This window comes from Zingiber officinale, chromosome 5B (genome assembly GCF_018446385.1).
Source record: "Zingiber officinale cultivar Zhangliang chromosome 5B, Zo_v1.1, whole genome shotgun sequence".
In the NCBI taxonomy this organism is placed as follows: Eukaryota; Viridiplantae; Streptophyta; class Magnoliopsida; order Zingiberales; family Zingiberaceae; genus Zingiber; species Zingiber officinale.
Genome location: NC_055995.1, coordinates 121914856 through 122045865, shown reverse-complemented (window position 1 = coordinate 122045865; position 131010 = coordinate 121914856). Strand labels below are relative to the sequence as shown.

The window sequence follows — 131010 nt, the reverse complement described above, 5'->3', positions numbered from 1 at the left end:
GGTTCGGAGCCTGTGACGACTCCTACTTCAAAACCCGCGATCGTTGATCGCTTTACATGGGTAATCACTAATAACTCGAAAATTTTTGACAAGTAAGCAATTACAAGTACAAAACTAAACAAAGTATACCAACAATATAAGGATGAGTAAAAGAGTTGTCGATTGTCAGAACAGCAGTTGAGTGTTGTTGAAGCATTTCAGAGCAGCATACAGGAGCGCAAGTAGTCTGATTTTCGGTGTATCTAAAGTGCTAGCCGATACCCCTTTTTATAGCCTCTTCAAATCTGATCCAGATCCTCTGATCTCAAGATCAAGTTTTGACTCGACCCGGATCGATCGATCGATCCCCAGGTTCGGTCGACTGAACCTGCTGAATCCACCCGGCCTTCCGTCCAGGTGCAGTCTCTCTGGATGAGCCTTCGTTCGGTCGACCGATCCCTCAATTAGGTCGACCGATCAGCTGATGGTCTCCACCTTATTTGATCCAATCAGCTTGGCTCGACTGAGTCTCTATCTATCCTCGGTACGGGCGATCAATCCCGAGGTTTGGTCGACCGATCCCTAGATCGAACCTGGTCTGATCTCTGGAAATATGATCCTGCTGTACTAGGGTTCGGTTGGCGTTCGATTGACCGATCAAGGCTAAGTCCAACCCTACAAAACTTGTTAGTTTCTTGCAAAACAGAGTTAGACAAATAGCAATTAATATGTAAACAAATAACTTTGTTAGAGTTGATTGATGCTAGAGGAGGGGAGAGGGGGGTGAATAGCTCATCGCACTCCAGTTGCTTGCTTTGATGATGTTGTTGTAGCAGAAAATACTCAAGCAACTCTCACAATGCTAACATAGGGGATTTTTTTGGTATCCATCTCAAGAAGAGGTGACTAATCCAAGGATCCTACCCTCACTAATTCATCAACTATGAAATAACTCCTTCTCGGTAACTACCGGAGACAGAGAAGCCTCGTACAAGCTCACACACACAAATATATAAGAGGAACGAAATATAAGCTAATACAATATCAAATCTTACAAGATCTGCAAAACCCTAGCTTACTTCTCTTTCTTGTATGGAACGCCTCTTGACTTTGGAAGTGCAGCAACACTTTGCTCTAAGAAAGCTTCAAAAACTGGCGTGAACCTATGAGAACAATCGCAAGAAGAAGTGGAGAGAAAGGGTTGTCGAATCGTTGCGAGGAAGAAGGCTTTTGAGTGTTTCCTTCGCTACAGTCATATCCCAATCGATTGGGGAGGCTTGAATCGATAGGATGATCAATTCAGAGCGTCTCTGTGCTCTGCTGAAGAAGGCCTGAATCGACCAGCTAATCGATTCAGCCTTTATTGCAACACACACGATTTTCAGCCCCTCAATCGATCGGCTGATCGATTAGGAGCTCCTCTGTGGTCGCGATTTCACTTCCTAATTGATCAGTTGATCGATTGGGCCAGCCTTTACTCGCACACACAACCAATTGATCGACTGGTCGATTAGACTATAGTCCAATCGATTGGTTGATAGATTGCCCTCCCTTTGACTTGCTTAAATCAAGTCTAGGATCCCCAATTCCAACATCCGGTCAACCGTGACCTGTTAGAATTCCTCATGTCTAGCATCCGGTCAACCTTGACTTGCTGGGACTTCTTCATCAAGTGTCTGGTAAATCCTTTGACCCACTTGGACTTTTCTCCTCGTGTCAAGTGTCCGGTCATTCTTGACCCACTTGGACTTACCGTCTCGTGCCAAGTGTCCGATCCTCCATAACCCACTTGGACTTCCACCAGATGTCTGGTCACCCTTAACCCATCTGGATTTCTTTGTATCAAGTATCCGATCAATCTTTTGACCTACTTGGGCTTCCCAACACCAGGTGTCCGGTCAACCTTGATCCACCTAGATCTCCACGTGTCTGGCTTCACTCACCATGTCTTTCCATCTGCCTAGCTTCACTCAATAGGACTTTTCATCAGCATGGCTTCACTCACCAGGACTTTCCATTTGTCTGACTTCACTTACCAGGACTTTCACCTAGATTCACTCACTAGGATTTTCCCACTGTCCGGCTTCACTCATTGGGACTTTCACCTGCCTAACTTTACTCAGTAGGAATTTTACCTAACTTCACTCACCAGGATTTTTCAACTGGCTAGCTTCACTCACTAGGTCTTTCACTTGAATTCACTTACCAGGATTTTCCAACTGCCTGGTTTCACTCACCAGGACTTGGCCAGTCAAGTCTCTAGTCAACCTTGACCTACTTGACTCTTCTTCATATCAAACTGGTCATCTCTTGACCAGAGGAAATTGTACCAACAAATTACCTAATCGGACGATCGTATCTGCAATATCCCTATATTGTCAAACATCGAAACCCAAACATTAAGACTCAAGCTTGGGCCAACTCAAGCTTAGTCAACTTGGTCAACCTGACCAAGGAGATATTGCACCAGCAAACTTGACAGCCTTCGGACTGTTCGGTTCTGACTTTGGATTTCCTCCGGAAACCCTAGGTCGAACCAACGTCTACTATTCTCTCAGCGAGGAACGTGTCCTCACCTACTCCTCTCAGAAGAAGTTACTTGCTGTCAGATCGGTCCTCCAGATCGACTGGACTTTTGCTCTGCAACCGAGGCTTCAGAACTTTCTACTGGACGTCTGCTCCAAGACCCGTCCAGACTTTCACCTGGTCCGCGACCACCAGGGTTTTCATCTAGAGTTCCCGACTTTAGGATTTTGCCCAAAGCGCTCGACTCGCCAAGACTTTCTGCCTAGGATTGCCACCCCTAGGACTTAGGGTTACCATCCCCTAAGGGTTTCCACCTACCTAACTACAGCTAGGACTTTCCATTATCTAGAGTTACCACCCCCTAGGACCTAGGGTTACCTCCCTCTAAGGTTCTCATCTGTCTAACCGCAGCTAGGACTTTCTATCACCTAGAGTTACCACCCCCTAGGACCTAGGGTTACCATCCCCTAGGGTTTTCCACCTGTCTAGAATTCATTAGGACTTTTGCCTAAGACAAATTAGGACTTTCCTGTAAACTCAATCAACCTTATTAGATCACAAGACAACTTAACTTTGGACCCTTTGACATAATCAAAACTTAAGTTCGATCGTCTAGTGTTTCCTGCACCAACAATGAAGCCATGATAAATATAAATAAATATAGATCCTTAATTTGTGGAATTAGATACAATCACTAAGGATTTGGAGATGATTGTAAACCTGATCTAAAATCTCTAAAATCATGGGAAGTATATCTCTTAACACCCTCTCATAAGTGAAACGGGGAGGCACACACCGCGAGCTTGTCTCGGAGAAGAGTAAAATGATGTGAGGATAGACCCTTTGTGAAAATGTCAGCAACCTGATCCTTGATAAATATGTACTAAATAAGAAGTGTCTTCCGAGCAACACGCTCACGAACAAAATAGAAGTCAATCTCAATGTGCTTCATACAAACATGAAAAATTAGATTGGTTGTAAGAAACGTGGCTCCAATGTTGTTACACTAGAGTACTGGTGGTCGCAACATGGGAACATGGAGCTCACTAAGAAGTGACTGGAGCCAGCATAATTCAGTAATGGCTTGCGCCAAGGCATGATATTCTCATTCAGTACTTGAGTAAGCAGCCACCTACTGTTTCTTAGAATTCTAGGAGATAAGGGTGTTACCAAGAAAAATGCAATAACCTATAGTAGACCGATGATCATCAAGGCAACCTGGCCAGTCAGTACCTGAATAAGTTGTCAGAACAGAGAGGGCGAAGGACGAATAAGAATATCATGGTGTGGGTATGCTGAAGATACTAATGAATACCTTTGATAGTAATCCAGTGAGACGTAATAGGAGATTGCATAAACTGACATGCACGGTTGACGGTAAATGCAAGTTTTGGTCGGGTAAGAGTGAGATATTGAAGAGTACCAACAATACTACGGTAGGGCTGAGGATCAACCAAAGGATCGCCATCATGATGAGATGACCTAGAGGCAATGGGAGTATAAAGAGGCTTGGATTGGTGCATTTGAGCCCTAGCTAACAGATTAGTAACATAGTGAAACTAGCACAAGAACAAACTATTGAAGGTGTGAGTTGCTTCAACACCAAGAAAACAATGCAATTGACCCAGATCTTTGAGGGGAAAAAGCTTACCCAGTGTGACAATGGTAGAATCAATGAGAAAAGGTGAGTTACTAGTAAAAATTATATAGTCCACATAAACTAGAATATATGATGTTACCTCTGAAGAGTGATAGACAAAGAGAGAGAAGTCTAATTTGGACTTGAGAAATCCAAGATTGACCAATAAGGTACGTAGCATTGCATGTCATTCTCTTAGAGTTTGCTTTAAACCATATAAAGCTTTGTGAAGATGGCAAACATGGTCTGGATAGTCAAGATGAATAAAACTAGGAGACTGAGACATATATACTTTTTCGTGCAATGTCCCGTGTAAGAAGGTATTACTCACATCAAGCTGATGAATAGGTCATGTTGGAGCAATCTATATGATCCTAGGTTTTGATATTTGGGTAAAAGTTTAAGTTAGATTTATTATTGTATTTGATATGTGTTGTGAATATGCATGATGTAGGTATAATAAGAAAAAGTCCAAGTGTGATATTAGCAATGGTGAAAGTCCAAGTGGAGTCTTGGTAGTGTAAGTCTAAGCTCAAATCATGGTAGTATAAGTCCAAGCTTGAGTCTTAGCAATGTAAGTCCAAGTATGACTTGGCAAGGATAAAGATCGAGGTCGAAGGAAGCTCTTGAAAACAAGACATGAAGGATGAAAAAGCATCCGAAGGACGCAAGGCTGATGGAGGAGGTTAGAAGGCAAGGTCATGGGAAGACCCAACAACAAGGACAAGGCCGATGGAAGCTCCTGAAGGCAAGATGTGAATGATGGGGAGACATCTAAGGGACGCAAGGCTGATGAAGGAGGCTTGAAGATAAGGTCGAGAGTTGTGTGAGCAAGAAGGAATCCATGAGTGATTGTACTCGGGGGTAAAACGCTAAGTTAGGGTTTATTAATAGACTAGTATGTGTCTCAGTCGATTGGTATATGAGAACCAGCAACTCAGAAGGATGCAGAATTTATGGTTGCAGAGTTACTAGTTGATTGGCAGAGGTACCAATAGACTGGTGCAGTTGACTGGCAGAAGTACTAGTCGAATGGTAGCGAATAGAATATTTTTATTCGCTTAGCCCATGAAGAATAGTCGACTGGTATCAAGCTGTTAGTATGCAACGGTCAATTTTTATTCCTAGAGATCAATCGACTAGTGACTTTACCATTCGACTAGTGGCGGGAAACACAATTTACGTTTTCTCGCGAGCTCTATTTAATAGAGCTCAAGGTGGCCGACCATAGTTGACGAAATATATTTGGTTAAAGTCTCTTAGAAGTCTCCTAAGTGCTCCAAGATCTTCTTGTGATCTAAGGATTTTTTTATCAAGATTGTGGTGAGGTTTCTCCACCGAGAATAAGGTTTGAGCTAGCCGAATTTTTCTGAGAAGTCATCCACCGACGGATCGGGATCGTCCATCTTACAAATAAGTCATGGAGTAGGAGTAAGTTATCTCTGAACCACGTTATATATGTTGGAGCAATCTAGGTGCCCTAGGTTTTGATGTTTGGGCAAAGGTTTAAATTAGGTTTATTGTTGTATTTGATATGCATTGTGAGTGTGCAGGATATAGGTACAACAAGAAAAGTCCAAGTGTGATCTTGGCAAAGGAGGAAAGTCCAAGAATGAGTCTTGGCGGTGTAAGTCCAAGCATGTAGTCTTGGCAACGTAAGTCCAAGTGTGACTTGGCAATGGATGAAGCCCCGGAGGTGAGGAGCCTCTTGGCAAAGGAAAACCCGACAATATGGACAAGGCCGAAGGAAGCTCCAGAAGGCAAGACGTGAAGGATGGGGAGACATCCGAGGGACGCGAGGCTGATGGAGGAGGCTAGAAGGCTAGGTCTAGGTTGGTCGGGCGAGAACGAGTGCTGAGTGAATGTACTCGAGGCAAAATCCTAAAATTAGGGTTTACTGTAGCATTACTGTAGCAGTCGACTGATGATTGTAGCAGTCGACTGATGCACTGTAGCAGAGAGCCGTTGAGATAGCCGTTGGCACCAGTCGACTGGTGCATTGACCAGTCGACTGGTAACGGGCAAATCAGCTTTCTGATTTGCTCCAAGCTCTATAAGAAGGAGCTTGGGATGGCCGGCCAAGGTGACGAAATTAGACTTGGTTAAAGCCTAATTAGTAGTCACCAAAGTGCTCAAGAGATCTTTGTGTGCCAAGAGGTCTTTGTTGGAGTTGTGGTGAGGTTTCTCCACCCACAAGGAGGTTGAGCTAGCCGGAGTTTGCCGGGGACTAATCCACCGACGGATTGAGGGATCGTCCACCTTACGAACACGCCGTGGAGTAGGAGCAAGTTATCTCCGAACCACATGCACGCCTTGTGTTAGGGTTTGTGTTTGGTTTGTTGTCTTCTTCCTTCTTGTTTTAGGTTAACTTTCGTATTTGTTAGTTTGCTTTTGTATTCCGCTGTGCACTAACATTATAGGAAGTAAAGTTTTGGGTGAGACGTTATTCACCCCCCCCCTCTAGCGGGCGTCAAGGTCCCAACAAGTGGTATCAGAGCTAGGTGAGCTCTTGTTGGACTAATCGCCGAGGGAGCAAAGCGCTAGAAGAAGATGGAGTCGGAGGGACCTCTAGGATGGGATATTCGAATCCCACCTCCATACGATCGAGATGATTTCGGGTATTGGAGGAAGCGGTTGGAGACTTGGTTCCAAATGGATTGGAACCAATGGATTGTGTTGGAGGAACCGTTTGAAGCTCCAACGGACAAGAAGGGAAAGCGTCTCCGACGTCGATATTGGACCAAGGAGCAAAGGGAGCAATCGGAGACAGACAAGGAGGTAACTAGAATTTTAATTAATTTATTACCTCCTAATGCGATATTGAATGTAGGTGAGTACGAGAACGCAAGTGACCTTTGGAAAAAGGTAATTGCGCTTCATGAGAGTCCTACACCAATCCAAGGAGAGGAGGAGTCCAAGGAGAAGGACTCATTGGTCCAAGAAGAGAAGGACCAATCGAATGTTGACACGAGCTTAACATCCGAGGAGGAGAAGGAAGATGAGGAGGTATCATCCACATCTTCAAGGGAGGAAGAAGTAGAACCGTCCACATCTTCAAGTGAAGAGGAAGAAGAGCAATCCAAGGAAGAGGAGATCTTGGAAGCTCAACCCTCCACCTCAACTACCAAGAAGAGCAAAAAGGACCACATCAAATGCTTTGAGTGTGGTAAGATGGGGCACTACAAGAGTAGGTGTCCTTCGCTCAAGAAGGTAAAGGAGGTAAACCCTAAACTCACTAAAGTTAATTTAGAAACTAATGTGAGTTGTAGGAAGAAGAAGGAGAAAAAGCACATTAGGTGCTTTACATGTGGTGAGTGGGGTCACTACCACACAAAGTGCCCAAGGAGAGGAGAGCTCAAGAAATTGGCACACTTAAAGAAATGGGAGAAGAAGTGGAGGAAGAATGGAGGCTCATGTCAAGGGGGAGCTCCAAAGGTAAAGGGTAAGGTAAACCCTAACTTGAGTTCAAGTTCAAATTCAAATTCCTCCATGCATGTTAAAAATAATATGAATTATTTGCCCATGCGTATTTATGGTTTTAGATATAATGATAGGAATAGGGTTAATGTAGGTGATAACCCTAGGAAATCATTTTCAAATGGTAGACCTAAAAGGAAACAACCTATCTTGCATAAGGAGAAGAAGGTGGGTGAAAACCTAAGCATTAATCCCAAGAAGGGGAGACACATGCCTAGGAAGGGTAGGTCTAGGAATGTCCATGATGGACATGTTGATTCTAGGGTTAGAACCCTAGAATTAGAAAATCAAGCCTTGAAGACAAAGCTTGAGGAAATGGAGAAAGTCCTAGAGAGGTTCATTATTGGACCTAAAGGACTTGACATGTATTTGGGTGGTCAAAGACCCAAAAATATCAAATTAGGTCCCTCCAAGACCAAAAGGAGGTCAAGTGCTAAGGTAGCACATGACATTGGTAAGGGAGGTGTGACCAAGGATAAGGGAGAGTCATCTAAGGCCAATAAGAAGGAATATGCTAGGGTGGCATATAATTATGGCAAGGATGGGATGTCCAAGGTTAAGGACAAGAAGAAATTAACCAAAGACAATGTGTCTAAGGTTAAGAAGGTGAGTTTTGTAGGCCAAGTGTCACCCGAGGTGCACCGAAGTGGCCTAACCATAGTGGATGAATCACCAAGGGAGGTGACTAAGGTTAAGATTCCTAAGGTTAGGAAGAGTCTTTGGGATCCATGGTAGATGGGTTATCAAATGTGCCAAGTGGTTAGGAGACGGACTTAAGTCTCTAACATAGTGGGTTGGCACAATTGAGTTGAGTTTCATGCATAGAAATATGAATTGAGTTCATATTGCATGAAAATTAGGTTTTGATGTAGAGATGCCATATAAACTAATGCTAGTAATGCATTATGGTTTAGTATGTGCAGATACATCAAGAGTAAGCCAAAACTAGGACTTTAGGTCAAGGTTTAATTGAATCATTTAGCTAGTTTTGAATTTTGTGTCAATCTTGGGATCTGTGATAAATATATTTTTATATATATTTTTTCCAAGTAGACATAGGTACAATAGACCTCTCCACAAAATTTGGGAATTTTTGGAGGTCTGTGGAATTTCTGGTGTATTTCTGAAGTTGGCCTGAAAAGGCTGATTTTTTCAGAAATAGGGTACCAGTCGACTGGTACAGATACCAGTCGACTGGTAACAGTGTTTTTGAGCACAGAATGTTTCTGTAAGCTCATTTTGTCGATACCAGTCGACTGGTGCCGATACCAGTCGACTGGTAACAGTAGATTTCGACCACAGAATGCTTCTGTGAGGTTCTGTCGAAGGGGGCAGTCGACTGGTACCTAGTTCAGTCGACTGATACCAGCCTAAAAGTGTTTTTCGACATTGTTCTTGACCGTGTCAACTCGTTTAAATGTATGAGATCAATGGGGGATAAATACATGAGTTTAGAGTCAATTTGGATGACATGTTTTCAACAATTGGGATATTGTTGGAGCTCTTTTTGATGTATAGCAAAGGGGGAGAAGTCTAGGTTTAAGTGAGAAACCTATACACCTTTGCAAGAAATCCTAACTCAAGGGGGAGCTTAGGTGAAGGGGGAGCGATTGTTTAGGCAAAGGGGGAGAAGTTTACCTTTGCGGAAAATCCTAGCTCAAGGGGGAGCTTAGGTGAAGGGGGAGCCTAGGGATTTAGGTTCCATTATTTATGCATGAGTTGATTTGCATATTTATTTGCATATGTATTGCATTTATGTTTCCCTAACTTAAACAGGTTGCCAAACATCAAAAAGGGGGAGATTGTTGGAGCAATCTAGGTGCCCTAGGTTTTGATGTTTGGGCAAAGGTTTAAGTTAGGTTTATTGTTGTATTTGATATGCATTGTGAGTGTGCAGGATACAGGTACAACAAGGAAAGTCCAAGTGTGATCTTGGCAAAGGAGGAAAGTCCAAGAATGAGTCTTGGCGGTGTAAGTCCAAGCATGTAGTCTTGGCAACGTAAGTCCAAGTGTGACTTGGCAATGGATGAAGCCCCGGAGGTGAGGAGCCTCTTGGCAAAGGAAAACCCGACAATATGGACAAGGCCGAAGGAAGCTCCAGAAGGCAAGACGTGAAGGATGGGGAGACATTCGAGGGACGCGAGGCTGATGGAGGAGGCTAGAAGGCTAGGTTGGTCGGGCGAGAACGAGTGCTGAGTGAATGTACTCGAGGCAAAATCCTAAAATTAGGGTTTACTGTAGCGTTACTGTAGCAGCACTATAATGTTACTGTAGCAGTACTGTAGCAGTCGACTGATGATTGTAGCAGTCGACTGATGCACTGTAGCAGAGAGCCGTTGAGATAGCCGTTGGCACCAGTCGACTGGTGCATTGACCAGTCGACTGGTAACGGGCAAATCAGCTTTCTGATTTGCTCCAAGCTCTATAAGAAGGAGCTTGGGATGGCCGGCCAAGGTGACGAAATTAGACTTGGTTAAAGCCTAATTAGTAGTCACCAAAGTGCTCAAGAGATCTTTGTGTGCCAAGAGGTCTTTGTTGGAGTTGTGGTGAGGTTTCTCCACCCACAAGGAGGTTGAGCTAGCCGGGGACTAATCCACCGACGGATTGAGGGATCGTCCACCTTACGGACACGCCGTGGAGTAGGAGCAAGTTATCTCCGAACCACGTACACGCCTTGTGTTAGGGTTTGTGTTTGGTTTGTTGTCTTCTTCCTTCTTGTTTTAGGTTAACTTTCGTATTTGTTAGTTTGCTTTTGTATTCCGCTGTGCACTAACATTATAGGAAGTAAAGTTTTGGGTGAGACGCTATTCACCCCTCCTCTAGCGGACGTCAAGGTCCCAACAATATAAACGTGATAGGTTTGTGTATTTTCTTCTTGTTCATTGTCTTATAGATTAGCTTTCTTCTTGTTAGTATTGTTTGTATTCCACTGCGTACTAGTAAGTTGTAGGAGGCAAATCGAAGTAGGTGATCGACTATTCACCCCCACTAGCCGGACATCAAGGTCCCAACAGGCCATTCTTGAGAGACAACAAGAGCTAATATAGTACAAACTATAATGTGCTTGACCACAGTGCTAAAGGCCTCAACATAGTCAATTCCTGGTTGTTGGTGAAAATCCTTAGCAAACAAGCGGGCTTTATAACGATCAATAGAGTCGTTTGCCTTTCATTTCAACTTAAATACACATTTACAACCAACAAGATTTTGATGAGAAGTACGAGAAACTAAGGACTATGTACCATTACTCATGAGAGCATTATACTCCGACGTTATGACATCTCGCCAAGTAGAATCCTTACTAGCGCTAGAATAGTTAGTCGACTCAAAAGGGTTAGAAATGACAAGATGGGCACGGGAACAAAGAGACCTGGTCTTGGCATAGTGGTCATGAGATGTAAAGAACAAGCAAGAGCCCTGAGAAGGCCCGTGTCAGATGCTATTGGCGGGGAATCCGAGGAGGATGGTAGAAAATAAGCAGGAGCCCTGAAAAGGCCCCTTGTCAGACGTTATCGGCGGAGAGTCTGAAGAAGATGGTACCTCAGCTGGAGGAGGAGAATTTCTAGTGATAGTGGAGGGGTTACCGGGCAACAATGATGAGAAACCATTGGCAAGTGACCCAGTAGGAATATCCAATATTATAGGAGTAGGAGCATGGAGTTATCCAAATCATTGTGATCAATAAAAGGAAAAGAGGTCTCATCAAAAACCACATGCTTGGAAATAAATAGCCTCCATGTAGGAATATAAAGACAATGATAACCCTTGTGTGATGGGCTATATCCCAGAAAAACACACTTGATGGATTGGAAAGTTTGCTTGTGACGATTGTATGGACGAGTAAGAGGAAAGAAGTTACAACTAAAAATTTTAAGGAACCATAATCAGGAGACCGTTGAAATAACATCTCAAAAGGAGAACAATAATCCAGTGTGGCAATGGGAAGGCGATTGATTAAGTATGCTAGAGTAAGAAATGCATCATCCCATTAAAGGGCATAGAGGTGTGATCTAGCATAGCAAGACCCGTCTCGTGTGTGAGCATGATAGGCGATGTTGAATACCTTGTAGTTCAGGGAAATTATGGACACTACTAAATTCTCCCACCCGCTAGCCCCACCCCTATCTATATGTATTGCTTTGATCATCCTATTAAATTGATTTTCAACAAAAGTTTAAAATTGGAGAAAAGTTGAGAGTACATCAGATTTGCGTTTAATAAGGAATATCCAAGTATAGCGACTAAAATCATCCACAAAATGCATAAAGTAGCGATATCCATTAGTAGAGAAATTAAGGGATGATCCCTAAACATCATAATCTATCAAATTAAGAGGTTCTGTAGTTCAAGACTGAAATAGCAAAAAAGGCAATTTTATGGGCCTTTCCAAATTGGCATGCATCACAGAAAGAAATAATCTTATTGCCTAAAGTAGGTAGATCATAATGAGAGATAAGAGGAGCAACTGTAGTAGACGTCGGGTGTCCTAAACGATGATGCCCTATGCTGACAGAAGTGCGCTCTCCAAGATAAGCAGATTGCCTAATAGCAGGCTCACCAGTTTGGGCTAGACGATAGAGACCATCTTTAAGGGTACCTCATGTTGAATTTTGTTTTAAAAATTCAAACCATTTTTGGAGTGTTTTTAGTCCCACATTGCTAAGTGGAGAAGCTTGGAAGGGTTTATATAGGAAGCCCTTCCATCCTTGCTTAGCAATGATAAGAGGACCTACACGCATGCGCGGGCCAAGTCCAAATCCAGTGGATTTGGGGGGTTCGAGCCGGAAATCCATAAACCGGGCGTCACGTGCGCGATTAACGCGTGCAGGGGGGGTGCAAATCCCCAGCCCGTGGGCCTTGCGCTCACGGGCGGCCCGGTCTGTTTTTGCTGGTTTGGTTCAGTCTGAAGTTTTGCCAGTTTGGTTTCCGGTTCTGATTCGAACTTCGGTTTTGGTCCGCGTGAGGAAGCGAAGCAGCGCTTCGGTTCTGTCCGCGTTGCGTGAGGATGCGAAACAACGCATCCGCGCAGGAGAATTGGTAGCAGAAGCAAAGTGTGCGTCCCTCCTCTGCACTGCTTCAAGTGTATAAATACACTTCCTCACTTCCTTCTCAATTCACTCCAGAAAGCATAGCATTCCTTCTCCCTTGCTTTCTACTTCTTCTTCTTCTTCTTTCTTTCTGAGTTCTGAGGCTTGGTTCGCGATCTGAGGTTGAGTCCGAGTGCGGCGCTCGTTTTGGAGTGCACCTACGAGCGACGCGAGCGGTTGTCGGATCTTGGGAGGATTTTGCCGGAGAGCCTCTGCACCGTGGGCGGCAATCAATTCTCTAAAGACAGTCGGCACGTCCGACGCTTCGACCGGAGATACACAATTTCTTAACCCTTACTGTTATTAACGTTTATTGTCTGCTCGTCATTTATTGGTGCAATTATAGATTACTGTATTACCATAATTAGTTCTATTACAGTTATTACAATTTTAGAGAATTGATTGTAGCATCAATAAACATGATGAACGATAGGGTAACGGGGTCCGATGAGGCTAGCGCCCGACCCGAAAGATTTTTCGGGCAAAACTTCAGACGTTGGCAACAACGAATGAAATTTTGGCTTACTACGCTAGGGCTATTCTCCGTTATAGAAACAGACCCTCCTTCACCCAATGAAGAGGAACCTGCCCGTAGTGCTACCTTTGAGAGGTTTAAGCAAAGGGATTATCTCTGTCATGGGAGAATCCTATCTGCCCTCTCAGACGCACTATTTGATGTGTACTGTTCAACCGCTTCAGCTAAAGAGCTGTGGAAATCTTTGGATAAAAAATACAACTCTGAAGATTCTGGTTTAGAAAAGTACACTGTGGCAAAATTCCTAAACTTCAAAATGGTTGAAGGCAAATCTGTGATAGAGCAGACACATGAATTCCAAGTCCAAATTCATGGTCTTGCTGAAGGAGATATCTGAAAAATTTCAGGTCTTGTCAATCATCGAAAAATTGCCTCCGAGTTGGGAAGATTTTGGCATGACTCTTAAACATCGGAGAGGTAAAATCTCTCTCGAAGATTTGATGATTGCCTTAAATATCGAAGAAGAACATCGGAAGCAACATAAAAATGATGATACAAGAATGCCTATGGATTTTATTCCAAAGGCGAATGTAGTAGTCTCATCTGACAAAAAGAAATTCAAAAATCAGAAAATGAAGAACAAGATGAAACCCAACCCAAAGGTTCAAAAGAAAACTGGAACTAAACCTAAGCCTTGTTGGGCATGTGGACAGGTTGGACATTATGCCAAATTCTGCCCTAAGCGAAAGGACAAGAACCAAAGCAATACGTCCAACACCAAGGCACAAGTAAATGTCGTGACTGCTAGTGACGACACTAGCGATAGGTTTGTTACCTTCAAACCTGAACTAAACTTGATCTATCAACCCAATGAATGGTTAGTTGATACAGGTACTAATGTACACTGTTGTGCTGATCGCTCTGCCTTCCTTACTTATCATGTAATTGAAAGCACTTCCGTGACCATGGGGAACCATTCTGCAGCCAGGGTGTCATGGGATAGGACAAGTTGACCTGAGGTTCACCTCTGGAAAAGTCCTGTCACTGCATGAGGTGCATCATGTTCCAGCGGTCCGTCGGAATTTGATTAGCGGATCAAAGTTAGTTCGTGCTGGTTATGAGTTGAACTTCAAATGTAATAAAGTTGTAATATTACATTTAGGAACCTTTATTGGAAAAGGTTACCTTAATGAAGGTTTATTTAAACTCAATGTAGAAAATGCTACTTTAAATAAAACTTCTAATATTGGTTGTTCATATAACATTGAGTCTTATGATATGTGGCATGACAGATTAGGACATGTCAATTTTAATACCGTAAAAAGGATGATGAATCTTGACATGATCCCTAAGCATGCTATAAATGATAAGAAAAAATGTGAAATTTGTGTGCAATATAAACAACCCCGTAAACCCTTCAAATCAGTTGATAGAAATTCTGATATTTTAGAATTGATTCATACTGACTGTTGTGAGTTTAACGGTGTAATAACGAGAGACCATAAAAGGTATTTCATTACCTTCATTGATGACCACTCTCGTTATTGTTATGTTTATTTGCTAAAAACCAAGGATGAAGCTTTAGATAAATTTATGATTTTTAAATCTGAAGCTGAGAATCAAACCGATAAAACTATTAAGAGGTTAAGGTCTGATAGGGGTGGAGAATTTACCTCGAACCTGTTTCAAAAATTTTGTCAAGATACAGGTATAATTCATGAGGTAACTGCTCCATATAGTTCTCAATCCAACGGTATAGCAGAACGAAAAAATTGAACCCTTGAAGATATGATTAATTCCATGTTAGGTAGTTCTGGGTTACCCAACTTTATGTGGGGGGAGGCTCTATACACTGCATGTCATGTGCTAAATAGAGTCTCAATGAAGTCAAGGGATAAAACCCCATATGAGCTTTGGAAAGGTCGAAGGACAAGTTTGAAATACCTTAAAGTGTGGGGGTGCCTGGCAAATGTACTAGTACCTGAACACAGAAGGAAAAAACTTGGTCCAAAGACCGTAGATGGTATTTTCTTGGGTTATGCTCAAAATAGTATTGCATATAGGTTCCTGATTATTAAATCAGAAATTCCTGTAATAGATGCAAATACTATTGTAGAACTTCGCGATGCTACATTTTTTGAGGATATATTTCCTATGAAGACGAGAACACCTCAATCTAGTATTTCTACTAGAAGTGAACCTTCTTCCGTAGAGGTCCCATTATCCGTAGTGGGTACACCTTCCTCAAGTCACTCTAGACTAGATGAATCTAGTGAGTATACAGAACCGAGAAGGAGCAAGAGGCAACGTGTGTCTACGGATTTAGGCCAGGACTTTATCACCTATAATATAGAAGGTGACCCTGTGATATATAGAGATGCTATGGCTTCTCCTGAATCTAAGCACTGGAAAGAGGCCATTAAAAGTGAAATGGACTCTATTATCTCTAATGTCAATTGGGAGTTGGTAGATTTACCTCCTGAGTGTACCACTATAGGATGTAAATGGGTGTTTAAGAGAAAACTAAAGCCTGATGGGTCAGTAGATAAATTCAAAGCCCGCCTAGTTGCTAAGGGATTCAAACAAAAAGAAGGGATTGACTATTTTGATACTTATTCTCCTGTTACTAGAATTACTACAATCCGAGTGTTAATCGCATTAGCATCCATATATCATCTTAAGGTCCATCAAATGGATGTCAAAACGGCATTCCTAAATGGAGATCTAGAAGAAGAGATATATATGGATCAGCCTGAGGGATATGTAGTCTCTGGAAATGAGAATAAAGTCTGTAGGTTAGTCAAATCTCTTTATGGTTTGAAGCAAGCCCCAAAGCAGTGGTACGAAAAATTTGATAGAGCTATGCTATCGTTTGGCTTTGAAGTAAATGACTCTGATAAATGTGTGTATGCTAAAATGAAAGGTGATAATTGTATTATCCTATGTTTATATGTAGATGATATTCTACTATTTGGAACTAATCTTTCAATTATTAATGAGACTAAGGCCCTCTTAAGTGGTAAGTTTGATATGAAGGATATGGGTTGTGCTGATATGATTTTAGGGCTGAAGTTGACTCGTTCAACTGATGGAATAACAATTTCTCAGTCACTCTATGTTGAGAGAGTATTAGAGAAATATGGTTATAGCCAAGTTAAATCTGTTGTCACACCATATGACCCTTCAAAAACTCTTCACAAGAATAATAGTAGTGTTGCAGTGTCTCAATTAAGATACTCACAAATAATAGGTAGTCTAATGTATTTAGCTAATTGTTCTAGACCTGATATTTCTTTTGCTATAACGAAATTGAGCAGGTTTACCAGCTGTCCGGACAGAACGCATTGGGATGCATTAGACAGAGTACTCAGATACCTAAAAGGTACTATATCCTTGGGCTTGTGGTATGGGAGATTCCCTGCAGTCCTGGAGGGATATAGTGATGCTAGTTGGATAGCAGACACTGCTGAGTGTAAAGGCGTTATTGGTTATGTCTTTACACTTGGAGGCGGTGCAGTTGCTTGGAGGTCTGTTAAACAGACGATTATATCCCGTTCTACATCTGAGGCAGAATTGTGTGCTTTAGATACCACAGTAACTGAAGCTGATTGGCTTAAGGGTCTTCTTTCAAAAATTCCCTTAATGGTAAAGCCAATACCTTCTATTTCAGTACACTGTGATAATCAAACAACAATAGCTCAGATTAGAAGCTCCAAGTATAACCAGAAACAGAAGAGACATGTACGAATAAGATTGAAGTCTATTCGTGAGCTAGTGTCTCTTGGAGTGGTGTCATTGGACTTCGTAAGTTCAAAAGACAATATTGCTGATCCACTCACAAAAGGACTTGATTATGAGAAAATCAAGAGATCCAGTAAGGGAATGGGACTGAGGCCTGTCCTGGTTTCATCTATAGCGGCAACCCAACCTATCTGATTGGAGATCCCAAAAAGTAGGTTCAATGTGGTACAAACAAGCTATAAGGGTGAAACGTAAGCATCAAATTAATTGAGATGTAATCTCATAGTCTCTTCCCTGGATAGATGCTTGACTGCTAGTAAGGATGAGCTTAGGAGCTCTTAATGAGTTCAAGGTCTTAATGACAGGATGCTTACAGTACATCCTTGGAGAACTCACCTATGTAAGTGTAACTGTGAGGCCGCAGTGTGGGGGGTCTAGGCAACTCTCCTTAGCACTTATGAAACAAGATTCGGTGGCATGACCGTAATGCACCAATCCAGAAGGATTCAACCGTCGCCAGTGATGAGTTGTTACCAATTGATCTTCACATATAAAAGGTTTAAGATCAAGACTCTGTTCTCTTCAAACCTATGTGAATAAGATTGGTGTACTTAGGTGAAAATTCAAACTGGAAAGTATTTTCACTGAAAGCTCATTGCAACCAAGCCTCAGAACATATCTTTGTTTTTGACTAAAATGATTTGAATTTGTGGGGGATTGTTGAATTTTGTTTTAAAAATTCAAACCATTTTTTGGAGTGTTTTTAGTCCCACATTGCTAAGTGGAGAAGCTTGGAAGGGCTTATATAGGAAGCTCTTCCATCCTTGCTTAGCAATGATAAGAGGACCTACACGCATGCGCGGGCCAAGCCCAAATCAAGTGGATTTGGGGGGTTCGAGCAGGAAATCCATAAATCGGGCGTCACGTGCGCGATTAACGCGCGCAGGGGGGGTGCAAATCCCCAGCCCGTGGGCCTTGCGCTCACGGGCGGCCCGGTCTATTTTTGCTGGTTTGGTTCAGTCTGAAGTTTTGCCAGTTTGGTTTCCGGTTCTGATTCGAACTTCGGTTTTGGTCCGCGTGAGGAAGCGAAGCAGCGCTTCGGTTCTGTCCGCGTCGCGTGAGGATGCGAAACAACGCATCCGCGCGGGAGAAGAGGTAGCAGAAGCAAAGTGTGCGTCCCTCCTCTGCACTGCTTCAAGTGTATAAATACACTTCCTCACTTCCTTCTCAATTCACTCCAGAAAGCATAGCATTCCTTCTCCCTTGCTTTCTACTTCTTCTTCTTCTTCTTTCTTTCTGAGTTCTGAGGCTTGGTTCGCGATCTGAGGTTGAGTCCGAGTGCGGCGCTCGTTTTGGAGTGCACCTACGAGCGACGCGAGCGGTTGTCGGATCTTGGGAGGATTTTGCCGGAGAGCCTCTGCACCGTGGGCGGCAATCAATTCTCTAAAGACAGTCGGCACGTCCGACGCTTCGACCGAAGATACACAATTTCTTAACCCTTACTGTTATTAACGTTTATTGCCTGCTCGTCATTTATTGGTGCAATTATAGATTACTGTATTACCATAATTAGTTCTATTACAGTTATTACACCTCAAAGTAGTTCCACATTCGTAGCCTGATCCTTAATAACACTAAAGGTCGGATGAAATTCAAAAAATATACTATTGTCAACCGAAAAACGAGCAACACTGAGTAAATTATTAGTGATGGCAGGCACATGTAATATATCTCGAAGTTGCAATAATATGGCAAGGGTAAAAATAAATGAGTCATCAATATTTGATATGGGAAGAGGCGTACCATTGTCAACCATAATTTGTTCCGTACCTTGATAAAAAAGAGTAAACCTATACGTTCTCTAAATCACTTGTAAGATGGTCAATGACATCAGAATCAGGGTACCAAGTAGGATCAGCGACCGTGCCAGGTTCGACTATCATAGCTGATGGTGGTGGTGAAATCTTAAAATTTTGGTCAAAGTGGTGTCGATACAATGCTACAGAATGACCCTTCCCATCACAAATTTGGAACTCGTATGATGTACGATAATTTGCAGCGATATGACCAAACTTATTACACAATTAACACTTGTGTCGCCTATTTCCATTATGCCGACCTCCACAGTGTGAACGCCCTCCACATTGTTGATTATGGGTTAAGAATCCATGTGAAGATATAAAAGGAGGTAGACTCGGATTATCTGAATATTGGGTTTGAAATTGGTTGGGTGACCTATAAGAGTTGGGAGTAAGGGTTTAAGGAAGGGGGTGCCTAACAGAGGGTCTCTTGTAGTGCCTATATGGAGCGACACCTCCGTGAAAGTTTCTCCCAGGCGATTCGAGTGCCAAGTATGCCATTGGAGACGGCTCGGTGGCATGTAGCTGCTCCAAACATTGCTCATGAGTAAGTAGCATGCCGGTTAACTCTTCTATGATTATTGCTTCACTTTTGGTTGTTATGGCAACCACCATAGATTCATACTCGGATCTGATTCCTCCAAGGATTTAAAGCACCAGATTGGTTTCTGGAACCCGATGTCCAACGCCTGTGAGATCGTCCGAGATGGATTTTATCTTTTGTAAATATTCAGTCATGAATAACCCACCCTTCTTCACTGCCTATAGTTGAAGCCAGAGTTGCATGAGGCGTGCACCAGATTGTGAGGTTACCATTTTCTCCAACGATGTCCATGACCATAAGAACCTTTAGGTGGTGCAAAGGGGGCCAATGATTTGACCTAAGACTTCCTCTAATAGTATTGACAGAAGCCAATTGAGAAGACGTTGATCTTGCTACTCCCAAATTACATATTCAGGATTGGCTTTGATCTCCTCTACACTGACTGCATTTCGAGTTACTATCGTCTCGACTGGGGTTACGGACTCTCCAGAAATGAATTGAAATAAACAATGACCTTTTAGCATAGGTAGTACCTAGGATTTCCAGAGTGTGTAGTTCTTTTGGTTTAGTTTTGTCAATATTTGAGTAGTGAACAAGATTTTAGCCATAGGATTGTTGAAATTTTCCTTATAGCTCTGATACCAAGAAGAATAAGAACAAATCGATAGAAAGATATATTGTATTAATTCTTATCGTATAACCACAATTGTTGATACATTATTTAAAGAAAAATAATGATAAGTAAAGATCCATAATTTGTGGGATTAGATTCTTAATTTACGTGATTATATATTGTCACTAAAGATTTGGAGATAATTATAACCCTGATCCGGAATCTCTAAAATCATGAGAAATATATCCTTAACATGAGGGGTGGTAACAAGGGTGACGACTCTACTTGACCCAACCTGACCCGACCCGACCCGGTTACCCGGGCCCCATCAGACCGCCTAATCGATTTTAACTTTTTTGTCATGAATGCTTTCGTGTTCAGCTTACATTCTCTTTTGATTTGGTGCCAGCTTAAAAGCTGTGAAGAGGAAGTGGCCACAACAACACAACGTATAAGCTTACGTGACGCTCTGGACTCTCTTTCCATTTGCCACTGATTAAACTTAGTGGCACTAGTCTCCAATAAGTCAACATTTTGTGATAATTTTAGGTCTAATTCCAAAGGAACTCGAGAGTCTCAATTGGAGGCCCAACATCATGTCACATTACAACTGAAGCTTCACAGAAGTTTTCAATCAAAGCCAATAACACTGCCATTATATAGCTCTCCTCTCTCCCTTCATCAGTCATTATTGTACCAAACTATTTGATATCAAAATGGCAGGTCGCACGATAGTCCTGATCAAGGTGGTTTTGGTGGTTTTCTTATCGGTTTTTCTTCTTCGTTTGTCCGTGGCTCGCCTACTTCTGAGTGGAAGTGAAAGCTCAAGCTCAAGCTCTGCGAAGGAGGGAGTTGTGTTTGAACAACTTAACAAGGGCTTGGATTCGCAGTCTCAAACTTCCGGTTGCACCAATGGGCCTAATACCACTGGTGTTCCTTGTCCAATTGGTCACTGAGTTGAGCAAATAAGTCGAACTGTGGCTCTGTGTTGAATGGGGTAATTAAACAAGATATAGTCTTCCTTATATTTCGATTTTAATTTCTCAAGTTTAGCAATCTCATGTCATGTACTTGATTGTCATCCGATCGAATCCTTTAACTATGTGAATGCTTAAGAAAAACAATTACATTAATCAGAGTGTGTTTCTGAGTAAAAAAACTGTGAATTTTGTTCATAGAGTTTAATTGATCCCAGGTAAGCAACTATTACATTCACCATCATACAAGAATTTTACTTCTGGGGCATAGCCGAGTTGATCATCATAGTAGATTTTTAAAAATGAACAAGAATTGATTCCCGGCAAAAATACCCTTTCATGTGGTGGCCTCTTCGATTTCTTAATTTATCTCTCTACATATGGGTATAGGATTAATCGTGTGTGGCGACCTTTTATAGAAATCATTAAAGAATCTTGCCCCCACATGATGCTGCAATTGGTACTCTAATAAAAAATGATAATCTCAATTAGTCTCATTGACTATCTCTGGGGTGATCGGTCCGGTCCCACGAAAGTTTTCCACCGACCACCAGGGTAAATCGGGAAGCGCATGTAGCGACCAGCCTAGAAGCTTAGCATCCTTTGATTACACCCTCCCCCTCCTCATTTGGAGAAAAAATTTCTGCAAATATATACACCGTAACTTAGATTCCAACCGTAGGTACCTGGGTGATAACCTAGATGTCCTATCGTGGCACCATGACCCCGGGGGCGCAATTGGTAATCTACTAAGTCTTAGAGTTAATTCCCAATAAGAGAAAATTATGTTTTCGGTCATGTAATTTGTACTTTTTTCAATTTTACTCCTGTTATAAGTCAATTTACATTTTTAGTCCAATAACTTATAATATTTTTTAATTTTAGTCATTTTTCTCTAAAATTAAAATTTTACAATTCTCTAAAATTAAAATTTTACATCAAAAAATATCCCGTTGGCGATCGGAATACGGAGTTGTAACTTGAATTTAGGAGTTTTGATATTTTTTTATATGACCTATGTGACTTTTATTTTGTATGATCCATGCGGATTTTGTTTTTGTTTTTTTAAAAAAGAACTGAAATCGAAAAATATTATAAGTTATTGGACTAAAAATATATTTATTCACTAAAATTGAAAAAAAAATAAAATAAATTACAAGACCAAAAACATAATGTATCCTTCCTAATAGGTAAAAAATACCTTCTTAAGTGTGCCTAACCTTTCTATGCAAAATGCCACTTAGTACTAAGGGTAAAATACTTTATGATTTATCTACTTGTTTCTTACCAAAGGGCCAATGATATTGAGCTGACTTTGGACACTTCAGGTTATATATCATTGCTTTAGATTTTATTAGTCAATATCGTGCAAACGAATCGAGCCTATTCATAGCTTTTCAAGCCAAACTGCATGGAATATGTTTAATTAAATTTTTAAGCTAAATTCTAGTCCATAATATGTTCACATATAACTAGCTAAAATCTATTTATTTTTTTCATAATTTTAATATAAATATACTCAAATTAAGATTTAAATAACTCCAAATCTAATTTAAATTATTTTAAGTTATAGTTAATTCAATTTTACTCGAATCAAGGAACTCGAATTTTAAAAATTCTCACATAATTTTAGTCATGAACGACCCATTTATTCATGAACTCGAGCTTTTATGCAATGCGAATTAATAAAAAAAAGAATAATTTTATGAAAAAAAATTATTCTCAATCAAATCTCATTAATTATATTAGGTTCTACCCATGATTCACAAGGAAAGATTTAATTTTTTCTAAAGAAGCTATAATCATTTATATACCATATGTATTTTATAAAACTTAAATATTAATATTTTCATATTATTAGATTACATTGTATTATGCTCTCATTAAACAATGTTAAAAGGATTGTGAAGGGGTGTTACCCCTTTTGAACGAGTTCAAGTGGGGGTGGGGTGGGCCGGGGTGGGTCGGCCCTGTCCCACCCCACTAATGTATGTTTTTGTTTTAATTTTTTAATTTTATTTATTAAAATAGTTATAAATTTTAAAAGTAAAAAAATTGAATAAAAGAAGTAAATAATTAAATATGAGAATGTTTTTTAATAATATTATTATTATTTTTAGATAATTGAGTGTACTGTAGAAATAATGAGCGTTAATGTTAAAATAAATATAGGTGAAAGAGATATATTGTTATAATAAGTATGTTATAATGGATCTTATATTTTTTGTGATGAGACATGATATTATAAAAAGTTAGTATTGTGGATGCTCTTAGTTTACATCTTAATTATTTGTTTGCACACTAATAAGATAACCAAAAAAAATCTTTTCTAGTCGTCCTGAGAAAATCAAATCCAAAAGTAATAATTTGTAAATCCCAATGGTAGACATATATATACGCGTTAAATAAATAGTGAATACAATCATGAGCTGAATCGACAAAACTCAGTATCATGTTTTATTACAGAAGATGTAAATTAACTCTGATAGCTAGCCAAATTATAGACCGTATTATTCCAAGAACAATTAGCAATCAGCAGAGAAATTAACTGCACGGGCACGCAGCGATCGGAGCATTCAGTAGTACTTGGGCATGTGAAGCACCACCTTCTTGGGCAGTTCGTCTTTACGTGCCCCGACGATCCTATCCACCACGCGCCCCTCCTTCAGGAAGACGAAGGTCGGCAGCGTCTCGACTTCCAAATCCATGGCAACCCTCTGCCATTCAATTAACGACACCGAGCAATTAATTAACTGTAACAGCATGCAGAAGACCGATCGAAGAATTAATTATTACCTTCAGTTGGTTGACGTCCACCCTGAGGAAGATGACACCGGGGAACTTCTCGGCCAGCTCGGAGAAGAGAGGGGCGATCACACGGCAAGGCCCGCACCAGGGAGCGGTGAAGTCGACCACCACCTGTAGGATCGATCAGCCCCAGAAGTGTTCAGTTCGTTTTACTCGAGGAGCAAATTAATTAATTGATGAATCGGATTCGTACCAGCTTCCTGGCTGCGTTGGCGAGCAGGATTTGGCGATTCCAGTCGCTGGGGGTTTGGCATGCGATCACGGATCCCTCCATTGCCATCCTCCTGAGCTTTTCTCCCTCGAATCACAGAGCAAATTACCAGATCAAAGAGGATTCGCTGCTGCTGCTGCTGTCTCTCTGCCTCTGTTCAGCGTGCTCTATTTATAAGCCAAAAGGCTCGAATTAATGTCATTCCTTTTGAAAATATTGTATAAATACATAAATTGGAATTCCCTTGTCATCGTCGCTCCAATCGCGATCGCGCTATTTCGCCGTCTTTAGTTTAATGTTTCTGCGAAATTAAGAGTAAAAAAATTACGCATCGCTCACGTTGCCATCCACCGCAATAAAAAGGTTGGCGGCTTTGAGTTGCCACTTGGTGTCTCGATGCGTCGAATCACTTGCGCATTCGAGCCTGCATTTTTGGATAGATTAGTGCAATTTTACCACTAATCCTGAAAATTAATTATGAAATAGACTGTCCGACTTCATATTTTGTCCATCAAAAAAAATTCAGTAAGCACGATGACTTCTAAAATGATGTCCCGATTTCACCTGTAATTTAGTCGTCGTAAGTGTGTCCTATATGAAAATTATACCCTTGGTTATTTAAGAATCATCACATCTAGTCCCGGCGCAATCGATTTTTATATTCGTTTACACTTTTGAGTGCCTAAACTGTGGATAGCTTGTTGCCGGATTAAACATGATTGTACTTTAGAAATCATTGTGGAAATGTGATTCTTGCTTGGTGGCGTCCACAGCCACTAGAAGTGCTCGTAATTAAAGAGAATAGAATCGATTCAAAGAGGAATGTATGGATTTAAAATGCATGAGACGTCCTATGTGAAATGTCAATGGAATATTATGTTGCTGTCTTTCGTTCATGGACACGTCTAAGTAAAAAACTACTGGCTGTCGAGATGTGAAGCGAATATGGGATTGTTTTCGAGGATAGCCGCCGTCCATTGGCAAGTTTTTTAAAGACGGGATGGGGACTAGGGTCACATCTCACTTTTGTGCTGATTTATGGACTACCAATTCATCTTTCCCTTCTCGCCATTTTAACCACAATGTTTGACATTATGATTAAAATATTTTAATCTAATATAAAAATTACAGATCAAATTTAAACATTTCATCGAACTAAGCATTTCGGTAAATTGAATGGAAACATTGCCTAAAAAAGATAAATATACATTAAATTATAGAAAAAAGAGATTTTATACATCAAATTATTCCATCAAGTATAATCTAGTATTATAAAGGTTCATGCCTGCTCAGGGAGCTAAAAGATTGATAAATCACTGACACATCTTACTGCAGCTTTGTAAAAGATGCAGGTTATTCAGTACAAATTGGTGAAAACTGATACTTCCACATGATAATTACAAGAAAACGATTATGAACAAGAGAATGGGTCAATTAAGTCTTCTAATGCGAGTAGACTTTAATGTCACGACCCAAACATATATGTAAGAAAGAACTAGGACATACAAGAAAGAAGGAAAAAATGGTACAACAAAAGTATTACCCTCTGTGATCAATGAACTCCGTCGAGCATTAGGCTGTAGTGTCCAAAGCATCAAGCTGTAGTGGCCCCCGCTGGAGAAACAAACACATCCTTTATTTGAAACCTTTATATTGACTAGTAATAGCTAATAGAAAATATACCTGTTCTGCTGCAGTTATGCTCAACCACTTTGCGCCCTCTTCCAAACAATCACAGTTCCATCTGAATCAGATGAAGCCAACAAGTTCTCTCCATGATTCCAAGCAACTCCAATAACTGTGGAGCCATGGCCCTGCGGGAAGAAGAAATTCGTAATCACAATCAAGTATGGAGAGTGCAAAATGAATAGCAGAGGTCTGAAAGAAAGACCTGAAGTTTGTTAACGCATGCATGCTTGGGCCGAGTCAAATCATAGAAGTAGACATTTGCATCTTCACTTCCCGAAACTAGAACATAAAATCAACTATTTAGTCAACTATGTGACCACTGAACGGTAGGGAAATTGGAAATTATGGTTTAAACATTAAACTCCATTAACAAACCAGAGAATAAGATCAACATATTAGAGCTCTTACATCAAATATTCTCATACAATGATCACAACATAAATGATGCATATGGTTAAGAGCAGAATCTTTAGATTTAAGTTAGATCATAAAAGTAGAAGATTATTTTATTCTCAAGTGCTTTTCCAGCTGTAACATCCTTTTAGCCAATACCTAAGTTTCCAAAATACTCAGAGAGTCGTGCTTTTCCAGCTGTAACATCCTTTTAGCCAATACCTTAGTTTCCAAAATACTCAGAGAGTCGTAAGGGACAGTTGTAAGGGGGATATTTGATTACATTTTGCTTTCAACACTATTTGAAATAGATTTTCTTAAACCTTATCTAAAGAAATTGGCTTTCATCTACTTCTTCAATCATTAGCCTTGTCATTTGTAACTTCTTTTATAGTATTCATCCTCTTTGTCCATCTTCAATGGAGAAAAAATTGACCAAGCAAAAAATATCCTCTTTTTTGTGTTACTGAAGGAAATGACCCAATCTTTAGTCACAATACCATTCTCCATGCTACTGACTTCAAACAAGAAAAATATCAACAGCTGAGACCATGATTTTCACAGATCCGAACTAACGTTTAAAGAAATACCTACACGATTTCCATGACATACGAAGAGCAGTACATGGAAGTTGAGTTATTCAGATCGTGCAGTAATCTGGGATAACAGTAGCTAGTTGACTTGCAATGCTGACAGAAGCATCCAACTAAATAATGATGGAATCTACCAGTAGTAACACAAATAAAACCCATTTATCTCCTAATATTGGTAGGTGCTTTCGTAGAGAGAATGCATGCAGAAGGTTTTGCGTCAAATCTTCTGGGGAGGTATTTTCTTGTTCATTGCTGAATTCAGCACCCCCTCTCAGGATCAATAGCAAGAGCATAGGCATCACAGATTTAGGATCAATAACAAGAGCGTAGGCATTTTCACAATTGAGTAAAATGACATTGTTTGGAATCTAGATTTCCTTATCAGAGCTACTTGTATGCACTTGGTGAGCATATAACATTTGGGCTTCCATTCCAGAAGCTAATCATTTGACTGATTTTAAACACCGACCAATTTACCCAAGGGGTGGGCAAAAATCCTGACAAATCCAAAAAGAAAATTCCAATTTCAATTTGGGTTTCATATTTTTTAATTATTTGAAAATTTAGGATAGACCATATAGGAAAAAAAAATATATTATACATTGGATATTCTTTGATTGATGTAAAAAAAGAGAATTATTTTTCTCGAAAATTTTGGGTCTTGCATACGGATAGTTTTGATAATTCACATCCTTCCAATTCACCCCTAAGTTAATCAAGCATCTTGATCACTACCCATAATCATAAGTTATACTGTTGTTTAAGCAATTACTCACTTTTCATAAACATAAGACATACTGAAAATTTGAGCAAAGAGACCGGTTAGAAAGAACACTAGATTAGTGTGATATACAAAAGATCAATACCAATTTTTTTTTTTTTTTGCTATATTGACTTTACTAAAAGAATTAGATTAACAGAAGTATCAAGCTTAGAATTTTGCAAAACACATTGCCAAATAGAAATGGACATACCTACAAACTCCCCCTTTCCGAGGGAAAGCAGAGGGCAGAAAGAAGCACCAATGTTATGCGACCTTGGAGCTAATTTGAGAGAACACAGTAGAGTTAAGTATCCTTGAACTTCCAGAGCGACACTGTAAAATGAAGCATAAATTAGTTGAATAAAGATAATTGTTCAACTGGATGTTGGTATAGGACCAAGGAAAAATCACTAATAACCTGAAGAAACAAATATTTCCATCTCGGGCACAGGCAAGAAGTACAGGTCCTCGTGCAACAAATGAGAATGTACGATATTGTACAGTTGTAATTGGAGATTTACTCCTGATACTTCGATTCTTATGAGACCTAGATATTGCTGCTGTATGAGAGTTGACTTTAACAGAGTATATACATCCCTGTGATTTTTCACTCAAATAGTTATTTTTTGCAATTAAATTGTATTTAAGAAATGTATTTAGTTCATGTGCATCAGACCATAACCTGAGCGTCACCAGCAAAGAGATGTTGTCCAGTGTGATCATTGTCCATAGCTGTAATCTCATTTTCAAATAGAAGTTTAGTAACAACATGTCCTGTGCTAAAATTGAGTTCCTGAGCCACAAAAGAGGGTCAATCAAATAATAAAACAAAGAAAGCAACCAAACATTGAAGTAGGTTTTACAAGAAATAGATGTAGGAAATGGAAACTTACGTTGATTTCTTTGTTCCCATTTCCAACAGAAAGCAAGTTGTTATTCACCTACAATACCCAGCAAAGAACATGCATAACAAGGATGAAATATAGTATATGAGGATACAATTTGATAATTGTGACTGTAAGAGTAACTTTCTGATTTCAAATGGGAACAAGACTTGTCCTTCCAAAGAGTTCCATATGGGAACACTGTATGTTTTATTATTCTTCCTGGAACTTAGCAAGAAGGAACAAATTGCAATAGTTTAATACATAACACAAAAATTACTAGAGATTTTAATAATTCAATACAACTTGGTGTCCTGAGGTAAATATTGTTATTGAAATACACACACACACACACACACACAAGTAAAGCCAGGGTAAAAAAAATACATACAAAGAATAAGTTGCCATTTATGAAACTACAATGAAATTACACAACAATCTCAAAAAAAAAAAAAATCTAAAATCCTTTAAATATTTCAAAAATCATTAATTTCTACATCTCTCTATTTATTAAAGAAAAAAGTTCTCCTTTATTTGCCTTTTATCTGCCTTATAGTTAGCAGCAACCAATATCCACTAGTGACTCACTATAAAATCACTCTCTCTTATTAGGCTTCACCCTTTCTCCTTTTTCTTGTCAGATAATTCAGTTCATATACAGCTTGCAGGACACAGCCTTATAGGCTCACTAGACACTAAAGCAAAACAAAATAACATTTTGAATGGTAGAATAAGCAGATAATAGAATATCTTCCAGAACTGATATTCTTGGTAATAGTTATTGGAAGTAATGCTGCAAAATTGATAAAATAGTCAAAAAGACAAATTGCCATGCCTTGAAGAACTAGCAAAGAGTTGGCCTTATTCTCCCCGAGTATCTTCTACTGGAAATATAACCAATTTAAAATATTATTTTTTATTTCTAAATGAGGATTGTGAACATCCATGAATGAGATTGTTTCCTCAAGAAAATGAACATAATTTCTTTCTAGGGTGCACAACACTTCAAGCCTACTTGCTCTTAATACCCTCCAATAGTAATAACAATTGGCACCTGTTGGAGACCCCATTATGTATCTCATTTTGTTCAGTTTGGTTTCTCAGGCACAAATATTCAGCAATATTGAGTATTTTAACAGTCAATATACCATAATGAAACCAACTACAATCTTGGCAAATAGAATAAACATGGAGAGTATTGCAACACATCATAGTGAAAACCCACCAAATGTGGCTTCTCAACTAGATGATTTGATGTGTGCTCACTAGCCAGAATTTGTCATGGTGTATATACTTTTATTAATTCTAAATAATAATTGCATAGAGCGACAACCAGTGAGTCAACCTCCAATAAAGATCCCTTGTACACCAAGTCATGATACTTTCATTATGATCCAACTTATTAATTAAGAATACATTGAGAATAAAAATCGATGCACAACAATATCCTCGGAAAGTATATGAAAGATATAAATGCTTATACAATAGAGCATGAGGATCAGTGGCACCAACGTCGTCTATTTCTGAAGCTAAGCATTTTCCAAAGCACAGCAAGGTAGTTATCTCAATGAATATAATATAAATAATATGTAGAGAGACCTTAAATATAGAAAAAATAAATAAACTATCATTAAAACTTGCAATGGTTTCACATTATAACTACATGTTGATAGCTAGTAATAGAAGTATCAACTCATGTTGAACCTCAGATTCTCCCATTAGGGCTTATAAATATACATCGCCAATTTTATTGACTCTACAGATTTGGCGGCTAATGCTAAATAATTATATTTCTTTAGAAATATTATAGATCTTATACTTAATTAATTTTTGTAAACATCATTTATTCTAAATAATTTTTCAGTGTTCACCAAATATGTGTCACACCACATGAGCCATGTTGTGACCCAATCACATGTTGTTTGTGATCTTTTTAAAATCCTTGCCTATGTTCTTTCTTGATTCCTTGGTTTTTATTCATCAATTCTCTATAATTTTTCACTGACCCTGCACTTTGGAGGGTGATACATGCCTTAAAAAACTATTCATTTGGAAAATGGTTAAGAGCTTCTGTAATTGTAAGCACTTTCTTGGCCTAATGACTCTAATTGCAATAGGTACCCAAGGGAAGCCCACCTAGGGAAAGATAAGAAACTCAAGCCTCTCCTTGCCTGCCTTAGGAGCTAAAGCAAGTGCCCAAATGCCTTTCAATATTTAACTGCATTGGATGCTATAAGTTTGAGAGTTGCTAATTCTTTAAGTAGACATGCTCCAAGCCCATTAGTTTTACATTGACAAGTACAGCAGCCTAATATATAAATATACAATTAGTATCTTTCCTGATAGTCTTAATAGTTTAAATGTTTAGGCAATTTTAACATGGTATTAGGAGGTCCAAGCTTCAAATTTGCTTGTCAAAAAAAAAATAATAGTTACCCACCCATAGCTCTGAGTCATGAGCCATGAGCCATGTGAGCGTGAGGGGTGTATTGAAGTTGGGATGCTCCATACCCATTACTCTCACGTGGACATACAATGGTCCAATATATAAATATAAATATAATCTCTTTCCTAATACTCAAACTTTTGAATTTAGTGTTAGTTAATCAACTTTAACAATAATAATTGCTTGCAGAAGCTAGTTTCATATTTTAAGACTCAAGAAAAATTACAAAAAGCATACAACAGGTAAAGGGATTTTAAAAGCTACAATTCAGCACAAATTGTTTCAATCTAGTTAGAACATGGAAAATAATTTTCCAAATAGAATCACGAGCTTATGAAAAACTTCACAACAAATGGAGAACTAGTGCAATGTTGAGCCAGTAGTTACTATTTTTCTCATGCAACAATATGTCATGCAAAACTTGTGTAAATCATATTGAATAATCAAGCATTATCAGTAATTATGATCCATGGCCAGTTTTTCCTATGTTGTATCTTTCACACCAACACAACAAATACAACAAAATGTTGTATAAATCTCATTGAATAATCAAGCATTATGAGTAATATGATCCATTGCCAATTTTTTCTATGTTGTATTTTTTCCACCAACACTGCAAACATAAGAAATTCTCTAGGAAGGATTATGTGTACCTTATCACATTCTCTAATCGGAGATGATCTGTTAGTTATGAAAGAAAGCATATAGATTCTCACTCTTGTTGTATTTATTCAATTGTTTCTATTAGTCAAGATAAAAAGAGCTAAAAATAATCAAAATTCTTGCGATTTTCCAGAGAACAAGAGAGAATTAACAGAAAAAGAAAAAGTGGGCGAACCGGATGAAATCTAATGCATAGTTGGGGCGAAACTCCATATATTATTCGCATGCAATGACCTTTTGATACATCCCAGACGCGGACAGTTTTATCCATTGAAGATGAAGCAATGTACTGATTGTTGGATGAAAAATCAAAATCTGTAATGCAGTTAGAACTTCAAATAGAGCAAAGGAAAGATAGCTGCAACAAAATTTGGCATGAGCATCTTCATTTATAAATGCTGAATATTAATAGGAAAAAACAACATTGTACATATTGCACAAGAAAAAACAATCATGTATCTAGTTGCTAAAAGACTGAAATAATTATTAAATGGGGAAAAAATATGTTTGCTTATATTGTTACATATACACATTGCTATCTTATTTAGTTGCTATTATAACTATGCAGCAGTAAATGCAAAACCATCTTCTCATTATTTGTAGTGTGCTTCTTTGATGAAAGAGGATCCGAATATCTTTCATACTATTTTTAATAATTTTTTAGTTTTTTTTGGTATTTAAGGTATTTTTGGTATTAGGGTATTTTTAGAAATTTTCGTCTGTTGTTTTTTTTTATTTTGAATCAGTTTAGGGATTTTAGGATTGTCAGTCTATTTAGAATTTTTCCTTTCTATCAGGATTTATTTCTTTTTTGTGTTTTAGGGTTTGAAGTCTATATAAACAATTGTTTGGGTTGATGTAAGGAAGTTTTTGATTAATAAGAATTTGTGGCCGCACCGTTTCTTCTCAAATGTCAAGTTTGGTTATCTCCTGACATACTACAAAATTAATGGGATTTAGAAGATCGCTTCTAGTATTCGTGTGCAAATCAATGAAATCGATAGTTTACGTGTATGAACGTGATATGGAGCAACGAGTTCGAGAGATGATTGATGAACTGATGGGTCAGATGGACAGGGTTGTGGAACAACTTACTAAAAGGATGGAGGCAATGTTTGAAAACCAAGATAGAAGAAATCCAGTCCAACTCCGTCACCTGACAAACTCGGATGTTGAAACGGGTGATGGAGGGAGGAGGATGCTTATGAAGAAGAAGTAGAGGAGGATCGCAGGCGTTGGGAGACAAGTATGAGAATTGAAATCCCTGAGTTTCATGGCAGCCTACAACCAGATATATGCATCCGCTCATTCAATGAGGTGGATGAAGTCGACGACGAGAGAGACGAGCACAAGATCGAAATATTTGGGGATCTAGTTTATGATGATAATGAATTTGATGAAGTTGGAAGAAGAGGATGATGACAATAAAAGTGTCTCTTCGCTCTTCTTTGATGTTCGACATCAAATGGAAGTTTCTCCGACAAACTGCCTCCCGAAAGTTGATTCCTTGCCCGACAGCTTCATTGAGATTTGCGCTGACCTCTCTTCGCCACCTCCTCCTGACTACGAAAAGGGATAGCGTCGAAGATTGTCCCAATTCAGTGGGGAGAGACAAGATTTTAGAGTCAAAACCTGAGCAAGCATACCGAAGAGTGAGGTTTTCTTAGGTACAACAACCGGAGGAAACAGCCAAAGAGACGACAAGAGTTCGAAAACAGGAACAAAGGACACGATGGAATTGCATCCAATAAGTCTAAAGGAAAGCAGTGAAACAAAACATAAAACTATAAAGCGTAACACAAAGTCAGATAAAGAGCTGCTAGAATTTACTTTGAAGTATCAAAAAGTTGTAGCAAAAAAGGATGTAGCGATCTCTGTTCGTGAGAGGCTTGAGTTACTTTGCAGGGAGTTGCAATGTCAGAATAAAATGTTGATGGATGAATGTCAAAGAGTATTCACTGAAGGACTAAACACGAGACAAGATTTATCTACAATGTTCAGTGATGCAATAAAGAATATCAGCAACAAGCTTGAGGTGCAAGAAGATGAATGCCTTTCTCAGCTCAATGAAAATGAAATGCTGAGAAATAAGTCAAAGCTCCTTGCTAACCAATATGCTCTGCTGAGCAACACTTTGGCCAAAAGTTACAGTAGAAGGCATTAGAACTTCAGTTTGCTGATCTCAAACTTTAGCAACAGGAAGAGAAGTCAGCTAAGGAACAAACACAAATTCAATTATATGTTTAACAACTTTCATAACTTTTGACAACAGAAGAAGATTAAAGATTACAACTAGCAGCTGATGAGGAGAGGTTTTAGTAGTTCCATGATGTCATGCTCGTCGGCGGATCGACGAGGATTTCCAAAGTAGCTGCCAATAGATTTTACCTAGTTGATGTCAAATGATCTTCCTCCTAGGCTACATCCCGATGTCACTATTCTAAACTCGAGGACGATTTTTTTCAACCCGGGATGACTAATGCAGGAGAATCCAAATATCTTTCATATTATTTTTAGTAATTTTTTAGTTTTTTTTGGTATTTAAGGTATTTTGTTATTTAGAGTATTTTTGGTAATTTTCGTCTTTTGTGTTTTTGGATTTCAAGTCCGTTTAGGGATTTTAGGATTGTGATATGTTTAGAATTTTTCCTTTTTGTCAGGATTTCTTTTCTTTTTTTTGTGTGTGTCTTTGGGTTTAGAGTCTATATAAACAATTGTTAGGGTTGATGTAAAGAAGTTTTTGATTAGTAAGAATTTGTGATAGCATCGTTTCTTCTCAAACTTCGAGTTTGGTTGCCTATCTCCTGGCATTCTATGGAATCAACAAGGTTTAGAAGATTACTTGTGCTCGAATCAATGCAACTGATAGTTTTCCGCTGCATCAATCTTATTCTCAAAATACACATATAATCAATTCTCGTACTGCAACTTACACGATAGAGGTTATTTTAAAATTTTAAGCCTTACATGGTATTATATATTTTATTTCCTCAAATCTCTTAACTTATAATTAAAAAATGTGTTCAGAGTTTATTCATTTTAAACTAAATTCAATATACCCATTTTGAAACAAGAGCCAAAACTTATTTAGCACTCATACCATGCTTTTGTGATCATGGATTTCATCCATAATTTCATCTTTTTTGGAATTCATAAAAATCTCATGCACATCATGCATTTTTTATTATTTTGCATCATAACCTTTGCTGTCAACTAATATTTTCACAAAAAATATTCTATGGTGGAATATTTTTGTTCGAACAAGAACATATGACGTCCTATCAAATAGACAAGAAATGTCAAAATTTTCTTTAAACAAAAACAGTCAGCCCATAAACAATCTCTGATCACTATCTGAATCATTTCTACTGTACATAAACCTTATGCCTTAGGAATGCATCATGTGTATAATAAACTTACAGAAAAAGGTTGGCTTGATATACCAATTTAGGTAAATTAATCTAGCTTAATCATTTCAATCCAGCATCTGGCCTAATCCTAGTCCTTGTCAAACAAGTTTTAACCATTTTGCGCAAAGGTTGAACTAGACTCTTAGCTAAGCATTATTTGGTTGGCACTGGTTGGGAAGATTCTATGTACAGTTAACCCACTGAACAGAAATTGACTTTACCTGGCCATCCTATGATCAGTTTTTGATCTTCTCTTGTCCTTCTTTACCCCAAAACAATCCTAGTCAATCATTGTCTGATACCTAAGAGTGTTCAAAATTATCACATAATGCATATTCTAGTTTAAACATTCCTTCTTTATTTCCAATAGTGTTAATTTATATGTTTTACAACAGAACAAATGTCTTGAATAGAAAATTAACTGATACATTGACATGGATAGAAGTAACATATGTGGAGCAAGAAAATTAGTATTGTGACAACATCATGTTTCACCATGGAAAAGAACAAAATGCAAAAGAGAGCCACCAAAGCATACTTTGGCATCCAAAATGAGAACAAGACTAGAACTTCAAATCTTTATAGACATACTAAAAGATGCTCTACTGGACCTAAACAATTAAAGAGCCTGCATACATACATCATCACTACAAGTGGATCCAGATCAAGGAAAACTATATGTGTGTGTGTATCTTACTATCTTATTAAGAATTTGGACCCTTTACTAACTAACTAACTCTCAATTAATTTGGTAAAGCCCAAAATTAAATTACGTTAATGTCCTTTTTTCTTTTCACACCGAAAATAATTTCAAGGTTTATTAGTAATTTCCACATACGCATTAATCAGGAATCTAGAGTTCAAGACTCAGTTATGATGTATTATTGAAAATTTGAAAATTTTTCTTATTAATCAATTAGGATCTAGAGTTTGAGACTCAACTACGGTGTATTATTAGAAATTTTTCTCATTAATCAATCAGGGATCTAGAGTTCGAGACTTAGCGTATTATTGAGAATTTTTCTCATTAATAAATTAGGAATCTAGAGTTCGCAGCGTATTATTGAGAATTTTTCTCATCAGTAATTTTCTCTTTAGTCCCATATCTTAGGATCGACAACACTGCGAGCAGAGAAACTTCTATAAATATCTTAAGTCAGCGACGTTAGAAAGTATACTTTTCTCGACTTTTTGGCTAAAATCAAGTATGATATTAAATTAATTTTTTATAAGGGGAGCCCATTACAATAGCTTGCTGTTGGGATTCTCGAGCGTCACCCTCGCATTGCACTATTTGGCGCACCCTTACCAAGTTTAATTTATGGGCCTTTTGGCTAAGATTAAATGTATTATTTTGGCGTCATCTGCATTGCGTTATGTCAAAAAAAATTTAGAATAAATCATCTTATCATTGAATAATGTTGGCTAATTACTTACAGAAAATATTCTTTTTATAAAATGTACGTGTATTCATATATTATATTACACATGCAACATGTGTGCATGATCACTAATATATATAGGAAATCTCATACAAGATTCATCAAATTACTTGTTGAGAACATTTCCATAGGTATCCTTAAACTGAAATGATAGATCATGAATATACAAATCAGAATTGGTGAAGGGACTCTTTTGTTTATATTCTGAGTCATTTTCCCATTTTGTATGCATGCGAAACACATCTTAATATTCATATCTATATGCAAAATACTTTGTTCCTACATGAAAGGAAATATCTGCACAACTGAAATGGTGGAAATATTAAGATGAAGAAAACACAACATATCAATGTGCTTGGACATTTTTTAGGCTCAATGAACAAGCAAGCCAAATATGAACATTAGTAAGCTCAACAAGTTAAGATTTTTGGATAGTTTCTAAAAAAGAAGGTCAAGCAAGCTCTTGACAAAAGCTCATTTATAAGCTCACTCATACTACAAAGTTTCATCAATAAGTATTGAATTATTAATTTTATGCATGTATATTATTAGCACAAATTATGATGGTATGTTGTTTAAATAATTATTTAGTTTGTATGTTAATATGCTCACATACTAGAATGATTAAGAATCTAGTTGAGCTTAGTACTTGCTAAGCTTCAGGCCAACAAGCTTAAGAATTGACTCTTTTATTTATTAGGCCACTATGCGAAAATGTTTGAGCCCAAGTTAATAGTATCTAACTTATCTAAGCTTAAGTCTCCTTTGTTAGCCCATAACTAAATGGATTAAATGGGAGTGTTATAATCTCCCTCACTTAAGGATTAATGTTCTCATTAAAACCAAAACTCTAACTCATAGCCAAGAATCTTCTCTAATTGACAGCGTGTGAGGCCCAATGGTAGCTTCACCATTACAAAGGCAACCATTTACAGTACCTCACAATGCCTAGGATTAGGCTATCTCACTATGCATAGGATTAGGTTGCTCTAACACCAATTATCACATCCTACTTAGATGAGAGAAAAGACTTATTAACTTAACAGAAACTACCATTGGGCCAAAATATTTAAGCTCAAGTTATCAGTAACTAACTACTCATCTAAACTTATAAAGCTCCTCCATTAGCCCATAGGACATCATCTTGGGTATTTGATAAGCTTGATTGACAAACAAAGGAGAGTCTAGCCAAGTTTAGCTTGTTTATAGTAGCAACATCAACTTTGAAATCCTCAATATGGAGGAAATGGAAGGGAGACTAAGGTAAGCAGAATGAAGTAGAATAGAATGGAATCAAATTTGAGTCAACAAACCTGTGATAGCTTTTGAATGTCCTTTCAACTGATGACAAAGAGATGGTTGCTCAGAAGCGTTACAAATTGTCAAGCTTCCATCCGATGCACCATATGCAAGTAAATTGGAACTCATGTGTCCAAATTTTACAATTGTAGCTGGTAGTTGGACATTTTAGTTAATATCAGATTATTGGCTTTAAATGTAAGAGAAAAAAAAAAATGAAAGGATTCTTTCTTATCAGTTCAAAGTACCTGAAGCTCTACAGTTGTCAAAGATACAGTGCATTCCAACAAATGAATATGCAGGTTCAGCATGCCGGATCTGCCTGTCTGAATCAAGGCTATTATAGTGGCCAAAAGATAGGTTGGAACCTCTTAGATCCTTCAGTATAAAAATTCCACAATTGGTTGTTTAGGTAGTGAATAGCAAAGAACATATAAACCTGAAAATAAAATGTGAAATCGTTGACAAAGAAAATAAATGCACCACCTACTCTGCTAGAACCCCCAGTGTCTGTGTCATTAAGTATAGATTGTGGAACTGATGATGGAACCCCACGGCCACTGACACATCGATTTAGCATCAAAAAGGGAAAAAAATATCAAGTTATAAAGAATAAACATTCACAAACAAAGAAGAAGATATTAATTAGAGGATAATTTGACAAAAAGTAATTGAATTTAGAACGGGTCTGTTGAATTTGGCAAGTAAAAAATAACCAGTTTAATTGATCTTCAAAACTATGTAAAGCTACTCTGTATGCAAAAGCAACGAACATCCGACTTCAGTGCCTACCTGTTACCAGCACTGCTTGACTGGCTGGCAACATTCTCCCATTTCCTAGGCCTTCGAATAAAATTCCGATATGCGACGTATCCTCTCCCATTGCATCTCCACTCCTTACAACACGAATTCCATATTCAATCACAATCCCCATAAATTTTACCAATTTTACCGACAAAACAGCTAAGAACCGAATTTTCTATATCTAGTACGAAGGAAAGCAGTACCTGCCGACGATCGATACCCGGAGAGGAGACAGCTTTACGGTGGATAAGGAGGCGGCGAATTCCAGTGTAGTTCGGGCTGTGGTGAGTGATCGGTGGCTGGAGAATGCAGCTCAAAAACTCGGGATTAAGATTAGGCCGCGACTCTGCTTTCTCCTTGTCAGGCTCCACTAGTTCTTCACCTGCCTCCGGCATATCTCTCGCGTCAAACAAGATGCCTTTAACGAAGCTCGCGTTCCTCCTTGGATCTAATACCAGAATAACTCGAGGGGTTAACGATGCAGAATAAATGGCTACAGCATGGCAGCAGAAGTGTAATAGGAAACGTACCACACTCCGGAAAACATCAAGCTCCAGTTACTGGAACCGATTCAACTAGTTCAACGAGATAGAAACTTTGTTTGCCGCAGTAGATAAATCGTCGCCACCGAATTTGGGGTCGGATCGGATGTCTATGGACGCCAATCGGCGGATGGTGATTCCGCGTGCACAGCTAGCGGAAGGGAAGAACACGGCAATAGTCGAATCAACTGGAAACAGAAGGGAGATCGGAATAGATGTTCGCCGCCTCAAGCCTTTCCGGATCTCGGCCGAGGAAGAAGAGGAAAATGGATTTCTTTTGCAATTCATATGATTTTTGGAAAAAAAAAAAATTGCGAAAATGAATGGACCTTATGGTCAAAAGACCAAGATGTACGACTCTATGTCATCCGACGGGGCTGCTTCACTCATCGAATCAATGGCTTGGATTGCTTTCACCGGACATGAAATAACTCGGGGTCCACGTCGGATCCACGCTGGGAACCAATCATTTCCACATCAAATCTTAACGGTATGATATTTTGATGAATTTAGGAGAACAAGTCAGGACTTATTTCAATAATTATTTTTATAAAAGGCATATCTTAATTCAAAAAAACATTTTTAAAAATATATATATATATATTATATTTTACACCCTAAAAATATTTTGTTATAGGAATTATGTCTGTTATAATATAAAATAATATAAAGTAAAATTATTCTAATTTAATTAAAATTATAATAGCTAAAAAAATTTTATATTATAATAATTTTTATCAATTTATTTAAAATTATTCAAATTTAATTAAAATCACTTAATGCTATTATAACATATAGTAACTATTGCACTTTAAGTGTTCTTCTGTATTAGTTAATATTTATTTTTAAAAATTTAAAGCCCTTTATGACTAATTTTGATTAAATATATATTTTACTGGACAAAGCAAATTGAATTGAATTGAATAATTGTTATATATTTTAACAACTATTGCACTATACTGAACCAAGCGAATTGAATTGAATTGAATATATATTATCATAAGCAGATATCCTGGGGAAATTTTCTTCAAATAAGCGTGAATAGTAAAATTATTATAAAAATCGGTAAAAATAAAACTTTTAATGAGTTCAGATGAGATTAATTCACATTTGGGATTTAAATTCCGATAATTAATTTTTTTTAAAAAATTCTCATAATCTGGGATTTAAATCCCAACACTTTTACTTCCGGGATTTAAATCCCGACAATTTTTTTATAATAACGAGATATAAATCCATATTCTTAGTAAATTTTTTCATATATTATTTGATTTTTCATTTAATGCTTAAGTTTTATTTTAAAAAAATCATATTTATAATAAATTTTATAATTTGTTTACAAAGCCAAATTGTTTTATTAACCTATGTTTAAATAATAATAATAATTTATAAAATTTATTAAATAAGATTAATTAATAATATAGACATGCAGCAGACAATTCCGTTGACATATAGACATGTCGCAGGAATCCCATTGACATGCAATGAGTGAGAATCTCACTGACATGTCAGATTCATTATCTATATAAACTTGTAATGAATAAATTGTGAGAAACGAGACTGCGAAGGGAGAGCTTTCAAAGTAATTTAGGCTACAAGTGAGCTAGGAAAAGTAAAATTGTGAGAAAATAGGTAAATTTTCTTACCTCAACAATGTAAGTAGATTAAAGATTCATTTATCTTCCGGGTATCTATTACTAAAATTTTAAATAAATGAATTAAACAATTTAAAGATATGATCAAGCTTCTTTCAAGTTAGTTTCAGTTTTTTAAAAAAATTATTATTATAATTATTAATTTTATGATAGCTTGGAAACTTGTTAATTATGTAAAATAATATGATCAATCTATTCTGAAGTATATTTATGAAAAGAATTTTTTAATTAACAAACCTCACTCTATATTATTTTGCTGACATGATTATATGATGAACTCACTTTTATAGTTTGAAAGGGGAATTAATAGTAATTAAAAAATTAATTAGTAAGTAAATTTTTTTAATTTTATTATTATACAAATAGTAAGTGAAATGAATTTAACAGTATTTAATGTTAATTAAGAAAATTTTAATCTGTAATTTTAAACTTGAGATTTATATGAGAGATTTTTTAATTTAACAATATTAAATATTATATTTGAAGTATGTGAATCTATAGTGTTTGTATCATATGTAGTTTTTATATTAGATTTATTGAGAATTTCTTTATGTTTACAAATTATGATTTATTTAAAATTTGATGTATCATTACTTATTTATTATAGAATGACTTCAAGAATAGAAGTCCTTGTTAGCTACGGAGGTAGGATCATTGAGAGTGAACACAGTGCATGCTATGAAGGAGGGTCGCATAGAGTAGTGTTTTTGCAAGAGAGCTTTGAGTATAGTGACTTGTTGAATCCATAAGCCAAAAATGGGAGCTCCGATTAGATGATGTTATATCTAATATAATATATAAATTATCTTGTATGTCAAATGGAGTCATCCGTTATTATTATATGGAGGTCAAAGATGGTGATGATATATATGGCCTTGTTGATAGTATTGCTTTTGTTGAAAGTACAAGTTATCCTTAGCTATATATGAAAATTAGAAAATATCGAATTAAGGGTAGGAGAAGTGTATGTACGCATGAAGCAGAGTTGGTTGGTAGACAAAGTTTTTGTGATCATAGTTCGAGTCTTTTGCATGAACTCATTATACAAAGTGCTAGACATAGTGTATATGCTCTTACTTTAGAGCCAATTGGTGATTCTTTTATACTACATGGTTGTCACAGTGTATATGCTCCAAGTTCTCAATCATTCGGTGATTCAACTCTATAATGTGACTGACAAAGTGTGTATGTTCTAAATCAGGCATTGTCTGAAGTTCCATTTGAACCAAGTCTCGACGCAAGTATTTATGATGAGGCTGGTCTATCACATGAAATTATGGAGTCTTCTCATATATTAAGTCATTCAGATGTCTCACTATCTGAGAGCATTGACATATTGATAGCAATAAATGACTTTCAGTCCAACCCCTCAAAAGAGGAAGATAGTGATGGGCTACTCGGTCAAGATGATTGTGAGGAAGAGACAATGATCGAAGTGCTTGAAGCATTTTAGTTTACTATAGAAGCCGACAATCCTGTTTCAGTGGATTGAATCAAATCAGTGGGTAACACAGTTGGAATGGTAGTTGGTACAAAATTTGGCACAACCTTGGAGTTTCAAGAGAAGGAAGATGTAATTAATGCAATTAAACAATATTTCTTGAATTGTAGTCGAGAATATGAAGTTCCCGAGTCAAGTTCACGTGTTTAGTCAGTCATATGCAGGAACACTAAATATGGGTGTAGTTGACAGTTACGTGCAACAAGACTAAGGAAACTTGGTGGAGGATGGGGCATAATACGATCTAAAGGTTCACACACGTGTTGTGAGGGCTATGTCGCTTGATCACAGACAATTGGATTCAAACTTTATATACAGCTGCATATTGGAAGGGGTGAAGAGAGATTCGTCCAAGTCAGTTGGAAGTGTTATCGTTGAAATTTACAACTAGTTGTATTTTAAACCCTCCTATAGGAAAGCATGAGAGGCTAAACAAAATGTCATCACAGAATTTGGGGTGATTGGGATGAGTCATACCAACATCTACCACATTTCTTTGCAGCTCTGCAACAAACAAATCCTGGAAGTATTGTATGGTGGGCATTCAATGATTACACTCATGTTAGGCATCGTGTAGTTGAATTCAACAAAAAATTTTACGTCAATTGTTTTGGTCATTCAAACCAGCTGATCCTGTCCGAATCGTTGAACCAACGGACGCTGGGCACGTGGCGCTCTCCTGATAGCTGACGTAGATCCTCGGCCGGTCGGACGGTGCTCCGGCGAACCTGCACAGAAGTCGGGTCGGGAAGGGGTTCCCGGCGATGACCCTCTGACGCTCAAGTCAGGCAAGCAAGCAGTAGTAAAAAGTGGCTCTAAAGGTGTTGAACGCGTACCTCCGGCAAAGGATGAGGGCCTTTATATAGGGCAGCGGAGAAGCGAGTGTACACATACCGAGGTGTACACGTGTCCGCGGCCCATACCCCAGTAAGGGCTTGTCAGTGAGCTTACCTGACCCATACTGCTATAGTCCAAGCGTGTCCTCGATGAGACAGCGGAACCCCCTGTCACAAGATTCGGAGTATGGCCTACATGTGGAACATACCCGCTGTCAGGAAAAGATGTCCTTTGTCCTTTTCCCCTTTGCTCCCGATCTGGCGTCCGGCCGGCCAGCTTCCGCGACATCCGGTCGGACGTATACGGTGGTTTACTTGGGGAGATTCACAATCACGCGCTTTGTGGAGACTATTAGCAGTATGCTTATGGCTTTGGCCAAGCGTGCAGTTCGCTCGGCCCTGCGATCTTGTCCGCTGAGCGTCGGAACCCTGGCTTTCGACAGGGCGCCTTTAACCATCAACCAGACACCGACCGGCCGACCGGCCGGTCGGACCCACCCCTCTCCGGCGGGACACCTGCCACTTTGACTTCCACATGGCGTTGACTCCACCGGACGGGGGTCCCCTGTTCTTACAACCGGATCACTTGCCTCCCCTTCAAGTCTAGTCGAAGGAGGCGATTAGTCCGACTGACTGGACTACTAGCCTAGCCGGTCGGCACCTTCAGGCACTCCTGCTCCGCTCGGCTTCCCGCAGGGACGGCCGTAAGGTCAGTCAATTCACAACCTTCCTCGGATCTCCTCGTAACCTGCGTCAATCCTTGACATTAAGGCTGAGCATGCGCTCATTAAATGCCTCGAATGGCTGAATGCCACGTGGCGCACTGTCGTCATCGTACGGTGGAGGTGGCGTGGGGCTTTGATGGGATCGAGGCGGTTCGAAATGGACGGCGCGATGTGTACTTTGACTCCCGTGACCTGGATCCAACGGCGAAGGCCGCCTGACCCCCGCCATATAAAATCTTCGCTCTCTCCCATTCCCCTCACTTGCCTTCGCGATTTCAACCCCTGCCCCCAGCGCTTGGAGCTCCGGCGATACCGTTTCTGTTCTCCGACACTTTCCGGCGCCTCTTCCTCGATCCTTCTTCCCCGCAGTAAGGCTTTACACCTTTTCTTTCTTGCTTCCGGTGTTTACTCCGTATTTGTCTCCCCAGTTTCAATCCTTGAAACCTCTTTTCGCTCGTTGTTTTTCTCCTGCCTTTTGCTTTTTTGATTTCTTCCGATCGGCCCATGGCTAGCTCTTCCCATCCCGAAGACCAGTCCCTTGGTCCTTGGTACGCCACCATGCAATCACGATTTGATCAATGTGACTTTGACATTCTAACCGATAATTTTGAAATCCCCGAAGATTTTGAACTTCTTTTACCTGGTCCTTCCGCCCGGCCGCACCGGCCGCCGCGCGGAGCTTTCTGTGTCTTCCGCGACCAGTTTAGGGTTTAGGGTTTAGGGTTTAGGGCAGAGAACTCATGAAGCCGATCAGACTCAAATTGACAGGCGAAAACAACAGACTCCCGATCGGCATCGCTCTCCAAGGCGTGAGAATCGCCGAATGTCTAGAGAACGGTCTCGACCGTCCGCTCGGGAAGAAGAAAATAGAAGTAACACTGCCCGAGGCGAGATCAACATCATTGCTGGCGGGCCGACCGGAGGTGACTCTAACCGAGCAAGAAAGGCGAGCGTCCGACAGCTCCAGATCCATGCGGTCGGCTGCAGTCAGGAACGGGCGAGCGGACCAGAAATTAGTTTCGAACCCAAGGACTTGGAAGGAGTTGAAGTCCCCCATGATGACGCCCTTCTCATCAAAGCGGTAATAGCCAACTACACTATTCACCGCGTTTTTATTGACACAGGGAGCTCGGTCAATATCATATTCAAGAAAACATTCGATCAACTGCAAATTGATCGAGTCAAGCTGCTTCCCATGACAACCCCCCTTTACGGGTTTACGGGCAATGAAGTTCAGCCGGTCGGACAGATCCGTCTGGGCATATCTCTGGGAGAGGAGCCGCTCAGAAGGACGCGCACAGCAAACTTCGTCGTGGTGGACTCTCCGTCGGCATACAACGTCATATTGGGGCGACCAGCTCTCAGCGAATTCCGAGCGGCCGTCTCCACCTTCCACCAGAAGATCAAGTTCCCCGTGGATGACAAAGTGGGAGAAGTACAGGGAGATCAACTAGCCGCTCGGCGATGCTACATCGAGATGGTCCGAGCAGAAGCCAATTCCGCTTGGAAGACGCCCCGGATCGAGGTAAACGCCATCACTGAAAAGCCTCCCTCTTTAGTTTACGAAGAAAAAGAGGAAGCGCAGATATACCCGACCCGATCGGAGGCCACGACCTTCATCGCGTCTGATTTGGAGGCGAATCAGAAAGAGGAGGTGATTCAATGTCTCCGAAGAAACCATGATGTCTTCGTCTGGTCGACACATGAGCTGCCCGGAATTTCACCAAGTATAGCACAGCATGAGCTCCACGTCCGACCGGACGCTCGGCCAGTAAAACAAAGAAAAAGGGACTTCAGCGCCGAGCAGAATATCATCATCCGGGCGGAAGTTGAGAAGCTTCTGGAGGCCGGCCATATATGCGAGGTGCAGTTCCCGAGCTGGTTGGCTAACGTAGTATTAGTCTCCAAGCCAGGCAACAAGTGGAGAGTGTGCATAGATTTTCGGGATCTCAACAAAGCTTGCCCGAAAGATTTTTATCCTCTGCCCCGGATAGATCAGTTGGTGGACTCTACGGCCGGCTGCGAATTAATATGTATGCTTGACGCTTACCAAGGCTATCATCAAGTGCCGCTTGCTCGGGAAGATCAAGAAAAAGTTAGCTTCGTTACAACCGACGACACCTATTGCTATAAGGTGATGCCGTTCGGATTGAAGAATGCGGGAGCCACGTATCAACGCTTGATGAACAAAGTGCTTAGAGAGCAGATCGGGCGGAATCTAGAAGTATACATGGATGACATTCTTATTAAATCCGTCCGAGCGGCCGACCTCTTGGAAGACATGAAGGAGACTTTTCGAGCACTGAGGAGGTATGGCGTTAAACTAAATCCCCAGAAGTGTCTATTCGGAGCAAAAGGAGGACGCTTCTTAGGTTACATAGTGACCGAGCGGGGTATTGAAGCAAATCGCAGCAAGGTGAAAGCTCTACAAGACATGCCGCCTCCAAGAAATCTGAGGGAAGTGCAGCGTTTGACCGGTCGGATAACTGCCCTGTCTAGGTTCATCTCCAAAACCGCCGACCGGAGCCTGCCTTTCTTCAAAATCTTGCGCAAAGCCGCCAAATTTCAATGGGACGAAGAATGCGATCGGGCATTCGAAGATCTGAAGACATATTTGAATTCTCTTCCGGTACTAGCCAAGCCAGCTGCGGGTGAGCCACTTTGTATCTACTTATCTTCTACTGAACAAGCCGTCGACTCAGCATTAGTAAGGCCGAGCGGAGAAGAGCCAGTGTATTTTCTGAGCCATATTTTAAAAGATGCTGAATCTCACTACACCGGGCTCGAGAAACTTGCTTTCGCTTTGGTCTTCGCCGCTCGGCGCCTCCGTCCTTATTTCTTGGCTCATACTATCATCGTCCGGACGAATAGCCCGTTGGGAAGAGTGCTGTTGAATCCCGAAGCGTCCGGACGGCTCATCAAATGGACAACCGAGTTGAGCGAGTTCGACATTCAATACCAGCCCCGGTCGGCGATAAAAGCGCAGTCCTTGGCGGATTTCGTCACCGAGGTACAAAGGCCAGAGCCCGAAGTCATGTGGAAGGTATTTTGTAGACGGATCCTCCACTCGGCTCGGGAGCGGTATCGGTGTCTTATTGCTGTCTCCCCAAGAGGAGAAGATGCACTTGTCCGTCCGGCTGGATTATAGAGCTACGAATAATGAGGCAGAATATGAAGCTCTTATAGCTGGCTTACAGGCCGCCCGGCATGTAGGGGCCGGACGGGTAACGCTCCATTCAGACTCCCAATTGGCCGCTCAACAGCTCACAGGTACTTTTGAAATCAACAACGCTCGGCTCAAGCTTTACGCTCAAGCCTTCGAGAAACTCAGAGCCGACTTCAGAGAAGTTATTATCCAGAAGATACCCCGAGCGGAGAACCAAGTGGCTGATGAGTTAGCCAAACTTGCAAGCTCAATAACGCCGATCGTCTTCCAGCAGCCAATTGAACAAGTATCTTTGGTGGTGCACGTCGACCGGATGGAGGGCCTCACGTTGCCGAGCGACTGGAGGACACCCATCACGGAGTTTTTGCGCTTGGGCGCCACCCCGTCCGACCGGAATGAAGCCGAGCTGTTAAGGAGGAGAGTCGGTCGGTTCACACTCATTGGAGATCAACTATACAAGAAGGCTTTCTCCCGTCCGCTTCTGAAATGCGTGAGTTCAGAAGACTCGGCTTACATCCTCCAAGAAGTGCATCAAGGATCATGTGGTGGGCATCCGGGCGGACGATCACTAGCTAAGAAGATCCTGCTGGCCGGATACTTCTGGCCAACCTTACAAGCATACGCCGCTCGGACCGTGTCAACGTGTCTATCCTGCCAGAAGTATCACAATGTCTCCCACCGACCGGCGGAGGAAATGAAGGCATCAACGGTCTCATGTCCGTTTGATCAGTGGGGAATGGATATTGTGGGTCCATTCCCTATGGCGACCGGGCAGCGAAAATTTTTACTTGTGACAGTTGATTATTTTTCCAAATGGGTGGAGGCCGAGCCGCTAGCCAAGATTACCGAGCAGATGGTCAAGAAGTTCATCTGGCAGAACATCATCTGTCGGTTCGGCATCCCTCGTCGACTTATTTTTGACAATGGGCGGCAGTTCACAGGAAAATTGCTCGAAGATTGGTGCAAAAGCGTCGGCATTGAGCAACACTTCACATCTGTAGTCTATCCCCAGAGCAACGGTCAAGCCGAAATAGCCAATCGGGAAATTCTTTGTATTCTGCGCGCTCGGCTCGACCATTTGGGAGGAAGCTGGGTGGATGAAGTGTCGGGCGTCCTATGGGCCATCCGAACGACTCCAAAGGAAGGAACGGGTGTCACGCCTTTTCATCTGGTATATGGCGGCGAAGCGGTGATTCCCGTTGAATTCGGTATCGAATCCGTCCGAATCCAGAGTTACGATGAAGGCAACGCCGAGCGGAGGAACATGGAGCTGGATTTGGTTGATGAAGAGAGAGCCAAGGCGTCCGTCCGGCTGATGGCGTACCGTCAACGGATGAAGCAAAACTACAACAGACGCGTAATCCCCAGATCGTTCCAGGTCGGTGACCTTGTCTGGAAGAAAGTCAAGCCGGCCGACGACGTCGGCAAGCTGGAAGCTCCTTGGGCAGGCCCCTTCAAAATCATTGAAAAGCTCCGCTCGGGCGCTTACTATTTGGAGGATGAAGACGGGCGGTAGCTGGACCGACCTTGGAGCGCGAATCACCTCCAGCCTTACCAGGCGGGGTGAAAGGTGCGCCAATTTAAATCATCCTGTATACTTTTTCCAGCTGTATACTTGAAATGCAGAAATGAAAAATCGCGAGACTAAAGCAAGTATAAGGCATCGTCAGCAAAAACGAAGGCCCCGGACCGCTCAGACCGGAGGTATATTATACAAGCCAAAGGCTCGATGCCGAAACCCCTGCGCCGTTCGGCCAGGTAGACATCGTCCAATTTAGGCTTAGAAGACCGTCGAGCTCCGACGTTAAATATCGAGAGACGAGCCGGCGTCTATAAACCCTCCGAGCGGAAGACCGTCGAGCTCCGACGTTAAATATCGAGAGACGAGCCGACGTCTATAAACCCTCCGAGCGGAAGACCGTCGAGCTCCGACGTTAAATATCGAGAGACGAGCCGGCGTCTATAAACCCTCCGAGCGGAAGACCGTCGAGCTCCGACGTTAAATATCGAGAGACGAGCCGACGTCTATAAACCTTCCGAGCGGAAGACCGTCGAGCTCCGACGTTAAATATCGAGAGATGAGCCGGCGTCTATAAACCCTCCGAGCGGAAGACCGTCGAGCTCCGACGTTAAAAATCGAGAGACGAGCCGGCGTCTATAAACCTTCCGAGCGGAAGACCGTTGAGCTCCGACGTTAAAAATCGAGAGACGAGCCGGCGTCTATAAATCCTCCGAGCGGAAGACCGTCGAGCTCCGACGTTAAAAATCGAGAGACGAGCCGACGTCTATAAACCCTCCGAGCGGAAGACCGTCGAGCTCCGACGTTAAAAATCGAGAGACGAGCCGACGTCTATAAACCTTCCGAGCGGAAGACCTTGGAGCTCCGACGTTCAAAATCGAGAGACGAGCCGGCGTCTATAAACCCTCCGAGCGGAAGACCGTCGAACTCCGACGTTAAATATCGAGAGACGAGCCGGCGTCTATAAACCCTCCTAGCGGAAGGCCGTCGAGCTCCGACGTTAAATATCGAGAGACGAGCCGGCGTCTATAAACCCTCCGAGCGGAAGACCGTCGAGCTCCGACGTTAAAAATCGAGAGACGAGCCGGCGTCTATAAACCTTTCGAGCGGAAGACCGTCGAGCTCCGACGTTAAATATCGAGAGATGAGCAGGCGTCTATAAACCCTCTGAGCGGAAGACCGTCGAGCTCCGACGTTAAAAATCGAGAGACGAGCCGGCGTCTATAAACCCTCCGAGCGGAAGACCGTCGAGCTCCGACGTTAAAAATCGAGAGACGAGCCGGCGTCTATAAATCCTCCGAGCGGAAGACCGTCGAGCTCCGACGTTGAAAATCGAGAGACGAGCCGGCGTCTATAAACCTTCCGAGCGGAAGACCGTCGAGCTCCGACGTTAAATATCGAGAGACGAGCGGGCAACATACATGGTAACCTTTACGTTAGAATGTAACCTTTACGCCAAGCGGAGTATGTCAATTAAAAGAATGTAACTGCCCCAGAAATTCACCTCCAATAGTGTTAGATCATCTCTACGTTCCGCTCGGCCCAGCACCTAAAGGTATTCGACCGACGTCAAAGCGGAATATTTAGAAATATTACGTATTAAGCCGAGCAGAAGGGCAACGCCAAATACTTGGTAACCTTTCGAATACCCGAGAGGTGATAATAAACGAGCGGGCAACATACATATTCACTAGCAAAAAGACAGTACGTGAAAGAAAAGCATTGCATTAAGATTAAAACTTTAGGCCGAGCGGCCTAAGTACAAAAAAAAAGATCCATTTTTGGCCGAGCGGCCTAATTACAGATAGACAGTCTACTCAATGTAGTCATAAAGGTCCTTGGGGATACTTTCCAAGAGCATCACTTGATCGCCGGCCGGAATAGTAGCGGACTCCGGAAGAAGACCCTTAGACTTTAGATAAGTGGTGGTGGCGGTCATGGCCAAGTCGAAGGCTGTGTACATCCGCTCGCAGATTTTCTCCGAGAATTCAGGCGAGCGGATGTAGCTCTGCCTTAAGGCAGCGATTCGACTCGGCTCGGTATCTTGATATTCTTTGAAAGCTGCCTGGGAGCTAGTAAGGGCCTCATTCAGATTCTGAAGCTTGTCCGCGTCGGCCGAGCGGCCCGCCTTCTCCCTGTCGAGCTGCTCCATCAGCTCCTTTACCTTCAGCTCCAGGCCCCGAGTCTCCACATTCTTTTTCTCCAGATCGGAGATGGCCGTATTTTTCCGAGTAGTGGCCAGGGTTAATTTTGTGTCAAGCGACTTGACTTGTCGCTCGGACTCGGCCAAGGCATGAGCCTGATCGGCCGCCTTCCTCTGCTCGGCCGCCAGCAGATCCTGAGCCTTCTTCAGCTCCTTCTGCAGCTCGGAGTAGGACGGGCCTTGAGAGCCGGACGGACCGCACGCCACCTTCAGTTGCCTTAACTCCTCATCCACCAGGGCTAAACGATTGGAGACTGCAATCTCCTCCACCCATCTCTGGCAAAAGAAAATTAGAGTTATTAGTGGCTGATCGGAAACAATGTGTACAAAACTTCGAAGAAAGCGGACTTACCCCCGTGGCCTCCTGCATGTGGCTATTGGCCAAGTTCCGAAGGGGGATCAGCGCGACGCGCGCCCGAGCGTCGGCCCACATTTTGTAGGACCGTTAGATTCGATAGAGGGGGGTGAATATCGATTCGAAAATATAGAGTATAAGCGCAGCGAAAAAGTAAATGAAAACAGTTATTTTTTACTTCGTTCGGAGCCTGTGACGACTCCTACTCGAAGGCCCGTGGTCCTTGACCACTTTCGTTGGGCAATTCACTAGCAGTTCGAAATAATGATTACAAAAAATAGTACAATGAATGCTAATGAAAATGAAAAGCAAATACCGACAATAAAGACAAGAAAGGAGCGTAGTGTCGGAGCTTTGTTAGCGTCGCAGAAGTGCAGAGCAGTGGAAGACTTTTCTTTTCGTTGTTGTTCTGAAGCTCTCCTCTGACCCTTCTTTTATATAAGGCTCGGGGCACCCTGGATGCCTTCCGGGCGCCTTGGTGAGACGTGACAAGTCCAACCAGCGAGCTCCATGTGGCGACGCGCGATCAGGATGAAATTTCCCTCCCGGGCGCCCGGACCCTGTTTTCCCGCAGAATCCGTCCTGCAAGACAAACGTTAGTCCGGAGGCAAATTTACCCTGCAACACAGATTGTTAGCAAAAGCAAAGTGAGTATGAATTAGCAAAAATAGTATGACTTAGATTCCGTCTTTCCGAGACCGGAATCTAGTCACGATCTCGACTTAGATATCCGAAATGGATCTAAGCCGGATCGACGCCTAATGTTCCCTTCCCGGGAACGCGTCCTCGCAGTCACTCCCCTCCAGTGACTTACCTTACTTACCCGCCAGCTATCCGGTCAGCCCGTCGACCTAGCTGGACTTCTCGCCAAGCGTCCGGTCAGCCCGTCGACCCGCTTGGACTTCTCGCCAGCTATCCGGTCAGCCCGTCGACCTAGCTGGACTTCTCGCCAAGCGTCCGGTCAGCCCGTCGACCTGCTTGGACTTCTTGCCAGCTATCCGGTCAGCCCGTCGACCTAGCTGGACTTCGTGCCAAACATCCGGTCAGCCCGTCGACCTGTCTGGACTTCTCCTGCACACTGGATCAAAGTGTCAGACAACAACAAAACTAACTTAACCTGATTTGTCATTCATCAAAACCTGGGTTAAATCGTTAGTGCTAACCGCACCAACACATTTCAGCTAGGGGCCCCTTCAAGGTGATGGTATGCTCGGGCACGGTCGGGCGGTCGGCCTCTGGCAGCAGCTCTTCAGTCGGGAGATGAAGAGAGACTCGTACAGTGCGGCCATGGCCGGGGGTCGTCCGACCGGCGGTCGGAAGGGGATCAGAAGCCGGCGCAGAAAACTGAGAATGAATGGTTGAGCGCTGGACTGAGTGACGAGCGGGCGGAAGGGTGCTAACCGGAATTGCCTCAATTGGCGCAGCCGGCTCGTCCCATTCAGAAGGCGTCCGGTCGGACGAAATGGCTTCGACCTCTGGCGCCTTGCCTCGAGCGGTGGCAGTGGCTCGCTCGGACGGTTGGACCGCTGATGTAGCCGAGCGCAGGGGAGTCTCCACTCGGCTCCTCTTTTGTGGAGGCTGCTCCTCCTCCCGGGCGGAACCTTCCTCGGGGACAGTTGGTTCTCGGGAGGGGGGGGGGGGGATGGCTCCACTGGCCACGTTTGGTTGAGAAGCTTGAGCGGCCGACTCAGCCTGAGTCCCGCTCTCTCCTTCATAGGATCCGACCGGCTGGATACCCAGCGCTTCCATCTCTCGGGCCGCCGCGGCTTCGAGCGCCGCTGCCTTTCTCTTCAAAACGCCGGCCATTACCGAATCCATGACGATGTCCGCTGCAAAGGAAAGAAGAGAAATCAGTTAGCAATCAAAACAAAGGACCAAGTAAAATGCTTACCAAAGACGCTCGGAAGGAGAGTCCGCATTGGACTCAGGCCGAAGATGTACATCACTCCTTCGTAAAAAAGCTTATTGATGTCAAGCCGCAGACCGGCTAGCATATTTGCCGCATAGAGGTAGTCCGGTCGAGTCTTGAATTTCTTCAGCTCGATAGTGGGGGGCAAGCCGACCTGCCACTTGGTCGGGAAGTTGGCCTGATCGGGCATACGGATGTAGAAAAAATAATCCTTCCAATGTTTATTGGAAGTGGGTAGTTTGTTGAAGAAGACTAAGCCGGGCCGAGCTTGAAACATGAAGGTGCCCGGCTTGGCTTGCTTGAGGTAATAGAAATAAAAGAAGACCTCCGGTCGGAGGGGGATGTTGTGAATCTTGAACAAAACAACAACACTGCAGAGGAGACGAAAGGTGTTGGGTACTAGACTGCCGAGCGACACACCGAAAAAATTACAAACGTCTATGATGAACGGATGTACAGGGAAACGCAGACCGGCGGTAAACTGGTCGCGGAAGACACAGAAAGCTCCGTGCGACGGCCGGTGCGGCCGGGCGGAAGGACCAGGTAAAAGAAGTTCAAAATCTTCGGGGATTTCAAAATTATCGGTTAGAATGTCAAAGTCACGTTGATCAAATCGTGATTGCATGGTGGTGTACCAAGGACCAAGGGATTGGTCTTCGGGATGGGAAGAGCTAGTCATGGGCCGATCGGAAGAAACCAAAAAAGCGAAAGGCAGGAGAAAAACAACGAGCGAAAAGAGGTTTCAAGGATTGAAACTGGGGAGACAAATATGGAGTAAACACCGGAAGCAAGAAAGAAAAGGTGTAAAGCCTTACTGCGGGGAAAAAGGATCGAGGAAGAGGCGCCGGAAAGTGTCAGAGAACAGAAACGGTATCGCCGGAGCTCCAAGCGCTGGGGGCAGGGGTTGAAATCGCGAAGGCAAGTGAGGGGAATGGGAGAGAGGAAAGATTTTATATGGCGGGGGCCGGGCGGCCTCCGCCGTTGGATCCAGGTCACGAGAGTCAAAGTGCACATCGCGCCGTCCATTTCGAACAGCCTCGATCCCATCAAAGCCCCACGTCGCCTCCATCGTACGATGACGACAGTGCGCCACGTGGCATTCAGCCATTCGAGGCATTTAATGAGCGCATGCTCAGCCTTAATGTCGAGGATTGGCGCAGGTTACGAGGAGATCCGAGGAAGGTTGTGAATTGACTGACCTTACGGTCGTCCCTGCGGGAAGCCGAGCGGAGCAGGAGTGCCTGAAGGTGCTGACCGGCTAGGCTAGTAGTCCAGTCAGTCGGACTAATCGCCTCCTTCGACTAGACTTGAAGGGGAGGCAAGTGATCCGGTTGTAAGAACAGGGGACCCCCATCCGGTGGAGTCAACGCCACGTGGAAGTCAAAGTGGCAGGTGTCCGGCCGGAGAGGGGTGGGTCCGACCGGCCGGCCGGTCGGTCGGTCGGTGTCTGGTTGATGGTTAAAGGCGCCCTGTCGAAAGCCAGGGTTCCGGCGCTCAGCGGACGAGATCGCAGGGCCGAGCGGACAGAACGCTTGGCCAAAGCCATAAGCATACTGCTAATAGTCTCCACAAAGCGCGTGATTGTGAATCTCCCCAAGTAAACCACCGTATACGTCCGGCCGGATGTCACGGAAGCTGGCCGGCCGGACGCCAGATCGGGAGCAAAGGGGAAAAGGACAAAGGACATCTTTTCCTGACAGCGGGTATGTTCCACATGTAGGCCATACTTCGAATCTTGTGACAGGGGGTTCCGCTGTCCCATCAAGGACACGCTTGGACTGTAGCAGTATGGGTCAGGTAAGCTCACTGACAAGCCCTTACTGGGGTATGGGCCGCGGACACGTGTACACCTCGGTATGTGTACACTCGCTTCTCCGCTGCCCTATATAAAGGCCCTCATCCTTTGCCGGAGGTACACGTTCAACACCTTTGGAGCCACTTTTTACTACTGCTTGCTTGCCTGACTTGAGCGTCGGAGGGTCGTCGCCGGGAACCCCTTCCCGGCCCGACTTCTGTGCAGGTTCGCAGGAGCGCCGTCCGACCGGCCGAGGATCTACGTCAGCTATCAGGAGAGCGCCACGTGCCCAGCGTCCGTTGGTTCAGCGATTCGGACAGGATCACCAGCTATCGATAGTATTGAGTTCACAAAGTCAGTGATTTAAATTGATAGAAACTTGATTTTATGGTAAATATAAGCATTCACTCTTAAGAGCAATGACCATTCATGGAGATAACTCTGTGATTCCACTGGCTTATGCGCTGGTAGAGTCCTAGAATGTGGAGAGTTGGGGTTGGTTCATGTTGCTCCTTGGAACGCATGTAGTAGGTGTGATGGTATATGTGTCATTTCCGACAGATATATTGGAATTATGCAGACAATGAATAACCAATATCTCAGTTGGGATGAAACACATGCAAAACGTCGCTATTGCCTCCATCACATGGCTAACAATTTTAACTCGCGCTTCAAAATGTTGGACTCAAGAATTTACTTATAAAGGCTAGTACGATAATAAAACCTCATAATGCTATTAATACATATGCATACATATTTTATATACAACATCTAACCTATGTCACATTATAAGGAGGATATGTCAAGTAAAAAAAGTGTGAGCGAGCTTTAGAGTGGGTAAAAGAGAGGAATGATAAGGCATGAAACTGGATTACATCGCTCCTAATAGAAAACTGGTCAATATCCCATGATGAGGACCACAGATATGGGCATACGAATATAAATGTAGTTGAGTGTGTCAATTCAATTCTGAAAGATGCTCGTCGTTTACTTGTTGCTGTCCTTATCGAGAACATATTTTATAACATGGTCAAGTATTTTGATAATAGAAGAAATGTGTACTCTAATAATATGGACAATGACAAAGTGTACATATCGCAATGCCTCAAACTACGTCTGAAAGCTGCATACACCCATCAAGTAACCTCTTTCAATCGTGAAGACGGAGTTTTTGAAGTAAAGACCGGATACTCCCGCGAAATGTGAAAAAGGAGGTAATAAGCAAATAGTGCATCTTTGCCTTTAACATTGCAGTTGTGGAAAATTTCAGGAGACGAAGATACCTTGTTTGCATGCAATAGCAACACGTATGACAACTGGAAGAGATTATTTTGTCTATGTATATGCTATGTATTTATTATCAACTACAATCAAATGTTATAGAAGTAGTATTAATCCCTTGGATAATGAGACCTACTGACCAATTATGGAAAGTGATGATTGTTGATGCCTAATACTTGACCAAAACACGAAGAGAAAAAAAGGTAAGCGAACGGGAAGAAAGAGAAATGAGATGGGCGTTGGATCATCCACAAGAGGAGTACAACATTGTCGACGTTGTGGCCAACGTGGACATAGTAGAAAAACTTGTCCATATATTTGACTCTTTTTCATGTGTAACTTCAAATATTTTGTACCTTTGTAAAACATGTGTTTTTTAATTACCTTTGTAAGCCATTATTGATATTATGCATGATGTACTTATATTGATAAAGATTATGTGTATAAGTATGATATAATATTTGATATACATGTATTCATTTGAGTCTGCATACAGATATGGACCATAAGCTTGGTGATTATCTTAGACATCCATGTCCAGTTGACGGTGAGTTATTACACATACAGACGTTGCATAGATCCGAAACAATGTGGGATAATGTAGTAATAAAATAAATTATGTCATTGATTTCTTTGCCAATGTATTTGTACACATATGTTATAATCATGATAAAATTAATTTGTTGTATAATGTTTTCTTCAGGTTAAAGCAAGTTGGGGTGAGTCATATAACGCTGATTACCTTGAACTTTTACTTGTGAAGTGAACCGATCTACATCAAAATGAGTATAATATTCAAAATGATCATTTTATTTATTGGATGAACTAGCGGGATTCTTGAGAGTTTTCCAGGTTGGATATCATCGTATTGATAGAACACTTATTAATGCTCTTCTTGAGAGATGGAGGCTGAAAACTCATTCATTTCACATGCCCGAAGGAGAGATAACAATTACTTTGCAAGATGTTGTAATTCTATTGGGACTACCTATTCATGGGTTAGTGATATCCGGTAGAGCGAATATTTTCATATATTATTATTGTTTAAGGTTCCTAGATCAAGTTCCATACCCCCTCGTATATGAAGCTCAAACATCTTTTGATTGGGTGGCTGGCTGAAACCTTCGATCTAACAAAACTTCCAACCAATACAACCGACAAAACTATACAATGTTATGTTTGTGTCATTATATTGCGAATGATAGATGGTGATTTGATGGGCTTTAAAACAAATGATTGTGCATGGCATGTTCTTTCAATTTGTTGAGGATTTACATCGCATGCAAGAGTATAGTGTTCGGGATCTTATGACCAGATAGAAGGGAGTTGGATAGACGATGCCCCCAAATCGATCGCTTCGTACATATTTTTAGTTTGCGCAGCGGAATAATACAAATAAAAAATAGAAAGCTAATCTAAAAACAAAAAGGAAATACAAACCGCTAACACGACGATTTACATGGTTCAGAGATAACTTGCTCATACTCTACAGCTGTCCGTAAGGTAGATGATCCCTCAATCCGTCGGTGGATTAGCCCCCGGCAAATTCCGACTATCTCAAGTCTCCTTGTGGGCGAAGAAATATCACCACAACTCCAACCAAGACCTCTTGGAACACAAAAAACTCTTGAGCACTTGTTGACTACTAATTAGGGTTAGCCACCACTAATTTTATCAACCTTAATCAAGCTTCCAAGCCTTGGTTATATAGGTCAAGGGTTGGACAACCCCGCCTACCAGTCGGCTGGTGAAAGTGTCAGTCAACTGTCTTCTGTGAAATTTTAACCGTTACAACCCAACGACTCGATACCAGTCGACTGATAAAAATACCAGTCGACTGCTCCACACTGGTCGAGCGAATAAAAGTATTCTGTTCGCTCCCAGTCGACTGATGAAAGTACCAGTCGACTGGTACCCCGAGTACAATCCCTCAACACTCGGACCCTCACCCTCGCGACTCACTTGACACTTCTTTACAGCCTTGACCTCTTGCCTTCAAGCCTACTTCTTTTGACTCTCGTCCCTAAGATGCATCTAAGCTCGTGGTTCGTCCCAATATCATCCTTCCCGTATGCCTCGAAGTCACTTCCCTTGACCCTTGTCCTTGCTGTCTTGTCCACAGTCTCTCGGATGCTCCATCTTTCACCGGACCCGAAGTCATCAAGCTAAGTTATATATGTATCCTACAAACTTGTACACTCATATACATATATCAAATATAAGGGTGAACATAACTTAAACTCTTTGTCCAAATACCAAAACATATGGTCGCATAGATCATTGGGATTGCTCCAACATATAGTTAGGGTAATACATGCCTTGCATACTTATACTATAATTTGTGTAATGTTGTTGACCCATATATTAGTCAGATATCAAGTCCCTTATTGTTTCTACAGCTATGAGCATGGGAGCAATTCACTCAATGTCGTCCTATTATTAGGGGTGGGATAGAACATACGCCCATGCTTCCGCTCAGGACTAGGTACAATGGTTATTTATTCATATCATTTCATATTAAAGTATTTATGCTCATTCACTTAATACATTTCAAGTGGGCAAGCAAGAAAGAAGTACAACAATCACCATGATTCACTTTGTAGGGATGACACACCACCAAGTAAGATCTTTGTTATTTTAACCTTTGTCATTTGCAACGTTAGCTATATTAATATAAAGAGTAATTGTTATGGCCTTATGTAGATCTCTTGGGAGACATGCATAATTTATCCACCAGTTAGATCCAACTTGTTTAGGGTAGGACATTTGGATGACTCAAGTACCCTTGATATGCTTCAATATCGTCAAATGGTATTATCCAAATAGGGTATGACGACAATTCGGCTGGCTCCAGTTTATCCATGTTCCTCCTTTTTGTCATTGTGATTATCATTCAACCAATCAAAAGGGAAAGTATGAGGCTGATTGGAGGGTTGAATGGACAAAAGAGATTAATATCTGGAATAACTGCGAACAATTTGTGGTTCACAGTAGCACCAGTTTATTGACCCAACACTATCATAGTCAGTATGGAGACTGGTACAAACGAGTAACGCTAAGATTTATGACAGTTGAGGGGGCCACTCATGTAGGAAATGTAAGATATCATGAAACTCTCTAATTATTTCGCAAATTAAAATTCAATTACACTTTAATCTCTATTATATTTATTTTTTCTTCTTCTACTAGATTGATATTCACGAGAGAGCACAAATATCTTCGTACTCAGATAATGCTCCGATCGGACAACATAACCTAATGGCTAGGGCTATTTTTGGTGGTTTCTGAGAGCAACGAAGATACGTAGACTACCCAAGTGAATATATCATTTAGGACAATATGCATATTCCTGATTGGGTTCACTCCTACCACTAGTGCACCAATAGGTAGAGGGCCGAGAACCCATCAACTAAGGCAAAGGTATATAGATCCTCCACGTATGAGTTGTGATATTATTTCTGAATCGCCAGTCTGGATAGATCTGTCGATGCAAGCTGGCTCATCTTCATTCACACAAGCTCGAACAAGTTTTGATGGTTATCCCACATTAAGTGGGTTTGGCTAACACTTCAATCCCTAATCATCTTCAAAATCATTTCCGAGTCTATCATCGTTGTCAACCTATAAAGATTTTTGCCACCCAACCACTTTAGAATTTTCAATGTTTGGACCAGACTCTCATTTTCAGGGCAGTTTGGGACCTGATTATTTTACTCCCTCTATAAATATTTTTGTTCCATTTCAAATGGAACACATGTCTGCAATGTCTAACCTCCCATCGGTAGATATATCTAGTATGCGTTCTCGTTTATCTGAAGCTAATGGCAATGATCCACAAGAGGATAATCATGGGGATGACGAAGAGGCTTAAAATGATGCAGATAATGAGGCTATAGTCCAACAATCACACTAGCGAAATACGGATGGTAGAATTTCTTTTCTGATTCCTCCCACATCAATCAAAATCGTTGACGTCCGAGATGTGGTACCCGATTGAATATAATTTGTAGCATATTTGATAAATATTTTTATATTTAGATATGCCAATCTTTCTACCAATAATATAAATATGATTCTCGTTATATTTAGAACAATGATAATCTTAAATATATTTGTTAAATCTCCAAATTTCTTTCTTTTTTTATTTTTATTAAAATTATTTGCTAATATAACTTATAATATATTTAATAAATATATATGTAAATTATTATTATTATTTAAATATATGTTAATAAAATAATTTAGTTTTGTAAAAAAAATATAAAATTGATTAGGACTTTGATTTTTTTTAAAAAAAAATAAATAAAACTCAAGCGTTAAAAAAACATGAATTTAAATCTCGTTATTATAAAAAAATTATCGGAATTTAAATCCCGAAAATAGAAACTACTGGGTTTAAATCTTGAAATACGAGGAAAAAATATAAAAAAATACTCATCGGGATTTAAATTCTGAATATGAATTAATCTCATCTAAACCTGTAAAAAAAATTATTTTTACATTTGTTTGCTTTGTAATAACTTTAGTATTCACGCTTAGTTTTAAAAAAATTCCCGATATCTTGTGCCATAGAAAATTTTACCCCAAATTCCAATTGAATTGATTTCTCCATCTCGAGTATTCCGAGTTCCGACAAGACTGAGAGAGATCATTCAATTCCCTGATCAAGCATTTATATGCTCTTAAATTAATAAAGCGTTCTAAATTTTATTTGTGAGTTGTGATTCGATTTTGTGAAGAAGGGATCATCGCATGGTGCGTCTGGTTTGTCCCCAGATCCGGCGATGAAGGCGGCCTTCAACTCCCTGCACGGGCGGCAGGCAGTGATGGCGGCGGACCGGAAGTGGATAGCCCCTTTGGCCGTCGGCGCCACCGTCTCCCTGGTGCTTCTCCTCTTCCTCACCACACTCTCCTCTCCGGACGTCCCCCTCTCCCTGCTCCCTCTCTCCCTGCTCCCCTCCGCGCTACTATCACACCCTTTCACCGCCTTCTACGCCCCTGTGTACGTCGAGTCCAAGCTCCGTCAGACCCCTCCCTCCTCCTCCGTGGGCACCTCCCCGCCACCACCCCGCCTCGCATACCTTATCTCCGGAACCGTCGGCGATGGCAACATGATCAAGCGCGTCCTTCTCGCCCTTTACCACCCCGCCAATTGCTACGTGGTTCACCTCGATCTGGAGGCCCCCGCCGAGGAACGCGATGATTTAAGGGATTACGTCGCTAGCCATCCGCTCTTTGCTGCCGTCGGGAACGTCAGGATGATCACGAAGGCCAATCTTGTCACGTACCGGGGGCCGACCATGGTGGCGAATACTCTCCATGCCGCGGCGATATTGCTAAAGGAGGGCGGGGATTGGGATTGGTTCATCAATCTCAGTGCTTCGGATTACCCCCTTGTCCCCCAGGATGGTAATCGAGTTGCCTTTTCATTTTCTTTTATTGAATCAAATTTTGTTCTCTTTCATGGACAATGCAGTGATAGGCTAATTTGTTGGTGTTTGAATTAGATTTGTTGCATATGTTCTCATATTTGCCAAGGGATCTCAACTTCATCGATCACACTAGTAATATTGGGTGGAAGGAGTGAGCCATTTTCTATTGCGTGTCGTTTAACTTGTTAGGATTGGAAAATTGTTCAGAGCGATTTCGTTCATCCTTTATAGGTTCCAGAGGGCGAAGCCCATAATTATAGATCCAGGGTTGTACTTGACTAAGAAAGCTGATGTCTTCTGGATTCCACAAAGGAGGAGCGTGCCCACTGCCTTCAAACTATTCACAGGTGAGTGTCAAACCAATCTTTACTACTACTGATTGCATTCTACAAAAAGGATTATTCAGATTTTAGAGGCAATCTGCTCCAAGCTTAAAATTTTGAGCTTGTTAATCTAGAGAATGACCTAGTATATTAATTATACATCCTCACTATGACATACAAGTGTCTTGTGCCTACCCGTGCCTAGGTCAATATGAGTTACAAAGGCCATTTAAATGAAACATACAAGGTATCAAATTTTGTACTATGGACTAAACAGACTAAGCTAAAAAATAGAATAAATCTGTTGACGTAAATTCACTATTCATACATGGCAAGCAGCATCAACAATTTAATACAGATATGTATTACTAATTTTGATCCAGTAAGCAGAACAATTTGTTATGAAGTTGATATTTCAGGAGATATTATTGATTCAAGAATAACCTTATTAAAATCAAATTTACAGTTTCACAAAGGTGTCTTGAGAAGATAAAGAATCAATGATGTATAAATATTACCTTTGTTAAGCTAACCTTACATTATCTTCCATGCTAATTTTCTCACAGAGAAAATAATACCTTCATCAACTAGATATAAAAATAAACTATTAGATGATTGAATTTTGAACCATATTATGATAATTTATATGATGCCTTAGCTATTGTTGTGGAAACATATGAATCTGATAAGGAAAGCTATCCATATATTTGATATGGTGCGAAGTAAATAGCTGAGAAATATGCGAAATCATGGAAGTTTAGTTCATGTCATACTAGCCATGTACACAAAACATGGTGGAATAGCTTGGTCAAGTTAGCACTCTATCCAAGCTTTTTTTGGGTCCTGTTTACCAATTGCCTGATAAATTAGCATGTGCAAGTCACATAAACTCTGAATTTCTTATGAGTTTAAGTGTCTTAGTGTTTTGCATTCTGAAATAGAAGATGGGCATGCCTATGCTATAACAAAACTCAAAAGGACTAACTACAGGCTCGTAAACAATTTCAACTTGATAGTTTCTCTTTCATCACACTGTAAGTTTGGATAAAGATTTGTGACCAACCACAGATAAATTTAAAACTTCATCTTGCTGGCCTAAGGAATGAGTTGTAATTGATTTAAATTTAGCAAATTTGCATTTGTTGGTATCAGCTGTTGTTACCAGCCCTTTCCTAGCTAAGTAGGTTAGTAAGTTCTTGTAAGAGCATCTCCTCTATGCTTTACCTAGACTATGTTTCTTGTATGCCTATAGTGAAAAAGCTATGAATCCAAAATTCTCAAAAAACGTGTGAGATTCTAAATGTCCTAAATAGATCAGTTATTTGTGTGTGTTTCCTTCTATCTGGAATTGTAACCATTACTATAGCTATATTACTTGCTTTAAGCAAATGGAATCAAAATGCTTTATGGTAGTATATTGCCCTTCATTCGACATATCCTACTATCATGATATTACCAAATAAAAATTTGACTTGGATCAGAAACCTGGTGAACAATAATGTGTTTTTTCTTATATTGTCTAAACTATCCCTTCTTTTTTTCCCTTCAAGTCCTATAGTTCTGTCTATTAATATTGTGCTGACAGTGAGAGAACCAATACTTTGAATCAGTTTTAGGCCGTAAGTGATGACACTCTTTTGCCTTTGCTGCCCTTTATAACTTGTTTCCAGTATAAAGTTTTAGTATATTCCATGTTTTCTGCAACAGGATGTCAGCTCATGTGTTTTACATGGTAAAGAACACTTATTCAGTCCTTTAATTGCGACTGGAACTTTCTGCATACTTGTGAAACTTATTATTTTTGTATAGTTATTTTGTTATATGCAAACGTTCTTTTTCCATTTGTTTATCAGTAGTGTGGTACTCAAAATTGTTATGTTGTATCACCAAATATAATGATTCAAGTTTCACTTTGGTTCTTTTGCAGGTTCTGCATGGATGGCTCTCTCTCATTCTTTCGTTGACTATTGCATCTGGGGTTGGGACAACCTTCCACGAACTGTCTTCATGTACTATGCCAATTTCATCTCCTCACCAGAAGGTTACTTCCATACTGTCGTATGCAATGCACAGGAATACCGCAATACCACTGTCAACCATGACCTCCACTTCATTGCATGGGACAATCCGCCAAAGCAGCATCCTCACTACCTCAACCTTAATGATATGTCACGCTTGGTAGATAGCAACGCACCATTTGCACGCAAATTTCGAAGGGATCATCCTATACTCGACAAGATAGACGCTGAACTGTTATTTCGTAGGCCAGATATGATTGTTCCCGGAGGGTGGTGTGCAGGTAGTAAAGAAAATGGCAGCGACCCTTGCCTGGTTGTGGGAAACACAACCATTCTTCGACCTGGCCCTGGTGCGATCAGGCTCGAGCAACTTATGCTATCACTTTTATCAGATAAGAACTTCCGCCCAAGGCAGTGCAAGTAATCACACGGAAGCCTTCAATCAAAATTGTAGGTTGTGTAATTTCATGTAAGCACATGGTTAGCTCGCGTCAAGCACGATGAGATCAAAGGGGTGCATACAGAAGCTTGTTTCTTTATTAACATCAAATCCAGAAGTGCTCACGTTGAGATTGCTTTGACTGCGTATGTGTGTAGCCTTCATGTTGAGTCCATGTTAGCCTTAACACTTATTTCTTTATTTCTTACATGTTCCATTACATAAAATTTTGAAATCCATCTGAGGTTGGAGAGAAAGAGCTGCATACAATATTTATGCTTCTAGGTATGTTTCAAGTTATCTTGTATTATTGTATTCTTTTTTCTTTCTTTGATTGTCTTGTCATTCGGAAGGCAGGATGTTTATATCTTCTTGAGGGATCAGGTAGGTCGAATTGGAAAGGCTATGGTGCATGTGTATCTCCCAGGTGTGCGGTTCATCCTCCAGATCCAAATTTGTTAGGATGGTTGACAACAGTTGTGACTTCTAAATTAATGAAAAGTTATTTTGGATACGAAGAGATCATAATTATAAACAATTTAAGATCGTCAATATATTTCAACTCATTAATTTGTCAAAATTAACCTCTACCGCTCTACCATTGCTTATGGGCTATTTTTACTTTTTCTTAACAGAAGCTTAGCAGCTATCAACCCAGCGTCATCAATCAATCGTCCATTAATTTATTAAAATTGAAATTCGATTAGTAAATACTTACAATTTTAAGAAAACATTCGGCCGTTGTACATGGTCCCGGAATTACTTGCACTTTTTCTTAATGGAAGCCTTTGTTGATCATTTTTATTGTTGTTGTTATTATTTTTCTCTAAAGCGGATTACATCAATTGAATAGCGCCGACACGGCGGCAATCCGTTGTGCCGTGTTCGCCAAATCGCCTACACTTTTTCGTTTGCTTCCGCACGAAACGCATGCTACTTTTCTTTTTACCCTTTTAAAAATAACGAATTACCTCCTCAGTTATTTCAAATTTCAAAGTACATCTCTTTCGGAAGTTATATTTTAATTCTCGAAATATCCGTCCTGAAATTACAATGTAATAATTCAGTTGAGAAATCAAAACTTCCTAACAAAGCCCCTATAATTAGAGATATTTTTTTATGCCCGCAGAAACACAAAATTCTGTTGGGAGATGCCTTTCCTTCTCTTTTTTCCCCCTTTAAAATGCTTCACTGCTTAAGGAGGAGCCAAAAGTGGAACGATCTCCTCTTCTGTTCGCAGCTTTATTGCGTTCTTCTACCTTTGAGCTTCCTCCGCCAGATCTAGCGCTAGGGCTTCCTCCTGCGAGCGTAAGGAGTTCAGATGGGGCAGCAGACTCTCATCTACAGCTTCGTCGCGCGGGGGACGGTGATCCTGTCCGAGTACACCGAGTTCACCGGAAATTTCACCAGCATCGCCTCCCAGTGCCTCCAGAAACTTCCCGCCGCCAACAACAAGTTCACCTACAACTGCGACGGTCACACATTCAACTACCTCGTTGAGGACGGCTACAGTGAGCTCCTGCCCTTGCGTTTCATTCTGTGGTTATTTTGACTTTAAGTTTGTAGCTCGATCTGATCTGTTCTTGGTTGACTGTTTATACCTTGTTGTGTTCATCTTGAATTTTTGGGTTGACTTCCTAGTCAGATTCCGATGATTGATGGTAAATTTTGAGGAATTAGGTTTTTTAGTTACATTCTTTTGGTATTTGGGGAAGAATAACGGATTACATTGGTTGCTTCCCTATGTATGGCTTGGAATCCTTTGACTCATACGATTAGGTGGGGGAAGAAACAATTGATCTTAAGATGCATCTCAAAGTAATGAAGGGTGGCCTTAGTATTATTATTATGCGGTAGAAAGAAATTTAACTAGTTCAGAGAAAATTGGATGAGATGTTCAACTTTGGCCCTTTTCTCTGGATAGTGTTGAGATGCTAGTAGCAGTCATAGCTATCAATGAGCTAAAAGATCTATAGAACAGTTTTGTGGAGTGAAATTGTTGGCATATAGCATAAATATCTCTAGCTGCTACATGTTCTTTTTGTATAATTGCACTTTACCTGCCTTTATCTCTCATGAAGCTAATTGTTTTTTCTCCTTTTTTGCGGTAGAGAAACAATTATTAATTCTTCTACTCCGTCATGTGTGTATTTTTAGTCATTTTAATGTAAAATTGTGCAATTTATCTATACAATCATTTTACAAAGCAATCTATGTGATTGCTTTAGCCATAATACACTTATGAAATGGTTCACTGCAGCACATATGCATATGCATATGCAGTCACTTATCTCATATCTGTAGATCCAGTTAGTTTATTAGTTCAGCTTGATCTTTAGGAATATATGAAAGAGATTTAATAATACAGTTTATGTTTAATTAATGCTAATATAATCAATTGGCAAAGAAGAGGCCACTTTCACTTGAATTTTGGATGTGCTTCAAAAATGATTGAAATCTCCATCCAATTAGATATTTATCATAGATCTCTATGACTAAGATATTTATTATGGATCACTATGACTAAGTTACTGTGATCTAATTGTGCATATGCTGAAAACTACAAAATAATATGTAAGCACTCATTAGTATTCTTAAGAATCGTTTGAGGAAATGATGCCATCCATTATCATTTTCCTTATTGATTCCTCAAAACCATCAGAATCATTTATACTCTCATTTAAATCAAGTTGGTTGCTATTATGTATTTTTTTATTGAAAAAAATAGAGTTTAAGACCTCTTATTGCTTCTACACTTTATTTAAATCTTATTCCTATCACTTTGTTGATTCTTTTTTTTTCTAAAAAAAACAGAATATTAACTGGATAATTTATCATGTTCATGCACAATCTATTCATCAAAATAATATATGTATTTGAATGTAGTAAATTAGAATAATTTAGGTGGATTGAAGATTTGAATTGAATTTTGTGAATTATGCACAATGTGGTTCATTATCTCTTATGTGCCTAGTCTATGCATATACATTGCATCTATATCTTCAATTCATGATAATCAACATATAGAATATGCAATGCAAAGCACTAGTGCATATAGAAATGCATCCCGGTAAACTTCTTTTTGGAAAACAATGTCGATCCGTTCCTTGTGTCCAATTCCTATTCTAAACTTCTTTACGAAACATTGCAAATCATATTTAAAGTATTCAATACCTATCCTGAATTTGTTTTTATGAACTATGTTAGGATTGCAAGGAATGTTGAGTATCTAGACATAATTATACTTGAATGATTGACTATTGCCATTGAGGAACTTTGTTCCAAGTATTTATAGTTGGCAGCCCCATAAACTACTTTCCCAAACAATGCACGTCATATTTCCAGTTTCCACTACCCATCCTGACATTGTTTTTCTAACTAGGTTTTCGACTACAAGGAGTGGAGTATGGAAGGATAATTATAGTATAACGGAAAATTTGACAATTTCTATTGAGAAATTTGGATTTTAGTATATATAGCTGGAGACATGTTATGCAAATATGTGATTATGGCAAGAACTATATGATATTACTGTAAGCAAATTTTGTTCCCTAAATAGGTAAATCTCAGGTACTTGGTCATCTATCAATAAGAAGAATGTTCATACAAAATTATATCAATCTTTGTCAGCTAAATATCTCTATTCAATCTATTTTCCCTATAATCTTAATCCCATTATATCAATGGGAGATTTTGTTAGCTACTTCCGTTCATCCTTCCCCACTATTAAGTAATTGATGTTGTTGTGAATTCCTTAAATTTCTCAATTCAGTCTCAGCGACATTGACTGATATTTGATGTAATGGGATATCTTGGTTTTGTTTTTTTGTTTCACTTAGCTTTTTTTTCCTGTGGATTGCAAATGAGAACCTTTTTATAATTTTGTCTGGTTTACATACTATATATGTACTAAGTTGATAATGCATTTTTGTTTTCATAAACTGGTGCTTTTTAGTTGATAGAAGCTTCATATCAGTAAGGGCACTGTAACCTATGCTTGTTGACGTAAAGAGTTGTGGGTTTTCCTATCTTTTCTAGGGATCTTGCAAACAAACCTGTCAATTTTCCTCATCTGTGATATTCCAGCAAATGCCTTTTTGATGTAATATTTGCTACTTGTGACAGAGCGGATGGAGTCTATCTTTTTTTCTTGGATTGCCTAAATTTTTATTCACTGACCAATCTAATTGTACTTGACATATTTGTCCATATACCTCGCATTGCCCATGAGCTGGCTTACTACTATGATCTGATATCAGACATCAATTTTGCAGCATATTGTGTAGTTGCAGTTGAGGCAGCTGGCAGGCAAATTCCCATTGCTTTCCTTGAGAGAGTTAAGGAGGACTTCACTAAAAGATATGGAGGAGGAAAAGCTGCAACAGCTGCAGCCAACAGTTTAAACCGAGAGTTCGGGTACCTTTTTAGTCTATCCAACTAAATATGGGCTTTTGCTCAAGCATAGTTAACTAGAACCATTGACTTTCATTTACATCTCAGGTCCAAGCTTAAAGAGCACATGCAATACTGTGTGGACAACCCTGAGGAGATCAGCAAGCTGGCAAAAGTGAAAGCTCAAGTTTCTGAAGTAAAAGGAGTCATGATGGAGAATATTGAGAAGGTAGGAAATCTCACTGTTAAACACTCCAAACTGATTACAGAAATCAAACATTCCAAGTTGCCATATTGTTCTAAATATTTATTTCGGTCTCTACTGATCATAGGTGCTTGATCGTGGTGAGAAAATTGAACTACTAGTTGATAAAACTGAAAACCTTCGCTCCCAGGTAACGATTGGCAAGGGCAGCACATGTTGCTTGATTTGAAGTTCCAGCACTGTCATTCCATGGTTTTAATTCTCATTTGTCCTGTGATTTGTGGTCAGGCACAAGATTTCAGGCAGCAAGGAACAAAAATGAGAAGGAAAATGTGGCTACAGAACATGAAGATTAAGCTGATTGTTTTGGCGATCATTATCGCCCTAATTCTGATCATTATCCTGTCCGTTTGCCATGGCTTCAAATGCTGATGAAGTGATGCTTTTTGGGAATATTGATATTGATTGTTGCTCAAACAGAATTGTTAAATTGATGATAATATATGATCTAGGGCATTATGCTACAGGTGAGAGTTTTACTACTTAAACAATTTCTTATGAAATCAGATAAGATCGACTACATATGACTCGATATATTTCAATGTATTTCTTACTGCTAAGAGAGTTGATTCCTGTGGTTTGAAAGTGGCATATTGTCCTTATTTATTGTGTTCCGTTCTAAGAAGTAAAAATTGATGAAATAGCGGTGGCCACGCAAAAGAGGAAATAAAGAACCTTGAATCTCCTGTTTTCCTTGGCTCTCTTGCACGGTGAATGCATCTGTGTAACCTTCAAGATCGACCGCTGTCAGCTTAATTAAACAAGTAGGTTTAATATGTGCACGGTGAATGCATTTTCGTCCATTAATACTTGGAATTGAAAATGTTTGAAGGAACCGCAGATTGAACGCAATGATTTACACATGAGACTTAAAATTATATATTAAGATTGCTTCTACTCGAGCTGATGATTGAGGTTTCAATACAGTTTAAAATCAGTGTTGTACGACCATCAGGAAATGGAAACTACAAAAGTATTTTTTGCATTTATTATATTGCATGAATCTTATGGGTCATTAGATTCAAAAGCTAATAGCATTCGTTAACAAGGCAATGCTAACACAGCAGAGGCACCTTGAATCAGTTTGAGTCATTCCATCATCCATTCTCTGCTGAACAAGATTTAGGAAACCAGTCAGCCCCTATGTAGAAACAAATGCTCGGAAGTAGCATCCTCAGCCAGCGAAGAATGAGAATAGCCTTGACAATAAACCGGCTAGAAGTCATAAACATCATTCAGTTGGATGCCTAAGCATGCCTGCTTTAAGGGAGGGTCAGCATGTGGTCCTTCTAATAAGCTATTTGCAATTGCTCCATAAGCTGCCTCGGTCAGGTGAATGCCATCCCAGGAGACTGAGCGAGATGGATCGCTGCAAACCTTTGCATTTATGTGGCCACAAGCAGCATTTGGGTTGACGCCATATGGGCCATCGCTTCCGCAGCATGCACGTAGAGGAAACTTAAATCCTACAATCACAAAGATATCGATAAATCAGGATTCTGTCATAGAGTCGTTGTGTTCTTTTGTGCACGCATTAAACTTTCCTGGGACATCCCTGCGCTGAAAGGAACTGGAACTAAAGTTGTATCAGTTTTGTTTTCCTAAGTCACATTGACTTTAAGTAACTCATAAAACTTAAAAGCTGCTGATCAAAACATAATTTATGCAGATAACTTTCAGATATTTCTCTTGGTACAGCCATTTTCGCTATTGAAGAGAAATGGAGTTCAAACAGCATGCTAGATTTGCTACCAATCAAAATTTGGCTAGATTAACAAGTGTCAGAGGTTGCATTAGACTCGAAATGCATCCTCATATTTTATCAGATGATGAATAATCTAGTTTCACATTGTTATAGGTACTAAGACAATCTTATTCCAAGTTAGACCTAACGACAAGAAGTTCTATGACATCTTCCAATAGATTCTAAAGCATCAAAGTCCCGGGCTAGCGTCTGAAAAACTATTGTGCACAATATGTCAAGAACTTAAAACATGGTCAGTAAACTTCACTAAAAACAACTGAAAGATGATTAGCAATATTTATCTTTTGTCTGATAGGAGCGAGAGAGACACACACCGAAGACATGTGGAGCACGGAAGAAGCTTAGCATGGCATCATAGTAATTAGCATAAATAATCTTCACTTGTGGATGAAGCTTCCAAAGCCGATCCAACTCCTCCTTGAGCAAGCGGTTATGGTACTGAGAGAGCTCATTCAACCATTTGATGCAACTTGTTTCTGACTCATAGTATTCAACATTCTCAGTCTTGTAGATATCTAAATACACAGGCACACATCCAATCGGGAAGTTTCCCGGAACCAACATTGTCTTTGCCCCAAGACTGATTAACTCCTACTCCAATGAGAAAAGAGATTTCATTAAAGATCAAGAACATTAATCTAAGAACTAGAAGTAAAACAATAATCATAAGCAGAGGCCTCACGTTGATCGCTGAACTAATTGAACCAATTACGTCAGGAACAAAGGTTCTTATTTCCTCCACTGTTCTTCGTTGGAAGAATGGATGGTTGTAGTCATTCCCACCAATCTCTCCCATCAAGATTAATGAACTATTCAATACATCTTTCGGATCTGGCATAACATACACAAGATTCACAATTTAAAGAGCCTCTTTTCATATAGTTCTTGGCTAATATAGCTAACAGAAAAATTATATTTTCAATGAAATTAAAATCTGTCTAAATATCTCTTCGAGCTATGACCTTAGCCAACTGAATCTCAATCCATTTTTGCAAGGTAAAATAAAACTATATTTGTCTTCATAAACTTTCTCTACTTTTGGTAATTCTCTCATTCACAACAAATCTGTCTTATCTTATCAACAATCAATTTTTTTTTTCTTTTAGGCAAATACTGTTTTCCATTCAACCTTTGTTCAGTGGATGTCATGACACAACACCTAATCAAACTAAAGCCTAGCTCAAGTTTCATGTCAGCATAACTTAGACAATGTAAAAAAAAACAATTTTTTTTTTATCATTCTTATTCTCTTTTTCCCCTAATCAATGTTAAGCAAACATGGCACAAAAGTTGGATGCAACACTAGGAACAAGGGGATAATTTTGTCATGAAGTCAATTATAGACGATGGGTGAGTCAAATAGTAAGATGGATTTGTCACAATCATAAAAAGATAAAGAGGATTCATGTATCTAGTATTCAACTCACATAACCATAAGCATAGGCATACCGTGACCAGGAAAAATCGAAGGCAACAATTGCTTGAACAACCCGATCTGCACATGCAAGGATCTGTCGGTCCAGGTAGCTTGAATCCCCTTGGCTCTAAAGAAGGACAGATCGAGCGCAGTGGCTCCAGCGACCGCGAAGTTAACCCCTTTCCGGAAATCCTCGCCGCTCCCTCCGCCGAGATACGGCGGCACCAGAGGCAACCCCAATCCTTGCGCTGCACAATCCGAGAGCGCAAATCAAACATTTAGCCAACATTCCTCTTTCCGTGAAAGTTTTCGATCGACATTCTAGGGAACAAATGGAATAAAATGGTTGCGAAAGACGGACCGATAAAGTCGATCATGAGGCGGCCGTCGGAGAAGCGGCCGGTGGGGCGCTGGAAGAAGGTGCGTCCGTAGGGGAGGTTCCCGGTGGGGCCGCCCAGGGAGCCGAGGCGGATGGCGTTGCCGGTGTCGGCCAGGGAGTCGCCGAAGCTGTAGATGGAGGTGAAGCATTCGGCGGCGACGAGGGGGAGCGCGAGGGAGAAGGAGAGCAAGAAAGAAACGAGCCGATGAGGCGGAGCCGCGGCCATGGCGATCGCGAGAGAGATGGAGAAGGCGGCGTTGACCAGCTGCCGAGGAACTGGTCAGTTTTAGTAACCGGAAGCCAATCACGCGAGAGTGCAGTACGACGGCACGCATCAGTCGGAATATCATTAAGGTAAATTTCTTCCTACCTGCTCCTGATTTTTTTATTTTTTTTTATTTTTGAGAATCTAGAAAAAAAAATGCTATAATTTTAAAGGAAAAATAAAAGAGCATGCCTGTTTTTTTTAATCATTAAAGTGACATCTGTATTTTATTTTAATATTTTATTTGAAAAGGGCATCTAACCGTCAACATGTTAAAATGATATAATTATCTCGAAAACACTTAAGACATTATTATTTCTTATCGAACATATTAAATTTTAAATCCATCGAATTAATTATATGCACATAACATGACATGTCTATATTTAGTAATTACAAAATTATAACTTGCTATAATATTATAATAGTTAATTATAGTTATAATAGTTATAGTTCATAGTTATTACAATACTAACTTATTTTGTTTAATTACATTCATGTGATAATAATTATGAAATACTAATTACTATAATTACGATAGTTGAACTACGTAGATATAATTGCTATAATATTTTAGCAACTACAGTATTGATATAACTAGTTTATTGATTCAAGATTTAATATACGTGATAAAAAAATAATAATACCGAACAATCTATTTGAGGATGAAATGTCACTTTTAGGTACTATTTTGAATTTAATTATTATTTATTTCATTAATGCTTATTTTGTGTTGCATATCACAGAAATTTATAAAAATGAAGCCTTTCTATTCGTTATGCAATAATTATTCAATAATTAGACATCTTTTTCTCAATCAGAATTATGATAGAGTCTGCACTTTGTGTAATTCTTTTCTTCAATCACAATAGAACAGTAGAACACTCTGCAATTTTACTTGAGGCTCGAGTACAAAGAAGTCATTTGTTGAGAAATAGGGATTGCATCAGTACTGGTTCACCATACAAAAATCGGAATTGGTTAGTCTTCAAACGATCACAACCCGAGATATCACACATTTTACAGTCCAAACAACAATTAGGCAACCGACTCTGGAGCATCAGCCTGGCAGCTTATTCGCCTTGCCCATTATACATTTACTTGAGATTTAACTTGGCTCCACGCTGTGTTTCACCTTGACATCGTTGATTTGCGAGGCCGTTTTCCCTCCATGGCGTCTTTCTTTCTCCGGCAATCATGGCAGAGGTATGGACCCTCCCACGGCCTTGATGTTGCAGGAAAAGAATCACTGGAATGAACTAATTGATCGTCATCTTGTACTTGGTCTGCCTGGCAAATAGCACAGCGTTGATTCCCTGAGTTCTCCATCGACGAGATGTTCTTTCCCAGTCTGTGTACAGAATGGCATTAGGAAAGACCAAGTTATGTCTAAATTGCAAATTTAGCTATTTCTATATATTAAGCATGGCTCCATTCAGAAAAGATTGGCAGTAATAAAAGAGATGCGAGGTGGACAACAATACAAATGATGCCTCATACTAAATTGTATCGGATCGTTTATGAACGATGAATGATTTTTAGCATGTAAACTTCAAAACACGATTAGAAACACATTCGGTCTCTCGGTGATACACTAGAAATGCTTCAAACCAAGGCTTTACAAGGCATATATATAGTGGCATATATTCAGTTGGCGGGCATATTGCAGTTGGTACTAAAAAAATACTACTGATATGTATGCAACAAAACATGTTAATCAATAGGTTTAAAATTGTGCATGTTCTATCAAAAGATTTGACCAGCTTATTAAATGGACTATCTAAAGTTAAATGTGTTATAGACAAGGAACATGATCAATTTATGACCCATTGATTTAAATTACCACCCCCATCAAAAACTCAGAACTGAGGCTACACAGCATCCATCTGGTTCACCACTTGCTGGATAGCCTTCCCTGTAGTCTCCTTCATCCAGACCATTACAAATAGGAACCAAGGTCAGGAGGGACAAAAGTAGCACCACCCACTTCTGGAATTTCAAGCACTGCAACTCATGACATATTGTTGAGACCAGATCCAACCTCCTGTATGGTTGTTGTTGGAGATGAGCAGCTTGTAGCAAGAGTGGTTAGCAGTCATGGGCATCAGTTGTGAACCTATGGCTCTGCTGCTGGACCAACCAGTTATTGGTGCAAATATAGCTGCCGAGTATAATAAAGGGAGATACAGACCATCAATAAGGCTAGTGTACTCCCCTCCTTGGCACAGCACAGTTCAACAATCATATGCAAGAGCGCAAGCGACATGAGAACAAGTTTCCCATGCCACTTAATTAAGTGCTTCAATGTAGAACATCCAAAATCGACCCTAAAACACCATATTCATCATTCACAGTTGAATATCCTTCAACTGGCACCATCCAATGTCTGCATTGCTTATTAGCCCTATGATTCATGATGCCAGTCAACGCATTTCGCTTCCATATTCTTTCCTTCTTGATCTCGCCACCCTCATTGCATTCTCTCCACTTACACCTGACTGCAACCTCAAGTTCCTCGCAAAGATTCTTCCATCTCACAAGAAGTTCCAGTCCCTGCTTCCTCTTGCTAACTGTGCAAATCCAACCTCTGCTGTTCTTTTTGCATCACGATGATAGTACTTGGGTATAAGTTGCTCCTTGTGTTTGTATTCCAGTCTGTTCTACATCGACCTCCTTAGGTTGGTTCCTGCACTACCAAGCTTTTTTTTTTTGTTTCCTTTCTTCTTTCAGCACATTCTGTAATATCCAGCAAAGACCTAAACAAAGAAAAGGTCATGTTCCCAATTTGCTACTTCAACAAAAGGTCTAATTGTGCTTATCGATCTCCAGTGAAAACACAATCAGAAGAAAAGTTTCATTTGCAATTTGCTACTTCCAAGAAAGGGTCAAGCTTTGTTATCCATCTCCAATGAAGACCTAACCAGAGAAAATGTCATGTTCTCAAATTGTTGCTTTCAATAAAGGGTTGAGTTTCCTTCAGAACCCTCAAGTGCTTTTGTTTTCCTCAGTGTATGTTGTATGCCTTAGATTTATCTTCATCCTTGTTTTACTTTATCCTTTCTACCTTTGTCCTCTCTTTTTATTGATGTGCTAATCTAAGGTTAATGGGACAATTGGTTGCAAGCTCAACTAATTCCTTGAGTTGTTTTACAGCACGTGGGCATTATGTTTTCATTTCATTATGTTCGTGCCTTCAGTTTTAAGGGATTGATAAAAAAGAAAATTACTCTTATTGAAACAGATCAAGTGATAGCTTCGTCTAAGCTAAGGCATTGCAACACCAAGCCTCTCAGTTGTTGAATAGCGTTGCAGTATCTCAAACCAGAGCGTGATCAATATCTTCATCAAACATTCACTAGAATTCATGATTCAGGGCTCATGATGTAGATTAATTAGGGAGTTTTAAATTTTATGTCTCAAAGTAGAATGTTTTAATTTTGAAAATGAAGTTTCAAACTTTTATGGGCTTTAAAAATTATGAGAATTTGTAAGAATTTATTTTGGCTCATTCGTAGCAAACCAAGCAGCTTAAATTGTTGTTTAGAGGAATACACTATTCTAGGATGGCTATTTATTTCCCACGTTTGTATGGTTAGATTTATTACCAAGTTTTAAGGAGAATTGTCTATGGTTGGGGCTTTTAAAAGAGGCCCCCAATTGCTCTGGTTAGTTCATCTTTTTAGTTAATAAACTCTGAATCACTTAATGCAGTTTGCTTTTCCTCTTTGTGATTTTTGTTCATCTCAAAATTACATCAAATATTATCATAATTCCTAGTTTGGCTTGTCGATGATTTTCCTTCAGCCACCGCCCATGCTCTCTACCACATCTGCCTTCTCTTCCACATGCTATTGCATTTGATCCACATCAATCAAGATCGTTTATCCTTCTCATCATTCTAGCATTGCACATCTCTCTGTGAATCCATGTTTCCATCAGATCACCACAAATCCGACCAAATTCAATCCACGAGTTGCAGCAACACACCCTCCACACTCTTCCTCCAAAGGCAACTCTCACTGCCTCGTGCAGAACCCAACACCAAGAGGTCTCCATTGCAGGTCAACTTTAATTAATAAAAAACCTTCCTAATTAATTTGCATCGTCTCCTTTAGATTGTACAACTTGAGAAAGTGTTAGGTTGGTTCTAGATGTCCACATGAAGCCTGATCCAAGTTAACCTCTGTTTATGTTAGCCATCAATATACATCACATCATTTTCAATTAACTTCTATTTTTTTCAAATATAATATTTTTTAAATAAAGAGATTGATAATTGATGCGGTGATGATGAAGGGCTCCATCCCGCTGCCACGTTGGAGATCAAAGTCAAAGCGGTCAACGCATAGATGGCATCCGTCGGTCGGGCTAAGTATGCCCCGACCGGGGAGAAGGCTCCGACCCGCCGTCGCCTTCGACACGAGGAGCAATCGAACAACCGACGCTCAAGGGAGACAATGTGCAGAAACCGAGCCGAGTGGCTACCCCGCTCGGCCAGACAATAGAGATCGATGTGTGCAGAGTTCAACTTCGGCCGAACGGCTATCCCGCTCGACCTAGAGATAGGTTTCGGCCGAGCGGCTACCCCGCTCGGCCTAACAGCAGGCTTCAGCAATAACGTGGACCTTCGGTCGAGCAGACACATCGAGGAACAGCGAGGTTCTGGCCGACCAGATGGGACACCAAGGCGGCAAAATTCAGGCCGAGCGGCCAACCCACTCGGCCTAGCAGTACACTCCTAATGATATCCCGTGATATCTTTTTGGAAGTTGATGTTGCCGACACCGGGTATGGGCTGCCAGAAAATCGTACGGCGAAAGCTTCCACTATCACTTCAGAGATATGTTCGGCATGTTAAGGTACTGAGTGACACTTTACTGACAAGTCTTTTCAAAGAAAGCTTTGAGGAGTGTGCTCGCCTTGGGAAGCGTGCATGCGCGCTACCAAAGCTCTATATAAAGGGGGGTCCAAGCATCAGCGGAGGTATGCGATATTCACTATTTGTGCTACAGTCTTCTTGTTGCTCCGCTTTCCATTTCATCGCCGGTGACTAACTTGAGTGTCGGAGGGCCAACGTCGGAGACCCCTTCCCTGACTCGGCACTAACGTAGTCTGTGTTGCAAGTTCACACGGAGTCCACAGGAGGCCAGCGTGAGCGCCACATCCCCAGCTTTCCGTCTCCTCGACTTTCGGGCAAGATCAATAATCATTACATATGAACTTTTCCTAAACATATACTTCAGACTGATATAATAGGCTAACTTGATTGAGATGCGCTGATTAAACTTTAAGTTAATATGATAATATCTGAGTGCATTTGCATATGCAGACATGTGATGCAATCAAGCATCACATGCGTCCAGGTACAGCATATTAACCACTTTTTAAAAAGTGGATAATCTAACTAAAATAAAATGCACAACAACGTGAAGGTAAAATCTAGAAGTTAAGATATATCAAAGCATGACTGGTCAAGTGAAATACTAATGGCAGATAATCAAAGTGTGACCACAGTAGTACCTTTCTTCCAGCATAGCCGACCCTTCCTCAAACAATTCCTCCACAGCTCCAACAGAAGACAGTTTGGTAGGTTTACCAGCACCATTCTTCGACTTCTTCCCGAAAAGGAGGGATCTGAATTTGTTTTGCTGCTTTAGTATTGAAGGTTGTACAAATGTACAATCTGGTGGAATGATATCAACAACTAGGCAAGTTGTGTCATCTTTTAGCCCACTTTTTCGTAAAGCTTCCTAATCAAGTTGATCAAACAAGCATTCTTCAAGTAGTCCTGAGGAAGGAAAATTGTAACCAAATCAATAGAGACAAATTGGTTACATTTGTGATCACCTTGACAACAAGCTTCGCAGCAAGTTCTGCAGGAAGTCCTCGGCAAGCTTTGGCAGCTAGCTCAGATGGAAGAGCATCCCAAATGCCGTCAGAAGCAATTATTAACCGTCCTCCAGCAGCTGAAAGCTGATCACCCAACAATCTAACGCAAATTAGTTCAAATAACAGGATAACTATGAATAACTAAACTCAGCAACCTTCACCTTCACTTGCTTCACATGAGGAATTGGGACAATGAACTCGCCTACATCTGTATCTCCAATTGACCTCGAAAGGCATAGCCCACCAGGCCAGCATCGGAGTGGCCCAATCTGAGAGCAGCATCAGATGGATCAGATAATATGGGGCACAAGTCTTTGCTAATATTGAAACAATGCAGGAAATTGTTTTTGGTGATCCTTTACCTCTTTCCCTCCACAAAGGTTAAGTCTTCCAACCTCCCCACCACTGGCAGTAACACGTTCTCTCTCCTCAACATTCTCTTCCAGTCTATGGTCGACCGTTAGCAACGAAACTACGCCATCCAGTGAATCCAGTATGCAGCGAGAATCACCTACAGATGCAACTGTCACAGTCCAACCATCGATGACAACGAGTGTCGCCGTTGTCCCAGAAGTCTCCCCTGGAGGAACAAACAAGGCTCAGTTCAAGATTGGTCAAGAGCACAGAATTAAGAAACCAGACGAAGAAAATATTGCCTTTGCGCTGGAACTCGGTGTCTGCCTTAACAAAACCAGCGACAAGTGCCCGAGGAAGGGCTTCAAGCCACTCTTCTCTACCAATTCCCTGAGGAATCGTGCTCATGACGTGATCCAAAAGGTGCTCTTTTGCAAACACAGCAGCAGAAGCTCCATTGTGCCCGTCAAAGATCTGCCCACTAGCTGCTGTCAAACGAAAGGAAACTGCAGAAGCCCAAGACGAAAAGGAGAAGAGGATACCGCGAACACCGAGAACAAGGACGCGGGGTCGCCAGGAGCCCGGAAGCAGACGGGCCTCAGAAGGAAGTAATCTTCCCCCCTCTTAGCGAAAGCGGCGTGGCCATACTTAATGGATGGCTTCTGAGACTTGCCGCCTCGGATCTCCCGGCCGATGAGGGTTGCCAGGGGTACCATTGGGGGCTGAATGCTCGGATCTCGTGGCCGTACGTCGGTTGCCATCGTTCGCCGGTGAGGCTATCGCCAAGGAACCCTAATACATTCCCCTCCAGCGAAATACTCACTCACCTTCACTTTCCCTCATCCCGGCACGACACGTTGCTAACCTCGCATGCCAAACGAAGACGAGGACGATCAGACAAAGGCCGAGTCTTTGACCAAGAACTGGCTCCGACGAATGGAGCCCGATGTGCCGGCTGCAGAAATCGACCTCCCAGATCGAGAGGAGACAAGCGTACGGCGCGCGATTACATGGAAAAAATAAGCCAAATTGGGCGAACAAATCGAGATGAGACGATAAAGCAAGAGCAGTGGAAATGCTCCCACACCAGATCAATCAACGGACCTGTAGGCTGCTACAAAGCAAAGATGACTGAGAAAAGAAAAAGATTCAACAGCGTAGAGAGAGAAAGGGATGAAAGGAACCACTTTTATGTGTCATCCAGTTGTTTCCCTTTCCATAACAGCGCGCTCGCTCTTCACTGGCAAAGCTGAAAGCTCTCTCGATTCGCCTGGGAGTAGCTGGACGCCTCTTGTGCGCGGACTGGGACTGGACTGGGACTGGCCGCATGTGCAAGGCAGCAGAATGAGTGGACCACCGCCCACTGTCGCAATGGCTCGGAACAGGAATCGAAGGTCAGTCAATTCGACTGGATTGAAACAACAAGAATATCTCGTCTGAGTTGTTTCGGTCGGAAAAGTTAGGATCCGTGACTTCAAGATAATCCAATCTTCTAGTCTGGAATTCCAGATCAATGCTAGCACACAAGAACGCCGGTGATGATCGGAGGGCAAAAGCAACAGGTTCGAAGAGGTCTCTCCCATTTTACAGATGATAATCTTCAGAACCTTTGCTAATCATATCATCGATTTCTTGTTGGGGATTTTGAAGCCTCAGTCGCATTACAATGGGGAAGTTGATGCATTGGCGATACGATTGATTTGGCATATTGAAGATAACTAGAAAAAAAATGGATATGCTTGTATTCACACAGCCTTTGGCTGGATTTGCTCGAAATCAAACACTTGAAACATCAAGCGCCTCACATCCGGTTTGCCGTAGATGGTATACGCAAGCCCATGTATGGCTTGCTGGACTGCAGTCGTTGCAGGATTTCTCAGCCTCCGGTTGTGCTCAAACTTATCTTGAACCGACTCTCCGTAAATGATGAAGTGATGAAGGTGCCGATCCCTCAAGTATCGGCCGCAGAACTTGTTCATCAATGTGCGCCGGTGCTTTTCTTGTATCCATCTTCCGGGGGCATCAAGATGCTTCATTAGCAATCTTTCTGCCATCACGAGATCCTGAAGAAGAGATAAAAAAATGAAATTTTCTTATAAAATCTTCTTGGATGTTAGTTGGTAAAAGGATGGGAATTGGTTGAATATATTTCCCCAAATTACCCAATTATTTCATCAAATTCCAATTGTTATTGTTAAAAAGATTTCATCTTTCCTTTTAATAGAAGCCAAAATGGATGTTTGATACTACCGGGAAAACAGCATCAAGGAAATAATAACCAAGGGTCAGTTTCATGATAGAAGTTGTACCTGAATCTTTTGCCCAACATATTCCAACCGTTCTAGACAAAATCTTGGATGCTCGAACTTGTATTTGGATGAGTGTAAAAATGCCAACTGCCATATGCTAAATTGTGTTAAAACTGGATAACAAAGAATAATTGCAGGTTCGTACGAAACCAAGATATTTGTAACCTAATGAAAAACTAAAATAGTAGCGTGTTGATTTATCAATAGCAAGAGAGCAAGAAAAATCTTAATAATTTTTATACAAGGAAATGAGGAAGAACAGCTTCAGGCAACATTGATAAAGAAAAATTTCCTAATAAAAAAGAAAGGAATCTGATTCAGTGAAAAAGTTGCAAGGTAGCTTAGTCCAGTCCTATTGATCTGTCTAACAGATATTTGTCATTAACTATGTTTGACTTGAATTCTTCTATGGAATTTTTAACAAACCTATCGACTACATGTGAAATCTTTGTTTCTACTCTCACTGGAAAAGTATGACAGCAAATTTCCACCAAAATATTTGTCTCAAAGTACTCATACAGAGGCTATAATCAGGTGGCATCATTATACTTATTTCAGCCTTTCCAAATGTAACCTATTCTGATGGGGTCATAAAGGTGCTGTAGTGAGATCATATTTCTTTCTTTCCATGATTGCTCCAGATGAGATAATAACCAGTACTCGACCAAACAACTAGCAAAATGTAGCTTTAGCTATTGAGACAACACTGGATAAGGGAATAAAATGATGTAATTCCGAGGAATCATATGTAGTCCGGCACGAGCATGACAAGTTAGAGCACATCGCTAATAAATCACTAGTAAATTATGCCAGAACCGACGTCCAAGGGTAAGTTAGTTCTACACATAGATTTCTCAGGATGACTGCACCAATGAAAATAAGAGTGTTGAGATTTTTTTCCTTCATACTGGTCTTCCTTGGTCTTACTTGAAAACACTCTACCCTGCCTGATTTCATTTTCCTAGATAGAAGTGAATATGATAATGTTGTCTCAGAACTCAGGGAAAATAACTACTGATCCTGTCCGAACCGGCTATCAGTGGACGCTGGGCACGTGGCGCTTCCTGCTAGATCCTCGAATGCTCCGGTGAACCTGCAACAAAACCGAGCCGGGAGGGGTGTCCCGGCGACGGCCCTCCGACGCTCAAGTCAGGCGAGGAATAACAAAAAGGTGGCTTCAAGATGAAGATTTTTCATACCTCCAGTGGAGAAATGGAAGCCTTATATAGATCTCTCAAAGAAGCCTGGACGTGCCAATCAAAGCAACCACCTGCCTTTGACCATGCCCAGGTATGGGTCTGTCAGAAGGGCCATGTCTGAATATGGATCTGTCAGGGAGACGTCCATGAGACCATACTGTTACTGTATCAGCCTCTCCATGATGTGACGGCAAGATCGTGCGATCTTGTGTACGGCCTAATCATCAGACATGCTTCTGCTGATATCTCATATCCTGAGCCGAGCGCATAGGCCGCTCGGCAACCTTTATACCCTCGCCCCTATTTGGCCGAACGGACAACCCCCTCGGCCCTTGGCCCCTGCCGAGCGGACTCCCGCTCGGCCCTTCGGTCTTCCTGCCCTGGCGTCGGAAACATGAGCCCATGGATGGGCTTATCTCTAGCTCCGTTCGGACCTACCCATCCGCTCGGCTCGGCCATCCACCGCATAGCCTTTCATCAGTCCTCAGGTTGATCCCCTTCAGGAAGTGGGTTCCCCATTCTTACTGCCGGATCACTTGCCTTCCCTTCAAGTCTAGTCGAAGGAGGCAGTGAGTCCGACTGACTGGACTATATGTGTCCGAGCGGGCGGTCGCCGCCTTTCCGTAGCTTATAATATCACTGGGGCCGTCCGGCCCTTCTACCAAATTCAGCCGCTCGGCTCCTTATTTTGGTTGTCTTGTCGCTTAATGTTGATATTTGTTTGTCTAGATCTCCTCGGAAATTATGCAAATCCTCTCCATTAAGTCGGAGCATGCGCGGTATGGGCGCATTAATTGCACTCGGTAACAGGGAGCCACGTGTCGACCCTTGTGTGGCGGCGGCGTCACTTACGATGGGACGCCCCCGTTTGAAATGGACGGCCCGATGGCGTCCTTGTTTCTCGTGACCTGGATCGGACGGCGGTGGCTGACCGGCCTCGGCCGTATAAAGCCTCCGTCCCTTTTTTGGCCGCATATTCGCTCGCGCGTTGCCTTCTGCTTCGTTCTGTTGCTGCGGCCTCCGGCGATCTAGTGTCTGGTTTTAGGCGGTGATCACCTCATCGGTGATTCTTTCCACCCGTTTCCTTCCCAGTGAGTCCTCTGCCTTCACTTAATAGGTCTTCCCTGCTCATTTCGTTCCTTTCGTTTCCCTTCCTTTGATTTTTTTCTGAGATGGCGAGTTCCTTCGAACCCGCTGTTGACCATGGAGAGCCGATTCGATGAGGAGCATGCCCAGCGCCTTGTTCGGACATACGGGCTTCCTGATGACCACGAAATAATTATAGCCGGCCCGACCGACCGTCCACATGACCCGCCGATCGGCTCCATTTGTTTCTTTTTAGACCAATTCCAGGGCGGCCTTAGATTTCCTACCCATCCATTTATTCTGGAGGTTTGTAATTACTTCCGCATCCCGCTCGGCCAGCTTGTGCCGAATTCCTTTAGGTTGCTGAGCGGGATGGTCGTCCTCTTTAAGTTGCACAATATTCCTCTTGACCCTAAGATATTCCATTTCTTCTTCTACCCCAAACAATCCGAGCCTGGCACCTTTATCTTCCAAAGTAGAATAGGCTTTAAATTTTTTGATAACATGCCGACCTCCAACAAACACTGGAAGGAGTTTTTCTTCTTCATCCGACTTCCCGATCGGCCAGCCTTCCGCACCCAATGGCAGACCGCCGTGCCGACCCAGCCGGAGCTCGGCAAGTTCAGAAGTAATCCAGCCTATCTTCATGCGGCGAACTGGTTGTCCGGCCAGCGATACAAGATCGACCAGTTGCTCCTGAAGGGGGTGCTATATATTTTCGGGTTATCTCCCGTTCGGGCGAATCTCCCCTTCCGCATGAGTAAGGACTCTTTACTCTCTTAGTCTTTTTTGTCTAACTGATTTTAATTTCTTTCACTGCAGCTGATGTCATGTGGCGCTCCAAGGCTACCGCTCACTTGAAATTGAAGTCTGTAGAAATTGAAGCGGCCACCAAAAAGGAGCTCGCCGAGCGGGGTTTAATCCCTAGCCGCCCGGCAGGTGCAGGAGAGGGAGGGGCACAGTCCGCTCCTGAAACAGAAGCTGCCTCATCCGCTTCAGCGGCGGTTGAGGCGGAAATCGATCCTGTTTCCTCGGCTCCCGCCGAGCTGGGCGTTCCCCAGGTTGGAGATCCACCTTTGGAGGTTCGGCGGAAACGTCGAAGAGACCCCCGCCTTCCGCTAGCCCAAGAGGGGGAACCACAGGCGCCGATCGGCGTATCTTCGCCCGACCGCACGCCATCCCGGATCGGGACCCCTATGGCTTCGCCTGCCGCACAGTCTTCTGGCTCTCCTCCCCGACCTCGCCGCCGCTTACGTCGGTTGGGCGAAACTTCCACCATAGGGGAGTCTTCGCATCAGGCGGCCGCGACTGAAGAAGCGCCGTCTGGCCACCCTACCATCAAGACTACCCTCCGATTCCCATCGGAGGAATATTTACTGTCTGCCGATCGGCCATCGAGCCCCGTTCACGAAATAACCCTGACTGGTCCGCTCGCCAAACTCTTCGAGGACGCCCAGATTCAGGTGGCCCTTATGACGCCCAAGCAGCTCGGCGATAACAATATGCAGCAGGCTACTCAGGTAAACCCGTCTTCATTCCCGTGTCATGCTATTGTTTGATTCCTGACATTATTATTTCCCTTACAGCGCTGGGCCGAGCAAATTGCCACTAGCCATCGGCTAGCCGAGTTGGAAGGCCTTCTGGAAAAACTCCAAGTGTCGGAAGGTCCCACGGCCGAGCAGGAGAAACAAGCTTTTGAGGCCGAACAGAAGAAGGCTGCCGACCTGACTACTGAAGTAGCTCGGCTAGCGGACTTGGTGAAGAAGCGTGACAAAGATGTGAAACGCGCCGGTAGCCGGAAGAGGCAGGCGATCGCTGACCTGGACAAAATGAAAGTAGATGTCCATGCGCTAAATCAGCGATCTAAGGATCTGGAGGCCCAGCTGAACGCCGAACGGGAGGTCCGTTCGGCTGAACGCACAAAGGCTGAAGCGAACTTGAAGGCCCTCCAAGATTCCTTAACTACTTCCCGGGCGTTGCTCAAAAAATATAAGGAGGGAGAGCCTAGTCGCCTAGCTGTAGCGCGCCAAGAATACATCCGCTCAGAGCGATTTGGTGAAAAGTTTGGTGGCAACGTCTCCTCAACCTTCCTCGAGGCGGTCAAGGTCACCACGGCGTACTTCAAAAAGGGGGGGCATCTTCCTGCTGACCTGAGCATTCCCCCTCCCGAACTGGCGGCCATGATCGACGACATCCCGGACACCTTTTTTAATTTTGAGGACCCGGAGTGATGTGGGTTATTTCAAGCAATTTTTGTACTTCCTCCGCTCGGCGGATGTGAAATTTTTGTACGTGCCGTTCGGCATAATTTTTCTTCTAATGAAACGATGCCCCTTTTCCTGTCTTCCTACCCATTGTCCATAATATTCTTCTGTTTGCTTAACACTAATGCTTGTAAAATTTTCGCCAGTCGTGCTCTTAAGCTTTCTCCCTCACGCGTCCGATAGGCTTGGCTCATTGCATAAAGTGCGAGTGAGCAGACCTACTCGCTCTGCACGTACGTCCTGCTTGCGTGAAGTCAACAAACGCCGAGTGTTGAAGGACCAACCCCCCTTCGAGCCCGAATGCTTTAATATTTATGGTTTCCACAGTTTCTTACTCCGATATTCGTCCTTCCGCTTGGTATATTTATAGCCGATCGGCGCGGCTCTCGATTTTTAACGACGGTGCTCGTCGGCTTTCCGCTCGGATTATTTATAGACGCCGGCCCGTCTCTCGATTTTTAACGACGGTGCTCGTCGGCTTTCCGCTCGGATTATTTATAGACGCCGGCTCGTCTCTCGATATTTATCGTCGGAGCTCGACGGCACGGATATTGGCGCGGCTCTCGATTTTAACGACGGTGCTCGTCGGCTTTCCGCCCGGATTATTTATGGCGCGGCTCTCGATTTTTATCGACGAGCTCGTCGGCACGGATATTTATCGGCGCGGCTCTCGATTTTAACGACGGTGCTCGACTTCCGCCGGATTATTTATAGGCCTCGTCTCGATTTTATCGTCGAGCTCGACTCGACGGATATTTATAGCCGGCGGCTCTCGATTTTAACGACGGTGCTCGTCGGCTTTCCGCCCGGATTATTGCCGGCTCCTCTCTCGATATTTATCGTCGGAGCTCGGCGCGGATATTTATAGCCGGTCGCGGCTCTCGATTTTAACGACGGTGCTCGTCGGCTTCCCGCTCGGTATAGACGTCGGCTCGTCTCTCGATATTTATCGTCGGAGCTCGGATATTTATAGCCGATCGGCGCGGCTCTCGATTTTAACGGCGGTGCTCGTCGGCTTCCGCTCGGATAGACGCCGGCTCGTCTCGATATTTATCGTCGGAGCTCGGGACGGATATTTATAGCCGGTCGGCTCTCGATTTTTATCGTCGGGGCTCGCGCGGATATTTATAGCGGTCGGCTCTCGATTTTAACGACGTGCTCGTCGACGAATATTTATAGCCGTGGCCTCGATTTTAACGACGGTGATCGTCGACATTTCGCTCGGACGTTTTTAACGCCGGTGATCGTCGGCACGGATAGTTATAGTCGGTCGGCTCTCGATTTTAACGTGCTCGTCGGCTTCGCTCAGATTATTTATAGGCCTCGCCTCGATATTTATCGTCGGAGCTCGACGACGCGGATTTTTAAAGCCGGTCGGCGCGGCTCTCGATCGGTATCGACAGCGCGGATATTTATAGCCCGGTCGCTCTCGATTTTAACGACGGTGCTCGTCAACGCGGATATTTCGGCGCGGCTCTCGATTTTAACGGCGGTGCTCGTCGGCTTTCCGCTATTTATAGACGTCGGCTCGTCTCGATATTTATCGTTGGAGCTCGGCACGGATATTTATAGTCGATCGGCTCGATTTTCGATCGTCGGCGCGGATATTATAGCCGGTCGGCTCTAGATTTTAACGATGCTCGCTTTCGCTTCGGATTATTTATAGGCCTGCCTCGATATTTATCGCCTGGAGCTCGGACGGATATTTATAGCCGGTCGGCCTCGATTTTAACGACGGTGCTCGTCGGCTTTCCGTTCGGATTATTTATAGACGCTGGCATTTTTATCGTCGGAGCTCGTACCACGGATATTTATAGCCGGTCGGCTCTCGATTTTAACGGTGCTCGTCGGCACGGATATTTATAGCCGGCCGGCTCGATTTTTAACGACGGTGCTCGTCGGCTTTCCGCTCGGATTATTTATAGACGCCGACTCGTCTCTCGATATTTATCGTCGGAGCTCGACGGCACGGATATTTATAGCCGGTCGGCGCGGCTCTCGATTTTTATCGTCGGAGCTCGACGGCACGGATATTTATAGCCGGTCGGCGCGGCTCTCGATTTTTAACGACGGTGCTCGTCGGCTTTCCGCTCGGATTATTTATAGACGCCGGCTCGTCTCTCGATTTTTATCGTCGGAGCTCGACGGCACGTCCCAGTGGGACTACACACCCGGCCGAACGGCTCGGCCTCCGTCGTCGAGCGCTGGGCTTGTGCATAATCATCCCCGAGGTAGTATCGGCTAAAATGTACCTGGCCGAACGGCTCAGGCCTTCGCTCCAGGCAATAACCTCCCTCTATCACCCTGATCAGCGCAGGGTTTTGGTTTTCCTTCCTGCCACCCTAGTATGCAGCCCGGCCGAACAGCTCGGGGTCTTCAAGCCGTTCATCGGAGAATGCTCAATGTGTTTTTATCTTTTTGCTTCCTGCATCGCAAGCATATAGGCGACGAAAAAGTATATACATTTATATTTAGCGCACCTGTCACCCAGCGCGGAGAACGTACTCCTGGTTGAACGGCTCATGGTCTATTTCGTCGAGCATTTTGGCTTGGATAATTTACCTCCGTCCGAACGGTACGGGGCCTTCGTTTTTCGAGGGTAATGCCTTATTCTCGCTCTTTTGACTTTTCATTTCTGCATTTTCAGTAATCAGTCGAAAAATGTACACATGGTGATTTACAGTGATACACCTTTCACCCCGCCCGATAAGGCTGGAGGTGGTTCGCGCTCCACGGTCTATCTAGCTGCGGAGCTTTTCGATGATTTTGAAAGGACCCGCCCATGGAGCTTCAAGCTTGCCGACGTCACCGACCGGCTTGACCTTCTTCCAAACAAGGTCGCCGACCTGGAACGCTCTGGGGATGACGCGCCGGTTGTAGTTTTGCTTCATCCGCTGACGGTATGCCATCAGCCGAACGGACGCCTTTGCCCTTTCCTCTTCTACCAAGTCCAGCTCCATGTTTCTTCGTTCGGCGTTATCGTCATCGTAGCTCTGGATCCGGGCTGACTCAACTCCGACTTCGACCGGAATGACAGCCTCACCGCCATATACCAAATGGAACGGTGTGACTCCTGTCCCTTCTTTCGGCGTCGTTCGGATGGCCCACAAGACGCTCGGCACTTCATCTGGCCAACTTCCTCCCAAATGGTCGAGCCGAGCGCGCAGAATACGAAGAATTTCCCGGTTGGCGACTTCAGCTTGACCGTTGCTCTGAGGATAGGCCACGGATGTGAAATGTTGCTCAATGCCGTAGCTCTTGCACCAATCCTCTAACATCTTCCCTGTGAACTGCCGCCCGTTGTCGGACACTAGTCGGCGAGGGATGCCGAACCGACAAATGATGTGTTGCCAGATGAATTTTTTAACCATTTGTTCAGTAATCTTTGCAGCGGCTCGGCCTCCACCCACTGGAGAAGTAATCTACCGCCACTAGTAAGAATTTCCTCCCCGGCCGCCATCGGAAATGGACCCACAATATCTATTCCCCATTGATCGAGCGGACATGAGTTGATGCCTTCATCTCCTCTGCCGGTCGGTGAGAGAAGTTGTGATACTGCATGAAAGGCAAGTAGATACTATCCGAGCGGCATCTGTTTGTAAAGTTGGCGCAAAGTATCCGCCAAGAGGATCTTCTTGGCTAACGAGTCCGGATGACCTCCGCATGATCCTTGATGTACTTCCGGAGGATGTGCTGAGTCCTCGAGCTTACACATTTCAGCAGAGGACGCGAGAAAGCTTTCTTGTAAAGCTGATCTCCGATGAGCGTAAACCGACCGGCTCTTCTTCCGAGGAGCCGGGCTGCATATTCATCGGATGGTGTGGTGCCGAGCGGAGAATTCTATAATAGGTGTCCTCCATCGCTTGAAACGCGAGGCCTTGCATCCGTCGACATACTCCACCGCAGCGTTTTTCAATTGGTTCTTGAATGGCGGCCGTTATTAACTTCGCGAGTTTGCTAACTCATCGGCCCTGGTTCTCCGTTCGGGAATCTTCGAATAAACACCTCTCGAAAGTAGCTTTGAGTTTTCAAAGGCCTCGCAGAGCTTAAGCCGAACAGTTGATTTCAAAGGTGCCGGAAAGTTGCGGCAACTGTGAATCCGAATAAAGTGTCACCCGACTGGCCCCAACATGCCGCCTGCAATCCGGCTATAAGGGCCTCGTACTCGGCTTCATTGTTAGTCGCTTTGTAATCTAGCCGGACGGATAAGTGCATCTTTTCCTCCTGAGGTGAGAGTAGTAATATTCCGATCCCACTTCCGAGTCGAGTGGAGGATCCATCCACATATATTCTCCACATAGCTTCCGGCTCTGGTCTTTGCACTTCGGTCACAAAATCAGCCAAGGATTGGGCTTTAATCGCCGAGCGGGGCTGATATTGGATATCAAATTCACTTAATTCTGTCGTCCACTTGATAAGCCGTCCGGACGCTTCTGGATTCAACAGCACCCTTCCGAGTGGACTGTTCGTTCGGACAATGATGGTGTGAGCCAAGAAATACGGTCGAAGGCGCCGAGCGGCTAGAACCAAAGCTAAGGTCAACTTCTCGAGCCCGGTAGAGATTCACATCTTTTAAAATGTGGCTTAGAAAATACACCGCTCCTCGCCGCTCACAAGTCTTGAGCCTACACTCGATTGACGACGATACATATACATGGACTCACCCACGATCGGCTTGGCCAGCAGAGGTTAGATATGTCTTCAACTCTTCAAATGCTCGGTCACACTCTTCATCCCACTGGAACTTAGCTCGGCAGATCTTGAAGAATGGCAGGCTTCGGTCGGATGGAGATGAATCTGGATAAAGCAATTATCCGGCCGGTCTTGCACTTCTCTTGTATTTCTTGGGGGTGGCATGTCTTGCAGTGCTTTCACTTTGCTGGGATTTGCTTCGATTCCCCGCTTGGTCACTATATATCCCAAGAAACGCCCTCCTTTAGCTCCGAACAGGCACTTTTGGGGATTTAGCTTGACTCCATATTTGCGCAGTGTTCGGAAGGTTTCTTCCATATCCTTGAAAAGATCGGCCGCTCGGACGGATTTGATAAGAATGTCGTCCACATAAACTTCCAGATTCCGCCCGATTTGCTCCTTGAACACCTTGTTCATCAAGCGTTGATAGGTGGCCCCGGCATTCTTCAATCCGAACGGCATCACTTTGTAGCAATATGTGCCGTCGGCCGTTACGAAGCTTATCTGGCGAGCGGCACTTGATGATATCCTTGGTAGGCGTCAAACATGCAATTAATTCGCCGTAGAGTCCACCGGTGATCTATCCGGCGGAGGATAAAAGTCCTTGGGCATGCTTTGTTTAGGTCTCGAAGTCGATGCAGACCCTCCACTTGCCGCCTTGGAGACCAATACTACGTTGGCCAGCCACTGGGAGCTGCACCTCGCGTATGTGGCGGCCTTGAAGTTTTTCTACTTCCGCTCGGATGACGGCATTTTGGCGCTGAAGTCCCTTTTTCTCTGCTTCATCGCCGAGCGTCCGGTCGGACGCAACTCATGCGTCGGGCTTGGCGAAATTCGGCAACTCATGTCGACGACAAAGACATCATGATTTATTTGGAGGCATGGATCGCCTTCTCCTTCGCTCTTCTTCCGGATCCGAGGCGATAAAGTCGTGGCCTCGGTTGGGTCGGATGGATCTGAACTTCCTCCTTTTCATCATAAATTAAAGCAGGAGGTTTCTCGGTTATGGCATTTACCTCGATTGGGCGCCTTCCGAGCGGAGCAAGCTTCTGCTCGGATCATAGCACCGCCGAGCTGCTAGCTGATCTCCACTCACTTCTCCTACTTTGTCCTCCACGGGAACTTTATCTTTGGTGGAAGGTTGAGACAACCGCCCGGAATTCGCCGAGCGCCGGTCGCTCCAAAATGACGTTGTAGGATGATGGAGAGTCGACCACCACGAAGTTTATTGTCCTGGTCCTTCCTGAGCGGCTCCTCTCCCGGTGAGGTGGCTAGCGGATCTGTCCGAGCCGGTGAACTTGCCGTAGAATCCGTGAGCGGGGTCGTCGTGGCGGCGGCTCGGCTCGATCGATTTGCGGTGATCGAACGCCTTCTTGAATATGATGTTGACCGAGCTCCCTGTGTCAACAAATATGCGATGAATGGTGTAATTTGCTACTACCGCTTTAATGAACAGCGCGTCGTGGGGCACTTCTACTCCTTCCAAGTCCTCGGGTCGAAAGTGATTTCGGTCCACTTGCCGCTCTTGGCTCTGACCGAGCGTGGATCTGCAATCGGACGCCCGCCTTCGCTCGATTGAGTCTCCTCCGGTCGGTCCGCCGGCAATAACGCTGATTTCGCCCCTCTTCCCGAGCGGACGGTCGTGACCGTTCTCTGGACGCCCGACGATTCTCCCGCCTTGAGATCGGTGCCGCTCGGGTGTCTGCTGATGTCGTCTCTCGGTGCGGGTCCGGTCCGTTTCATGGGTCCTATGTCTCCTGTCGATGGGAGGAGATCGTCGTTCGGCTTTCCTGGGAACAGGATTGGATACAAAGGGAAGGCTTCGGCAATCCCTCGTGTTGTGCGTATCCGTCTGATGGAGGGTGCAGAACATAGGGGTCCACCTCTTCTTTGGCTTGGGCCGAGCGGCAGCCACCTCTTGTACGTGAGATCTGGCATGGGGGGATCGGATTGCATCGGCCCTCGGTCCTCTAGGGGGCTGCTGAGCGGTGTGCTGTTTCCGCTCGGCATGAGTAGATGCCCGCTCGGCTGGAGCTTCCTTTTTCCGAGCGGCTTGCGCTTCTTCCACATTTATATATTCGTTGGCTCGATGTAGCATGTGATCATAATCTCGGGCGGCTTTCGGATGGCGAGCGGAAGAAGTCCCCATCCGCAAGGCCTTGCGTGAAGGCGTTCATCATCTCCGAAGTGGCTGTTGGGATGTCCATCGCCACTTGGTTGAATCACTGAATGAAGCTCGGCGATTCTCTCGGCTCTTGCTTGATGGCGAACAAGTGACACTTGTCTTTTATGCCGACTCTGGCGAAGTGGTGGAGGAAGGCCGTTGAATTCCTTGAAGCTCGTGATGGATCCGTCCGTGACCTCGGAACCATCGTTGAGCGATCCAGAGAGTGGTAAGAAAGGCGGCATTTCACTCCATCGGTGTATTGATGGGCGTGGTTGTTGTCAAACTTACCGGATAGGGTCATCCGGGTCCGTTGTTCCATTGTACTGCTTATCGTCGGAGGCACGTAGTGCTTGGGTAGAGGTCTCGTAGAATAGCCTCAGTGGCGATTGGTCCGCTCGGGAGATGAGTCCATCCGGTGAGCTTTCCCCTTTCTGTCTCGCCTGGCATTTCGTCTGAAGAAGAGTCTCTATCTCTCCGAGCTGGTCCGGCTCAGGTGCGAAATAAGGCCGGTGGAATGCGACGGTGGAGGTGCTTCCGCCGGCCACCCGACGCAGATGTTGCTGTTACTGCTCTACCGCTGCTTTTTTTTGTTCAACAATTTTGGCCCTTATCTCGACCGGGCGTCGAGTTCTTCCTGAAAGCGTCACTGCGTGTGTTGTCGTCCCTCGTCCATTGTTTACGATCGGATGCGCAGAGCGTTCCCGACGGCGCCAATTTTATCCCGTCCAACCGGCTATCGGTGGGCCGCGCGTGGCGCTTCTGCTAGATCCTCGAACTCCGGTGAACTGCAACAAAACCGAGCCGGAGGGGTGTCCGGCGGCCCTCCGACGCCTTCAGTCGGCGAGGAATAACAAAAGGTGGCTTCAGATGAAGATTTTCATACCTCCGGTGGAGAAATGGAAGCCTTATATAGATCTCTCAAAGAAGCTGGGCGTGACGCATCAAAGCAACCACCGCCTTTGACCGTGTATGGGTGCATCGGAAGGGCCGTATCCGAATATGGATCATCGCTGTGGAGGCCCGTGAGACCATCTATTCATATCGACGCCTTCCGTGATGTGGCGGCAAGATCGTGCGATCTTGTGTACGGCCTAATCATCAGACATGCTTCTGCTGATATCTCATATCCTAAGCCGAGCGCATAGGCCGCTCGGCAACCTTTATACCCTCGCCCCTATTTGGCCGAACGGACAACCCCCTCGGCCCTTGGCCCCTGCCGAGCGGACTCCCGCTCGGCCCTTCGGTCTTCCTGCCCTGGCGTCGGAAACATGAGCCCATGGATGGGCTTATCTCTAGCTCCGTTCGGACCTACCCATCCGCTCGGCTCGGCCATCCACCGCACAGCCTTTCATCAGTCCTCAGGTTGATCCCCTTCAGGAAGTGGGTTCCCCATTCTTACTGCCGGATCAACTACTAATAGGAGAGAAAGGTTTCCGCCAAAGTGGGCAACTTCAATAAATTTCAAGTAAATGGAAATGAAATTTGATTTGTCAAGGTTGTGATTGGGAATTAAAAGACAGGGAAAAAATGGCAATAAGAGCAGGTTTGGTCTACCTTTTGGCAGCATAAAGAAAGTTTGTACTTTATGATCCATTAGGATTTTGATCATATCACTGACAAGTGAATTAGTGAAAACAATAGAAGATATAGGAGGATAAATTTGTCCACAAAGAAGCGAAGCTATTAATTGATTGAATCTCCTTCCAATATTTCAGTTAATTACTTTCAAGATACCAATGCACCAAAAGACAACGTGGTGTAGAACTTAGTAGGGAAAGAGAAATTGGAATAGGAATTAGACAAGATGTGAGGAAGGAAAGAGGAAAGTAGTTTGAGATAAAAGTACAATATATGTTTCCTGGACTCTAAAACATTCCAAAAAATTAATAATAAAAAACTTAAACTATCACATCCTTTAATGACCCATATAGTCTGTGAGTTCCAATGCAATCAATGAAGTCCACGCAATCATTTAGGTCTCTTGTGCAATATTTTGGAGTTCCATGCACTAAAAATATGCATACTTTTGGTTGTTCTAATACACAGTCTGCTTATTTTTGCACCTAGAATACATTTTCCTGAAGTCCCTTACAAATCAATATGGTTCTCCATCATTTTTCTCCTGTACAAAAGAACCGCAGTTCAGAGGGTGATGTGAGAGAAACTAGTGATAAAGATCCACTTGAAGTTGATCCAAGTGACAAAAAAATATAGCCTATTGTGTCATTCAATGAGAAATTGTTGCAAGGAACTAGAAGTAGAAGAAACAAGGTGGCCTTTGAGAATAGCGCCAGTTTCATCAGGTTTTTGTTGGAAGGGTGAAGTTTAAGGGGTAGTCAACCGCAAAGACACTGGTGGACAAAGAAAGTATCACAGCAAGGAATTAAATCATCCTCATGAAAATTGATTTGAAGTAAATCAAACTAATATGCATTAGATTTAAGGTTTAAGGTTCATGGGAAAAGGAAGAAGTTGAGCCCTAAGCTTTTTAAAGCAAAATCTCTCTGCTTAAAGGCTTACCATGGCATACCAACTTAAATGATCCTGCAATATGTACTTGCAGTAAGCTTATAATTTTCATTGCTGAAAGTAATTTTTCTTTATATTTTATCATGTGAGCGATATATTAGCCATGGAACTGGTTGGCTCAAAGTGTCAGGAGCATAACTAAAGGACATAGCATTTTCCTCCATTGTAACTCTGTAACATGGTACATATCATCTAAGTTTTCACAAATGAGAAATAGTTAGATCTTATCTAGTTAAATCAATGTCCTACAGCTCATGATGCTTGCTTGACATGACACAAATAGATGAAACATTGGGAGATCTAAACATCATATGTATGCCAATGGACCCTGGACAAAGGCAGTATTGCGCCCAGATGTAACAGTACAAGGGGGTTCAAAAGAAAATTATACAGATGATCCAAAAAACCAGAACCATGAATAGTTAATAATTTCATAGTCAATCAAATTCAAACAAGTATAAACTATACAGGTGCCAATGGGTCCTACAAAATCAAAACAGAATATTCAGGGGTTACCTGAAGACCAAGGCCAAGTTCAATATTCCTTGCCTCAGCGACTTCTGGAATTCGATCATTCATGAACAAAGGATATCCCAATGCTCCCATGATTTTAGGCCTACTGTCAAAGTCCCAGATATTCCCTCGAAATCGATGCATACCTGGTGGTACACATGCTCTAAAAAGCCTTGGATGGGCAAAAAGAGCATCTTGTGGAGGCTGTATGGAACACGACAAAATGGCATAATCAATGAATTTTCAAGATTCTTAAAAATTAAAGATATAATGAGATGTTATGAACATGGAACAGCATGAATGATCAGTAAAATAATGCACTTGAAATAATCAACAACAGTGGCATGCCCTGTATGAAGCCATATCTTGCCAGCTAATTTGTTTGTTCTCAAACTCCGCCGAGACATAATCAACATCTTCCAATTGCCGCCTCAATTTTGGTTGACAGCTTTCATCCTCTGGGTCCATACCAAATGCCTCAAATAGTACACGATATACTTCAGGCATACCAAAACACAAATATATGGCTCCAAACAATGCCCAAAATACAGACCTGAAAAAAAGAGACAATACACATTATATGTAGTGATATCAATCGACCCCACAAAACTTCCAAAAATAATCCACCTTAAAAAAAATAACAATATTGATTTTTCTTCCACTAAGCGGTCATAGATGAGACCATTAATCCATCAAAAGAAGTAAAGAGTAAAGTTATGCTTAGGTTATTAAGAGTTGTGTTAGGTTGTCAGCCAGCATTAAAACTTTGACAAATGTTCAATGAATGGATCCATTAAACTAATATTAATGAGATAATTTTATTAGGAATTAATTAAGTTTATTTAAATTATCTCAATGTTGGGAGTTGATTAAAATTATTAACCTAAAGTTATTTAATTAAACTATAACTTACAACTTACCTGCGTACCCTGTTTCAGCCAAGCAACAAATCTAACGTGTCGCTGGGACCACGCGACAAGTCAGGAAGCATAGCCAAGACTGCACAGTGCGTCCGGGCCCATCGCCCGGGCTCGGGCAACGCTTCTGAGCCTATCGCTGGGCTTGGACGACGCATCCTGGCTCATGCGACGCATCGCGGTGATGAAATGGCAATGACGGTTTCAAGTGCGGCGGTGGCGGAAGGAGGTGCGTTACCGCCTAAAAGACCGTCTCAAGCAAAGGCAGTGCGGTTGATGCCCACCTCCCGCCAAGGCGGTGCCCTCGGCTACCATTTAGAACACTACTCATTAAAAGTAGGGAAGGGGGATAGGGACAAAAGGAGGATCATATCAACGATCATGTATGATTTATCATTTGTTTAGTTTTAGTATATGGTTTATGTATTATCACTATTTTATTTTTAGTAAGAAACACATTCTAAATGCACTTTTACCTATTGCTTAGCGAAGCAATTTCAGAGATGGTAAGTACTAAACTAGTTTTAGAGAATCTGAATAAGTATTTTGGCTTTGTCCTTTTGAAATCAATCTTTGCAATGCAAATGCAATGCTAAAACCTCTCTTATTATTATCTCTTTTCTGTGTTCTCATTTGTTAAAGAGATATTTTCCTGATATCAGAATGGAAAAGGTAATTGTTACATCAATATGTCAAAGTTACATGCTTTGACCCATCTACCAAATTGTTCTCTTGTTGAATTAAAACCGAAGTTAAATTAATCTTTGCTTAATTTCCTCTACTTAGTATATTAGCTTCAAATTATCTTAGAACAACTTAATTTGGATTGGATAAGTCTCTCAGACAAGGAACTAGAACATCTACTGATTGGAGATTTTGCTGACCATGTTGAATCAGCTTTTGAACTACAGTGGATAAACCAATAGCCCTAAGCAAGCTTCGCTAGAATGGGCCTTAAAGAGTGCACAATATGATTCTTCTGTAGGTTAGAAAGGTCTTAAGACTTTACTAGTTGAGATATTAGCTGATTTGATGACTTGGCAGTAGACAAAGGGCATAAGTCTTGGAGTTTGAATAATAGCATATCCTTCTTCAATTATTTGAAATCCTACAGAAAACTTAATATGCAAAAAAGAAATGTCATCATTATAACTGAACTCAATCATTTTATCGGTTGACTAACCTTTTCAGTATATTCTATGCTTAATACATCTTTATTGTCTGACTTCAAGGCGCATGTTATAGTTTGCCTTTTGTATAAGAGAATCCGATCTCCAATTTCAAGTTTTTGCTTAGTGTTAATCTTGCATCTGTACTAATCCAACTACACACATATAAACATCCATCAAGCTGGTATTTGTTCTAAACTTCTAAAGCCTGCCAAAAGATTAGTATGCCCTGCTACATCAATATTTTTTAATCACTAAAATGGCAAAAACATCCCTCACCAAACCACTCTGTTGAACACAACAAGGTGATTTGTACAACATAACACACGCACACAATGGGATGTGCTGAATAAGTCAACTCCAATGTCTACATAGTGGAGTTATCCACTGACTTGCAAAATTTGTCAATCCTACCACAAGATTTTGATGGGGAGGAAATTGAAATATGAACAAAGCTCAAGGATCTTCTCTATAGAAACAAGATATTATTAAGGATGCCTCAGATGTTAAAAATGTGAAGCCTCAGAAAGGAATCTAAAGTTTTTTTAAATCCTGCAAGGATTATCAAGCCACATCTTTGAAATACTTATATTAAAAACTGTTCTATTTTGTTTATCCTACTTCTTGATATCATGTACTTTTTTCTTGAGCAGCCAGGTGGATGTGAGTCGCTAGGCTCTGATGGTAGAAATTACATGGAAATGAGTGGAGTTCTATGGATGAGATTAAAGACTATTATGACTTCAAATAAACATTCTCTACTTCTATTAGATTATACTGTCAATATACTCAATACCTAATTCAATTACTAGTCTTGAATACATTTTATTTGGTATAAACATAGATGAGAACTAGTGGAATTTTAGGGCTGAGATTAGGGCTATTATGACTATAATAAACATTCATTTACATTCATTTAGGCTGTGGAACTAATACATAATTTCTGGTTTTAGACTCCTGGATCCATTTTCTACACAAACTAATTATTAAGTGCTGATTTAGTTTTGACGGGGGAAAATGAGCATTAAAAAAATGATAACTAAACAAGACTTACTTCGCTGGAGATTCCTTATCCTTGCGAATCATCTTATCCATATCATCATAAGGAAACACCAGGTTGTGCAAGCTAGCTGCTTTAATCCATTTGGGAAGATTCCTCTTTCCTATCAGCGCAAAAACCCTCTCCCTCATTGGCGCAGGCGATTCTCGCGGATAACGTTGCAGGAAATACTCAGCGAACGCCAGCTCAAGCACGTACTGCCCCAGGAAGCTGAGTCTGGAGTGTCCGTTCCTGACGTGCTTGGCATTGGCACGCTGGCAGTCTGGCGCCGGGTGCTGGAACGCTAGGTACAGCAGTGTGTCAAACTGCTTGGCTGGATTCCCATCGTCAAGTTGCTCGGACGAGTCCAGGGGGTACCCCAGGGCCTGCTTGGCCTCGAGGAGGTACTCGTCTATCCAAGTGCGGTCAGCATTGTTAAGGCGGGCGGAAGGAAGGCAGGAGCTAAGAAGCGGCAGGGACTTGAGGGACAACTGAGGGCTGTTGAGGAAGCGCTGGGTGAGCTTCGCATCGTCGAGCGGAGGTTTGAGGATGAATCGGCGTGGAGGAACCTTCTTCTTGGGGAAAGCGACCTTCTTGCGCTCGGCGAGCTCACGGAGGAGGCGCTGGGGACTATTTGGGGGAGCGTCTGGCACCGGCGTGCTGGCGATGGCGAGAGCCCGGCGACGGGTAGTCGGCCGGCGGGATCGGACGTAGGAGCGAAAGGGGAGAGGAGAAAGGGAAGTGGAGAAGGAGAGGTCGACGGATGAGAGGCCATGGAGAGGAGAAAAGAGCTCCATTTCGATCTGTGGGTGTAGGAGAGCGGCGGTTAATTTGAGATTTTTGCAAGGGTTTGGAGTGAGGAAAAAAAAACCATCGGCGATAAGGAAAGTGGCGGATTTGCTGTTTGGGGTGTTGGAAGGTACGATGTGCACTTTGGTTGGATTTTTTTTTTAATTATCGGTAAAAGGCACTTAAAAAATATTTTAAAAAGTCTCTCGTCGTACACCTCCACGATCCAGTGGATGAGATCGCCGGGGAAGGTTTGCATTCCAACCTCGCCCCAAAACTGCCGGCACCATCCCTTCTTCCGCTTCTTGGAGAGCTGCCCCAGAACCCTCTCCGCCTTCAACCAAATCCACGCCCAGTTCATCGCCACCGGCCTCGCCTCCCACACCTATCCCCTCTCCCGCTTCCTCCTCCTCCTCTCCTCCCTCCCTCCCCCCTCTCCTTCCCTCCCCCACGCCGCGGCCCTCCTCCGCTTCGCCTCCTCGCCTTTCCTCCCAAACACTCTCGTGTCTTCCCTCGCCGACGCCGGCCGCGCACACCTCGCCCTCGCCCTGTACTCCCACCTCTTCCTCCGCCTCCGCACGGCCAAGCCCAACGGTCACACTTTTCCCTCCCTGCTCAAGGCTTGCGCCGCAGCTGGCCCTTCCTTCTACCCCGCCGGCCGCGCCCTTCATGCCCACGTCGTCAAGTTCCTCGACCCCGACGCCGTCGACCACTTCGTCTCCGCCGCGTTGCTCAGCTTCTACTCCCGCTGCGGAAATGTGGCATCTTGCCGGCGCATATTCGACCGCATCGAGGACCCCGATTTGCCCGCGTGGAATTGCATCATCTCGGCGTACGCTCGCTCCTCCGGCGACGGAGGGGATGCTGACCCCCGCATGCAGAGCCTGTTCCTCTTCCGAAATTTGCAGCTTTCCTCTCCTTTTCGCCCTAACGAGATCACGCTCGTGGCAGTGATCGGCGCTTGCGGCGATCTGGGCGCTCTAGGGCAGGGAATTTGGGCGCATGCATACATGAAACTCAACCATTTGACTGTGAACCAGTTCGTGGCCACGGCTTTGATCGATATGTACTCCAAATGCGGACGAGTAGATCTAGCCGAGCAAGTGTTCTCTGCATTTCCGCACAAAGACACGCTCTGCTACAACGCAATGATTCGAGGACTCTCTGTTCACGGTCGCGGCCAGCGTGCAGTTGAGTTGTTCGACAGAATGACCAGAGAGAATGTTGGGGTCGACGAGGTGACCTTTGTGGTCGTCATGAACGCTTGTGCCCATGCTGGATTGGTCGATGAGGGGCAGAGAGTGTTCCATAGAATGAAGAAGGATTTCGGAATCGATCCAAAGACGGAGCACTATGGATGTTTGGTGGATCTCTTATGTCGATCAGGTCTGCTAGAGGAGGCTAAAGCAGTGCTCGAATGCATGCCTATGAAGCCTAATCCAATCTTGTTCAGGACCTTGTTAACAGCTTGTGCAGTCCATAACAACTTGGAGCTCGGAGAAAGAGTGATGGCGAAGCTAATGGATTCAGAGCCGCTGCACGGTGGCAACTACGTGCTGTTGTCGAACATGTACGCAAGAGCAAGCAGATGGGACGGTGTGATACAGGCCAGAGCCCTCATGAAGAACAAGGGCATCGCCAAGTCACCTGGTTCGAGTTTTGTTTAGATTAATGGATCGAAGTTTCTGATGGGAGACGAGGCACACCCACTTTGGAAGGAGATTCATGAGACGCTGACTGACAATGGATAGAAGGTTGCATGAGTCGAATATGTGCCAAGGACAAAGGAGTAGGGTTACGAGAGCCCAGCTGAGTTTTATAGTGTTTACTTTTATTTAACAAAGATTATCAAGTTGAGTTAAATCGAACCTAAAATGTCATTGAAATAATTATTCAAAGACTTTTATTTATTTTTTTATGTTACAGACCTCTCAATTTAAATTTATTTAATTATTTAAAATATTTATATTTTAAACTTATTTGATTGATTATAGAACTTAATAATGGAAATGTACTTGTTCATTTTGAAAAAAAAATATTTATTTATACGGTGATTGATCTTGTCCAAAAGTGGTCAAGTCAGTCAACTAGGGGCATGTCTCTGTCATTAACCAAGTGAAGATTTTGCGTTATCCTATGCAATACAGAGAACGTTAATATCAGATCAGAGAGCGAGTTTTCGGTGTTAGCCTTCTGATGCTTAAGTCAGTGATCGAGTTGAGTAGATGAATAATAAACATTGTAGTAAAGTGTGTGCAGAGGCGGATTTACATGGGGACTTAGGGGGGTCACGGCCCCCCCAGTCCATGTGTAAATCCTGGATCAACCTTGCTTTTAGCTCTCTTCTAACGAGCAAAATTTGAAAAGACTCAAGCAGAGATCTCTCTTCGAAATTGCCGTCCGAAGAAACCAGAAGTTGGTGGATCATGGTGAAGGTTTATCCGAACACTAAAGCATATTGCATAGCCAGTGGCGTTGAGGTCGCTAACGACGAGAAAGATAAAAGTAGGTGCTGACAGTGTGGAGGAAGTCTCTACTCTTCAGTTGCAGACTTGACAGACTCCATATCTGCTAGACTGGAGTGTTCCAAAGAATAAGATACAATGAACATTCAACAAAGGATAAACTAAACCAAAGAAAAATATTGACAGACTCCAGATCTGCTATTACAAAATTCAAGGAATGGAAATAGTGTATATATTGATGATAGGATGCCAAATAGAGGCATTTTGTGATCAACAAAGAGACCCCCTAAAAAACATCGAGCTCTGTTGGTCAACAGTGAAGAATTTATTGGGCTCTATAGGTGAAGTTGAGCAGGTGAAAGCTATATATATTTTTGTTTGATGGCAAATAGAGTCATAGATAAGGAGTACCTGCATGTGAAGAATACTCAGACGCTTCAGCTTGATGTAGTAATTAGAGTACCTAATCAATTAATAAACCAATATTATGAATAGCAATAATGAAATGCAAAGTAATAGATGTTGAATAGATGTGAATGATCAAAAGGATGGCAAATTGAATTCTACCCTAACAAGTTCACATGTAGCTCCGATGTGAAACAAGGACCGACGGCTTATTTCAATGTCACAATATTATTTCAAGATATTGATATCAAATTACCAATAGAAAAATTAGGTCACGGGATTTTCTAAATATGTAATGAATTCTAAATTCTCCCACACAATCGACAATGAATATAGCGGCACAAGTTTTGGCCCCCTCAATATTCAAATCTTGGATCCGCCCCTGAGTGTGTGTAGAAAACTATAGCATCGTATACCTTCACATGTAAATAGAGATCCTTTTTTAAGGACAAGTTGAAAAGTGTTTCTGTACTTTTCCTTAAACGAGCACGCAAATCTCTGTGATTTAACAGGCTTGAAGCTTATAAAAGCACGATTTATTTGTAGGATATTCTTTGTCTTTTATAACACAAACTTTCAAAATAGTACAACTTAACAAGCATATGGGGCCCACATTAGGCCAACCGGTCATCACTTAGGGAGATCGTTAGCTCGACCTTATGGGACGTCCTCCACAACTCTATCTTCACTCGATCTCTCCCTTAGCCGTAAAGACACAACATATCCGATCGCTCGACCTCCTCGATCGGCTGATGTAGTCGGGTTAGGTTTAGAAGCGCTAATTTTATATTTCTTTTGTCTCGCTCGTTATTTTCTTTGCATTTTATTTGTTTTAATCGTCTTTTGTGATATTTAGAGCTCACTTTAAAATATTTAATATAAATTTATAAACATTGGTAGAAAAGACAAATGATTCAATTCCATTTTTTTGTTGACATAAAAGAATTGATATATTATTAAAAACGTTTAAATAAATTTGCAAAATAGTATGTGATAAGGACATTAGTGGGCAATTACGCCACTGAGCACCATAATTTTTCGGTCGACTATTCGATTTCAGACATGAATTTTAAAAAATGATTAAATCAATTAAGTCTATTATTTAAAAAATTATGGATTTATCTTTAGTAAAAAACCTCAAAAAATGATTAAAAATAAAAACCTCAATATTATTTTTGAAAAAATAAATTTAATTCCAGTTATCAATCAAACTAATTGATTTTTTATCAGTTAAATTTATTCAACTTTAACAATCAAAATTGATCACAAAAAATCAGTTTGCATAATTTTAATAAATTTGATTTGCTCAGTTCAATTTTAATTTTATACTTATCTCTAATTAAAATAAATTTTAACTTAATAGAACGGGCACATGAAATTTTTTACAAAGTTTGGGAGATATTCTAAATTTCATGGGTTTAAATAAAATTATTTTCCTCTATATAGAACTAATACTTGATGTAGTTTTATCTTTATAATAAACACTTTAGTTAATTTACTTAAGTCTTCATTTTCATCATTACATTTTCATATATATTTGTAATTAGTTCTATATATAATATGCTAATATTTCTTTTTTTTTATAGTTCTTCATGTAATTTTTTTTAGGACATTTTCATATAATTTTTCTAGATAGACGAATATCATATGTAAATTTTACTTTATTTCCGATACTTCTTAATTAGTTACATTAGAAGATATACATAATTTCTTATCGACCTTTTAATTTTTTATCATCATTGTCTCATTCCTCTGTCTTTTTTCTATTATCTTTTTATTTTCTCCCAAATTTTATTATACATGATTTGTTAGTTTAATACTCCATAGTTGACATAATTTTATACGTTTTTTTATTTTTATATAAAGAAATTAAAATGTTTACCCTCCTTTAGTTAGATATATAAAATATTAGATCCATTGATTTTTTAAAAAATTATTATGGCCTTGGCTTTGTCTTTAAACTGAGATTTAGTATAAAAAATACCTTTAAATTCAAAAAACCTTTAAATTTTACAACAAGCACAATAGAAATTCCAGAATAAGGGCACAATCGTCAATAAGACAGCCTAACTTGTTCTTTCTTTGGGTTACTTTATTTTTCCCTTGTGACATTTTTTTTTTAAAATACCCTTAAATTCTATCGAACTGTAACAATATTTAGATTAAGAGCACGACCTTACATAAGACAATGGTGGGAAAGAGTCTTTTTATTTTATATATCTCATATTTTTTTATATAAAAATTATAATAAAATTGTTCATCCTATTTTCTACTCGATGCCATATTTAGAATATTGTAGTTTGGATTCTCGCCTCCATCTCTCAAAGCCTAATGGTTCGTAATTTAAGATCTCGTATTTAAAGTTTTTTTCTTATATTATTTTGATTCGCCATCATCAAACAGGTTCTTAGGACATTCACAATCGTGAAACCTCTTCATGAATCCCTTCATTGCCATATGACCCAAATTTATGTCACCTTAAAAATAAAAACCTTATACATCTCTCAACTATTAAAAAAAATATTTCCCATAATTTTTATTATATATTTCTTATCTTTCATTCATATTTTATCTTATATATAATTAATTATTTTATAAAATTTAAATTCACATATTTTATAAAATTTTATAATATTCTCTCCTTCCTATTTTTCATCTTTTTTGTTTTTAAAATTTTTTATTCCTTTAAACAAAAAGGACTCCATGTTCCACTTTCTCAAAATCAACAAGAAAATAGGAGAACTTCTTCTTAGTATCCACGTCACAGTTGGCTATGAATGTTCTTAGAATTTAGTATACGACTAGCATACTAAATAATTTATAGTCACATTTTGTGATATATTAATGGAGAGTAATAACCTCCACATGTAAAATAGATAGGAGTCATTACTTTCTATCAATATATATAAGTGACCTTCCGTAAAAATGGATCTTGACAATTCATAATGTAATTAAGCATTTTTTTAGTATAATAAAATTAAAGTTATGGGTGAACAACCTAAAATAATCAATTAAATTAAATTAAATTAATAGTAAAAATTTTCACTATTAAAATCCTTTAGGATGACACAATTTTTTACAAAAGTTATAATTAAAAAATTATAGCCTCTCAATATTTACTTTAGTATATTTTTATAATAAAAATTTATAATTAAAATATAATTTTAATTTTAAAAAGGAACAAAGAGAAAAGAGGAGCGCTACTCCACTACCTTCCATTAATTTGATTATTTAAAAAGTATATTTTTTATGAATATCAATTATTTTAATTAAATCAGTTCGATTTTAATTATAAATTTTAAAAATAAATTAAAGCGATAAGTTTTTTTTATTAAAACAATTATTTACGCATTAATTAAATTATAAAAATTTATTAAGATTGACTTCCTCTTTAAACTTTGGTATTGAATATAGGTTTGGTAATAAAAGGAAGTCTATAAAATGATTAAAAGTTTTTTTTTTTTAATATTTTCTTATTTTTTTTTAAAAAATGATATTTTTTATGTGTTCGATTTATTCATATTCAATAATAAAATTTAATCCATTAAATTAATAAAAAATATTTATTTAATAAGTTTGATTTTTGTCTTCGAATATTCACCCATAAATAAAGTTGGTTTTAACAAAGTTGGTTTTAACTTAATAAAAGGATCATCATGGCATTTTAAAAAGAGTTTAGTAGATATTCTGACTTTCATGGGTTAAAATAAAATTTAGGTAGGATCAAGGACACAACTCAAGGGAGAGAATTTTATGATATATATTTATATATGAAAAATGATATGCTCAAGGAAAAAAATTCAAGGAAAATCTCAATGATAGATACATAAAGTGATGGAACCTACAAAAAGTGAAATGGTAGGGCATGACTTTATGTGTCTATCCTTGAGATTTTCCTTAAATTTTTTTCCTTGAGCATATCATTGCTTATTTATATATATATCTTACCCTATAGTTTGCATAAAAATATAATGAAATTATTATAATATATTATCATTTAATTTTTATAAAATCATAACAAAATTAATTCGGCTATGAATGCTAAAATGAAATCTAATCAAATTTTAAATATAATATTTCCTGATTTATGTTGATGGCTCATGAGAAAATTGATCATCCTCAAAATTAATAACACTAATATTAACTAAAAAAGTCATTATCTATTTTACTGTCTGGGGACATGATTTTTTTTTATAAAATAATAAAATTTTAAAATAAAACTTTAAATTTTTAATAAAAATTAATAGACGTTTTTAATAAAATTAAATAACAGACTTTTATAATAAAATTAAATAATTTTTATTTTGTTTTAATTAATTATAAAAAATAACAATCTAAATATTGTTTAATAAATTAAATTTTTAAGTGCGTTATTAATAAATTTAGAGTGATAGCGTAGTATATTTATTTCTGCCTCTTATTCCTGCTCTTGCTGCTTAGGGTTCTTATTTCCGGTAGATTTAGGTTTCTCCTTCGATCGCAAAAAACACGTTCGCTCTCAAAATCGTGCGGGCAAAACTTTGACGATCCGATCAATGGCCGGACGAACGGTGCTCTCCGATGACGAAGGTGAAAAATTCGGTGTTCGATTTGTAGCAATCCTAAACCCTAACTTCTCTTTCTTTCGGCAATAAACTCACCAAACTTCTCTTCCCTTCGCACAGAGGAGGTTGAGGTTGAAGAGGACGAAGAAGAACGAGCGATGGAGCAGGATGCGGATGACGTTGCGGACAGGGATAATGATGATGAAGAAGATGAGGAAGGTACAGTTAAGATCTTGATTAATTTGGACCGTAAATTTGGTGTCTTTTGGGGATTTATCTTCCCAGGCAAGGGGCTTCTAGTGCCTAATGCGTTGTTCCTGTTGTTAACCGCAGAGGGCCAGGATGAATACGAACAGGATGGATTCATAGTGGATGAAGTGGAAGAAGAGGAAGAGGAGGAGGAAGAGGAGAAGCAGGATAGTGATGAGGAGAGGCATAGAAAAAGGAGGAAGAAGAAAAGGTAACAGATTGAATTTACTTGTGTGATTCTAGCAATTGCTAAGTAATGAACATCTGAGCTGTGTTTCAGAGATTCGGAGAAGAACTATGTTCTTGATGAGGACGATTACGAGTTGCTCCAGGATAACAACATAACTGGCTTCCATCGACCCCAGCCGGTGTGCTTACTTATATCGTTACTCATGATTAACATTGCGTGGGTATGCGTTTCTGATTTTCTATTCTTTTTAATTTTCTGCAGGGTAGCAAATTTAAGCGTTTGAAGAAGGCTGGAAGGGATAATGACTTGGAGGATCGATCTGGGTTTTCAGATGAAGAAGACTTGGATAAGAACAGCCATGGTAGCCGCACAGCTGAAGAGAAACTTAAACGTAGTTTGTTTGGGGATGATGAAGGTAATCACATACAATGAATATGTTTCACTAGCTGATTAGTATTTTGCAACTACTCACCCTTCAATCTCATCACTTAGTGGTGCCACTTGAGGACATTGCTGAGGAAGAGGAACAGCCAGAAGAAGAAGAAGAAGATGCAGACATCATTGGTGACGATGATGAAATGGCAGATTTTATTGTTGATGAAGAAGATGTTGATGAGACTGGTGCTGTTTTAAGGTGTGATACATTTCTGCTTGCTGGACATTTCTGTGTACTCTCTTGTATTTTTCACTGCTTTCTAAATGTTTTTGGGATGCTTACTTATGACAGAAAGAAAAAGATAAAGAAAAAGAAGCCAGGCCAAGCTCCAGGAGTTTCATCTTCTGCTCTACAAGAAGCTCATGAGATATTTGGTGATGTTGATGAGCTTCTAATGCTCCGGAAGCAAAGTCTAGCCTCCAGTGTTGGCGATAGTAGTTGGGGTGAAAAGAAGCTGGAGGATGAGTTTGAACCTTTTATTCTTTCAGAGAAGTATATGACCCCAAAGGATGACAGTATACGAGAAACAGATGTACCTGAGAGAATTCAGGCAACGAACTTCACTGCCAGTGTTTTAATTTACATATTGCAGCATGATCAATTACCTTATTTCAGATTACTAAATATCTACTGATGGTTGACTTTCTTTACTTTGCAGCTGTCTGAAGATATTACTGGGCCACCTCCAACAGATGATAAGAGTATAGAAGAGGAGAGTACCTGGATCTACAGCCAACTTACAAATGGTGGTATCTCTCCTCTATTTGGTTATGACCAGTTTCTCAAAGAAATAAACAAAGAGGAAATTGGAAATGTATTGACAATGATTCATGTGCAGAAGTTTGATGTAGGTTTTATTTTGGATGCTTTAAATTATGTATCTTGAGGGCTTTTGAAAAGATGGAATACTCTGTTGTATTTTTTCCAGGTTCCTTTCATTAGCATGTATCGCAAGGAGTTGTGTCATAGCCTTTTGAAGGATCCTGATGCCAATGTGCAGGAGAGTGAAGGTACTCCAAAGCTGAAATTTCATAAGGTACTTGATAACTAATTCTGGTGTATCTTTTATGCAAATAGTTTGGAGATGAAATATGTTCTTAGAGCAATCTCAATTGTTATTTAGGTTCTTTGGGCAGTTCAAACCTTGGACAAAAAATGGTTGTTGCTTCAGAAAAGGAAGAACGCCCTTCAATCCTACTATAACAGACGCTTTGAAGAAGAAGCCCGGAGAATTGATAATGAATCTAGACTTGCGTTGAATCAACAGCTTTTTAAATCAATCACTGAGGCATTAAGGGATGCAAAATCAGAAAGAGAGGTTGATGATATTGACGCAAAGTTCAATCTACATTTTCCACCTGGCGAAGTTGATATGGAGGATGGGCAATTTAAGAAACCAAAGAGAAAATCATTGTACAGCATGTGCCACAAAGCTGGGCTTTGGGAAGTTGCCAACAAATTTGGTGCAAATTCTGAACAATTTGGTTTACTTCTCTCGTTAGAAAAGGTGATTTATTTTTTAAAACTTTTTCCTAATTTTATTTTGCCAAATAAGTCAAAGGTGTATGTGTGTGCTATTTCATCATTCAGTTCGTGACTTGACATTCTCACTAAACAAGTTCATGTTGATGGGGTTTATTTTGTGTTTCTTCCATAATAAAAGCTTGTTGATTTTTGTGAAAGAGGTTCTATTATTATTTTTTACATTTTTATTTCCTTCCAACAGATATCAGATGAATTGGAAGATGGAAAAGAAACACCTGAAGAAATAGCTGCAAATTTTACATGCACACTGTTTGAAACTCCTCAAGATGTGCTTAAAGGAGCTAGGCACATGGTATGCACGTCTATGTGCCATCTTTTCCTGTTTATGCATGCAGTGTTCTTGAAATAATCTTAGCCTGAAGCTTTATTGATCTTTTGTGAGTTATGTTCTCTTGCAGGCAGCTGTAGAGATTGGCTGTGAGCCTAATGTTAGAAAACATGTGCGCAGTATCTTTATGGAGAAGGCTGTTGTGTCAACAAGCCCTACCCATGAAGGAAATACCACAATTGATCCTTACCATCAACTTGCAGGTGTCAAGTGGCTTCGCAACAAGCCATTGTCTGAATTTAGTGATGCACAGTGGTTACTTATCCAAAAAGGTGAAGCAGAGAAACTGATTCAGGTCACAATTAAATTACCTGATGAAATTCAGAAGAAATTGTTATCGGATGCTTCTGAATGTTATCTTAGTGAATGTGTTAGTACATCTGCTAAACTTTGGAATGTGCAACGGAAACTGATATTGGAGGATTCATTTCTCACTTTTATTCTTCCAATAATGGAAAAGGAAGCTCGGTCACTTTTGACTGCTAGGGCAAAAAACTGGCTTCTTATGGAATATGGAAAACAATTATGGAACAAAGTCTCCATTGCGCCTTTCAAACGGAAGGATGCAGAGAATGATTTGGAAGATGAGTCTGAATCAAGAGTAATGGCTTGTTGTTGGGGTCCTGGCAAGCCAGCTACTACAATTGTTATGTTGGATTCAGCAGGCGAAATGGTGGATGTATTATATGCTGGTTCAATAAGTGTTCGGTCCCAGGCTGCCGCTGATCAACAGAGAAAGAAAAATGATCACCACCGAGTTTTAAAGTTCATGACAGATCACCATCCTCATGCTGTCTGTGTTGGAGCAGCAAACATGGCCTGCAGGCAACTAAAGGATGATATATATGAAGTACGTAATGACTGTCTTTCTCTTTTCCATCTTTTTGATTATTTATTCATTTCTGTTAACCCTTGTATACAACCGTGTTAAGAAATTTTGATACTTTTAGCTACCTTAAATTTGTTATCATTCACTCCTTTTTATGCTTAGACTCGTGCAATGCCAAGATTCAGCTATTTTATATTTTTGTGATGACCAATCCCCACACAAATTGATTGTGACCTCGGGATGCAACAATTATAGCAAAGATGGATGAATTGTTATCAGAAGGGTCCACTATATATTTACCAAGGAGTTGACACGATGATCGATAAAATAATTATAGACTTAAGGTTCTAATTTGTCAAGTATTTCATATTCTCCAATTCAAAAATGTTTTCCATACAATATTGTATGGTTTGTTGACCCGTCATCAACTTCATGTTTGAGGTACAAATTTCTGATTTCCGATGCTTAAAGTGGGATTTGTATGTTGGAGAATCATAATATATTTTTGGTTTATATATGGTTCTATATTAGTGATTGTTTGGTCTTTTATCAGAAGATATTCTTCTGGACACAAGTCAGTAGTTAAGATCATGTATCATGTTTACTCCAGAAAAGAAAAAATTACTTGCTTCAGAATATGTATGCCCCGGGTATTTAGTTTACGGTTGATTATTGCAATTTTTCAGATTTGTGCACTTAATTGCTTTGAAAACATTGTTTGTGGCAGGTTATTTTCAAGATAGTAGAGGATCATCCAAAGGATGTAAGTCGAGATTTGGAAAACATCAGTATTATTTTTGGTGATGAATCCTTGCCACGTCTTTATGAGAATTCAAGGGTTTCTTCAGATCAACTTCCTGGTCAACCTGGTAATTGTTTTTTTTTCTTTGGATTATGTACTGATTTCATGCTATATCTGTTTTAATGTTATTTTTTTAAAAGGTATTGTGAAGCGTTCTGTTGCTCTTGGTCGATACTTGCAAAACCCTCTAGCCATGGTTGCTACACTTTGTGGACCAGGAAAAGAGATATTGTCATGGAAACTTTGTCCCCTGGAGCATTTCCTTACACCAGATGAAAAATATGAAGTTGTTGAGCAGGTTATGATTGATGCTACAAACCAAGTTGGCCTTGATATAAACTTGGCTGCTAGCCATGAATGGCTTTGTGCTCCTCTACAATTCATTTCTGGTCTCGGGCCTCGAAAAGCATCTGCGTTACAAAGAGCATTTGTTCGGGCTGGGTCTATTTTTAACCGTAAGGAGATACCTATGAAAATTCTTAGAAAGAAAGTGTTCATTAATGGTGTTGGGTTTTTACGTGTCCGTCGAAGTGGTGCAGCAGCAGCTAGTAGTCATATTATGGACCTTTTGGATGATACAAGAATTCATCCAGAGTCCTATGATCTGGCAAGGAATCTGGCAAAGGATGTCTATGCTGAGGATGCTCCAGATGAACCAAATGATATGGATGATGATATACAGGAGATGGCAATTGAACATGTTAGGGAAAGGCCAGACATGCTTAGGTTGCTTGATATCAATGAGTATGCCAAGAGTATTTTTGATAGGTATGGGACTGACAAAAGTGAGACCTTGTATGATATAAAGATGGAGCTTCTGCATGGATTCCAGGATTTGCGGAAACCATTTAAAGATCCAAGTCCAGAGGAGGAGTTTGCTATGCTCTCCGGTGAAACAGATGAGACAATCTCCCTTGGGCGGATTGTTCAGGTTACAGTGCGTCATGTGCAAGAGAGCCGTATTGTTTGTGCATTTGATTCTGGTTTGAAAGGTATGATTATGTCTGATGACTACTCGGATGAAGGGTTTGATCCTGAAAGGATACACGAAGGTGATATAATTACCTGCAAGATTAAGAATGTTAACAAGAATAGGCATGTGGTTTACTTAACTGCTAAGGCTTCTGATTTGAGGAATAGGCCTTTCAACATCCGTAATCGTGACCCTTACTATCATGAGGATGAGATTAGTTTGCAAAGTGATATGGAGAAGGCTAGAAAGAAGAAGGAACTTGCAAAGAAGCATTTTAAACCAAGAATGATTGTTCACCCTTGCTTCCGGAATGTCACTGCCGATGAAGCAATAGAGGTGTGTTGCATTAATAAATTGCACACGACGATCTGACAATTATTTGATTTTCTAATCAGGTAATATATTGAACTTGATTCCAAATATTTTTATTTTGACAGTACCTATCTGATAAGGAACCTGGTGAGAGCATCATCAGACCAAGTTCTAAGGGGCCATCATTTTTAACTTTGACTTTAAAGGTTTTTGATGGAGTGCATGCTCACAAAGAAATAGTGGAGGGAGGAAAAGATCACAAAGATATTACCAGTTTACTACGCTTAGGGAAGACCCTAACAATTGATAAAGATACCTTTGAAGATCTTGACGAGGTTTGGTTCACAATTAATACTTTATTAACATAATTTTCATCTCTTTGCAGGTGTATTAATTTGATTCCTGAACTGTCATTAAAATTACAAAAACTATAGCTGACATATCATTCATTTTTGATTCAATTTGGTTTAAAGTATTGACATCTTAACATGCTTTATAAATGATTAATATCATTAATCTCCATGTGATTGCTTGTTATACTATAGATGCAAACAGTAGCTATGGTTATTTTCCAGCTAAGGCTTTGTAAACACTTCTGTAATATTTCTTACAACTTGTAACTCAGTAGAAGTAAAAAGTCCACATTAGAACTTTTTATTTATAAATGATAGCTTGATGATGAAGTTTCAATTTTTTTTGGATACAAATTGATAGGATAGAAAATACTGTGGAGAGAATTTTGTTGCCACTCCACTCCTATGGTGCAATGAACACTTCCATTATCTATATTTCCTTTTCATCAATGAAAAGTGATATTAAGATGTTGGAGTGGGACCTGTTGGCAGGATCTCAGTATCAAAATGCGCAGGGCTGGCAGTCAGTAAGATGGTGGCTGTTTGCACTTGTGACAATAGTAGTGTTGGTTGCTACTCGGAAAACCTAGAGGTTCCACTGTACAAAAATTTTGTACAAAGGTCTGAACCTTTTCCTAGCTACCATGTGTTCTTTTAAATTAAATTTTGGATCGCCTGCGGAACTTAACACTTTTGATTCAAAACTTAATATATATGTTCTTTTAGGTTTAGACTTGGATCTCCTGCGGAACTTAACACGTTCGACCCAAATCACCTTAAGTTATTAATTCCATTAAACATTAATTTCCATAATTGGTTCCCAGTACTGACGTGGCGAGGCACATGGCCTTCTTGGATATGGGAGCAACCACCACCGACTAGACAAAACCTTTTATGGAAAACTAATATTTAATTTCCTAAAATAACTTTAGGTTAACCGAAAAGAACAATCAAATCACAAGGAAAAGAAAAACAAAAGAACACTATATCGAAAACAAATTCGAAACACTAGAATCGTAAGCCTCTTGTATTTGATATTATTTCCATAAATAACTAGTATGATGCGGAAAGAAAAATTACTAGTTATACCTTTTAGAAAGACCTCTTGATCTTCTACCGTATTCCTCTTCTAACCTCGAACGTTGTGTGGGCAACGATCTTCCGAGATGAGAACCACCAAGCACCTTCTTCTTCCTTGCAAGTTTCGGTCATCAAAACATCTTCTAGGATGAAGAGGTTCGGCCACCACCACCATGCTCCAAGGGATGCTAGAAACGAGGCTTGCTTTCTTTCCTTTTTCTCCTTCCTTGATCCGGCCACTAACAAAAGCTCCACCAAGAGATAAGTTTCGGCCAACAAGAGGAGAGGAGAGAAATAGGGCCCGCCAAAGAAGAAAAGAGAGGAAGAAAAAGAATAGAGTTGTTCACCATGAAGCCTCCTCTACCCCCTCTTTTATAATCCTTGGTCTTGGCAAATAAGGAAAAATTAATAAAACCTTCCTTAATTCTTTTGCCATGAAAAAGAAAAATTAATTAATTAAAAATTAATTTCCTTTTTCCAACTTATTTGGCCGGCCACCACAATCCACAAATCAAGGAAAGTTTTAATTAAAACAAAAATTAAAACTTCCTAATTTATTTCTAGAAATTTATAAAAATTTCTCCAATAATTTTATCCCTTCATGATTGGTTAATAAAAAGGAAATTTTATAAATTAAAATATTTCTTTTAAACATGTGGATAAAAAGAAAGTTATCTCTAAAAATTAAAATCTCTTTTAATCTACAAATAAGGAAAGATATCAAATCTTTTCTTAATCTTTTGTAGAAACTTATAAAAGAGAATATTTAATTTTAAACTCTCTTTTAAATCATGAACATGATTAAAATTGAAAGTTTTCTTAAAATTTAAAATCCTCCTTTAATCAACAAATAAGGAAAGATTTCAAATTTTAAACTCTCTTTTAAACATGTAGATGATTTACAAATAAGGAAAGTTTTTACCAAAAATTAAAACCATCCTTTTAAACTACAAATAAGGAAAGAGATTAATCTCTTCTCTTAATCTTTGGTAGAAAGTTATAAAAGGAAATTTTAATTTTTAAACTTTCTTTTAAAATCATGATATCCACATAAGAAATAATTTTAATAAAAATCCTTTTAAATATTCTAGTGGTCGGCCACCTAAGCTTGGGACCCAAGCTTTGGCCGACCACCTACATGGCTCATCCATTTGGTCTTGGCCCTAGTTTTCCAATAGCTTGTACAATTGGATGGTAAGAAGGTGGGTATGCGGTGGGTATAAATCTCTATATACTAGAGGCTACGATAGGGACGAGAGGAGGAATTGGTTTTGGTCTCCGATGAAATTAAGCATCCCGTGTTCGCCCCGAACACAACTTAATTTCATCAATAACAATTCATTCCACTAAAGAACTATTATTGAACTACGCACAATCCCAAATTACATTTTGGGCTCCTTCTTATTAGTGTGTTAGTCTCCGTGTTTAAGATAACAAATGTCCACTAATTAAGTAAGTTCTTGACAACTCACTTAATTAATATCTAGCTCAAGAGTAGTACCACTCAACTTCATCGTAATGTCGGACTACCTGCGAGGTTTAACATGACAATCCTATGAGCTCCTCTTGGGGACATTCTCAACCTAGATCACTAGGACACGCTTTCCTTCTATAATCAACAACACACACTATAAGTGATATTATTTCCCAACTTATCGCTTATTGATTCATCGAACTAAATCTCACCCATTGATAAATTAAAGAAATAAATATCAAATATATGTGCTTGTTATTATATTAGGATTAAGAGCACACACTTCCATAATAACTGAGGTCTTTGTTTCTTTATAAAATCAGTATAAAAGAAACGACCTCTAATGGTCCTACTCAATACACTCTAAGTGTACTAGTGTAATTATATAGTTAAGATAAACTAATACCTAATTATACTACGACCTTTCAATGGTTTGTTCCTTTCCATTATGGTCGTGAGCTACTGTTTATAATTTATAAGGTACTGATAACATGATCCTCTGTGTGTGACACCACACACCATGTTATCTACAATATAAATTAATTGAACAACTACATTTATCATAAATGTAGACATTTGACCAATGTGATTCTTATTTCTAGATAAATGTTTATACCAAAAGCTAGGCTTTTAATATACACTCTTACAAGTAGGCATTCTCGTTTCCTTTTTTGCCTTTTCCCCTTGCAATTATCACCGTAGTAGGGTGGTGGAATTTGTAATTTGCACTTGATAGCCTGATTGATCATCTCTAACAATTTTTTTTGGAGATGTAAATGAGTCTTAAGCAAATACTGACTTTAGTTCAAATGATGAAAAGATTTATAATGGATACCTAGGCACCTAAAGACAAGGAATGGATAAACGAGAAAATGCTTTAGGGAGCTGAAAGTAAGGATTATTGGGTTTATTTTGCCACATCCTCTAGTGATCAACTAAGTTTTAGTGAAATATTCTTCCAGGCAATGATATATCTTTCACTTTCTTCTTCTCATGTCAAATTTTCCAAGTCATGGAAGTGTATGCAGGATGAAAACTGTGACATTTCTTAACTTTTATGTAATTAAGAGGAGCTTTTTCTAGGCATCTAACTGGTTAATATTTTGCAACTTTTACGTAATTCTATTTTCCGCATATAGGGCTTTACTGGTTTTTCCATTTGTTAAATCCCTCATGTACCAATTTTGATGATTAAGTTACAGTTAGTTTAAGAACAAGCTAGCAAAATCTAATGAGACACCTTATTGACTTCCAGGTTATGGACAGATATGTTGATCCATTGGTAACTCACCTGAAAGCCATGCTTTCTTACCGCAAATTCAGGAAAGGGACAAAGACAGAAGTTGACGATTTGTTAAGAACTGAAAAGGCAGCAAATCCTATGAGGATAGTGTACTCGTTTGGCATTTCACATGAGCATCCAGGGACTTTCATTTTGTCCTATATTAGGACTTCTAATCCACACCATGAGTACATAGGGCTGTACCCAAATGGTTTTAGATTTCGGAAAAAGGATTTTGACAATATTGATCGTTTGGTGGCGTATTTTCAGAAGAACATAGACAAATTACCACCTGATTCTGGCCCATCCATACGAACAGTTGCTGCAATGGTACCCATGAAAAGCCCTGCATGGGCTTCCTCTGGTGGTGGATCTGTAGCCAGTGCTTCAGCTGGCAGTAATGATGGCTGGAGGGGTTATAATTCAGACCGGGAAAGATCAACAACTCCCGGTTCTAGAACAGGTTTGTATCTGAAATCTTATAATCCATTAATTTGGTTCTATTGTTATGAATATTCTAGATCCAAACTTTTGCCTCCATCAGAAGAATTTACAAGTCTCTAGATGTTGACATGTCACATCTGTTGAGTATTCAGTTCTCTTATTGCTACTAGTTTTGGTATTCTAGTTTGAACTTTGTTTGATATTGATCGTAGTAAGGAAAGTAGCTTCTTTAGTCCACGTAGTGTTCTTTGCATCTCTTTGTTGCTACTAGTTTTAGTATTCAGTCCTTTTTGCTTACTAGTTTTGATAATTTCGTCTGAAACTTGTGTTTAAATTTTGATTTTGATGTTAGTAAGGAAAATAACTTCTTTAGTTCACATAGTATGCTTTGCATCTCTTTGTTGCTAAAGTTTTTGTAGCCTAGTTTGAAGCTTGTGCTTAAACTTTGTTTGATATTGGTCATGGCAAGGAAAAGAGCTTCTTTTGTTCAAATAATATTGTTTGCTAGTGTTGTTCACTTGTGATGTTTGTTTTACAAACAGGTGACAGATTCGACTCCAGGAGCATCAACAGTCGAGATGTCCATCCTAGTGGGGTTCCACGTCCAGGCCGAGGACGGGGGCGACCACATGGAAAAGGAAATAATTATGGCGGCATTGGACACGATTCTGATTATGGCACACCGAAGTGGAGCATGAACGAAAATGATGGCTTGAGCACCTTTCCTGGTGCGAAAGTTAACAACTCCCCTGGAAAGGATCCTTGGGGATGGGGCAGCGGGGGCAGTGGGAGAGGCAACATCACTGGTGATAGCAGCAGTGGTGGTGATTGGGCAGGAGGCCATGCAGATAGAAGCAAGGGAGGTTCGAGGGAAGGCAGTGGCGCAGGGGGCAGAGGTAGGGGTGCCTGGGAGGTCGGAAATGGTGCTGCTCCTGGCTGGGCCGGGAATGTCAGTGGCCGAGGTGGCTGGAGTGGAGGCAGTGATTTTGGTGGCAGAACTGGAGAGGAATTAGCAAATCCTAATGGTTCAGCCGCAGGCTTCGCAGCTAGCACTGGATGGAGTGATTCTAGGAGGTGAACATCGTCTCGCCTGCCTTCAATAGCACAGGTGGATGGTAACTAATACTGCTACTCATGTCCGTCTTCTGTAACGGCAGTGGGCTAACGTGTAAATTAGCGTATTTATCGTTGCAACTCAACGAACGATCTCAATTCCATCTGAGAGACAACTCAACAGTGGCCATGGCTTGTGATGTTTCTAGGTTACCGCAGTAGGAGAGTTTCAAGCTTCGACCAAACTGTAACTGGTGAAAAGCCTGTCAGGAAATTCTCAGTCTCTCTGTTGTCTCGTTAGCATGTACTTGATATATGTAATGTGGGTTGAACCATCCTTGTAACCTTGTTTTTTCACAGGACATGGTCTCTTGCTAAATGATTGTGTAGGGTTTGGGGGATGCTCATGTACATCCATTCATTTTGTTTTTATTCACTTTTGTATTCATCAAGTTATTCGTCCTTTACTCAAATTTGATTGCTTTCTTGCTCTTCTTCAAATAAGGAGTGGCCTTGCACACTTGAATGAAGTTGCTACTTTGTATCCATTAGGAAGTACTGCAAATAAAGCAAACCATCCTCCTCTTTTACATATCTCCACGTCTTAGTGTTCATCAATCCAAAACTCACCTTCTCCACAGTCCTTCCGCCGCCATGAACCTCATCGGCAAGCTCGATGAAGATTTGAGCCTCAAACCCGGCCTCGGCCTCCGAGCAGCAAAATGCCGATGGGTACGGCAGCTTCTCAGAGAACCACATCTCTCTGTTTCCGACAGCCCTCGCCTGCCCTTCGAATTCCATCAACCCAAACGCCTCGCGCCACTCCGCGGTCACCACCGTCCACGCCACCCTCACATCGTCGCCGGAGTCGAGCGCCGCCGGTTCCTCTCCGTTCATCGGCACCTCGAACCGGAAGACGCCTCGGTGCGAAACGAGCTCGGACCCCGCTCGGGCCAGCGACAGCACCGGCGCGCCGCGCTGGAATACGTCGAGGAAGAAAATCAAGCGTGGGAGGTGGAGGAGGAGCTGGGAGCGCGTTCGGCGGCGGCGGGAAGCGGCGGTGTGCAGGAGCTGGAAGAGGTGGCGGGAGGAGACGGCGGCGGCGGTGGCGTTGTGGGTGGAGGAAGGGAAGAGGGAGCGGCAGAGAGGCGTCCATAGGTGGTCCGAGGTGAAGACGGCGTGCCACGATTTGGAGACGCAGCATGCGACGGCGAGGGACTTGGGATCGCCCACGAACTCGGAAATGAGACGGAGGACTTCCCACGGAGGGGAAGATCGAGCTTGTCTTCTCGGCTGCGGCATCGCCATTGTTTACTTTGTCGGACTCGATCTCTTCGGAAGGAGTATATATGTCCGAGGGCGGCAGCGTAGGCGTGGCGGAGCATGGAGAGCACAAGGTGTCGCGAACAGCCCGTGCTCGAGGTTCATGGCGGCGCCGCGTCGAACGCACACAACACGTGCAGTCGGGACGTCGTCCACGTGGTCCTTACTCTTTCTCGGACGGTCTCACACGTGTTCAAAAATCCTCGTCATCGATGAATTATTTTTATTTCGGCAATTTACCAAAAGACATACTACAGTTAATATATTTACTAAAAAGCGCATTACGGTTTTATATTTACCGAAAGGCGTAAGTAAGTGATGTATATTACCGAATATAACCCTACCGCCAACCAACACCTCTGATCAGTCATCAATTCCCAGACATCCGAACCACATTTTTAAAAAACTTAGATATTAAAAAAAAAAAACGATCATTAGGGTACCTCCCTCCTTCGTGACATGCGAGTGCAGCTCGGTCTTGTGAAACCCTAGTTTAGTGTTCGTGAGCCATCAGATCGAGTTTTTCTCAAGCACCATCTAGCTAGCATTTCAGTTTAATTAAAAACCAAGAGTGTTCGTGAGCCATCAGTGAAGGATTCTAGGGTTTACATTACATTAATCAGCTAGTATCATAATGGCGCAAAGACGTCGATCGGGTGAATCATCATCCTCGCCACATCAATTAGCTGTAAAGGTTATCATTTTACAAACTCTGTGATATTGAGAAGCTGAACTAGTATGATTTAAATTTTTTTTATTTTTATAAAGTATAGGGTTCAGTTGATGCTGGACAGAAACTGCATTGGAACAGTGTCCTCGGTCACTTTAAAAGTTTTTTTCAACCATCCACGAAGAAAGGAACACATGGAGACGGTGTTATTTTACATGACCGACACATAGTGCTGATCAAACAGTCACCCTTTCGCATTTTTTTGGACATAGAAGATATGCAGCACATCCGTGGGATTTTGGTAAATATATTTGAAAATTGGGATTCAAGTAGTCAAACCTTTAGATTCTCAGGTACAATTTATAAATTTGTATTTTAATTACAAAGTAGTTGTATGGTAAAACGTATCAGGCCCAACGTGGGCCTGATACGGCATCGTATCAGGCCCAACGTGGGCCTGATACGATGGAGTATCAGTTCTTGATATGACATTGTATCATGTCCACGGTGTTCCTAATACTTTTGTATGTGTTGGTAGAATTCTAATAATAATTTAACTTGGTCAGGTGTTCCGGTTTGCTTCACAAGAGGAGACGTTTCATTGCTGCTCGGTATTGCAGACCGAGGAGCTTCAATTCCGATTGATTCAGCTAAAGCATCCAGTGACCTTTTTCTAACTTACTTCTCAAACAAAAAAGAAGCTACTAGATCAAGAATTGAGGAGTTGCTTAAATTTTATGGCAATCGCGTTGAAGTCGAAGATGATGTTTTATTATTTTGCAAATTCTATATTTTGTATATATTTGTTTGTGTCTTATTTTCTTCTAGTACATATAAGGTCCCGTTAAGTCTTATAGATATAGTAGATGATTTTGAGAATCTTGATAGATTCAACTGGGTTGAATCAATCCATGAATTTATGGCTCCACAATTACCTAAGATTGGGGACATATTTTCATCAACTGAGACAAAACATGCTAACACCAACCTCCCTTACCTAAAGGGATTTGCTGGTCTTTTGGCAGTAAGTGTTTAATTTGTGTGAAAATTTTTAATATTTTGCGAACAATTATAAAATAGTTAACCCTTGTTATGGTGAATCAGACATGGTTTTTGGAGCATGTTCCAATCCAAAAACCATACAAAATAAAAGGAGCCAGAATAAATAAGTGGAGGAATATTCCTTCACATATTAGTAAGGTGAGAGAAATGATTAACCAAGTTTCATCTGAAGAGGTAAATTTAGAATACTTTGACTATAGTTTGGTAAAAAAGTATGGTTTTAACATGTGGTTTAATATTCTTACAGGTTGTGATTAACCTAATCCCTAACCAAGATGAAAGATCATTGGTTGAGAACCTTGCTGGCGTTGAGGACAGTCCACATGCAATGGAGGCATCACAAATTGAAGTGAGTGTAGGAGGAAGGCAGATTAATAAGGATTGTTGTAATTGCATTATGCAAGCAAACATAAATAAAGAGTTAACAATGGAGAACATGCAATTGAAGGAGAGGGTGAAAGAGTTACTTAAAATAGTTGAAAAAAAAGGCATGGAATCTCAATATAGCGAGCCTGTAGACGATCCTCAAATTGAACCTGTAGGTGTTACAACAAGAAGTAGGAGAGGACGTGACAGAAGTCGCTATGATTACAGGGATACTCCAATTGATAGTCCATTGTGGCTCAAAACTTTACCTAAGAGGCAGCGTAGAAATATACATATAAGTGAGCCTGCGGAAAAAGTTACAAGTATAGGAGAAGGAAAAAAATTTGTCAAAGAATATGTTGTTGTGGGCAAGGGGAAAGGAAAAATAGGTTTGGATGAAATGGAAGAAGAAATTAATATTGTACAAATGATGGAAGATAAATCTGATGAAGAGGCAGACAAGGATGTAGAAATGTTTGCCAAATATGACAAAATGAGGAAACAAGCAATTGCTGTAAGACGATATATGCAAATTTCTTTGCAATTTGTTAGATATAATGGATTATCTAATTGCCTTTTTTGTTTGTATGCATAGTATGTGAAGAAGCAATTTAAGTCTTCCAAGAAAAAAAAACAAGACGAAGAGGTGGCGTACTTGTTAAAAGCCTTGGAGGAAATAAAGTACGTAAATTAAATAGTTGAATAGTAAAGTATAATATATGCATATCTGATTACATATTTGGGCTAAGGTTATCAAAAAGAAATTTGTAAAAATAATCTGTGATTTGTTTACTTTGTAGGTTTACAAATGATATAGTTTGGGAGGAACCACCCTTTTGTTTAAATTTGTATTCCCTTTTATCTGGTGTGAATGGAGAAATGTTGACAAGAGGGGATGTAATCGACACGTATTGTAAAATTTTATTTAGGGGGGCATTCCCGTCTGGAAGCACATACAACAAGTCAATATATTGTTCAACATTCTTCACAGTAAGGAATTGATTTGATTATAGTTAAAAATAGAATTCTTTTTATTAGTTGGTTATGTATGTATGACTTTGCATATTTGTAGTCATTAATGAAATCGTCAAGTAAGTTTGCCTTCGAACACATGATAAAGACGGATAGACGAGATGAAGAGGTAAGGTATATATTTATACCTTTGTGCAGTGATAATGCACACTTCCACTTGCTGGTGGTCGACACCAAATCAATGACGTTCAATCAGTACAATTCTCTTGCAAGTGGAAGTAAATACAAATATGAATTTGAAGCAGCGGTGAGCATCTAATAATAATGATATTGTTTGTATTTTAATATAAATGCTAGTTGATGGAAAATGAAAATTTCATCTTAAATGTTCAGGTATCATATTTTAAATTATATAGTCGTGAGCACGTTGCTGCTATTCATCCAAACTTGGAAAGGCATTATCCGTTTGATAGATGGGTCTCTCGCACAATTGAATGTCCACAACAACAAGCAAGGTAAATCGAGCACAAGGTGTGAATATAAATAATTGATAAAAAATTATTGACAATTAAAATGTTGTTGTTCTTTACAGCGTTGACTGTGGCTTCTTTGTGATGCAATACATTCGATGTCTCCTATATGATATGAAGATGGACTTCAAACAAGGAGACATGAAAAAGATTAGAATTGATGTAATGGTAGCAATTTTGAGGGATAAATATTTTCAAACATTGGATTAAATATCCAGTCTTGTAAGGCAAAAACTTGTATAGAATGTAAATGCAATTATTACGTAGTGTAGGACTTTTAATATCTTTGTATGTAGTCTTTGTTGTATAATACGGTGGTATGTAGTGTATGAGAAGATTAGAAACTGTCACTGGAAGATTAATAATATTGCATAGTGATTAGTCAGAAATATAAATCACAAAATACAAAATGCAATGCTGGTGCTTATCAGTGGAAAGAGACAATGTATATAAGTTGTAATGCGCACCATTTCTATCTTCTCAAAACTGAAATCATGGTAACGGTTGGGATTGTTTAAAAAATCAAATAGGCTCGGACCAACAGTCGGTTTCCAGAGCACGTCACTAGGTTCCGTGCCAACTGCCACAGAGCAATACCTTATTAGAAATGGGGTATAAATACGTTTTGACACCAAATATACCATCTTCCCAGTTAAAAATTCACAGGGAACATGATTTCAGGTAGAACCAAGTAGGGGAGGGCCATCAGTGAGTTTTGGTGAAAACCCACTGATGGACCTAGACACATCGGATTGGACCCATTTCAGCTCTAGTGGTATTCTGGAGTTGCAAGGACTCAGAATCTGGTGGCAAATAAATGTTTAAATATTTATAGGTGCTGGAAAAAATTTAAAATACAATCAGCCTCCGTTGGGCCTGATATGCTTGGATATCCAAGCATATCAGGCCCAAAGTGGCCTTGACACTTATAAATGGCAACTGGCACGGAGCCATACTTCGTAATCCATGATGTATAAATTATGTTTGACACCATAAATACCATCTCCCCACCAAGACCTTCACAGGGGACTTGATTTCATGAAAATCCAAGTAGGGGAGGGCCATCAGTGGGTTTTGGTCAAAACCCACTGATGGACCTAGACACATCGGATTGGACCCATTTCAGCGCTAGTGGTATTCTGGAGTTGCAAGGACTCAGAATCTGGTGGCAAATAAATGTTTAAATATTTATAGGTGCTGGGAAAAATTTAAAATACAATCAGCCTCCGTTGGGCCTGATATGCTTGGATATCAGGCCCAAAGTCGCCTTGGCACTTATAAATGGCAACTGGCACGGAGCCATACTTCATAATCCATGGTGTATAAATTATGTTTGACAGCATAAATACCATCTCCCCACCATGACCTTCACAGGGACTTGATTTCATGAAAATCCAAGTAGGGGAGGGCCATCAGTGGGTTTTGGTCAAAACCCACTGATGGACCTAGACACATCGGATTGGACCCATTTCAGCTCTAGTGGTATTCTGGAGTTGCAAGGACTCAGAATCTGGTGGCAAATCATTATTTAAATATTTATAGGTGCTGGGAAATATTTAAAATACAATCAGCCTCCGTTGGGCCTGATATGAATATCATTTAATAAAGCAGTATTCTATCTCCCCCTAATATAAACTCCAAGCATTCTTACAGGGGCCTGATCAAAATAATAAAATAACATCAATTTTAATAGTCACCTTTCATAGGGTAGAAAAGAAAAGGTGTGCACTGTTCCGTGCCAACTGGCACGAAGCTATACTTCGTAATCCATGGTGTATAAATTATGTTTGACACCATAAATACCATCTCCCCACCAAGACCTTCACAGGGGACTTGATTTCATGAAAATCCAAGTAGGGGAGGGCCATCAGTGGGTTTTGGTCAAAACCCACTAATGGACTTAGACACATCGGATTGGACCCATTTCAGCGCTAGTGGTATTCTGGAGTTGCAAGGACTCAGAATCTGGTGGCAAATAAATGTTTAAATATTTATAGGTGCTGGGAAAAATTTAAAATACAATCAGCCTCCGTTGGGCCTGATATGAATATCATTTAATAAAGTAGTATTCTATCTCCCCCTAATATAAACTCCAAGCATTCTTACAGGGGCCTGATCAAAATAATAAAATAACATCAATTTTAATAGTCACCTTCCATAGGGTAGAAAAGAAAAGGTGTGCACTGTTCGCCATACTTCGTAATCCATGGTGTATAAATTATGTTTGACACCATAAATACCATCTCCCCACCAAGACCTTCACAGGGGACTTGATTTCATGAAAATCCAAGTAGGGGAGGGCCATCAGTGGGTTTTGGTCAAAACCCACTGATGAACCTAGACACATCGGATTGGACCCATTTCAGCGCTAGTGGTATTCTGGAGTTGCAAGGACTCAGAATATGGTGGTAAATAAATGTTTAAATATTTATAGGTGCTGGGAAAAATTTAAAATACAATCAGCCTCCGTTGGGCCTGATATCCAAACATATCAGACCCAACGTGGGCCTGATATCCAAGCATATCAGGCCCAACGTGGGCCTGATATGAATATCATTTAATAAAGCAGTATTCTATCTCCCCCTAATATAAACTCCAAGCATTCTTACAGGGGCCTGATCAAAATAATAAAATAACATCAATTTTAATAGTCACTTCCATAGGGTAGAAAAGAAAAGGTGTGCACTGTTCCGTGCCAACTGGCACGGAGCCATACTTCGTAATCCATGGTGTATAAATTATGTTTGACACCATAAATACCATCTCCCCACCAAGACCTTCACAGGGGACTTGATTTCATGAAAATCCAAGTAGGGGAGGGCCATCAGTGGGTTTTGGTCAAAACCCACTGATGGACCTAGACACATCGGATTGGACCCATTTCAGCGCTAGTGGTATTCTGGAGTTGCAAGGACTCAAAATCTGGTGGCAAATAAATGTTTAAATATTTATAGGTACTGGGAAAAATTTAAAATACAATCAGCCTCCGTTGGGCCTGATATCCAAGCATATCAGGCCCAAAGTCGCCTTGGCACTTATAAATGGCAACTGGCACGGAGCCATACTTCGTAATCCATGGTGTATAAATTATGTTTGACACCATAAATACCATCTCCCCACCATGACCTTCACAGGGACTTGATTTCATGAAAATCCAAGTAGGGGAGGGCCATCAGTGGGTTTTGGTCAAAACCCACTGATGGACCTAGACACATCGGATTGGACCCATTTCAGTGCTAGTGGTATTCTGGAGTTGCAAGGACTCAGAATCTGGTGGCAAATAAATGTTTAAATATTTATAGGTGCTGGGAAAAATTTAAAATACAATCAGCCTCCGTTGGGCTTGATATCCAAACATATCAGGCCCAAAGTGGCCTTGGTATGGTATCCTTTCTTATAAATTTAATTTACAATAATTTTATTCACCATAAATTTTAGTTACACAAACAGTAAATCATTACTACAATAAATTATTACAATTGTTCACTATTTCTATAATTTAAAATTTTTGTCAGACATGATTTTGTGTCCAAGTCTAAATCTATAAGCTCTCATATCAGCTTGTACAAAGTCTGTAGATCTCCGAAACATCAAACTCTCTGCATAGCGCATTATAAAAAAAGCACAATCCAACCTACAAAATAAATGCACAATCCATCATAGAAAAGGCAAATAGAATTATTATGGAACATACACTAATACTTACGATTTGCTTTGTGTGGGGCCAATAACTTGCATCGTTTTATACTCTCTCCCGGAGAATGGTTCTAAACCTTTATGCCATATGTGATAGTATGACCAGTTCAGCTCCTTAAAAAACAACACCTACAAATATCAAACCATAGTAATTAATACATAAACAATGATTATTGGATATAAGAAATTTGTTACTTACAGTTTGATTAAAAACAGAAGTGTAATTTTCTGTGGTGCCAAGAGAGTTATAATGAATTATTTGTCGTTCCTCCAGGTCCATGACCATTAGATGCCAATGATCATCTTGGTTATGTAGAGGACAAAAAATATATCTAATGTCCTTGTCGTCATCAGTTTTTGCAGTTTGTTTCAATGCATCCACGTGCATCATTCCGAACAAGTCCTATGCAAATAATAGAGCTATTATGGTGACTGCATCCAATATATAATTTAAACAATTTACAATGAGATAAGGGACATACTGGGAATCCAACCCCACAAAATATGGATGGGTCGTATGGTGAGTTAGAGTGTTTGGCTTCATTAGCAAGAATATTCCAATAAACATTTATGCAATCCCCATTGGTATATTGTGTCCAATCAAATATTGTCATAAAAGATTGCATATCTAAGGAGAAATTATCATTTGCCCATATTGGTTGCACCGTCACCCTACACACAAGTATACAGTCAATGGTATTTAATAAATTGAAAATAAAAAAATTATCATTAAACTCCAATAATAATCCTTTGTTGACATGTGGGTTAAGAATTTAGGTTGGCAACTACGTTACCTTAACTGACTGAGCTTCAACAATGCATCGGCTATCACATCATCTTTGCTCTTTTTAAAAAATGTTTTTGCTTGCTGAGATAATTAAAATAATACTATGTCATTAAGGATTCTAAAATAACAACTTACCTACTCTCGACCGTACCTTCAATATTTTGGTTTTGACCTTGTTAATTTCATGACATTGTGTTTCTATCTGTGATGAACTTGTATTTTCTGTCTTTGATGGTGCAGGAGCATCTGGTTCGACACTAAGAACAACCTGTTTGCCTTTTTTTTTGGTGCATTGGGATATCAACCTTCTCTGGGTTCTCTTTCTTTTGGGGCCTACCCGAAAATTAGTTGGAATTATAAGCAGATTAGGGTCTATGCCTTCTGATGCTGGGTCTATGCCTTCTGATGCTCTTGGCTCCCCTGATATGCTCTGTATGACTTGTTGGAGCTCTTTAATCTTATTTTCGGCATCGGCTATGATTTTGTCTTTTACAGTTAAAATTCTGTTATCCACGTCAGAATTTATAGTGTCAGCCTTGTTGCCACTCGTATCCCGTTCTTTACGCAGTTCACTTATTTGTTGATCCTTTTCTTTAAGCATAGCTTCCATATCAGCAATCACAATATCCTTTGCTGCTACTAGACTATCCTTTTCTTCTATCACCGTTGCCAGGTTTTTATTAGCTTCCTCCAAACTTTGAGAAGCTTTATATAATTCTTGCTTTAAACTCTCAATTTTGTTATCCTTTTCCTTGCACAAACTACAATCTACGGTATCGTCACACTGGAGTTGGCCTTCTTCGGCTTGATGTAAAGATCCTTGGCCAACCAACTCAAGATACTCAGATGGCTGAGGCCGGTTTGGTAGTAAATTAAACTCTGATTCTGTCGGAATTAAATCTACTAAAATTTTATCTGCAGTTACACGGTCTATCATTTTTTTTACTGTGTCAACATGATAGTTAGGCCACCTCCATCGTAGTATTCTTGGCAATTTTTATGGATGGTCTGGATCAATAATGCTGATGTGCTCACACACCCATACCTACAATATGATTATAAAAGTAATTCATAATCTTTACACATATCTTGCTATATATGTAATCGGACTTACAGCTAAAATATTTGGAAATCCCTTTAGCAAGGGGGCCTTGGGCGTTGCATCAGCAACCTGTGGTTTTGGTCTTAATGTAAGCTCCAATCCAATGGAGTCTAATTGTTGAGCCATGAAACTGTATACTGCATTGCACCAGTTAAACCTAGCTAAGTTCTCAAAATCATCTACACAGTCAATTAGGGAGAGCACAAGAGAACAGAACTATTGTAAAAAAACACAGGATAAAAAGCTGACAGTACAGCTTGTCGTTTGATCTATACTTCCTAATCAGTTTCTCTAAATGTTTGGCAGAACAATCCGATTCTCGGAAAAACTCCATGTACAGTGCGCTTGAAGCCTCATTTAAATCGAGACGAACTATATCTCCATTGTCGGGTAGGCCAAGAATCAGTCCCACATCTACCTTTGTAAAATTGAGCTTCTTCTCATGGAAGATAAAGTTTTTTTCCTCATGATCCCAGTTATCAAACATATTTTGTACCTGAGCTCTTACAAAAGAACTATCAGGGAGGTCGAGGATCCAGGAAAAAGGTGTGCCTCGAATCATCTGTTCTTGTTCTGCAGTCGGGTTAACAGAAGAGATAAACTTTCTGAAGTGGCAAATGGTACTTTTCCAGTTCATTCTTTTAGTTCTTCCTCTGTTGACGTAACTTTGATAATTTGGTCGATCAGCACACAGACTTGTGGAGACTTCTTTTGTTGCCATTGCGAACCTACGTACTGTATAACCAAACACAGAAAAACAACTCTTAGTTCCCGTAATAACGACTACGCTCTTATTCTAACACACCCACAAAAACCCTAGGTTAATCGGTTATAGAAAGCTTAACTAAATGAGCAACCGACCTCCGTACGGAAATGATTCTTGAACGCCGGTGAAGGAAGAGTGGGTTTTGGCCCGGAGCTGCGTTGAATGGCTTCGAGAAGAAGATGAAGACCGAAGCAGGAGAGTGTGCGCTTTTGCAGATTGAAACTTGGGCCTGATATCTCATTAATTTATTTTATTTAATCACCTCGATTTATGTGTAAGATTATTTATTATTAATTTGAAACATTACTTTTTATATTATCAGGCCCACGTTGGGCCTGATATCCAAGCATATCAGGCCCAACGGAGGCTGATTGCATTTTAAATTTTTCCCAGCACCTATAAATATTTAAATTATTATTTGCCACCAGATTCTGAGTCCTTGCAACTCCAGAATACCACTAGCGCTGAAATGGGTCCAATCCGATGTGTCTAGGTCCATCAGTGGGTTTTGACCAAAACCCACTGATGGCCCTCCCCTACTTGGATTTTCATGAAATCAAGTCCCCTGTGAAGGTCTTGGTGGGGAGATGGTATTTATGGTGTCAAACATAATTTATACACCATGGATTTCGAAGTATGGCTCCGTGCCAGTTGCCATTTATAAGTGTCAAGGCCACTTTGGGCCTGATATGCTTGGATATCAGGCCCACGTTGGGCCTGATATCCAAGCATATCAGGCCCAACGGAGGCTGATTGTATTTTAAAATTTTCCCAGCACCTATAAATATTTAAACATTTATTTGCCACCATATTCTGAGTCCTTGCAACTCCAGAATACCACTAGAGCTGAAATGGGTCCAATCCGATGTGTCTAGGTCCATCAGTGAGTTTTGACCAAAACCCACTGATGGCCCTCCCCTACTTGGATTTTCATGAAATCAAGTCCCTGTGAAGGTCATGGTGGGGAGATGGTATTTATGGTGTCAAACATAATTTATACACCATGGATTACGAAGTATGACTCCGTACCAGTTGCCATTTATAAGTGCCAAGGCGGCTTTGGGCCTGATATGCTTGGATATCAGGCCAACGTTGGGCCTGATATCCAAGCATATCAGGCCCAACGGAGGCTGATTGTATTTTAAATTTTTCCCAGCACCTATAAATATTTAAACATTTATTTGCCACCAGATTCTGAGTCCTTGCAACTCCAGAATACCACTAGCGCTGAAATGGGTCCAATCCGATGTGTCTAGGTCCATCAGTGGGTTTTGACCAAAACCCACTGATGGCCCTCCCCTACTTGGATTTTCATGAAATCAAGTCCCCTGTGAAGGTCTTGGTGGGGAGATGATATTTATGGTGTCAAACATAATTTATACACCATGGATTTCGAAGTATGGCTCCGTGCCAGTTGCCATTTATAAGTGTCAAGGCCACTTTGGGCCTGATATGCTTGGATATCAGGCCCACGTTGGGCCTGATATCCAAGCATATCAGGCCCAACGGAGGCTGATTGTATTTTAAATTTTTCCCAGCACCTATAAATATT

The 131010-nt window shown here is 41.0% G+C and overlaps 10 protein-coding genes and 1 pseudogene across 13 annotated transcripts; 5 read left to right on the top strand and 6 right to left on the bottom strand.

Moving 5' to 3' along the window:
* Window positions 1–23280: 23280 nt before the first annotated feature.
* On the bottom strand, window positions 23281–24105 carry LOC121987809 (thioredoxin H1-like). Its single transcript, XM_042541533.1, has 3 exons — window positions 23919–24105; window positions 23714–23836; window positions 23281–23634 (listed from the first exon to the last, which is right to left on the bottom strand). The coding sequence occupies exons 1-3, from the start codon at window positions 24003–24005 to the stop codon at window positions 23494–23496; spliced, it is 351 nt and encodes a 116-aa protein (XP_042397467.1). The 5' UTR covers window positions 24006–24105; the 3' UTR covers window positions 23281–23493.
* A 1136-nt stretch (window positions 24106–25241) lies between these two features.
* Window positions 25242–39148, bottom strand: LOC121985716 (WD repeat-containing protein 13-like). Its single transcript, XM_042539319.1, has 14 exons — window positions 38853–39148; window positions 38526–38770; window positions 38311–38414; window positions 38009–38078; window positions 37767–37896; window positions 37533–37670; window positions 31543–31682; window positions 28268–28315; window positions 28057–28167; window positions 27793–27971; window positions 27586–27707; window positions 25828–25904; window positions 25620–25750; window positions 25242–25550 (listed from the first exon to the last, which is right to left on the bottom strand). The coding sequence occupies exons 2-13, from the start codon at window positions 38715–38717 to the stop codon at window positions 25640–25642; spliced, it is 1422 nt and encodes a 473-aa protein (XP_042395253.1). The 5' UTR covers window positions 38718–38770; window positions 38853–39148; the 3' UTR covers window positions 25242–25550; window positions 25620–25639.
* Window positions 35952–36085, top strand: LOC121988013 (annotated as a pseudogene).
* Window positions 39149–60387: 21239 nt separating the features above from the next.
* On the top strand, window positions 60388–64350 carry LOC121985713 (beta-glucuronosyltransferase GlcAT14B-like). Its single transcript, XM_042539317.1, has 4 exons — window positions 60388–61218; window positions 61317–61392; window positions 61473–61588; window positions 63492–64350. Exons 1-4 carry the CDS (start codon window positions 60594–60596, stop codon window positions 64004–64006), a joined length of 1332 nt encoding a protein of 443 aa, XP_042395251.1. The 5' UTR covers window positions 60388–60593; the 3' UTR covers window positions 64007–64350.
* Window positions 64351–65209: 859 nt separating this feature from the next.
* On the top strand, window positions 65210–69263 carry LOC121985715 (vesicle-associated membrane protein 721). The gene is made up of 5 exons (XM_042539318.1): window positions 65210–65532; window positions 68296–68437; window positions 68522–68642; window positions 68746–68808; window positions 68907–69263. Exons 1-5 carry the CDS (start codon window positions 65343–65345, stop codon window positions 69048–69050), a joined length of 660 nt encoding a protein of 219 aa, XP_042395252.1. The 5' UTR covers window positions 65210–65342; the 3' UTR covers window positions 69051–69263.
* Window positions 69264–69637: 374 nt separating this feature from the next.
* LOC121985712 (GDSL esterase/lipase At1g28600-like) lies at window positions 69638–72578 on the bottom strand. The gene is made up of 5 exons (XM_042539316.1): window positions 72222–72578; window positions 71893–72108; window positions 71126–71274; window positions 70758–71034; window positions 69638–70144 (listed from the first exon to the last, which is right to left on the bottom strand). Exons 1-5 carry the CDS (start codon window positions 72463–72465, stop codon window positions 69894–69896), a joined length of 1137 nt encoding a protein of 378 aa, XP_042395250.1. The 5' UTR covers window positions 72466–72578; the 3' UTR covers window positions 69638–69893.
* Window positions 72579–73378: 800 nt separating this feature from the next.
* LOC121985710 (probable protein phosphatase 2C 33) lies at window positions 73379–80143 on the bottom strand. 2 transcript variants are annotated; one of them, XM_042539312.1, is made up of 7 exons: window positions 79290–80143; window positions 79050–79221; window positions 78756–78973; window positions 78555–78662; window positions 78340–78477; window positions 78025–78254; window positions 73379–73855 (listed from the first exon to the last, which is right to left on the bottom strand). In XM_042539312.1, the coding sequence occupies exons 1-7, from the start codon at window positions 79506–79508 to the stop codon at window positions 73636–73638; spliced, it is 1305 nt and encodes a 434-aa protein (XP_042395246.1). In that variant the 5' UTR covers window positions 79509–80143; the 3' UTR covers window positions 73379–73635. The 2 variants fall into 2 exon arrangements, with proteins under 2 accessions (XP_042395246.1, XP_042395248.1); XM_042539314.1 differs by having other exon boundaries at window positions 78352–78477.
* Window positions 80144–80286: 143 nt separating this feature from the next.
* On the bottom strand, window positions 80287–99656 carry LOC121985708 (ribonuclease III domain-containing protein RNC1, chloroplastic-like). Of its 3 annotated transcripts, XM_042539308.1 has the most exons (5): window positions 98647–99656; window positions 95855–96059; window positions 95510–95710; window positions 81057–81143; window positions 80287–80810 (listed from the first exon to the last, which is right to left on the bottom strand). In XM_042539308.1, the coding sequence occupies exons 1-5, from the start codon at window positions 99426–99428 to the stop codon at window positions 80493–80495; spliced, it is 1593 nt and encodes a 530-aa protein (XP_042395242.1). In that variant the 5' UTR covers window positions 99429–99656; the 3' UTR covers window positions 80287–80492. The 3 variants fall into 3 exon arrangements, with proteins under 3 accessions (XP_042395242.1, XP_042395244.1, XP_042395243.1); XM_042539310.1 differs by lacking the exon at window positions 98647–99656 and having other exon boundaries at window positions 95877–96002; XM_042539309.1 differs by lacking the exon at window positions 98647–99656 and having other exon boundaries at window positions 95828–95961.
* On the top strand, window positions 99627–101323 carry LOC121985709 (pentatricopeptide repeat-containing protein At5g43790-like). The gene has a single exon (XM_042539311.1). It carries the CDS (start codon window positions 99654–99656, stop codon window positions 101085–101087), a length of 1434 nt encoding a protein of 477 aa, XP_042395245.1. The 5' UTR covers window positions 99627–99653; the 3' UTR covers window positions 101088–101323.
* A 5356-nt stretch (window positions 101324–106679) lies between these two features.
* LOC121985707 (transcription elongation factor SPT6 homolog) lies at window positions 106680–118669 on the top strand. The gene is made up of 17 exons (XM_042539307.1): window positions 106680–106859; window positions 106955–107053; window positions 107168–107294; window positions 107364–107451; window positions 107535–107688; window positions 107766–107907; window positions 108001–108259; window positions 108368–108556; window positions 108638–108745; window positions 108833–109216; window positions 109436–109546; window positions 109653–110432; window positions 111139–111280; window positions 111354–112522; window positions 112624–112833; window positions 116661–117150; window positions 117674–118669. Exons 1-17 carry the CDS (start codon window positions 106826–106828, stop codon window positions 118207–118209), a joined length of 5022 nt encoding a protein of 1673 aa, XP_042395241.1. The 5' UTR covers window positions 106680–106825; the 3' UTR covers window positions 118210–118669.
* Window positions 118670–118710: 41 nt separating this feature from the next.
* Window positions 118711–119499, bottom strand: LOC121985711 (probable F-box protein At5g04010). The gene has a single exon (XM_042539315.1). It carries the CDS (start codon window positions 119490–119492, stop codon window positions 118719–118721), a length of 774 nt encoding a protein of 257 aa, XP_042395249.1. The 5' UTR covers window positions 119493–119499; the 3' UTR covers window positions 118711–118718.
* Between the last annotated feature and the right edge of the window lie 11511 nt (window positions 119500–131010).

Bases quoted from the DNA above. Each gene is read 5' to 3' on its own strand.
- LOC121987809 (XM_042541533.1), bottom strand. From the start codon at position 24,005: ATGGCAATGGAGGGATCCGTGATCGCATGCCAAACCCCCAGCGACTGG. The intron at 23,837-23,918 runs GTACGAATCCGA...TCGATCCTACAG, and splicing joins CCAACGCAGCCAGGAAGCTG to GTGGTGGTCGACTTCACCGC. The intron at 23,635-23,713 runs GTAATAATTAAT...ATTGAATGGCAG, and splicing joins TGGACGTCAACCAACTGAAG to AGGGTTGCCATGGATTTGGA.
- LOC121985716 (XM_042539319.1), bottom strand. From the start codon at position 38,717: ATGCCGGAGGCAGGTGAAGAACTAGTGGAGCCTGACAAGGAGAAAGCA. The intron at 31,683-37,532 runs GTTTGTTGACTC...ACTGCATTACAG, and splicing joins ACATTCAAAAGCTATCACAG to ATTTTGATTTTTCATCCAAC. The intron at 28,316-31,542 runs GTTCGCCCACTT...TGGGTATTGTAG, and splicing joins TATGCATTAGATTTCATCCG to GTGAATAACAACTTGCTTTC.
- LOC121985713 (XM_042539317.1), top strand. From the start codon at position 60,594: ATGAAGGCGGCCTTCAACTCCCTGCACGGGCGGCAGGCAGTGATGGCG. The intron at 61,219-61,316 runs GTAATCGAGTTG...TGTTTGAATTAG, and splicing joins CCCCCTTGTCCCCCAGGATG to ATTTGTTGCATATGTTCTCA. The intron at 61,393-61,472 runs GTGAGCCATTTT...CATCCTTTATAG, and splicing joins AGTAATATTGGGTGGAAGGA to GTTCCAGAGGGCGAAGCCCA.
- LOC121985715 (XM_042539318.1), top strand. From the start codon at position 65,343: ATGGGGCAGCAGACTCTCATCTACAGCTTCGTCGCGCGGGGGACGGTG. The intron at 65,533-68,295 runs GTGAGCTCCTGC...TCAATTTTGCAG, and splicing joins CCTCGTTGAGGACGGCTACA to CATATTGTGTAGTTGCAGTT. The intron at 68,643-68,745 runs GTAGGAAATCTC...TACTGATCATAG, and splicing joins TGATGGAGAATATTGAGAAG to GTGCTTGATCGTGGTGAGAA.
- LOC121985712 (XM_042539316.1), bottom strand. From the start codon at position 72,465: ATGGCCGCGGCTCCGCCTCATCGGCTCGTTTCTTTCTTGCTCTCCTTC. The intron at 71,275-71,892 runs GTATGCCTATGC...ATGTTATGCCAG, and splicing joins TTCGATTTTTCCTGGTCACG to ATCCGAAAGATGTATTGAAT. The intron at 70,145-70,757 runs GTGTGTGTCTCT...TTGTGATTGTAG, and splicing joins CCGTGCTCCACATGTCTTCG to GATTTAAGTTTCCTCTACGT.
- LOC121985710 (XM_042539312.1), bottom strand. From the start codon at position 79,508: ATGGCAACCGACGTACGGCCACGAGATCCGAGCATTCAGCCCCCAATG. The intron at 79,222-79,289 runs GTATCCTCTTCT...GCTAGTGGGCAG, and splicing joins CCTTGTTCTCGGTGTTCGCG to ATCTTTGACGGGCACAATGG. The intron at 78,478-78,554 runs GTGAAGGTTGCT...TTGGGTGATCAG, and splicing joins CTCATGTGAAGCAAGTGAAG to CTTTCAGCTGCTGGAGGACG.
- LOC121985708 (XM_042539308.1), bottom strand. From the start codon at position 99,428: ATGGAGCTCTTTTCTCCTCTCCATGGCCTCTCATCCGTCGACCTCTCC. The intron at 95,711-95,854 runs GCATGCCACTGT...TGTTCCATACAG, and splicing joins AAGATATGGCTTCATACAGG to CCTCCACAAGATGCTCTTTT. The intron at 80,811-81,056 runs GTACAACTTCTA...TCTCTTCTTCAG, and splicing joins ATGTTGGGCAAAAGATTCAG to GATCTCGTGATGGCAGAAAG.
- LOC121985709 (XM_042539311.1), top strand. From the start codon at position 99,654: ATGAGATCGCCGGGGAAGGTTTGCATTCCAACCTCGCCCCAAAACTGC.
- LOC121985707 (XM_042539307.1), top strand. From the start codon at position 106,826: ATGGCCGGACGAACGGTGCTCTCCGATGACGAAG. The intron at 108,557-108,637 runs GTAGGTTTTATT...TATTTTTTCCAG, and splicing joins TTCATGTGCAGAAGTTTGAT to GTTCCTTTCATTAGCATGTA. The intron at 110,433-111,138 runs GTACGTAATGAC...TGTTTGTGGCAG, and splicing joins TAAAGGATGATATATATGAA to GTTATTTTCAAGATAGTAGA.
- LOC121985711 (XM_042539315.1), bottom strand. From the start codon at position 119,492: ATGGCGATGCCGCAGCCGAGAAGACAAGCTCGATCTTCCCCTCCGTGG.